The 121,782-nt window shown below is 41.8% G+C and overlaps 1 protein-coding gene across 1 annotated transcript; it reads left to right on the top strand.

The window, feature by feature from the left end:
- Positions 1-976: 976 nt before the first annotated feature.
- LOC108924569 (follistatin-related protein 5-like) lies at positions 977-96,863 on the top strand. Its single transcript, XM_018736056.2, has 16 exons — positions 977-1,043; positions 15,930-16,068; positions 22,821-22,854; positions 31,966-32,214; positions 49,945-50,141; positions 52,237-52,351; positions 65,650-65,816; positions 70,138-70,258; positions 74,188-74,349; positions 76,057-76,191; positions 88,020-88,046; positions 88,283-88,401; positions 89,789-89,938; positions 91,978-92,085; positions 92,176-92,300; positions 94,597-96,863. Exons 2-16 carry the CDS (start codon positions 15,940-15,942, stop codon positions 95,297-95,299), a joined length of 2,541 nt encoding a protein of 846 aa, XP_018591572.1. The 5' UTR covers positions 977-1,043; positions 15,930-15,939; the 3' UTR covers positions 95,300-96,863.
- Positions 96,864-121,782: the final 24,919 nt, after the last annotated feature.

Raw genomic sequence — 121,782 nt, 5'->3', positions numbered from 1 at the left:
TGTCCCTTGTCCCCTTTAATTCCCTCTGCGTTTCTGGGGGGTGCTGTTGTACTCAAATAGACTAGTATCAAGCTCCTTAGTTAGAGCCCATGCAGCAAATGCATCGCGGATTTTAAATCGAACCCATAAATTGGCTTATATTGATGAAGGACATGAAGTGCAGGCATTTCCACTCCGCTGCCCGTGGTGTGTTCAGTAAGGCACTGATTTACTCTGAATTACTGCAATCAAAACACCCCGCTATATTAAATGGGTCTGACACTGAATAATATGTATGTTGTTATGCAGTTTAAGTTGATTATTTGTGAAGGGTGAGCGAAGCAAAGAATAGATAAGAGACGTCTACGTTTCCGTGTTTTTCTGCGGCAATCCTTTGGGGGGAGTGAGTCGTGAGAAGGAGCATGAATGCGTGGATAAATTGCCCGCAGTTCGAACACGAGCATGAGAGCCGCTCCAGACGTGACACAGCGGGATCCCGATGCCACGCCTCCGTTGTCCCTGCGCTCAGACGATTGGTCAACGTTTCGCAAAGTGACGTGACAGACAGCCAATGCGTCGCCGTTGCGCTCAGCGGGGCTCTCTGTTTGGCCGAGGACTGGAAATATAACGGCAGGCACCGCCTTCGCCCTCAGTTAAGTCGTCTGATTGGTCAGCACTTGCAAAGCGACATAGAAAACTCCCTATACGTTTCCGTTGCGCTCAACGCGCCATTCTGATTGGCTACTGCAATGATTGTATGCAAATAGATCGAGACGCTTAGGTTCAGAGAGCTTGGCGCTGGTGCTCTGTGATTCAGTGGCGCTGGAGATCCAGCAGAGGTGGTGCTGTCCGTCCAAGTACTGGTGCTGAAGTCGGGATCGGACCAAAACACCTTCAACGTCGGCGGATTTCTTAATTTCAGGACTTTCTTAATCGGAAATCCTGCCACACGGCCGTGGATTTAATTTGTGGTTCCATTCTGGTGACATAATTGCTTGCAAAGTATTCTTTTGTTTGATTTTTTTATTACTCGTTTACCTGGAAACCTGTGGCCTAATTTACAGGTAAACACATTTTCTTATACTATTTATTTACATTATACAATTTTCTCCCGAAATTATATTTGAAATATGAATCTGATCTTGGGGAACGTGCATTAGTGTTGCATTGGAGACCATATTTTTTTATGCTTGTAACATTTGCTGTAGTTTTGTGTTTTGTGTAAAGAGTCCTGCAGTACAGCTGCAACCCCTAGTCCTCAAACAAAGTGCACTAACAGGGTACAGTTGTGATTTTATGGGACTCTGGCTTCTTCCTCTTAAGGCTGTACAGACCAGTCTTTTTTATTGATCTTTTGATTTTTTTCTTAGTGATTTTACAGTCTCTCAGTATGGGCATAGAAGTCCTGCTACTTGTAAACCTGAAGCCTTTCTAAGATGTATATATTGTCATAGTGATATTTTATGGTCTTTGTTGTCACGGACCTTTTTTTAGAGAAAAAAATCTAAATGAAATCTAAGGATAACCATTCCTCTTATCAGCCTACTAGAGTTTGAAAAACATCAAGCATGGCATTTGGGAAAGGTTCAGACGTATAATTTAGCCGCCTGTACTACTTAGAGTGTTTTTTTAACCACACTAATCCTTGAGTGACACGATTCTGGTCAAGGGGATTATGTTGCTTTATTTCCCAGCTTGACTATTCTCATTTTAAGAGTTGTTTATGTAGCCCACAGTTAGATTCACACTTTAATTAAGGAGGTTTTAAATAATTAGTTTTAGAAAGACAAGTTTACTATATGTACTGTAAGTTGCAGTTGAAAAACTGTAGTAAGCGTTTGCCCGTTTGTATGTGAGAAATGCAGTTTTTGGGAGAATTTTTGTTTGGCTGAGGTTTTGCCCGTTTCCTAATGAATGGTCTTTAATTACACAGTGAATCTGAGTAAGTGGGGAAAAAAGTCAGACACCCCTTCAGAAAGCAAAGAATATGGCTTTTTTTAGTACCACTGACCTAAAAAGATACTTTTTCCAGGACATTATAATTTGTTCTTGCAAAGTTTGGGGGTTTGCTCTGTGTTTTGTGCCATATTTCATTTTTTGCATCCGTTAAAAAATGTTTCTCTCTCAAATAGTACACAGTTCCTGATACTTTTCTACATTCAGTCCTGGGTATTGACTGTGGAGCAGTGGGTAAATCTTTTTAGATGAGCAGGACAGCCAAGGACGTGCATAAATACAACTCAAGTTTTACTGACTGCAAATGAGACAGAGAGAACGGAGAACAAACAGCATTTTAAACTATATATACCGATTCAAAGCAAAATATTAATGCTGTTGGTTTTCTGTTATTGAATAAAATTCTTCTTTGTCACTCAGGCACATTGTTTTCGTAACTTTCTTGGAACACAAAATTCTCAGGAAAGTATATCCCCTCGTGGTTTAGAGACTTGTTAATTACCTTTCATTACCATGTTAATGGGTGGTTGTGTGATCTAAAATCACTGTTCTATTCCATATATTTAATTCTTGTAGGATAAGAGAAAATTATATGGTTAATACCAATTTACATGTAATCATTTTTGGAATTGGTCAGAGACTTGAGACCACAAGCTTTAGAATCTGTTGAATTTGTCATGGTGAAAATGGATTTCTCGGTCTATCAGCACCTGCTACAGTGTTGCCCTCTCAAAATGAATTTGTTGGTTACTCCTAAGCAACAGACTATGTTCTGTAATTATACAAAGATTTTAATGGAGCAATTTAGATTATACTGTGCAGGAAAGCCTTTTGGGAGAGCTGAACCAGCATTTTTCAGGTTATTCCATTCGTCTGTCAGTTAGGCATAACATATTTGTTACATGTAACGGGTGGAACTAAAGCAAAATAACATTAAAAGAGAAGTTGAAAAAATTGCATGTGAGGAAACCTTAATGAAAAAGCTTTATTTTAAAATCTTTTTAAATATTTATATCACATTCCCAAGCATGGAGAAATTTCTAAAAAAAAGTTGCTGTTTTAAAACCTATTGGTTACATATTAATTAATAATAATTTCACAACAAATTACATTTCCTAATATGCTACCCTCCTCCTAGAGCATATTGGTAACTCTAGGAAGTTACTCGTTCTGAAAATTGTCATATTGTCCATTTGTAATATATGCATGTATATGCATAAAGAAACAGAGCTCATAAGTACATATAAAGAATTGGTTAATGTCGAGCTTTAAACTCTAAAAGTCATTTAAGTTAAAGATTTCAATTTTAAAAAATGCAAAGATCTTGGATATATGGAGTAATTTGAGCTGAAACTGTATAACTGCACAATAACTGGACCAGAAATATAACAGATGTGAGAGATAAGAACATAATTTGACTTTACTAAAAACTGGAATTGAATTTTGCGGGTTGAACAGGATCAAAGCTCATTGCTGTCTTTTTTATGCTGGAATTAATTTATTTGTAAATTTTATACTGTGTGTGGTGGCTGGGGGTGTTTGCCATTACAAAACTCAGAAATAAAAGAGAGATCTGCAGATTCAATATTTGTTATATTGCTCTAGTTTTGGTTGATGATGAAAAGATGTCTGCTTTACAGTCAGACATTTTTTGTAATCTGTCAAGTGAGCCCCACTCAAGCGAAACAGCATCACATTCCTCCGCTCGCATTGTCCTCTTCAAGTCATGCATACAAGAAAGGAATAAGCGAGGAAGCTTTAACTGCACCGTTCAGCTTCACACACTGCGTTCTCTTCGATTCTTACCTTGAGGCACATAACTTGAGACCAACTTTCTGCTTCAGAGGTGTTGCTACCCCTGGAGGCCTATTCTTATTACTGCCATAAATTCTTAAGACAGTCTGAGAAATGGATCATATCTGAAAACATTTTCATAATTGGTGGAAGTCTGAAAGAAAGAGAGGCCCAGCTGCACCATTGCGTAAAGAGTAAACAAACTGAACCGAGTTACGCACAATCGATACGTATTCTTTAGTTGATTTCACAGAATTCAAAACTTCTTTGAACTTTAATGTTTGTTTGTTTGACAGTATTTTTTTTAAAGTGTAATATGTAGAGGTTCTCTGTAAAATTCTACATAGTACTGCATTTGATTTACTCTGAATGTGTGTTTCACTGCATTATGATGAAGCCTTATTTTTATGATCCCGTTGTTTTTCTCCCTCCAATTAAACCTTTTCAGTGTCCGTCTTTGTGTCTGTATCCGTAGAATGTTGCTGTAAAAAATTTGCCAAGCGGGAATTAACCTTGGAGTTTCAATTGTCTACCCACCCCACAGTGCTGCGGAGTTAATGGTTTATTCAGCAGATGGTGGCTTTACAGATCCCGTTAAACTGAAAGGCACATTGTTCAGAATGCCATGCGATATGCCAAAAATGCGCCCCCCCGCCCAAAGTCTGCGTTGGATGAGGGGAATGTGCATCTCTTATGTACTGACAAGAATGCCTGTCATTTATTCTAATTTACACTGCGTGAAAAGTGTATAATTTTTATTGACAAAGATTTGTCATTATAATGCATTTATTGTCTGTGACTTGATCTGGAATTTGAGTGCAAAATCAATGGCAACTGGTTGTTGGAAATGCATTGATTAGCAAACACGTTTAAACCGTAAGAGAACATACATTATTATTAATTCATTTTTTTCCAATGTGACTTAGAATGCCATGTTTGAATACTAAACTATTTACAATTATTCACCAATTTATACATCTGATAATTCTTGCTTATTGATTTCGGGTTAGTACCTTGTCCTATGGTACTACAACAAGGGGTAAAATTCAAACCTGGGATTTTCAGTTACAAGGTGGAAGCCCAACCTACTATATTACCTGATGTCCTGAAGACTTTTGCAAACCTTTCCACTTCATATTATTTTTTCTTTTACCAGACCTGGACTAGGAAGTGGGACTCGAACCTGCAATCTTTATGGCCCTTATCAAGTCCAAGTCCTTAACCTAAAGACCACCTCCTTTTTATATAGTGCTCATGGAAAGCATTGAGCTTTATTTAGTAAGACTGGACTTACCACGGTTGTTGTTGTGGTGTAAATCCACCATGTGTTTGTACTGCAGGGAGCAAGTTGGTGTAGTAAACACAAAATGAGCATTTTAACTCCGGTTAGGCTGCCAAACAGGGACAGCTGGTCCTCTTTCTTTATCAATCGTCGCAAATTTCCTTCTCCAAAAAGAGCGTAACATCTTCGTGTAGCTGGCGATGGCCTCCACGTCGTATTATGTGTAAGGACGTCACACGCTGCATGAGTCAGACTTGTTACTAGGCCACACATTTACTGAATACATATTTACAGTCAAACACCTGTTTTTGCTTTTAAAAAGCAGGCTAACAGGAAAAAGGTTTGGTTTTAAAACCTACGGCTTGACTTTACCCCCCACCCTGCCCGCCACGAAAAGCTTTTAGTGTTTTATTTGAGCCAAAAAGCACTTCTCTTGAACCACTGATGTTGGAGTGGACATAATGGGTCTTGACCTGACAGAAGGTGCTCACATTGTGTGGCGCGTGTCGGTTCGGTGTGTCACCCTTCGGCCTCGGACACGATTCACCAGCAGCATAATGAAACGGGAAACGCTTTTCCACCGAGCGTCGGCTTCGACTTGGGAGAGTCTCGGTAGATTGAATCACAGCGGTGAGCTGCAGCTTCTTTTTTAACCTGTGACTGCACTGACTGCGATAACATCTTGTGCTGATTTGCAAAAAAAAAAAAAATAAAAAAAAATACACATTTGTAAATCGGTGGGAGTAAAAAATGAGAAAGTTATGTTTTCAATCAGTCTCTTAATCTACTTTGTGACCGTGTATCTGTTTGTATATCTGCTTACCTGTCTGTCACCGATTGTATAACTTTCGGTCACTGTTTTCAGATCTGTGCTTTATGTTTACGGCTGCTTTGGAAGAGTCCAGCTCCACCAACAGCTTTATAGATGGATGTTGCTTTAACAGTGACCATGTTGCAGTGCCGTGTACCATTCTGCCTTTGTTTACAGCGCGTTAGGTGGAAAGAGCCTCCCGCTGCACAGTTCAGCGTATTTGTTCCTTCTGGCGTTGGGGGTCAGGTTCTCAAGTGCGCATAACTGGCGAGGTGAGAAGGTCGGCTGGGTGATGCATTCGCTATCTGAAAGCGTTTGTGTAGGATGTCTCATGCAGAATATGAGACGCGAGCTGTGCCAAGTGTCGGGAGGGGCTGTGGCCGTCATCTTCGCCCGCAGCGGAGCATAAAATGGGCTGTAACACCTCTAGACTTCAGGTTGATAAGAAACACCTGATTTCCCTGCATCTTCTCTTAGTGTTTCTTCATTAAGTCCACGTATCTTCATGACCTTCATGACAACTTCAGTGTGTGAGAAAAGTGCTTTATGATTTTATCTTATATTTCACTGCCCTCCACAGGTTTACTTTATCAAACTCAATCTGAATGTCTGCAACATCAAATTTATGCTCAAGTTATCGATCTTGAAGAAGTACATTTGCAAAAAAATATTAATATTCTGGGGGGGGGGGGGGGGGGGCGTGATGGCACAGCGGGCTTGGCCGGGTTCCATTCTTTCGTGGGTCTGGAGTTCGAGTCCTGCTTGGGGTGCCCTGCGATGGACTGGCATTCCGCCCTGGGTGTGTCCCCTCCCCCTCCGTCCCTATGCCCCGTGTTGCCGGGCTAGGCTCCGGTTTGCCACAACCCTATTCTTACTTCAAGATTAAGTACCTTGATCACGTGTGGTACAGTGGGAGTGGGATTTGAACTTGGCACCTTCCAAGTTGACCATGGGCTTGTAAAGGGTATGTGCTGCTTTCATGTACTGTACTTTTTGTACTCTTTAAACGTAAAGTTGCCTCTGCTTCCCTCTGTATGTCTTCAAGGAGAAGAAACACATGGTGTCGTGTCCTGCAAACATCCCTTAACTCTGTCCACATTGATTTTATGTCAAAGATGCTCAACAATGACAACTCTCAAAAAATTAGATTAAGCCCAAACAAAAGCGCAGCAGGAATTCCTCCGAAGGCCCTGGTATTCAATGTGTTTTCAGCATCCTAACTCCCCACACCCACAAATGGCAAATATGTTACCAGAGAAATGGCTGAATTGCCCTCCGGGTGGTGATTAATTTAAAGTGCATTAGGTGGGGAGAAGTACTCGGCTACAAAATTCAGCATGTTTATTCCTCCCAGAGCAGAGGGAATGAATCTGAAGCTGAAATATGTTTGCGTTTGTTAAATGATTACTTGGAATAAAGTATAATATCTTTGCTATCGGCATGACTTTGGCCTGGTTCCTCCTGGTATTGGGTGCGAGTAGAGGTGCAGTTGAATTTCTCTGGGTTTCAACTGCTGAAATGACTTGAGTGGCAAATGCACATGGATTGGGACATTTTTGCTAGTGTGTAACAAACAAGAACAATAATAATAATATTAATAATAATACTTTTTTAAATTTTATGAATTAATATTATTGTAGTTGATCCCTTTGTCCAAGGAGTCTTGGTAGATACACTACACTAGTCTACTTAGACTACTTACACTGCATTCATCGACACAACCACACTATGTGACCCACACTCGCTAAGAGCAATTTGGAGTCACCCATTCACTTGTCTTTGGACTGTGCGAGGAAACCAGAGCAGCTGGAGGAAAACACACGGATCTGAGGAGAACACGAAAACCTGACACAGACCGAACCGGACCGGAACCCATATCCGAATCCACAGCCCAGGAGCCGTGCCACTGTGTTCTGGGAATGCGAGTCGAATGATGAATACGCCAGTCTCCAGCGTTAGCAGATGGTATCAAGGTGGTTTCAGGAGAGGTACTAAAGTGGATTTCTCTGGGGCGAGACCCTCACCTGGAGCTTGAAGCGACCGGTGGGGATTTATTTCTCAAGGCGGTCGCCCCATTGAGCGATCGGCACTAACAGGTGGATGTTCTGGATGTTAAGCATAATCAGCAGGTGTGAGTTTTCCGTGGAACAGATTCGCTTCCGCACGATGTTTCCTAAGAAGACGTACTCAAGCGAGGGGGACACCATGTTGTGCAAGCATCCCTTTGATTTCCCCCTCTCTGGATTTATAAGGTTTTTTATGAAGATATCCCCCAATTTGGCATGACACGTTTTCTAAACTGGTGGTGTGAATTATTCATGTTTATCATTTTGCATTCCCGGCCTTTTCATCACGCTGTTGTTTATCCTCCCAGAAATGTGATTTCATCTTGATAAATTAGCAAAAAAAGATTACTTTTATTTTAATATTCAATGTCGGCATAAGAATCTTCTGATCCGGAGAATCATCTGCATGCGTTTCAAAGCGGAGACTTAGATGTGAGAACGACTGTAATGACGATTGATGGTAATCTGATAATGGGACAGCCAGATGTGGTAGAGTCAACGGGGGGGATGGGGGTCTGACTTCTGTTGGGTTATTCTCAGCAGTCAGAGCAGCAGCAGCAGGGGTCTATCTTCCTCATGGACTGCACATTATATTCCAGTGTATTTAAAGCCCTAAAGCAGAGGTTCTGAACCTGGGCTTCCTTGGGGGTCTCTGAAAGGGCTTCTGGGGGGGTCTGTCCTATCTACCTAAAGTTAAAAATAAGCACGTTTAAAAGTGAATTTGAATATAAAATGCACAGAAGAAAATCAATGTCAATCACTGTTAGATTTTGGCAGATTGCGGAGGGTTGGTTAACACTCTGACTTTTAATTATTCCGTGATAAGCTAAGTTTTATTTTTCTGCTGTGCCATTATCATACTAATACGTTGTTATGGTTACTTATTGCTGTTACTATCTATGGCACATTTCTATGTGAGGAGAATCAATTTTCTGTGAAATAATCCGAGCACGGTATTTTCTCAGAATTTGTATGAACATTTTTCTAGGTGCGCTCGTTAGCATTCACCGGTTCCTTAAGGGGCTCCACGGCCTAGAAACGGTTGGGACCCTCCGCCGTAAAGAATGAATTTGGAGCCGATCTGAGGATATCCCGGGCCCCGTGGTTCCGAACCCACCAGGTGCTGCTGGAATGAAAACCGCAATTGAGTGGATCAAAACACGTCAGAAATATCCTCCATCCAGTCCTCCCCCCCCCCCCCCCCGCCCCACTGCACAATTCTGTTCTTTTATTGTCATGACAGGCAGCTTACTCTCAATCTTATTAAAGCTCAATGTGCACTTAAAGCGTTTCCAATCATTCTGAAGAGCACTTGTCAGAAGAGATCGTCCTCCGTGTTCCCCATCACGGTTACGTTCACAAAAACCGACAGGCTGACAGACATCCGGCGTGCGTCCGTCCCTCCGCACCCCTCAAGCGCTCCTCCGCGGTCTGTGTTTAACACGCGCTCTGTTGGCAAATTATGACTGTTGCGCAAGAGATTAGCAGCGCACAGCTGGTAAAATACACGTCTTTCCGATCACGACGAATTTGACAGGAGAGATCTGTTAAAAGTGCCCTAACGAGATCATCGGGTGAAGGGGGAGGGAAGGACACCGTTCCGCTCGTACGTGACCCCTGTAGCAGCAGAATTACAAGGGAATGCCTAGTATTTACCCCTCATTGTCTGGTACCACTTTGCATGTGTTTCCCCTTCAGTCGCTTTCATAACGAGAGGCGGATATGCGTTCATCCCCTCCCGGTCCGATTTATCTTATGTCTGACTGTCATCCTTTTAACAACTGGCACGCACACGCCCCCCCCCCCCCCCCCCCCCCCAGGATTTAGGTCATGTGACAGGAGCGGACATGGAACACGCTTAATCTCCCTTGGCCTGAAATGCCCACTTTGGAGCTGCGAGTGCGGCTGTCATCGGCGGGGTCCTCTCTGGCGTGTGGGCTTCCGCTTTTGTCTTCCTCTTGTTTGCTCCTCTCTTCATACTGGGGTTAAAGTGGAAGGGTCAGAATTGGCTTTTATACAAGATGAATGACTGGTGGGCACCATACCAGATGCTGCAGACAACTGCAGAAGGCAAAAATGGGGCTGCAGGTGGTGTGGCGGTTACAGTTGTTGCTGTGGTATAACTGTGGTAGAATTGCTGTACTTCCCAGTAAAAATTACCCTGCTGTATAAATGGGTAAATAACTGTAAGTAGCTTAGTATACAAAACTAATGCTGTCCTTGAAGTCTTGAACAAAGGCGTCAGATAAAAACAACAATAAGAACACACACACACACACACACACACACACACACACACAAACCGCTTGTCCCAAGGGGGGTCGCGGCGAACCGGAGCCTATCCCGGCAACACAGGGAGTAAGGCTGGAGGGGGAGGGGACACGCCCAGGACAGGATGCCAGTCCGTCACATGGGACCCCAAGCGGGACTCAAACCCCAGACCCGCCAGAGAGCAGGACCTGGCCAAGCCCGCTGCGCCACCATGCCCCCACTATAATAATAATAATAATAATAATAATAATAATAATAAAATGCCACTCCCTTGAGGTGACAAATAGAATAGAACCACCGGCTTTCTTTCAAAGCACCTGGCTTTCAATCCCTGCTCCTGTTGTTCCATCTTCGATCAAGGTACTTACCCTGAATTGATACAGTAAATTTACCCCGCTGTATAAAAGAGTAAATCACTAAGTAGTTTAGCTTATAGTGACAACTAAATGAATGACTGCTGGGGAAAAATACTTAATCAATATAGTTTTCTGGTATGTGGCAGCAGCCAGTGTAGTGTGCAGAGCTGCTCCAACTGCTCTCGGAGGTTATAGGTTCAAATCCTGTCTTCTGCTGTAGTACCCTTGAGCAGTGTACTTACTTTGTATTGTTCCAGTAAAAACTGCCCAACTATATACCGGGGTGAATAACTGTGAGTTTCTTTAAAGAAAAGTGCTATGTAAGTATGCTGTTCTGTGACTCCTACTTTTCTGCAATATTTAAACGTTAGATGTTTTGCAGTACGGCTTTTTTTGCAGAAAGAAATTTAAGCCGCCGCGCGGTAAAAATGTCTGGAAGAGGAAGAGAAGCCAAGGTGGAGTAGTTGAGGTCCGTCTGAGGAAAGCGTCCGAGCGAGAGGCCTGACTCGCTCCGGAAGCACGCGTCCCCGTCGCTACGGCCCTGTCGAGTGGCTCCTCGTAAGAGATTCATGAGAGACGCCCTCTCCTTTCCGTGGCGATAGGGCTCGCAGCGAGCAGAGCAGAAGGAGATCTTAAAAGCTTTTCTGCCAGGCAACCGAAAAGCGGCTCCCCGCTGAGATTCAGGTTTAATCATAGTGCCGCAATCAGTTCTGCTTTTTACTGGAGGACTCCTTAATTTTTAATGCAACGTCAAATGGATTTTCTACTGTGGGAAAAGTGGCTGATGTTATTCTAACTGAATGAAATAAAGAGTTTGGAGGACAGTTCGTGGAGAAGGAAAACAGAAGAGAAGTCGGTCGACGTGGCGTTCGCACGGCGGACCGAGGAGACGCGAGATCATTTTAAGCGTCGAGGCCTCGGCGGCGCTTGGTGCGCGAAGGAAACCTCCCGTGTGTAGTGGGAATTCATGCCGGATGTCGACGTTATAGAGGCCGGGGAGAAGTTTAGCGCTGAATGCGGCTGTTACAGTACAGGATGTGCCCGCTCTGGTTCTCTCTAGGGTCAAATAGGTCAGACAGCAATGCGAGACGTTCGTTCTAAAGTAGCACGTAAACGAGGTGTATTAATAGCGAAGGTCTTCCTTTGGTGAATGCCTGCTTTCTTAAAGGTTATTTTGCTTAGAGTTTAAAAGTTAGCTCCTGCAGTCAAGTGCAATATGGTGCTACAGGATGGACAGCAGGGGGCATAGTGGTGAAGGTGTGTTCTTGCACCCTGCTATCGAATCCTGCTCCTACTGTAATACTCTTCGGTGAAATACTCAGCCTGCGTTGCTCCAATAAAAATACTGTTCTGTGTTAATGGCTAAATCCTTGCAAAATTGATTATCTGACACTGTAAGTCACTTATCGGACAATGGAGTCAGATAAATAAAGGTAAATTATAAAAAAAAGCACGGGAAAAAAGCTTAGAGATCACTTACAGCGCCAGCAAATACTGTAGAGTTCAGAGTTACTAATCTGTAGGGTGTTTCTTGAAATCCCCCTTCTGCTGTAGCACCTTTTATTAAGGTACTTACCCTGAACATAAGAATACCCTGCTGTATAAATGGGTAAATCACTGTAAAGTTGATTAATTAAAACTGTAACTCACCTTAGGCAATAATAATAATAATAACAACAACAACAATACTACTACTTCTAATAATAATAATAATAATAATAATAATAATAAAAGTAGGATAATAGTAGAGTTTCCACCCTGATGGTGTCGGTGAAGGGCTCTTGTTGATCAAATATGGTCGAGGCATGAGGAATCGTATCATGTCACCGTGCATTTCTCTGGACTATAGGGACCCTACAACATAAGCTACAGAATATGACACATGCCTCAGAAGTGGAGCTGTAGTGCAAAATAGATTTTCCCTGTAGTCTATGATCTTCATTATATATTTGCTATCCATCACTGTATCGTGTGAATGTGATTAGCCAGGGTGGATATTGCCAGCAAAGTCATCTTTTATTAACAATTGCATTTTGAGAAGATGGAGTAGTTTGCTTGCTTGCACATTACTTTGTTGGTGACCATAAATCATAATATTGTGGGCTGATTGTCGAGTGTAGCCAGCAGAGCAGCTCAAGTGAAGACGGTGTGTGTCGGGCACTGAGTTTTCCCAGCTGACGGGCGACTGGATGCCTTGGGAACGATGTGATTGTGTTTGGGGGCTTCTGAGCGGGTGATGGAGACAGTAACTTCCCACGAGAACTCAAGTGTCAACAGTGAGACAAAACAAAAGACGAAAAACAGGAGCACGTATGAACAAACAATATTTATGGTGGTTTCTCTCCTAAGGTCAGATCTAGGTCATATCAGGGATATATAACCAGAAACGGCCGAGCCGATTACTGAAAAACACAATAACAATGAAAAATGTTTGTTTCTTTTTCTTTTTAAACACAGAGGTCACAGCCCTGCGTCCACATTAGTGTGAAATATATATATTTAAATGCTGTTTTCTATATTTTGTGTCTAATGTACGTAGTCCGGGGATTGTGGTGGCGCAGCGGGCTTGGCTGGGTCCCGCTCTCTCTCGGGTCTGGGGTTCGAGTCCTGCTTGGGGTGCCTTGTGATGGACTGGCGTCCCATCCTGGGTGTGTCCCCTCCTCCCTCCAGCCTTGTGCCCCGTGCTGCTTGGGACGAGTGGCTTCAGACAGTGTGTGTGTGTGTGTGCATAGTCCAGATAATGTGTTCTGCCTGACAATGGACATTTTTTCAGTTTTTGGACACCCACATGATTTACAAATTGCATTCTGGTGCTTTTTATTTGCATTCAGAATGCCTTCCACAAAGTGTAGCTCTAGTGTGACTTCAGATGGATTATTGCTGAAGCAGGGCTGTGTGCCTGTTAGTTGTAAACGTCTTCACGCTGCGAATGTGGGATGCAGAGCGGCGGCGCTCTGTGATGGAACTGGGTCGTTATAAATATTCATCCTCGTGTGAAATCGAGCACTGAGCTCCGCGGAGGTCACAGGTGAGCAAAAAAAGGTGAGCGCAAGACAACGGAACTGTAGTGTCAGCGGGTGGTTCTGCATTTTGTTTTCTTTAGTCAGACAACAGTTTAGATGATGTTGCAGCAGCCTGATGACGCTGATAATTTTATTTCCCTCAACAGCGTAAAAAAAAGTGCGGCTCTTCAGTAAGCTTTTTTTCCAGGAATGGTTTTGTTAAAATTAATTAAATTATTATATTACGGGTTATTGTAATATTAAATTACTGATTAATTGCATTTTCAATTATGTGGGACAGTAGAATTAAAATCTACGCTATTCTTCATATGTGTACGTCCCCTGAGTATAATAGCCTAGATTAAAAGGAAATGAGAATTCTAATTATAGAATGTGTTCCTCCCCAAAACTGAGGCATAATTGTCTCAATCCTGCTTATGCAAAGTTAGTCGTCGGATTTATACGCCCTGGAAGATGAGAGCGAGGAGAAGCCATTTAGGAGTAGGGGATGTTATGTTCGGCAGGGGAATGTTTTCAGCCACCGCAAAACCTCATATTTTGTGTGTTTTAACGATCTTTGTTATGCTCCACTGGTATTCCACTGGTAAGTTTTAATATTAGTGTTTCTGTACACAGTAACTCTTCAACATCGGAACACGACTGGGACTGAAAGTCTGTATGTAACTTGAAGGCACTTTTACTGCTAAGTCAGAAATAATGGAAGGCTAATGTTAATGCACATGTCATTTCCACTCACTCAGCCGCTCACTTTCATTAACTGCTCGTTGTGGTCAGAGTCACGGTGGTCTGGAGCCTCTCCCGGAAACACCGGGCACAGGGCTTGAGGGGTTACACCCTGGACAGAATGGCAGTCCATCGCAGGATATAATCAAGGTGTCCCATCTTTATTAATGGATTTTGTCCAGGAAAAATCTCAGAAGCAGGTATAATAAGTAAAGGTAATGCTATTTTAGTATGTTTATGAACTTTGAGTTGCTTTAAAATGAAGAATATTTTAAAATCATGGAAAACAATTTGTTGTCTCCACAAACTCCTGCTGAATCCAAAATTTTGACAGGTCCATCTCATAAACATGGACCATGTTGCGCACCTGCCTGATCCATAGCGCTCACAAACACCAGACATGGTAAACACAGTATAAATGAATTGATTTAAGGGGTCCTGCTCTCCTTACTCTGTCTGTGAGAGTTTTACTGACATTAACCGGCTGTGCGAAAACCAGAGCATTTTCTGAAAACTTGACAAGAGAACCAAATTTCAATTAAAAGTAAACACGCAAAAAAAAAAAAAAAAAAAAAATCAATGCCTTTGAAAATGCGTAACTTTATGGTATTAAAATGGGGGATCAAAGGACACACATAAATGCAGTGGAGCGGTGGACCGGTGGATATATGCGATCACATTTAAATGATAAATGCATTCTTCTGTGCTATTATTTCTGAAGATTTCTTCTGAGGTTAGTTTATACATGAACAATACGGGCCCAGGTGAATTGGCCAAGGGCTGCATGAGGAAAGAAGGCACGGGTGAGATAATACAGAAAAAGAAAGATAAATAAAATATGGATACGTTGCAGTACAGATAAAAAATAGATAAGACAGAGGGTTTCACAGAATGAAATTCCAGGGTTGTGTCAGCTGCCTTGCGAGGTCCCGGTGACATGCAGCGCACTCCCCAGTCGCTGAAAGTGTATGTTATTAGTGTGTGACCTTTGACCTTGTCAACAGTGGGGGACCGAAGGTGAAGGGATGACATGCTGTGATTCGAAGACAGTCATACAGCGTTGACTCGATGACTGATGGGTCCAAAGAGAGCGTGCACCGTGGACTCATAGAAAACTGCTGTATTTGGTGTAATGGGAAATATGGAATAATGTTTAAAAGGATTTTTTTATTGTCGAGAAGTGAAAATGCTGACTCTGTTCAATGTTGACCTTTTAAAATCTCACTGCAATGCCATAAAAAATGATAAATGGAGAGAAAAAGATTTAAATAAGGCTCTGCTATAGACACTGCCTATTCTGCCATGTGCTTATGGGACATAATATACATAATATGTAGAGATAAACATGCAATTTAGAAAAGCACATACTCTCAATAAACACATCATGTAAACGCATGCTGTGCTTGGCTACAAATCGTCATCATGTTACTTGCAGAAATCTCAAGACTGAGATTTAAATGGAAACTATTGCGTGTTGACTGACTTTTAAACTGTGGAATTTCCTCAGCCTGCTAGAGATTTACTGGGGACATGTTTACATCCAGCCTGCTGCAGTGCCAGTTGTCTCCGTTACCACTAAATACTTTTTGTACCTTGCTTCAAAGCACAGCGTGGAGACGGAAAAAAACGTATTAATTATGGTTAATTTTATTTTTTCTTTTTCCCCAGGAAAAGACCAATGAGGACAGACAAATGGTGGTCAGTACTATTATTGCTCGCAGTGTCCTCGCTGGCCATTGAGGGGTGGCCCGGTGAGGACGGACATGGCCTGAAACACTACCAGCCGCTGGTCAGGTTCCGGCACAAGGTACTGAGCCCTATCCTGCGTCATTGCTGCCCTGAACAAGCACTGAATTGAGTTACTGCTGTCATATCCGTGGTGCAAAAAATTTCAAAATGCAGTTGGATTGATTAGGAGACTGACTGAGGTCTATAAGGCGGTCCAAGGTACTCACCCCGATACCTACAGGGCCCGATCACTCCATGCACAATGAAGGGCACTACACTCCTCTGTCTCTGGCTGCTTGGTGGTCCCAAGTCAAAAGTTTGCTGGTTATCAGATGGTGAGGTGGAATGAGCTTCCTGGGTTCTTCAGTGCTACTGAATCCCTTACTGTATTCAAAAAGAGTCTCTAAGCTCATCTCCTTCAGATCCGCTCCCCTCCTGCTCTCCTAACTGCTCCATAAGGTTGCATCACACCATCTGTCATGATTTTGCTTTTGGGAGTGCTGTTTCCTGTCTGACTCTCAATTCTGTGCCCTCCTGACAAAAACGGTGCTGTTAGACAACTTGTGCTGTGACAGTTGTCTGTGTCTGAAGCTCTTGGTTGTGAAAAGGACTTTTGTTTGCTTTAAATTTAATGTCGCTTCGGAGTACAGCGCTAAATGAGCAAATGCGAACGTTCACAATCTATGAGGTTCCAGAAGGTAACCAAATATTGAAGATTAGACTGATGAGAATTATGATGCCGGTGCAATTTTAATTTTTCTGCATGGAGAAAGCAGAGATACTTTGGTGAGATACGTATTTGTAGACAGATCTTCTGACCTGAACTATAGCAATAAAATATCTTTCTTTGCTAGATGTATCAGAAGAACAAATATATGCATATTCCACGTCTTATTTGAAAGCATAATATGGGTTGTGGATTAACAGAAATATAGAGGGGGGGGCAAATCACGCTTTTGGTCCTTCTTTTGAATATTTGAATGAAGCAGTTGTATCCTCTCACATTCTCAGGATGGATGTATGAAGGTACGAGGCCTGGGGAGCATGAGTCAGAGCCAGAGATCATGTTTTACCCCATACCTGCGTTCAAGCCACAGGGCGCGTTTTACCTCGAACTCTAGTTTGAGCCTCGGCTGTCGGGCTGTTTTGCGTAAATCCAGCGGCTGTGGCTCACACGAGACGAGGGTTAACGTGCTGGGAAAAGCCGGTTGGAATGCGGAGGGAGCCGGGAGGCGCTGCTGTCATATTGCAATGCTGTTAAATACTTGGATGTGCCGCGTAATGACTCGGCGCATCGAAGCTCTCGGCGCGGCTCGCAAACTTAATCAGGTGCTGGTGGTGTTTTTATAAATCAAACGAGCGTAATGTAGCGGTAATGAACCCTCATTCTAAAGGGAATACACTTAAAGGCACAAAGAGGCTTCGTGGCGGCATACAAATGCATCGTAGGCGAAGGCGCTGGCGGATAAACGAAAGGCCCGCTTTGGGTGCGGGATCTTGGCGGGTGCTCCATCAGAGGGGCTCCGGGGTCCATTAAGACATGCTGGGATGAATTCTGAATGCGCTTCGCACCGTACACACTGCCACTGAATGACGGCGATGCTTGAGAGCTTCAGGAACAAAGCGCACACCCACAGTCCTCCGCTCCGGCTCTGATAAGCGGCGTTCGGCGGACAGCGGTTGCGAGAAGCGCGGCGTACACCTTCAGACGAGAGGCAACATCCGCGCCCGCCTCCAGGGATGGGCGGAAAGACAGAAAAAAAACGGACGCCAGGAAGACGTGAGAAGTCTGAAGAAGGAACCGCAGCAGCAGCATTAGTTTCGAGTTCGCAAATTAGATCCAATATTGACTGTACTTACTTCTGAAAGTAAGACAGATGGTGGGAAGAAGGCCGAGCGCAACAGAGAGCGCTCCTGCGCGCTTCCGCGAGCCAGCTCACGGACGTTCCTGTCGATTTTGGCTGGGAAATTAAAAAAAAGCAAAATGTTTTCATTAATTAGGACTCGTTTTTTTTATTGGGAAACAGCTTGATGAATGCGCTTTGCGACTGTCAATGCGGAAAACTGTTAGCGTTTGAAGGGGCCCGGCCCCTCATTGATACTGCTGACAGAGTCCAATTTTGCGAATGGCTGTCTCAGTACTAACGGAGGCAGATGTACCCTTTTAATCAGTACGCAGCGCACACTCCTAGGTGAGCCGGTCGGCTTTCTTGCGGCCGCGTGACGCGTTTTGGCCACTCACGCATCTCCCTCTGCTGTCCAAATAGCGCAGGGTCCAATGGGTTTGGGGCCTGTTGACATTAGACGAAGGCAAGTGAGCACCGAGTGCGAGGCACCAGGTGGCAAAGTGGCTGGGGCCTTTGTCGTACCATCTCAACGTTCGTGGTCACAAACCCACTCTTGGTGTAGCACCCTTGATCAAGGCACTTACCCTCAACTGGTGCAGTAAAACATACCCTGCAAAGTAAATACAGGCAGTCGGTTTTAGACCCGTTAGAACTTCTACCTTTGGATCTGAAAATCATAGGTTTGAATCCCACCTCCTGTTGCAGTACCCTTACTCAAGGTACTTGCCCTCAGTTGATACAGCATAAATTATCCAGGCATATTAATGGGTGATTAATTTTAAGTCAGTTTGAAGAAAAGCATCAGCGAAATGAATAAAGGTAAGTAACTGTAAATTTGTGATAAAGTGACCTGCGGGCTAAGGTATTTGCGGTACGGGGGTGTGACACCAGCTGTTAGCATATTAAAATAATTTTTATCTCCCTTGTGTTGTCCAGCAATAATCAAACATGTTCAAGTACTGTTATTGAATATTGAGTACGCTGCGCAGTGGTTAGAGCTGTCAGTTTGTACACAAAGAAATTATTTTTGAATTCCACATCTTGCTGTAGTACCCTTGGTCAAGGTACTTACCCTGAATTCATACAGTAAAAATGACCATGGAGTACAAGTTGAAGGTTGCTTTGGAGAAAAGAATCAGTTAAACGAAAAACTCATGACTCTATGTCGAAGTTTAGTTTTCAGCTCTTCTGTCACTGTTAAGAGGCGTCTTGTCTCAAAATAAAAAACTAAATAGACGCATATACAGTATATGCAATATGGAATCCAAAGGCTGCCTTGGTAGAGCAATGGCATCTTTAAAATGGTTTTACCTCAAATATGTTTAAGTTAAAGCTTTTGGGTCCTAGCTGCCTAAAACCAATAATCTAACTGGAGGAAGTCCAGTAAAATATACATAATATGAGATCCCCACACCAACTCAAGCAGGAAAAAAATTACCTGTCAAATTAAATCTCCTCCAGAGAGCAGTGTTATGATATAAATAGGTAGATGGGTAATAGGCTGGCTGTCCAAAAAGTCTGGTATTAAAAGTTAAATGTAATGTCAGACTTCAGTGACTGCAAATGGGGCGTTATTGTCGGTGCCAAACGGCTGCAGAAATCACGAACGTGTCGCAGGGAGCGGTTTTATTGCAGAGGAGTCATCCGGCGGTTTGAGAGGGAAAGATGCTTTCGCTGATGGTTGAAGCGGCAGACGGAGGCCGAAATGTGCGGCGCGGACCTTGGCGGATTGTGAGGATCCCGCTCCTCTGAACCGTGCCATGTAAACCGCGGCCAGGTGGTTGCCCTCAAACCTCTCATTAAGCCTCGCAGCACCGTCCGTGTGGCCGGCGGTGCGAGGCGGGTAGACTGCCGACGGGAGCGGCAAAGGGAATTTTACAGCCAAAGGGCTTCTCCGGCCTGGAATCGCTCGCTGCTTCAGACAGCTCCCTTGAGAAGTCACTTGCAGCGGTAGGTTTCCCCAGCTCCATCGCACCGCAGCATTTAGTCTTCATTTTGCTGAAGCAGGTGCTTGCTTTTTTCGTCCCAACACCTCTTTTTTTAAACGTAGTTCCAGGGCTGCAGCCAGCAGGTAGTGCCTTTGGACTGGGAGGTTGCAGGTCTGAATCCCACCTCCTGCTGTAGTACCCTTGACAAAGGTACTTACCCTGAAAAGTACACCTACAATGGTTGGTTGGCCACAAGCCGTTGGCAAGATACCGCAACGAACCAGACCAGCAACCTTTGCTAGGACAACAAATCATGGGTCCTATGCGCTGCACCTTAGTCTTGACAACTCTACTGCTCTTTTTTTGCATTAGACATATCCTCTCAGGTCCTCTAGCTCCACAGCAGAATGGGCCGCCACTCATATTTGGACCCCAGAGGTTTCTTTTTTCTCCCTTTGGTTGTAATTGGGAGTTTTTTTGCTTTCCTCCCCACTGTTGCCAGATGTCTTAATCCTTTGTTATTCGCACTCACACACACCATCTGAAACCACTTGTGTTATATAGGGTTGTGGGGAGCCAGAGCCTCACCCAGGAACATAGGGCACAAGGCTGGAGGGGGGAGGGGACACACCAGGATGGGACACCAGTCCGTCACAAGGCACCCCAAGCGGGACTCGAACCTCAGACCCGCCGGAGAGCAGGACCCGGTCAAACCCACTGCCCCACTGCGCCACCGCACCCCTTTTTGTTATTTATGTATTTTTAATTTCAATAACCTTGTTCTGCGGTCTAACCATGTTCAGCAATGTGCGTCTGAGTCTGGTGAGAAGTGCGCTCTATAAAAATAAATTGAATTGAGCTGATGCAGTAAAAAATGACCTAGCTCTATAAATGGGTAAAACACTGTAAGCCGCTTTGGAGAAAAGCTTCAACTAAATGGTTCATTACAGATGAATATTCTGCTTTCTTGCACATGGTCACATTATCACTTTAAACTATGCTAAATAGCAACGGCGGCTAAAATACGGAAATGTTTTGCAGCACTTGATTAAAGTAATTTTTAGAAGTTTTGTGAATGTTTACAGTTTCGTTAAGTACCTATATGGGAGACCGCTTCTGTACCCAGAGCTCTAAATCATGTGCTCTTTATTTGGTCTTTTGCCCAAACAGACTCATTTGGAGAATTATACTTTAGTGCAGTCATTCAGAATTACTCAAGCGGGCAAACAGGACACGGAGGTAGAGGTGTGAAACTCTAAGCACTTCTGCGTCACACGGAGGCATGTCGTCCGCGGTGGTCGAGTCGCTCTTGTCCCGAGTTTTGACACCTCTGTGACAGCTGCCTGCTTCTTCTTACAAGAGCACATGGAGACAGGAGCTCTGATTTCAATCAGGGTTTATTCTGGAACTCTCTAAGCTGGATGAGGTGTCAAGAAGAAGGGAAATCAGTACAGCAGGGAGAGACTCGAACTCCCGAACTCTGGTCTCTCTCTCTCTCTCTCTGTCTCCATGTTCTCTAGTAGAAGAACCAGTCAGCTGTAACAGCTACTTTTTTTTTTTTTTTTTAACAAATGTTTCTGCAGCCCTGCAATTACATCATGGGGAAAGCCCAAGCATAATTCATAACATGTGACATAATTCAGATTGCGCTGGATGTTATGGCTCAGCAGCAGTTGTTTGGTGGAACAGCGCGAGCTCTCACCTGGGGCACCTCGTTCCCCAAGAAATAAACCATCCAGGCCCAGACGGTGCCTTTGTGCGGTGTCATCCCGGTACCGGTGTTCAAAGGCGGCTTCATTGTTGTGGAAATCAAAGCGCCGGAGCGGGTTTTTGGGGAAGGACAGCGCTGCCTGGCGTTCCGAGGTAAAGCGAGATTAAAGCGGGATAAGCAGGCAGAGTGCTTTGCAATCCCAGTTGAAAGGCAAGGTTTAGTGAAATGAGGTCCCTGGGATTTGTAGATAAGATAAAGATAGAAGCTGCCTGTCAGGCGCCGTTATCGAGCAGATGGCCGCCCGGCGCGCAGCTGGGCGCTCCAATCTCCGGAGAGCTCTGCGACCTGGGGGACCGGAGTGACACCACCGTAAACCAATCGCCTTCCTCTGCGGTCATAGCTGACGAATAAAAGGGCACGCGAGGTTATTATTTCTGTCGTGTTCCGTGTTGTTTGTTCACAACGCCCCCGCACCACCTTTGGTTTATTGACACATCAATCCAAGCTGGTCCATTGGTCATTTCTTCAGCCAAGTACTACTTTAGCTATCCATCTCCTGTCCTACATTGTTTGATTCTGCATGTGAATGTTTGGAACTCCACTAAGATGTCAGTATAGGAAGCCCATAGATTAGGGTGAGAGTTATATGGGAAATGGGACTGGGGTAGCAGAATAAATAGAGCAAAATAAAATTTGCTTGACAAATGTTGCATCGCAATATTTCAATTCTTTTTTTTTGCATGTCCTGGGGGCACATCCTCTGTGGCAGGTTCCCAGCCGGTGCTGGAATTGAAAAATGTTAAACGATGCCATATCCCAACTGAGCCCATCAGGGAGACGACGAATTCAAAGGCACGCATACTAATAGCGGCTGTACATGCAGAGATGTCTGTACTAATTCATCTCTCCATAATGTGTTCCTGCGCTGAGGATGCGTCCCCGAGCAATGCCTAGCAGGTGCAGGTGGCGGAAAAAAGCTTGTTGTCCGACTTAAACGCATGGCCCCTGCTCAGTGAAGCAGCCTGCAGGCCCCCCCCCCCCCCCCCCCCCCCTCAGCTCGGTGTGATGCCACCCGAAGTCTGTTATGGGACAGTGGACATGTTGCATTACTTGCAAGGTTTTTAAATATCAGTTTGAAATAATACATTAATAAACATAATACTTTAATAGCAGGAAGTAATAAAATATGTACCGTTACATAATTCCTCTTCATCATCTTATGCCAGCGGATCATGATGTTTAAATCATTGCCGATATTTGTTTTTCTGCAACACCGCTGCACAGTGTGTGAGAAGTGAGGCTGCGACGTAAAATGATTTTTCCTTTTCTGTTGTCTGTTTTGCAGCCGGAAGGAAGCCCAGAGGTCTCACGAATCAAAGGTAAACATTTGTGACAATTTGTGTGTTTGTGTGTGTGCTTATTTCTAGCATGCATCTATAATCAACTGTATATCTGTAACCATTTCCATAACTGCTTGTCCTGAGCAGGGTTGGGGTGATCTAGAGCCTATCCCAGAAGCTACACCCTGGATGAGTTGCCACACACACACACTCACCCATTCACACACTGTGGGCACTTTAGTGTCACCAATTTGCCTGAACTGCATATCTTTGGACTGTGGGAGGAAACCAGAGCAACAGGAGGAAGCCCATGCTGACATGGGGAGAACATGGGTAGAACATGCAAACTCCACACAGGCTGAATGGGGATCGAACCCATGTTCTTTCACATCACCCAGGCTCTGTGAGACAGCAGAACTCTATGTCTCAATGTATATATCTCTAATATATATGTATCTAATATTTATATAGAAATATTGTTCTGTGCCTTAAAAACTAATAACAACAGTCAAAACTTTTTACTGTTTTTTTTTCTAACAGCATGTGTTCTTCACTGAGTTGTTACACAGGTTTTACACACGGACAGAGAGTCAGATTACGTTTGAAGGGTCAGTGCTATCTCCAGTTATAAATTCATGAGTGGGCAAGCTCACACACGTCTCTTAATTGCGCTGTGCGTCCTATGCCTTTCCATCCTCGCCTTCAACAGCACTGATCGCGGAACGATGCTTCAGTCGCGTGAATCTCAAGATTAGCGATGTGTGTTTGTTTATTTGCACGCAGAAATACACTGACTGCCATGTCAGCTGCGCTGAGCACATAATTTACCAATTATTTCAATCTGGGCCTTGTGACCCCCATGTCTTAAATCATCACATTTTCCGTGGCATCGTGCAATGGTGATTGACAAATGCATTATTATGTATTTAATCTGGGGATGGCGGGGGGGTCTTTAAATAACCGCCAGTCTCTGTCAGGCACACGAGGTGTACAGTCTTTATTACCACGACAACATAACTCAGTACAGGGCGTTGGAGGATGGCAAAATGGCTTTTAGCCTAATAGTGAAATTAAACAGATTTGCTTGCTCAGCTGTGGCCAGTTTGTTTCTGCTGAAGTGCTTGTGACCTTCATATCTTTAGCTTATTATTGCCCTGAACAATTATAACATTCACGGCAAATATGAGTGAAAAATATCAGCGTTTTTTTACTTATAATTAAGTATCTTGGTGTACAGTATGCGTACACAGCCAGTTATATAGAAATGTTACGTCTGAAAATACATGTGCTTATGCTTTCTTAATGAAATCCCTCTCCTCTGCCAGGCGACTTCTGATCAAGGATAAAAAAATATTAAAATATTCTTTTGTCGACGTCAGCATTCCCATTGCATGGAATGTAAATCTTAGAAAGGAATGCATTTGCAGATAGCATGTGCCTCCTCCTGATTTGAAAATCCACACTTTATCTAGATAGCAGGCAAAATTGGTTTTCCTCACTGTCAGAGGATCCTCATGCTGGTGTAAGAACACACACACACTCGCACACACGGGGACACACACATACTGTATATACGTACTATACGCTCATACACAATGCGGGAACTGATGCCGCACATGTCGTGTGACCTTTGCCTGTAATGAACAGCTCTTCCATCTTCCCTCAGTAACCACTGCAGTGATGGTGTTAAATGTGCTGGTGACATTACCCAGTAGCAAAACCCAAAGGCCCCCCTCGCTGAAAGGTGCAGCGAGAAACAGAGCCGCTCTCTTTCCGAAAAATATTCGAATGCAAATGACTGTTTTTGTCTTCTGTCGTGCTGTTTGATTCCCAGCATGACTGGTGTTTTCCAGATTTCGCCTACAATCTGGCACGCATCCATAATTACGCAGCGAGGATCGAGTAGCGCTTCCGTGGGAACTTCGAAGGTCTCCCGCTCCTCGGCTTGTCCGCGGTTTGCTAACGCGCCGACTTTAACCTGGCGGTGATTGTTTCCTTCCGTGAATGAGGGTTTGGTTTCTGCGGGCCCGAAGCGGCGGGGCTGCGTTCACGCGTTCCGATTTCGCCGGCACCCGGTGGTCCGTGACCACCCCCATTCGCTTGAGCAGAAAGCGCTCAGTGGCGCATACGCCAGAAATTGCCGCGGCCGTCCTGCCAACTTCCTGTCAGCTTCCACAAAACCCGGCAATCACACGCGTGCACTTGTTTTCCGCTCAAAATTCTTGGTTCCACTGAGGGATTATGGGTAGCAGGGGTTCTTCAGCTGGAGTGTATTGATCGGTCCAGGCGTCACACAGTGGCGCATTGCTTGAGGGAAGAAAAATGCTGTTTTCATTTTTGGTGAAAAATTAATTAGCTGCTTGGATCGAAATGTGCAATTTCAACGCTTATTTGCTTATTATCAGAAGTGTTCGGATTTAGCATAATAAAATCACACTTTATTGCAGAGTTATGGCAAAAGCCTTAATACAACACCATTGCAAAGCCCTTCCATCTGTTGTGTTCCATTACATTACACACTTTTGTAGAATATTCTCTTTAAATGCTGGATAATTTTGTCCTGGCACTTCCTACACTTGAAGACAATCCTGTCCCCTTACTTATAATCCATGTAGACTTTATTCAAGCTTTAAGGAGTTAGCCCACCTTTATATTGCATGGATTCATTTAGTCGACACTTTTCTCCAGGGCAACTCAGGATATTTAGCTACTTACACTGGTTTACCCGTTTATACAGGTGGGTAAATTTTATTGGAGCAATTTAGGCGAAGTACCTTGCCCAAGGGTATTACATCAGTGGGGGCAGTTTGAAGCTGCAACTTTCAGACCAAAGAGAGCAGTTCTAACCACTGTGCATCTTTCTCATTATCTGAAATATATCATTATCAAAGATTTAAAATATTCCGAGTCTGAGGTCTGGTGTGCAAGGATCCGCTGATGAGACGGGTTGCGATCAATGGATCGGCTGATCGAATTGACTCCGACCGGGCATCTTTTACCACGGTGAGAGACTACGCCTGTGTTCTCATGAGTCAAGGGAGGAAAGATTAAAACAATGTTTAAAGTTCCTGGCCAGAATTTGGCCTCTTTTACTAACAACCCACGGAAGGCGACTTACTGTAGCAAACCGCTTTCTCCTCGTTGTCCTTAGCTCTCAGAGGGACAGACAGTAGAGTCCAGCAGCCTGAGCGAGCGCTGGAGGTTGAAGGCACCAGTCAATCCCATTTAGTTTATGTGTCGAAGGCATAGCAGTAAAATGACAGTCGGTTAAATTGGCTTTTAGCGACGAGTTACGGGCCTGTCATTCACATTGTGCCATGCTCAGCAATGACCCTCTTGTCATTTAGTTGAACATTTTCCAAAACCCGAAATTGGATCATTCAGGTAAATGTCCAGGGACAACCATCTATCACGTCACGCTTTCCTTTCAAGGCTCTACCTCGAAAGACTGCGAGCCGTAACCTGTGACCGGAACGCCGCACGTCTCCGCTCTTTTCCGCCGCGCAACACCGACAGAATACCCCAATTAATTAGTTTCTCTCTGCCATTGAACATACAGTATTTGTGCTGTGAAACTTTTAAACTCCGTGTAAAGCGCTCGCTTCAAGGCTTTCGTCCGCTTAGCCTTTTGTTTGAGCGAGCATGAGAAAATGGTCTGACATTGCGATCAGATCCTACACACTGTGCCTTTGTTCTTTTCTTCTAGTTTAAACTTGGCTCATGTGCTGTGAAAATGAGGGAGGAGAAACTTTTTGAATTTAACAATGTTTAAATTGTTTAAAAAAAAAAAAAGGATTAGTTCGTGACGGCGCATCCAGTGACGGGCACAATCCTTTAGTTCCGTTTTTTTTTTTCTGTTTACCTTAAGTCTAAAAGAAAGTTCTGCGTTCAGAATCGTCTGTGAAATTTCCTATGTGGCAAAAAAGTAACAGCACCTTCAGCGTTGACTTTTATTTCAGTTTATATTCACGTCTGTATTTTTCCGACCGTCTTTTTGACTTACGCACGAAGCTCGAAGGCTACACGTCTACTAAAACTTCCGTCGCGGTGCATTAACTTCCGTGCCGCGAGGAAGGAGTTTCGTTCATAAAGCAAAAATAATATTACTTAGGTCTGAATTAAATCTGATTATTTTGTGTAAGGAAACCATTTCAGTCTCGAGTTTTGGAACAGCAGCAGGCCATTCATCGTGTTTCTACAATGAACGAGGTGGAAGATGGCTGAGATTGCAACCTCAGCCCTTGAAACCAGGCGATGCACATTATCCTGGGCATACGCTTCTCGAAGGACAAACAGTGCAAGACGGAGCCCGCTGTGGTTCATACCTATCCTTTTCGCTGACACTCGCTGACACTCGCCGGCACTCGCTGACACTCACCGCTCTCCCGGGGGCTCCTGCCGCTGACCCTACCCACTGACAGCTGTTCACGTGTTGCAGAGTTGTGGATGGGCACTCGCCGGTGACAAAGCAGCGAGCTCCAAACCTCACGTGGACAGGATTTATAGATTTCCCACGCGCCCTCGGAAATACTCTTTTCCGCTTCCAGAAAGACTTTATTTGCATTTGCAGAATGTTCACGCATAAGCAGGGCCACATGGATGTCCACATGTATAATTCAGATTTTCTTTGATATTAAAGAAGACAGGGACACATGGGTTAAAATTCAAATGTAAACAGTACAACAAAACGAAAAAAGCCGGTGGGTGTATTTTGTACTGCTCTGTCAAGGATAGGATCTATAACATTGAGGTCCAGGGACAGCGGTTGCCAAGAGAAAATACCAGTCGATTTACCAGCCCACCAATTATTCAATGGATTGTACCAAAATCAGAGACCCTCATATATAAAATAATAATAATAATTAATAGACAAGGCAAAGGCTGTACTTATCGTACCGTGACAACCATGAATTATTGTTACCAGTTTCAGTCTTAAGGCAGTTTAACAAAAAACACAGGTAAAACAGAAAGCTGAGTTTTATATGAGCACAAGTTCAGACTTAATGAGCAGTATCTTAGATTCCTTGTAGCACATTATTAGTGTTTGTGCAACGTGAGACCAGTTGTGAACTCGGAGCGCTTGCATCTTTGTAATATCTAGGTAATGATGCACTTTTGCTCTCAGCTGTTTGCAGAATCCTCAGCAGGTTCCGCAGGTTCACAGCTAACCATTCGTAATGCATCCCTTTCATGACCTGTCGTTTTGTGAGGTCAGTGTAAAGTACTCCAATATTTTCTGTAATGTTTCCCGAGAGCCATTAATGAATGCTCGTTCAACTATGTAGACTTGTGGCGGGCAGCTTCAGAGTGTTAACAATCCAAAGCTTGTCCCGCTGCCATGCTGCGTTAACAGCGAGCCTCGAAAATTATTGGCACCCTCGATGAAGATGAGCAAAAAGAAAATAATAAACAGTGCAGATGCACAGCTCTTATCACCGAAACGTCAGGAAAACCTCAGGTGCACTTCTTTCAAAGTAAATGTTCATACATGAGAACACATTTGGTGGGATCTTGGATAGTTACTTCATGCGGAACCCTTCCAGATCCTTGATGTCTTCACATTTATGCTAACAGATTGTCCTCTTCAGTTCATACCACAGGTCTTGTGCAATGAAATCTGGATATGGTGATGGCCATTGCATGGCTGCACACATCTTCTGGGGTGTGTATATGTATACTTTCAACCAGTCAACCCCGGACGCAGGGCTTAAGGGGGAGGAGAAACACCCGAGAGGGGACGACAATCCGTTGCAAGGCACTCTGAGCAGGGCTCGAACCCCAGACCCGCCACACAGCAGGCACCTGCCAAACCCGCCATGCCAACACACCCCCACGTTCCACCGTTCAGGCATGTGAAAAGTGGACCTTCCTGATAAATAAATGGCCTACAGATACTGGATCTTCCAGAAAAATAAATATATAAATGCCTAAAAAGCACAATTGCTCGACGCAAGGGGAATGCACTGTAGGCATTTTGGATGAGCTCACAATTAGCGGAGCATGGCTAGCCTGATAAACAGGACTCGCGCGGTGTGGCGCTATGAGGGATGCATTTCAATTTGAGGGAGTCAATGAGGCTCTGTTGTTTCAGCCGCTAATCTGATTGTGGAGTATTCAAATGAGGGCTTCCTCCGAACGCCAACTCCTGCGCTCGAGACCCGCAGAGTCCGCGCTGGCGATATTTTAGCCCGCGAGTTACTTTCGTAGCATCCGCAAAAATACCGTCTTCTCACTTTTGTCCCTTCCCCTAACAACAGGTAAAAATAATGCTCCTGTCAGGATGCACACTTGTGTTGTCTCTGCAGAACTGAGCAGTTGTGCACGGTTATTTTTAGTCGGAGCTAACTTTAAAGGAAAAAAAAAAGAAAGTTTTTCACGGTTGACTCAGATCGGGATTTTTGAGGATGCAAATGCATGCATGGATGAGTGCACTCGCACACACACGGTCGCCGGGGCCCGTTCTTCCGGACCATGATAATTCGCAGTAGGTGGAGCCGAGGGCTACCTGCTGCTCTTTCTCACTGTCTTTCCCTCCCGGAGATCGTTGTGCTTTAGCTGTGGAAAATGGCGCGCAGGTCAAGTCTTGCGGGTGAGGCATTTCTGGTTGCAGAACAACCACCGACACAGAAGTGCTCTTTAAATATAAATTGCATGGGAACAAACAGTGGAAAGTTAAAATTATGGAAATATTCCATGTACAAGAAAACAGAGAATGTTGGAGATTAAGTTATTTGGACTAAGAGGCAGACCCATTATTTACCGTATGTTTTGCCAACACCAAATGTTAACTTTCTCAGCCAGTACCTTGATATGGAAATTGCTGCGACCGCTATCTGTTTGCGTGCACAGTTCGGAATGCACACCGCATTTTACTGCAGGTATCCAAACAAACTTGTCAAAACCTATATCTGTGATAATATTTGAGTACGGCCGGTGTTTCTCCGTCCTCGGAATATGTGTTTCCAGTGTGCAGCAGAAAATTGGTAGTGTACAGAAATTGCTGGGAAAAAAAAAAAACTTACCGTGTTTTCGATATTTCGCCTAGATGTGCACTAACGGTCAAAAGTTTGAGTACACCCGGCTCAATGACTTGTTAATGGTGTAATGGTAAGGACCCTTGCCTACCATTCTCCACCCTCGTCTCTCATTAGGATGGTGACTAGATGCAGCACATAGGTTGTTGTGGAAGTCCAGACACGTCCACACAGCCATGCCCATGTCCTCCACCATTTTTTCTCCCCTTGTCACTCTCCTCTGATCACATGCGCTCAGTGTCATATTACTGTGCTGCTGTCACTTATTCACATTTACATTTATTCATTTAGCAGGTCCATTTCTCCAAAGCGAGGTTAATCTCAGAAAAAAATGCTAAGTCAGGACAACAGAAGGAGAGATTTGGATGCAGGCACACAATTCTTGAATATGGTCAATTTTTCTGATACCACCACATGAACCAGTATAAATTACACAAGTTGATGCACATAGTGTTTTTTTAATTATTAAACAGGTAACACAGCACGCATTTACTAAGTGCACAAGAGATCAAGGAGAAGTGAATTTAAAAGAGACGTGTTTTGAGACCCTTCTTGAAGACTGAGAGAGATTCAGCAGCTGTGAGTGACAGAGGGAGTTCATTCTGTAACATTGGAACCAAAACCGAAGACTCAGCGTGGTCCTTCCTTTTACACCATTACACTTGACAGTAATTGAACGGGACAAGCTGGACAGAAGAACGAAAGCAGAGCAACACGCAAGTGTCCTACATCTCTGGGAACCGCTGCAGAAGACGAGGGACGACACGTTGGCTCAGTTCCTGACTAAACTTAAGATCATGAAAAAAACTGGCTTCCAGCAAGTGTACTCATCCTTTTTACCGGTTCTGTACCGCGGAGGGGTTGCGTGCAGGCCACTGAGACTCAAAATGGGCTTGGGCGTGGCCTGCAGGAACATCATTCAAAGTACACAGGAAGGACTCTGCAGACTTTGTATGAATTATTGAAAGTCTGGCAAAGTGACAGCCAGTCAAGAAAATATAACGGTTATTTCGTGACCTTGCTTCTCTGAAGGAGGGATACTGCTAAAGTGAGGACCAAGATAGAGATTTTTTATGGCTTCTGTGTGTAGAGGTATTTAATTTTTTTTCTTCAAGGCAAGAGATGCAGCGACGAGATATTACTCCAATATTTTATTTTCGCTCTTGTGGATATTACATTGTTTCAAGTGCTGCGCATAGATGTTATGTCATTTGTTTAAAAAAATGGATGCTGACTACTAATGTAGTCAATGTTTTAAGGTCGCAATTATGTATGGCGAGTTCTTCTTCAGAGATAAATGCTTATTGGGCTGCACGAGTGTGCCAAAAGGTTGTAATTTCTCAACCAGAGAAATATTGAATTAAATTCACAAAAGTCGTTTGCCCTTGTGCCTCTTTTAATGTGCTGGAGTTGCACATACAGCTGTTTCATGATGGAGTGTTTTTATCCTGAATGTCCTGAAATGTCGCTTTGTTTAACATCACAGCTACGAAAAAAGTTAAAGCCCAGGCTGATTTTGTAACTGTGTGTAGATGCAGAGCTCGAAGTAAACAATGAGCCACATTTCAATCGAACGCATCTTTTTCCATTCCTTTGTTAAACCAGGAAAAAGGTAGAATAATGGTGTAAAAAATGTAGTAAAATCTTTACAAGAAGGTAATTATTTGCAATCCCTGGTTAGGCTACGAAAGGAATGATAATAATAAATAATGCATAGAATAAATGTAAAATGAGTATAAGACAAATAAGACAAAAATGACATGATACTGTATTTAAAAACAAAAAGGGCAATTCAGAAAGGATGTTTTGAAAACAATACCGGTGGAGGGAATTTACCGTGTAAATTCTTAACGCGGAGTTGGGCGTCTGTGAATTTTGCGTAGTCGTCAAAACAAAACGAGCAGTAATTAATGATATCAGTAATTCTGCTGTCTTTGCTAAATGGACTGCTGAGTATGTACATCTGTGTTAGATTTTATGAAATGACACTATCGATGTGCTTTTGCTTCTTCTCTCATAAGGTTTCTTGACAGTCTTGGCCTTGCAGTTGTAAAAGCGGAGTGTCTCTTTTTTGAGCTGATCTTTCACGCGACACCTTCCGCTGGTCCCCTTTCAGGTTTCTTCTCCCACAATGGATTCCGGGGACCCTGTGAACACAAGTACTGCGGCCTCGGTCGGCACTGCGTGGTGGACAGGGAGACGGGTCGCGGAGAATGCGTGTGCGTGGAGCGTTGCAGGCCCCACTACAAGCCCGTGTGCGGCTCGGACGGCGCCCTCTACCAGAACCACTGTGAGCTCCACCGAGCCGCTTGCCTGAAGAAACTGCGCATCACCATCGTGCACGGGGAGGACTGTTTCTACAGAGGTAAGTCTCGGACTGGAGAGCGGTGTTCGCGTGTGCGTGCGTGCGTGTGTACGTGACCGAGGGAAAGCAGGTTCGGGTTCCGTCGGATCGCCCTCGCGCCGTATCAAAAAATAAAGCCGGCGTTCATTCAACAGAAGACTGATCAACAGTCCCATCTCCATCACACATCTCATCATGATGATGTCCAGGTGTGCAGAAGGAGTGCGGATGAACCACAGGTATGAGACAACCGAGTAGTGAAGGCAACTTGGGCTCATTGTAATTCTCATTGCGCTGGATTTCATGCCGCCGTGCTGCTTGTTTGATGAGCTCTGTGTGAAATTAAATATTTACCTGCAAACAGTAATTTGGCCACATTAACATAACTTCCGCGGCGGGATGTGGATTCAATATTTCGGTGAAGTAATACGTATAGAGAAATGGTCTGGGGCGATGCTGTAGTTTTGTGGCATCCGTATCACTGCTGTGTTTCTTTTGAAGCTGCATTCTGATGGCGGACATGCATACCGCGCCCTTAAGAATACCGCACTGTGTTTACATAAATACTTCTGAAGTCCTGGATACTTTTTAAGACCACTGTCAATTTGGAGAATCCTGCGCGTTCTCTCAGCAGGATCCCTTCACAGGAAACCTCGTAGCCGCGAGCGGTGATGTGGGAGCTGTAGATGGTTGTTAGAAATGAGTAACTCTAAGCTACTGATGTGTCATCAGAGCAGATCCAGTCTCCAGATTGTTTCTGAGTGTACGAACACTTCAGCAAAACAAGAATTCTTCAGATGTATATCCTCTTTTTTTGTTGGTGTGCTCTCAGTAGGATCAATATAGGAGGGGAAAAAACCACGCAGACGCACACATCCCCATTCTGATCGACAAAGGCCTCCATTTGATAATTTCCTATTTGTTAAGCTATGAGTTTAAAGCTGTGAAGTGGGATCAATAGACATCTTTGGGGACAAAGACTTTTGCAGGCAAAAGGGCTGTTGAGTAGAATTTCTGATTTTTTTTTTATTGTAGAAAAAATTTGATCTATGATATGTTGTACTCTCATCGCCGTTGTGGTAGTTCGAGATTATCTTCGTCGGGAACAATATTATAGTCGTAAAATTTTATCACATGCATCAATTGCTTTATTTACGGAAGACAGTGTTCTCCTTATCAATCATCAGTTAATTATAATACTTACAAGTAATACTGCTGGACCTTACATCCAACTTGCCAGTTGCTTTTTGCAGACAATAAATAATTCATCACATTTGACAAATAAGAAAGAATTATAAATATACTATTTGTCATATACATCTGGAGCTTCATAGATCTCCCTATCAAGATATCTAAGAAAATATTTATTATTCTTACTCTTGGTTGTTATTCCCAGTTTTGCAGGAAAAAAAAATAATTCACTCATCTATGAGTCTGTCTATCTACAGATGTTTGTTCACTTGTAGTTACACCTCAGGCTTGTGCCCTGAAGGACTCGAAATGTGCGCTTGCGTTTTCCGCCGACGTCCTTATTCATAACGGCGCAATGAGAACTGATAAAAGTTTGCTGATGGAAGGTTCTCATTAAGGCTCCGAAACAGCATGTCAATTTCCCCTGCCATTTTGTGTCTGATTAAACATTGGGTGTTGCTGAAATTAAACCGTATACAATAGCTTGTTCAGTCCAAGGTGGAGGTGACGTGTATTAGACAGCATTCTCTGAGGCAATCGATAGACATAACAACAGAAAATTAACTGTCAAATTCTGGAATACTAAACAGGTACTTTCTATGCAATCGGCATATCGGCACATCGCTACATCAGCTCATTGGTCCTTTTAGTCTCCCTGGTTGTCTTGATTTCCACATCGCTGCAGTGTTTTGTACATGAAACCAGTGCCGTTCATGTCTACTTACTCGATGTGCTTCCCGAGGGACTGAGGGCATTTTTTTCCATTACTCTCCGTATTACTCTTAAACATAACACTAAACATCCGAGCCCCTGGCCTAGGGTTTTTAAGGCATTAATAATGCTGGTAGAGGCTGCTTTTCAGGATCTTCTCAAAGGCGTTGACTTGCACAAAGGGAAAATCTGACGGGTCCGACATCATTGCGCAATGTAAAACAGAGATCGTGTGGATTATGCAACATAATATGCAGATTACATCATTACGGGAACACGCATCATTTGCATGAGACTGCTCTCGTCCTTCACCTGCAGCGTTGTTTATTCCCATTAGCATGCTTTACAGAGTGCCAAAGGACAGATTATTTCTGCCCCGTTCGCATAGATCATCTTGATTAATTCTTTCACGCTGTAACCAGTAGGGAAGAAAGCTCCTCTTGGAGAAAACGACAGCCTTGGGCCTGTAATTATTATAATGGCGCCGGAGCGGAGAGGTCCTAAAACTGAAGTAATGTGGATAGTGCGGCTGTGGATCGAGAGCCCAGCAGCACTTCACGGACACCCCCCGACGAAAAAAGGCTCGTGATTGCTCGGAGCCATTAGGAGACCCGCCGCTAAGACTTTCAAGGGCTTAAAGTGTGAGGATGAGGAGATGCAGCCGGTGACAGTGGAATTACAAGGAACGTCGGGATGATGTTTGAACTGACTGTCGCGAGCAGCCACTGAAGTGCCGAAAAAAGACATGCAGAACGGACTCCTCTGGGCTGTTGGAGCAGTAGAAACCCCGAGACCGAGCTCTCCTCATGCTTCGCTGTGCACGGCACCCTCAGCTCTGAACCCACGCTTGTCCCTTATCTTTACTGTCCTCTGGTCCTTCATGGTAGCATAATAAGGACTTGTCAGGAAGGTTTTTTTTTTTTTTTTTTGCATCGCATGAAAAGGAAATTGTACAGCTGATACAGATATTAACGGCGAGTTGGGGAAGAAACAGACGATCTGCGCTTTGACAGAGAATTAATTCATCACATATGTTGGGAAAACTAGGTTTGTCGCTAAAGGCCTCTGCAGAAATCTGTCGAGTATCTCCTCATCGCTCCTGCTTTAGCAGACAGTTGTGGAAGACTGCTGCCATCCTTATTCGGGGAGAGAGCGGGCGAGCGAGGGAGAGAGAGAGAGAGAGAACACCCTCCGGAAAGACAGTCAAGCAATCACACTTCACCATCAGTTATAGATTGAAAGAAAATACGTTTCACCTTTTGGTGCGTGGCCCCAGAAATGAGAAATAGATGCCGCGTTGTTGTGTGAATATTACGTTGAAGGCTGACTGTATTAAAGTGGCAACATGCTGCATAATACGTGTTGACTCACTCTGTGTAATGAGATTTAACTACCTGAGTCCTTCAGCTTAGCCACATGCTCCTTCTCACCATGGGAGGGCATTATTTATTCTTCGTTCTGGGTCATTATCGCAATACTGTACAGGATTGTTGATGTAGGTTGTTCAAGAGTGTGTAATTAATTACACAGCACTTTGTGTTTTGGAGGAATGCATTCTGGAGCAATTTTGTCCTTTTTTTCATGGGCATCATAAGAAGGTTTATAAGAAAGTACATTTATTGTATTTTCTTTTGGTATTGTTTGACTTCATGCCTTATGCTGGCATTGGAGACCGTTCCCCGGTAACATGCTGTCCGTGTATTCCATTTTATTTAAGGAAAAATGCAAAAAAAAGCAAACATTTCTTCTGTGCAGCATCCTCCTCATGCAGACCACAGCCTTGCATCCATGACTTGCGGAGTTAAAGTGAAGAACAGCTGAAGAACACGCGGACTCTAAGAGCTTGTGAAGAGTATTTTCACGCTTCTTTAAATGAGTCAACAGACTATTTTAATTTCGCCATATCCGATATTTTCGTATCAGAATTAGTTCCAGTGTAATTTCCGAGGAAGCACGGAAAGATGTGACCAAACTCCAGCTTACTAAAGAAGACACACACCTGTAATTTTTTTAGATCCTTTTAGTTGTTTTTTTGTGTTCTAGCACTATGAATTCAGCCCATGGAGACATTCCTATAAACGTGTTAATTTACCTTTAGTCACAGTTACTGTTTCATATCTGCTCCTGCCTTTATTCCTGGGACAGAGTGCAATTGAGATTGAGCTAAGAAAGAGCATCACGTCATCCTAAGCCCTTTAGGTCTACTGTATTATATTAACCTTTTCCATAGCAGGGGATCAGGCGTGTTAAATAAGCTCTTCTGTGCCCTGTCAGCCGTTTCCCCCATATGGGCCCCGTGGCGGTCACACTCGCCCCGATGTGTGCATTAATAACTGAATAAGCTCTCTGTGCCATTTCCAATTTGTAACACTGTGCTGCGAGAGTCGCTGTTCTACCCTGTGCGACTCTTTCGGCAAAGTGGAGGAGAATAAATTATCTGCGTGTATGTGTGTGTTTTCGGATGTGTGTGTTAACAGGACCACGTGGAAACAGATTAACACAAGATCTGTCGTCAGCGCACCTCTGCTTGATGCTTCCCCCCTTCCCCTGCATATTTATAGAAACGTTATGAAATATTAAACATTAATTACATTCCCCAGGGTTTAACCAACGCTGGGGGAACGTGTCTCTTCAGGGTGTAATTTAATTCAGGTTCCAGTCAGTCCCACCTACAGTCCGCCGAGGAACTCGGATGAGGGTTTGTGCTCAGGAATGAGCACAAGTAACCATGTGTTTAATAAGCTGCTCCGAGATGTTTTTGTGCAAAACATCAGATTCTCTTACATTTCAGGCTGCAATTCACTATAATAAACCCATGGGGACCTTGAAATGAAAACAGCGTTTACCTCTCTCTTAGTCCAAGAGGCTGCAATGAACTCATACTGTAATTATTCTTTAAATTTTTTCCAGTTATTTTTCTTTCAAAGAACGCTATTTTACATGTGGTAGCACAGTGGCACAGTGGCTAGCGCTGACGTCTCACGCAGTCCGAGTTTGGACATGGGTTCAAATCCAGCTCGCTCCATGTGCAGTTTGCATGTTCCACTCTGTTCTTGTGGGTCCATGGGGTTCCCACCTCATATCCTGTGCTTCCTTGGCAGATTCTGGGCCACCATGGCCCTGCAATATGGAAATAATAAATGGTCATTGATAATGGATGGTTTGATAAATGGACTTTTAACATGTAAAGCCTAATTCAAAACTTACACAGCCAAGTAGGGCAAGAAATATATAGCAAATCGTGAAACTTTCTGAAATAACCACCAGTCTTATTCCATCAGCATAACAACGGGGTAATAACAATAACTCAGTTAGTAATAAAAGTGATGCTCTTGTTGTACTGCAACCCTCAGGATTTGCTTTTAAATGTGTGAATGTTGCGTGTGCAGCCAGTGACCCCTCGGTCAGTGTGTGTTTTTGCTCAAAGTGTGTTGCAGGTTCTGCACTGAGTGAGCACATCTTGAGTGGCATGGCATGGAGTGCAGACTGGCTGGCACACTTTTACTCCTTTGCCCTCTTCCACCTGCTTCCCTCAATGCGACTCTTCACTCATCTGTTCGTGGTGGCCAAAACCCGCCAGGCAAATCCTTGTAGCGAGCCAGCCTTCGTAGAAGAGCTGGCACTTGAGTGATCTACCAAGTGCAAGGCTTGAAGAAATTTAAATAAATAAAAAAATAATAACTTTGATAGGACGTTGGACCTCTGAGGACAAAAGGCGACTGCCAGGAACCAGATATGAAAAGGAATGACTGAATTACATACGACGCAACACAGACAGAGTCTAATTTTGCTGTACTTGCTCTACTTCAATTTTTTTTTTGCAATGTAGTTGGGGAGCAATTATACGTCCAGCCGTGGAAGGTGTGAAAAGTATCAGGAACAGGTATGCTCAGGTTCTCAAGGATTCATTGTTAAGCCAGTGCAAAAATTAAATGTACATAATTTTAACTTTATTGCACAAGAATTTGATATTTTCTTCATAGACACTGAATATTCACAGAAATGGCAAGACATGACTGTTGCAAAGACAAAAGTAACTGATACCTGCATCTATAGCACACGCAGTAGCTCGGTATTCTTGTTTGAAGAAAAGAACAAAACTGAGGCTCAAGTTATTCCAGAAACATGCCACTGATGCCTGCCTGCAAACCCCCTAAAGTGGGAAATCAGACATCTCAATTCTAAAAAAGTGGTGAGAAGCTCATCTGCTATGTTTAGACTCATCACCTGAGTTGTATCTTCCATAAAAGATTAATATGTCTGAAATTTCCTCGGGCAGAATATGCCTACTGTAAATGGACAGATTTCTTTTGGTGAATTTTCTGTAGAGGTGATGAGGTGAGTGAAGCATGATCCCAAACCATCTGCCCTTAAGAAAAAAAGCATTTCTTTATTAAAGAAAGCACACAAAGATGAACTTGTTCTACTGCTGGTCAACTTGCAGCCTGTATAGTTGAATTTAGCTCTACCTTCCCTGGACTTTGAGGTTTTCATAATGAAAACACATATTTGGCATAGGTCATTCATCAACGGAATATTCAAGGTTAATTTCGATAGCTTTAAAATGTAAATCCACTTTTGGTTCTAATGAATCAAAATAATGAGTTGAATTAGTTTGAATTTGGTAGCTGAGAATATTAAGTTAATTAACTGTCATGTCACTTAACTCTGAGGATATTGCTTCATGTTCTAGCCTTTGTGCCACAATGTCTGTTCATAAATCTGTTTTTTAGCAGCATTAACACTCTTTTATTACTTTTTCAGACTTATTACATAGTCAGCAGTATCTAGTAGAAATAGAGAGTTAATGAATGTCAAATGCTCTGCTGGACATTAACACCATTAGAATACTGGTATTTCTGTTGCAGATCTGTTATTATAGCCCCTTACGGTTAAACTACTTCAAAATTACGTACTACCTTCAAGTCCGTTACCTGGCTCATAGCTGATTATTTCCAAGTGGGTGATTATTCTAAATTCAATTTCCCATCCTAGTGTAATTTTAAATTATTTCACAGCTGAGCTTTCACTTGTTTCCAAAGTGGCTTGCAATTTTGAATATTTATATACAGCTGGATCTTATTTCCAGTAGCTAATCAGTGCCTTCCATAGGTTTAAACTTTTAGGTTGTATTTCCATGACTTCATCCCCGGTGTTACTTCCTGGCCCCGTTTACATGATGGCGTGGTGTACACCCCGTTGATGGGTGTGTACACAGTTCTCTGGTCGTTTTAAATTGACTTTAAAACCAAATTCACCATAGACCTGCATGTAAATGGGGTGACATGCTGGCACAGCAAGTAGTGCTGCTGTCTCACCCCACCTGAGTGGTGTGAGAGGACATGGGTTTGATCCCTGCTTGGTCTGCGTGGATTTTACATGTTTTTCCTGTGGCTGTATGGGTTTCCTTGACAGTCCAAAGACATGTTGTTCAGGTTCCCCCATAGTGTGTGAGTCTCAGAGAGAGTGTGTTCCGCTGATGTATGGATGAGTGACCCAGTGTAAGTAGTCTCTCTAGCAGTGTAAGTCACTGTGGTGAATAAGGTGTGTGGTTGATCGCACAACATAGAGTTCACTGGAAGTTGCTTTGGAGAAAATTGTCTGCTAAATTAATAAATGAAGAGACTTCAATATACTAAAAGCTTACTTGTTAATCTGTATAGCAAACTACAGCAACACTAAAGAACTTAGTGTATTCTACACAAAAAAAAGAGTTTGCCAGTGTTTTGCTGACATTACTCTGTTCCACAAAGCATAGCGTTTGCATATTTGCTTAATTTTGTATATATTATTGTTCATAACATCTGCGGTGCATAATATTTAATGTAGAGCACATTTTCATGGACGCTACCTGTTAAAATCTGAATAAATCTCTGCAGCTGCCTACTTTAAAGGCTTAATTGTCCCTCAGAAGTGTGATGTTTTTGTATTGCCTCTTGATAATCTGTGCAAATTGGAATTTCACCATGTAAGGATCCCTGTTAACTCCACATGATCAAAGTCATTGACATCTGCTTGGTGTGCTTCAGCGCCCATTTGTCTGAGATAAAGGCCGACATCTTAAAGGGAGGAAGACTCGTTGTCATGAATCAAGATACAGAACTGACAAAATGCTTGCTTTTTCCTATCAATTCAGAAACGTGAAAGCGCATATTAAATTGTTTAATTGCCAGAAGAAATCAGCTCTCGAATATGGAATTTCCATGTATTTTAAAAGACTGAACTTCAGCGATTCATTTCATCGTTCATAAAGCAGGTGCAGTGTACAGCATGTAGAGTTTGGGATGTAGGCAATGAGTGTGCAGAAATAATGTCGGCATTTCAATTTGTGTTCATTCGCAGCCATGTTAGTGGAGAAGATTGGCTGTATTGAGAATTTTCTTCCGACTTTTGTTACAGAATTGTTCATTTATTTAAAAAATAAATAAAAAGTATACAGAAGGGGGGGCCATCCACTGAGGCCGGTTGCAGAAGGGAGACCGTACAGTATAGAGAAGTTGTGGGAAGCCGGTTCCTCACCTGACAATGCCGACACAACAGCGGAGGTAATATTCTGTACTGTGATTTCCTCTAACTGCAATTTTTTTTCTGGTCTTTAATCAAAATTTAATATTAGAGAAATAGCACCAGTGGGCAGGAAAAAAACTCTTTTTTTTTTTCCTTATTTCATTTATGTAACCCAAAAAGCTGTCCACCACAAACTGGCACTGTGTGAAAAAGTAATTGCCACCTTTAGCTGCAATGACTGCAGCCAAACCCTTCCAATAACTCAACATCGATGTGAACAGTCCTTTACATCGATGTGAACAATTGTTAGCCCATTCTTCCTTCCAAAACTGCTGTATTTCAGCAACACTGGTAGATTTTTTGAGCACAAATTGATCCTTATTGTTAGGTTTAGGGTTACGGTTCAGCCTCTCCAAAACATTACTGTTGCCTCTTTTCACCCATTCAGATGTAGACTTGTTTTTGCGTTTTGGGTCATTGTTGTACTGTGTCAACCAGTTATGCTTCAGCTTCAGCTCTCAGGCAGATGAATGGGCATTCTCCATAAGAGTTTACTGATATAACGTGTAAGCTAGCATGGTGGCACAGCCAGTAGTGCTACTGTTTAATAGTACCTTGGTGGTGTGACGGGATGGGTTTGATTCCTGTGTGTGGAATTTGTATTTTCTCCCCATTTCTGTGTGGGTTTCCTCCCAGTGCTCCTGCTTCTTCTTCTTCTTCCAAAGACATGTGGTTCAGGTTCACCTGCAGTGTGGGAGTGTTAGAGAGAGTGTCTTCCATGGATGAGTGACCCATTATAAGTAGTGTAAGTCACTTTGGTGAATGAGGTGTGTGGGCTGATGACACTATATAGAGTTCAGTAGAAGTTTCTTTGGAGAAAAGTGTCTGCTAAATAAATAAATGTGAGTCATGGTTCCTTCAGTAAGGGCAAGTTGTGCAGGACCTGAGACAGCAGAGCAACCCCACACCATTGCACTAACACCATCATCTTTGACTGTTGCTATGATGCTCTCATTGTGGAATTCCGTGTTTGCTTTTTGTAAGACCTAACACGACTCTTGTTGTCCAAAGTGTTCCATTTTTGACTCATCTGTCCAAAAGGCTTGGTGATAATCATTGTGCTTCTTGGCAAATGATCAAGAGACATTTGTTTGCTTCTTAGTTAGCAGTGGTTTCCACCTTGCTGCTGTCCCACAAAGCTCATTTCTGCAGATTGCCTTTCTGATTATGCGGTTATCAACACTGACCTTATCTAAGGCAAAGGAAGCCACCAGTTCTGTGGAATTTTTTTCGGATCATTGGTGGCTTCTATTATATGCTGTGCCCTTGGAGAAATTTTGGCAGGCTGGCCACTCCTAGGAAGATTCACTACTCTTCCAAGTGTGCTCCATTTGGGCGCTAAGGCTGCCACTGTGGTTCGGTGGAGTGCCAGAGCCTTAGAAATGGCTTTGTAACCCTTTCCGGACTGAGACATATCAACAGCTTTATTTTGTTCTCTTGGGAAATTTCCTTTGTTCATGGCATAATGTAGGTGTTGAACCTTTGTGCTGGCAATTTGACTCATAATGATAAGGGTCAAAAAAAGTGAAGTTCATCTTAAGCAGGGCTGGCTGTGATCAATCCGCTCCATATTCAGCCATTTGACTCTCATTATAACTTTAATTAGGTTGATTTAACTGGGGGCAACTACTGTTTCACTCACTGCCAGTTGGTGTTGGTTTGTTTGTCCATTAAATAAATGAAGTCAGTGACCAAAAAAGTGTCATTTGTTTATTCAGGTACCTTTTATCTAATAGTAGGTTTTGATTTAAGACCTGAAAACATTTGGTGTCAGAAATCTGCAATAATAGAGGCAATCAGGAAGAGAGCAGATGCTTTTTCATGGCACTGCGAGCTACGACTGACTCGAGTTTTAAATACGAGGAGACACTCCTAGTCTTTAGGTGGAGAACAAAGGCTGCCTCGATTATTTAGCGTCAAGGAAGGCGTTTTCCTCAACTGCTGCTGCACCGTTGCCTCTCGCCAAGCGTCTCGAGCTCAACGAGGGGAGCTGGGCTCAGCCAGCGCTTGGCAGGCGAGACAGCCTGGGAGAGCCAATTCTGGGCTGGCAGGCATCCTCCCTGTGCCCAGCAGACGCCATTGTCTCCGTCCAGCTCCAGACACAGCATGCTGTCAGATGTCTCCTAAAGAAATTCCCTGTGTGGCTCTTTCAGTCCAAAAGCAGAAGGATCCCCCAAAACAACTCTGTGGCGAAAACATCAAATTATGAACGCCTGGGTCTCCCAAATGAGAACTACATATAGTCGACGAAGTGTAGATTTCCCTACAGTAAACCATTTAGAGATTCCGGAATTAGTCTTGCACTCCGGTTTTGTCATTGTCACAGAAATTTAAGTGCTGACAGCACAATAGGATAAATCCCCAAATGTCATTTGCCGTATTGTGCATTTCATGTTTTCATGCTCAATCCTAAGTAGTTTTACAAGAAAGTATTGTGCTCAGACTGGAAAGACTGAAACGTGGCACAAGTGAATAATCATAAACCAAAAAGTGGCGGAAATCTTTTACGAATTAATTATTCAGCTGTTGCCCCTTCATAATTCATCACATTTGACACCAAAGTCTCCAAAGTGTTGGTGTAGTGAAAGTACTGTGAAGTACAACCTGTATATTGTGTAACATGGCTTAATGGTCATTATTCATATATTAATATGCTTTATGTTTTTTTTTTTTTCTCTTTTTTTTTTTTGGAAAAGTGAATAGCACAGTCAATACGGAAGAATATTTAGATTTTTGTGAGTTACAATGTTAGGTTTGTAACCCAAGCTACTTACAGTTCAGCCTTTTGTAGAGGCCGGTTTGTTCGGGTCCTGCGGTGGCCGGCTCCGGAACTGCTTTCTCGACCGGGGTTTGAGCCCAGCTCTGAGTGTAGAGTGTGCGTTTCTGCCTCTGTTTGTATCCCACAGATATGGGTGGAACTATTGCCAAACCACCTTCGTTCTCCCCTTGCCTGGAAAACCACGCAAGGGGTCGCCAAGGGTCACATTCGACTGGCTGGCATTTCCATATGCACATACGCATAATTGTCACGCACGCTGCGGATGGAAGAGCTGAATCCGGGTCCTTTGATTGTAAGACAACAGCTATAACTGCTACTCCAGCTATAATCCCTCGAGGAGTACTGCTCTTCTTAGCACTCGTTCTGAACAGCTCCAGTAAATGCCACACCGTATAAAAACTAAAACTGTGATCTATATGCATTCCTGTGAAAAAATTTGCACCTGCTAAGTACCAGAGTAATAATTAGACCAAATACAGAAATAGCTTTCTGCAGAATTTATGCCTGGGAAATATTTATGCTTTCGCAGTCCCTGAGCGGTAATCCTCAATTATGTCGGCATTCCTCGTCACCGCGCATCAACCCGACACGGGGTTACAGCGCGTGTAAATATTGTAACATGTGCTGTACGAGGACTGTACTTAAGAAGCCGCCTCATCTTTTATGTATCCACCAGCCGCCCCGGACGGACTGTAGCTAACTAACCGCCATGTATATTAAAGGCGAGGCAACGAGACGGACGCCACTGCCGCAACCACAGCCTCGACCGCAGCCGACGACCTCTTTCTTGGGTAACTGGGTTTTTGCACTGCACACCAAGACGATCAAAGGAAAGGTGGCAGGAGTCGATGGGGAACTGAGAGAAAAGTAATGGAAGCAGCTGCCGCAGTCTGTGCCACCATGTGACCTCCTGTGTATAAATAATACAGGGGGACTTTTGGAGCGGAGGCTCACCTGTGGCAGGAGTCTTCTGGTGTCGCATGACGGCATAACGAATCCTTCGTCGACGCTTTTAGGGCCCAGCCGGGCTCATAACTCGCAGGCGTCGCTCTTTCTGGACGCCGCGAATTAAGACGCTGACTTCTCTGTCCCTTGTCGCTATTTGTTATTCATTTACTTTACGTTTGGCGGCAAGTGCGGAATGGATCGTTTCGCAAATTAGAAACACGGCAAATGCATTTTTCATTATTGCCCGGTACGGAGGGATCCAGCATCTGCCGAGGAAATTTATTAAAAATGTATTAGAGTAGTTCAAAACAAAGATTAACATATTTAATGTGTTTTTGGCCTTGTCGCCATGTGGTCATGAATCTTGTATTGGGCAGCGCGGTGAAAGGGATGTTACCGCAATCGCCGGATAATGGAATGCGTGCTTCTGTGTGAAACATAAAAACCGAACAAAAAAAATTCAGCTCTAAATGCTTAAAAAGTTCTACCAGCCAAGGTCACTTTGCCGTTTGATTGCTTACCAAGCACAGTACGTTGCAGAGGGGCTCACATTTATTTATTTTTCATCACATGAACGATGGCTTTTATATTTCCCATTCCCAGGGAGAGAGGGGTTTAGTGGGCCGGTGACGCAGCGCCAGGAGCGTAAGCCAGGGGTGGCTTGATGACAGGACGAATGGATGAAGCTTTCATGGTTGACAAATCAAAAGAGACAACTTCTTTGCTCCTACAGCAAACTGGTTCCAGCACTTCTTTCAAAAGCTTCAGCTCCAAGAGAACATTTGTAAAGTGAAACCCTTTTTTTTCCTCTCTGTTTTAGTTGTTAGCAGCAATATTTCTGATGCTGTAATAGACAGTCAATTAGAGGCAATCACTTTAGGCCCTGAGGCCTGATGGCGTGATCATCTTAAATCTCGCATGCTACAAATCACACGTCTGTCACTGGCTGCATTGATCCCAGCTGGACTTGGTTGCCCCTGCTCACTACATATTCCCAAGGTACACCTGTTTGGTGAAACTGATTTTAAAATATCTGTGTACAGCCTTTTATAATATGATCACGTAAAGCAAGAAAAAAAAAATACCTACAAAGGCTCGTGAAAATCTATACAGCATGGTTATTATTTAGTAAAATGCCCTTTAAGCTCATTATGCTGCCATTTCCCTTCCGCAGTGCACAACAGGTAGCGCTGCTTGTTTTACGCCATTTGCTTGAGCGACGTGCCTCGGTGTCTCGGACCTACAGCGTCCCACAGTGATGTCAGTCTCACTATTTCCTTGCTAAAACTAATGTACTGAATTGTACGCTGATAGCTCAAGTCAATAAATAGAGTAACTAAAGCCTTAATCTTCCAATCAGATGACCATCTAGCACCTGACAGTACAGTATTTACGTGCCTCGCTGACTGAAGGGCAAAGGAAACGATCTTGCAAACCTTATTTCAGAATCAGAATCAGAATGAGGTTTTATTTGCCGAGTGCGCTGACGCACGCAAGGAATTTGCTTTGGCGCTTGGTGATGTCAGTATTACAGACAATAGACAAGACAGACAGCTGACACAGACACGGAATAAATAAATAGCACATTTACAGAGTAAAAGAAATAAATACAAAAAATGTAATAAAAAGCAAGTAAATTACAAAAGTGATGGGACATATTGTACTGATAGGAGACCTGTAGGGGAGTGTTAACCGTTCATGAGGGTGATGGCCCAAGGGAAAAAACTGTTCTTCATATCATAAACATTTCTGAACCAAATTATCAAAATGACTCATGAAAAAGGATGAAAACAGTGAAAATGTCACTGGGGAACGCTGCAAAGACAGCAAAATGATAAAGCGAAAAGAAAAATAATACCGCAGTGAAAGACATGTTAGAAATTTTTCATCCAGGGAACTTAGTTTTTTTTTTTTTTTCCGTCAGAAATAAGATAATTCCATTCGATCGGAAGAGGACTTTGCCGAACAAGGTGATTTTACAGAATTAATTAATCCCGTTATGCGAGGGAAGGATGGATGTACAGTACGTAAGCACCACAAAGAACTCACGACCATGAGCTGCTTACTGTACATAAAGAGGCGACAGTGCAAACGGAATAGCAGGCAAGTTTGGAAACGCAGGGCTGACAATGTCAAACAGGCCGCCGGCACCGAAGGAAAAATAGCTGCTGTCACTTACTGATCGCTACAAGCTAAGATTGAGAAGGAGGCGTCTGGCGAGCGGCGTCCCAGTTACCACCCGGAAGGCTTCCGCGGGGACGAGGGGGAGGCAGAAGGAGGCGTCGGGGGGGGGGGGGGTTTCTGAAACCCGCCGACTCGCACCTGTCAGTCGATCGCATTTGATCCGAGGAGCCCAACTTTAGAGATGGGAAGGCGATGCTCGTGCGCTGGCGAGATAACCTCTTCCTTTAACGTGAAAATCCCACTCTCCTGCTTACAGTGTCTCCCAGCTAACCTGCAGCGTTGTCTATCAAACGAGAGGAACGTTGTCCTAACAGCTCGTTTATTCTGACATTTTACTTCCAGTAAAACTACTCACAAAATTTTTTCAGCATACCCCTTGCTGTTATAAATTTTATGCTGTGTAATTAAATAGGTGGGAAGAATCTCCATAATGATTAAATAATATAAGCCTTGGGATGCAGAATTATGCTTAGAGGGAGCTGTACCACCTTGGAAGATCCCAGAACCCTTGGCTGGCTGAACTTGTTTTGAAGCTGCAGGCTATGCTCTGGCTTGACAGCTCATTTTTTAGAATGGTGCAAAGCTTATTATTTTTATTTTATTTATATATTTCTTTTTCTTTCTTTCTTTCTTGCTGTGCAATGAACACCTAAACAATACTGGGGTTTTAGTGTGGCGCATAAACCTAAATGTACCTCGCTGCAGTGTGCTGATCAATACAAGTGATTCACGTTCGGGGCGGAATCTCACCTGCAAATCCCTTTTGCGGTCCATTACGATTTGTGTCAAAGAGGTATCTCTCAGCGGACCAACGGAGCCCAACAGCGGCGGGGTCTGTGCGACTGCGATCGGTAAACACAAGGTCGCGGTAAATAGCGTGACATCTTGGAGGCCGCGGGTATTCGATGGGTCGTCGGTTCGTTCCTCAATCAGAAATTATCATTAAGAAATTATTGTTTAATAAATAAACCACAAATTGCAAAGGAGGTGTGGTGGTGCAGAGGGTTTGGCTGGGGCCCGCTCTTTGGCGCGTCTGGGGTTCGAGTCCTGCGTGGGGTGCCTTGCAGTGGACTGGTGCCCCATCCTGGGTGTGTCCTCCTCCAGCCCTGCACCTTGTGGTGCTGGGTTAGGCTTCGGTTCACCTCGGGACAAGCAGTTGCACACATTGTGTGTGTGTGTGTGTGTGTGTGTGAACTGCCTGTCCGTGTGTGGTAGCCAGTTTGTTGTTTTCAAATTACCATTGTGCCACGTTTTCACGGAAACATCTAAAAGAAGGATTTGATTAAAAATGTAATTATTTCATCCATAAGACAGTCGTGGGAAGGGGAAATAAAAAATGCATAGCACTTCAAACATTATCTAGGGTATTTTGCAGACAGTCCTTTACAATTAAGCACATCTCAGTACTCATGGCCTCTGCAGATGGAAGCTTGAATGTTGTTCAGTTTGCAGAGGGAATTAATGATAGCATTGTGTAGCTCTGTGGATTTTATCCTTTCTGGAGCTGAAGGCCCCGGGAAACCTTCTATAAATGTGTCGGACGTTGATCACTTTTAAAAGTGAATTGCGTGGACTTCTTTTTTTTGTTTGTTTGTTTACAGAGAAGGGCTGTGCGGCTTGATAAAGGGATCACTGGATTCCAGGCTTTCTGCCTTGAGCTGCCCTGAAGGCCAGCAGCAGTATTTCTGAAAAGTGACGCGGGCTGTTGGAGGTAGCCAGCGGAGGGACAAGGGGAGAGAGGGTGATGTGAACGTATCTGTGGGCACCGAGAACTGAACGGGCAATATTTAGCGGTAGCGGTGTAATGGCCCCGGCAGGAAGGCCGGCCAACAGAAGACAATGTCCAGCGCGAGTGCGAGTCAGGAGGTTGCTGAGGATGGGAGCGGTGCGCCAGGGGTGTTTCATCACTGACACGCTGGTCTCCCAGGAGACTGGATTCGGTTTATGTGTTGGCGGCAGCGCTCGGGCTCTTTATCTCGGAGCTGATCCGAGCCTGTTCTACAGAACTCTTATTACATAATTGTCTGGTACATAATCTCCAGTCTCGGTAATCTCCAATCCAAAACAAATTGCATTGTTTTACACGTCACCCATTTACACAGCTACTGTGCCTTTCTGTTTGTTATATGCTTTAGTTCAGCTGCAGAACAGATGGATCCCACTTGAAGGCTGAAGCAGCAGTTTTGCGATCGCTGGTCCAGCTGCAGAACCACTGCTGTCCCTGTTCACATGCAGCGTTACTCCTCTGAGCTCGGTACACTGCAGTACTTTACCAAGTAATGAGCTGTGAGGGGATTAGCAATGTTCGAAAGAGATGGTGCCTTTAATGATGTTAATGGAAATGTTGAACTCTTCCTCTTTGAAGCACCATGTGAAACTCCAGTCCATCCAGTGTTTTATTATTATTTACATTTACTCATTTAATTGACACTTTTCTTCAAAACAACTGTTTAGCCATTTATACAGCTGGGTAATTTTACTGGAGCAAGGATCCCAAGGCAGCAGCTCTAACCACTACGCTATCAGCTGCCCCCAACTGCAGTTATTAAGATGGCCCTTCTTCTTCTTCTTCTTCTTCTTCTTCTTCTTCTTCTTCTTCTTCTTCTGCTTCTTCTTCTTCTTCTTATTATTATTATTATTATTATTATTATTATTATTATTGCCAACAACAATAATAATAATAGTAATAATAATAATGACAGTGATTATGATAATGATTAGTATGATGGCGCTGTAGTGCCTGGGTAGTACAAGACCACATGGGTTTTATCCCCACTCAGTCTTTGTGGAGTTTGCATGTCCTCCCCATGTTAGTGTAGGTTTCTTCCAGCTGCTCTGGTTTCCTCCCACAGTCCAAACACATGCAATTCAGGTGGATTGGTGATGCCATATTGCCTGTAGTGTATGAATGGGTGAATGACTGTGTGCATGTGTGGTTACCCTGTGATAGACTGGGATCCTGGCCAGGGTGTCCCCTCCCCTCAGCCTCGCACCCAGTCATTCAGGAATAGACTCGTGCACCGCAACCCTGTTTAGGATGATTTCTGAAATTGGACGGATGGACAGATAATGATAATAATACAAGCTTCAAACGGACTGATCTGGATTTGCACCTACGTTCAAACCTACGGCCCAGGAGTTGTGAGGCACTAGTACTACCTGCTGTGCCACATATTCTCTCTGGGCTGACTCCAGGAATAAGAAACAGTGACCCCCCTCAGCATGTCATGATCTGTTAATTTCTATAGTTCAACTGGGATTTTTTGTTTTGTTTTTCTTTTCTTCTGCATTGACAGATATGAACTGTATATGAATTATACAGTCTCCAAGATTTTTTTATGTAAATGTGGCATGTTTATTCAATTTTACAGATGATAAATGCCACCCAAGTCACTACAGAGAGCTGAAGAAAAAGGTGCTTGACCTGCATAACCAGAAGTACGTGAAAGTGGACAGCGAACAGCCTCAGGAGGACCCCATGTCCCTGAAAAAGTTGCTGGTGGACCACATGTTTGAGTACTTTGACACGGACAGCAGCGGACTTGTGGACAGCAATGAGTTGTCGCAGGTTGGTACGAGACGCTACTTGGGGAGGCGCTTTAAAATTCGCTAATCTGTTGGTTTATCCATCTGTTCATTTCTACTTATTCAGCCAACACTGGAATCTTGTCTCGAAACTGTAAGTGGCTGTACTGCGTTAAATAAATAAACAAACAAAAACATGTCAGATAATCTTATTGATTCCCAAAGACACATGAGATTAGTAGGGCTGCCTACTGAAACGTGCCCCCTCCCACTGTCCCTATAGCTAGACTTCAGTTAAAGTATAGAGCAATTAGAATATACATATTTTCCATTGGAAAAGACAATAACTGGCCATTGTTCCAAGCTGTTAATTGATTGTTGCAAGGTTGTAACATAATCTCGAGAAATATTAGCGTCTCTGCTGTTTTGCTGACTGCACGCTTTTAGGATATTGATTTGAAAGCCCATGGCCAAAAAATGGTCATTACACTAGAGTTTTTAGGAAAACTCAAGCATTTAAATGGCTGTCTAATGAGGTTCTAACAAAGCACTTAGTTTACAATATATCATTGAGCCTTGTTGTTGTCAGTGCTGTTTTTTGGAAAAGGGCATAGACTGGAATAAAGAGTTTTGACAGGCACAGACAAACAAATCACAAACATATAAGGCTATAAATAGGCCTGGGTCATACTGTACCAGCACATGAAAGAGGATTTCAATTATGTAGGCGAGCAGCGATGAGGTCTGCATAATAAAACATTTAAAGAAAGCTGCCATCAAAGAACAACAGTCAGAGTGTATCCTGATGCTGACTTCTCGGCAACTAAAAGCCTCCCATCGTGTCAAAGTCGAAGTGGAAGTCTCTGCTTACTCCAGAGAGTCATGTTTTATTGACCACACATCTGCAGGGGCTGCTCTTGGTGGCATCCTGTGTACCAAAAAATTCTTAGGAAATTGATCCGCCTTCGACTCCAAAACACTGAAAAAGTAAAAGGAAATATTCATTGCACATAATGTAACTCAAATTCAGTAAAATTTTATTCTATTTGAAATGGTTGTGATTTAAAGACAAGTGCATTATCTTCATCCTGTTGAACAATCAGTGACCAATTAATACAACAGAAAAAAAATTATTTTATTGATGCTAACACACTTCTTTCACCCTTTCATCTAAGGACACTTCTACATTTATTCATTTAGCCAACACTTTTCTCCAAAGCAGCTTACAGTGTTACGTTAACTACAGTTCTTTACCAATTTATACATTTATACAGCTTGGTAATTTTATTGGAGCAATTTAGGGTAAATACCATGCTCAAGGGTACTGCAAGGTACTGGAGGTGGGATTCGACCCTGTAGCAGCAGCTCTAACCGCTACGCTACCAGCTGTCCCCAGTTAAATTTTTAATTTATGAGTGTGCTCTGCCAGTTGTGCTGATGACTGCAAATGGTATAATATAATTGATTGTGGAAGCTCAAGAGCTGAGGAAGGAGGTCCTGTCTCATGTAATGCAGGCAGCATCATAAAATAAATATTTTCAAAAGGCAAAGCAACAGATAATCGATGAGAGTGGCAGGATCAACACTGCTGAGCCTTTCTAAGCAATGCAACATGGAATTTCCTTCCCGTGCTGGCTGAATCTGTAAATCAGTACTAAATGATAAGAATATGGCTGAATTCAAATTATTCATTAGGTAGTCTGACGTTCTGAAAGAGCTGGCATATGACAATGTACCTCTCTTATCTTTCTGAGCATTAGAGCTATCCCAACATTAATAATGAAAGTATATCACTTAGTATTAGAGCCTCTCTCAGGGTGCACAGCAGAGTCTGACTTCACAAATGTTTTATGGAGAGTGCAGTCGTTTGGGTTATAGGAGTATAACAAAACCTGGACCCACCTTTACACTTGGCTGCGTTTTATGTGCTTTCACTGCCTGGACCCCCTCCCCCACACACATGCCCTCTCTGATAGCCAACACAACAGAATGAATATACATTGCTTTATCTCAGAAACCATTCTCCTCCCTGCATGCATATTTTATGTTTAAATATGGATTTATAAGCTACATCCTCCTCTTTTCTCCTAGAGCTGTGTTTTTCCAGGTGAAGTTTTTCTCATCCTTTGTGGTTTCAGGTCATGAGGAAGGAAAGCCTGGAGTTCTCAGACTGCACACTCTTTGACCTCTTGAAGTATGACGATGATGACGGCGACAAGCATCTGGCAAAGAACGAGTTCTACGCAGCATTTCGTAAGAATCCTGTTTCTGGGTCATATGACTTCCATTTAACAGCTCTGAGTGTATGTGGCTGATCATTAATTAAAAAAAAATAAAAAATTAGAAGATAACTGAACTGTGTAACAGCTACATTGAAACACCATAACAGTAGACCATAGTGTGAAAAAGCAAATATATAAAAGCTGGCGATACAAGGTAAAAGAAAAAATGTTACATCTAGCAAAGGTACACAATGTAGGAAGTTCCAAACAAGTGACCAGATATTCCAGAATTTGTATGAATTATTGTGTTCAGTTCAGATGTCAGCATATCAAGTTGGAGAAAGCGATCGCTTGAGTGAATAACATATTTGTGGAAGCAGCTTCTCGTGTAGACCATATTTAAAAAAAAAAAAAACCTCCTTGCCAAATGTCCAAGAGTAATCAGCCAAAGTTCCATAATATCATCAAAAACAGAATCTGGGTTGTGGTTTAATTAGGAATATAGGTGGGTATGAATATATATAATGTATATATATATATATATATATATATATATATATATATATATATATATATTATTAAAGAACAGTTAGATAATCAGTTTTAAATGACTGAGCGTCGCTGACTTAAAACACCTTTCTGATCCATAACAATGTTCTCACTCTTTAATCTTGAATTAAACATTCTATTCTTCCTCAAATAAATTTGTAAAGTCCTTGTAAGAAATAGTCAGTGAATAATTTTTAGGACATTTCAACCCCCATGTCTCCATTAAAAGTTCATTCTACAGAGACACCCACAGGGAAACACAGGAAGGTTAGTCTAACAATAATACTTTACTGAAGGCAAGTGTCTTGTTGGTGAGTTTTTATTTTATTAGCACAAAGTGATATTTGTTTAATGGGGACAAACTGTGAAGCTAAATAGCAGCTAAGTTTTTTTGCACTATCATTCTTATGCCACCCCATGAGGAGTTTGATGTAATTTGTCAAACGTCCTGCTGGGGGTTTAAAAAAATAACAGTTCATGCCTCTACCCTGTTCCCACACTCACAGCAGTAAAACTTGTGAATCCGGCAGCATTTTTTTTTCATGACAAAGAAAGTAAATTATGACATTTCTCAATGTCATTGAGTCTGGCTGCATAAAGCTGTAATTCTCTATAGATATTGCCTGTAAAAGACCAGGAGTCTTGGCAGCTGCTACACAGAAACACGTTTTCAAGGGTTTTTTTTTTTAGTCCACTTCTGAGTTTGAAATATGTCATGTCAGTGATCCAGAGATGGTTTACTATATAGGCGTTTTATAAAATAATGTTTGATTCTTAAAACATAATAATAATAATAATAATAAGAAGAAGAAGAAGAAGAAGAAGAAGAAGAAGAAGAAGAAGAAGAAGAATTGAAACCACCTTTATACAGTTAAAATACAGAAGTTATACTGTTGAAACTACTGTACTGTGTGAAACCTTGAAGTATAAAATGTCTTCCTGCTTAGAAGGAAAAGAATTGGGTTTACTGGCAGACAAGCAGCATCGCTGCACAGTGATGTTGCCAATATTTGTCTTGTTCAGTGTTGCCACAGACTGAAACTTGGCGTTATGCATAGCTTGGCAGTGAACATTATTTTTACACCATTCTCTTCCCAGGGTTTGCTTGGGATTATGTTCTTGGCAGTAACCTTCACCTCTTAAGTAGAACTGACAATTCTGAGAAGGAAGTTTTGATCCCCATGACAATTGTTTCTTGGCCTCAACATGGCATTTATACCAAAGTAAGTTATAAATATTGATACCAGTGAACTTGTTGTAAGTTGTACCTTTCAGCGCAGGTGAGTCTGAAAGCAAATGAACTGTGGACAGTTTGGACCTCAGCATAGCTCAGTGTGCTCTTAGATTCCAAGGCTTTTCTTTTCTTAAGAAAGAAAAATAACACAAAGCTGACAGGGGTGTTAGGGAGGAACAATGCCTAATTAAATCTTCATAGTGGTTGGCCCAGATCTACCTTTAGCAACAATCTACTGAAACCACAGCAATCAGTCTGACGATTTCTCCAAAGAACTGAATTATTTTAGTAAAGTTTGAGAAAGGTCACCTAATTATTTCGGCTGAAATATGAAACAGCAATTTGGTTTCTGTTGAAATTTTTCCTTCTTGGAGTACATGAGTTGAGGTACAAACTCTGTTTTCAGTAGATTCCTTAATAATGTGACTTCAGCAACCACCTACGTTCTGTCTGTAAACATCTCTTCACAAAGTGTCAGAATAACACTTCAATAAACATAGAGGGACAAGCTTTTTTGGCCTGGTCCTCCTGGACCTCTGGAAAATGATAATTATTTGTTGACTGTGATATTTGCAGAACATGATTTTCTATGGAACATCTTTACATGGTTGGCATCACCCACGGGGGCTATCCAGAAAACTAGAAGGATGCTAAGATCAGAAAGGATTGGTTCATTAGAAATAATGAATTAAATGATGTTTAGTTCATGACTGAGAACTGGGTAGAGTTAAAATAACTGAAAAATCATAGCATGTTTTACTGTGCTGTCGGTAGTAGCAGACATAGTTTCCAAATGTCAGGAATGGCCGAAGTTCACCCTTTTTTAGATGCTGAAGCCCTGGAAAAAAAAAAGATATTTAAATAACATTATGCTGTTGTCCAGGCAGTGAACACTATCAAATGCTAGAGCGAGAAGAACAGACGGCGAAGATAAGATGTGATTGATAGCAGTGCCTTTAGCAGCTCCTCATCCCTGGCAGGATGGCATAAGTTAGACTTGACTAAATGGTATTAGCAAGCTAATGTTAGCTGACACAAGTAGGCCTTTACAAAGTCAGCATTTCCCATTTTACAACTGGAAGGTGGCTGTCTCTGTTCAAGGAGGAGAAATCTATGCGTAGCTTTATTTCCATTTGCTCTGCTAGCAAGCTAGCTAGCTAATCGTAACCTCCACATCTGACAAACACTGGAGCCAGCACAGCATAAATGTGAAATGTTATTTGCTATGCTTTTGTGTAAAAATTCTGTAGTTTATAATACATTTCTTGTTTTAGTATATAATCTTAGAGTATATATTTCTGAAAGCAGGCACAGTAACTTTAAGTAAACGAATTTGGACTTTGCTAACTGCTGATGTGTAAATGAGGTACAAAGGCTGCTTGCTCCAGCAGGCCGCCAGCTTAGGGTAAGCCTCAATAAGTACTATTTTTCTCTTCCTCACTTCAAAAATGCTGCTCATTCCATTGATCCTAACTCTTAAATTAAGTTCTTAGGAAAAAAATTAACTTGTGTGAAAACTTTGCGCTGTAGAGCCTGTGCAATGATTTGTAAAAAGTGCCTTGAGGAGCATGTAAAAGATTAGGGCCCTGATTTTTGATCAGTGGGGTTATTTTTGAAGGTATGAATGGAAGCGAATTAAAATACAAATTCCTGAAATATTTGCAGTGAAATCATAAGTTTATGAATACCTTGCAACAAGGGTTGACATTTCAATTAATTTTGAAGCATTTTCCATTTGACAGACTGAAAGCTCTTTCCTTTGTGTGCATAATATCCAAGGGATGACAAACATTCAAATTTTCTGGGATAATGTTGTTAGCTTGTTTTCCTTTCGCTGTACGATGAGATGTGTTTCGAGAGCGAGTTGCAAGCGGGGACCATTGTTTAAAATCTGTCTTTTCATGGTTATTTTCTTAACAGCTGTCGTACTGCCAGACTTGTTATAATACCACTCAGAAAATTCTGCTGATTAAACAGACATTCAAATGAAAGCCAAAAGCTTGGGATTAATGTAGTTGATAAATGTGTCACTGGGTTTTTCAGTACAGTATGCAGTTCGAATTAAGCACTGGAAAGTGTAATCCAATGAGCTGTGTGTCCTGTCTGTCGCCTACAATTATCCCAGGTTTAAGTAGAAATTTAAATTGACCTGTACTGTAAAACCCAAAGAATATGAAGATTTTTGTTTTATAGCCCATAATTAGGCAGTCAAGCACACATCATAAGCATGCATTAAACCCCACTAATTTCCTGTTGCCTGCTTTAGTTCTGGCTCTTGGTTCATCATCCCTAGTGGCACAGTGACATTTGAAATCTACTCAGTATCTTGACATTTAGGCTGGGCTGGCAAATCTTTAAAAGTTAATTGATGAAGTCCACTTTTAATTATGAAAACCTTCCGCTTGTAAAACATTTCGGCAGTAAATGGCAGTAACCAGTAGCTCCCCAGTGCTCTGTCCTCTCTCCAGTCCTCTGAGTACAAACTACTCCAGGCTTGTCTTGTCATACAGGAAACAGTGACTTGTCTGAAGATATCGTATTGCGCGCTCCTTCGAGGGTTCCTCCTCTGTGGCGAATCAAACTCCTTTTCGTTTTTTGGTGGTGTGAAAAGGAAAACAAGAGCGATCACGCAATGCTCTAAGACTTGTCTGGGAGAACTCTCTACAGTGATCTCGCTGCTCCATGCTTTTGTATTTGTTCTTGAAATGTCTTAACAGGAAGAATACAAAACAGCAGTGGAAAGAAAACCAGTAATAACAGAATTACCTTGCTTTGTACAAGCGCATTATTAAAATTTTCAGCAAAATCTCCACATGATGCTGTTTGTTTTCAATATGGTTTAACATCAGCAGTAGTTCACTAGAACCACCCCAAAACCAGACCCCTTTTTTTGCAGTTATATAAGTTCTGTTCTTGTCCATGCTTCATTTGCTTGCTTGTTTTTTTTTTTTTTTTATTTTATTTCATGTGTGGAAGAGTTGTTTGAGTATTGCACCAGTCAATTTTCATGAAATTCTGCAGGAGTTTTTGTAACACAGTGATAGGCCTTGACAGGGCTTTGCATGTCAAAAAACCTATTATTCAGCTGAGCTCTTGTCCTGTATCTCTAGAGTCCTTAATCGCATGCAGACATGAGATGAAGACTAGGTGAACTCTCTCTCAGGACCCCAACAAAAGAGAAAAGTAGACTTTATCAAACATCCATCATCACTTTAGACAGGAGCAAGTACACCTCTATCCCAAGGTCCTGACCCAATGAAACTCTATATAGTGTGGAGCATTTTTTAATATCCACAGAAGTCGGAAATCTGTAGGACTTCACAGGGAGAGCTTATTCCTTGTTGTGCGCTTAAGATGGTGAAGCATGTCATTGAACACAGGTCACGACGCATTTTCTCATTGCTATAAGATGCCAAGGATTCTGATCCCTGAAGAACTCTGCTTAATGAAAGAAAAGTTGGCAAATGATGGCTGAACTGCTCCTACAAAATGCTACCTTGCTGTGTGAAACCAGGCAGACATAGTCAGAATGAGAGTGTCAGTTGGACTGACAGGCCTGTATTGGTCTCACCAGGAAAAAGGCACCCCTGGGCTTTTCTTCAGGAGTTCAACTCTAGCTCTCACGCAAGGCTCGGTAGGCGTTTATCAGCAGGGGAACAGGTGGCATAAGAAAATCATTGCTCTATTCAGAACAAATCGAGAGAAGAAATATAAATGAGAGAATTTTCTTGCCATTATTTATTTATCCAGCTGAGGCAGTTATGCTGGGCAGCTTAAAAGCAGGAAGCAGCCTGCTGAAAGGGAAAACAGCCTGCCTTCTGTTGGATAGCAGCTGGAGTCTGAGGGAGCTCTAAGGAAATCCACGAAGATCCATTAAGTCAAGCATCCAGTCTGTTTGCTGCCATGGGGCAGACACCCGGAGGGCAGTGCAGACCATAGCCAGGGAGCTCCAGACTTGCATCTGCAGACACTTCCACTTGATCCTCGCAAGCCTCCTGGCCTGGGAGAACTGGTAACAGGGGAGCTGGTCTCACATCTGAAGACCCAACAGGGCTGTAGAGGAGAGAAATTAATTTGTAAAGAAATGGAGTTTGATTGGCTGCTCACGGCGTTAACAGTCATTCTCAAAATTATCTGGCGGCGTCTGAGCAGAATCCAGGCCTAGTCCCAAAGGAGAAGTGGAAGAAAGGACAGCCAAACAATGTCCTGCAGGAAGATCACTGTCACCAGCAGAACAAAACACACAAAGAAAAGGTTGAAAAGATTGTGCATGACTGAATCTTCACTTTATGGAAGATACAAAGCCTATTGTGTTTTACAACTCAAAAATATGTATCTATTAGACTGCATTAGTCCACACAATTTATTACGTGCTTCACATTGCAGCAGCTTTGGCTATAACTGTAGAATTCATGCATTTCTCTAAATCCTTTCTATTGAAAATGTTTTTTTTTTTTCGTATTCCTCTTAGGATTTGATTGTAGTTTGCTGTCCTCCTCTCACTGTTTATAATGATGTTATATGATGTGGATGGCAGGGGATTATGTAAAATAATCTTCTCAGCAAGGCACCCATTTAACCTGTTCTAATTTGGCGTGGAAGATTATTCATAGATTATACGCTGTGGTGCGCCTGTAGTGACATACAAGTTGATTTTCAAGTGTAATGGTCTTCTGTTGATGCAACCCAGGTACAGGTAATATGAATTTTGCACGTCATGCATTAAGTACCCCATGGTGACTACAAGTAACAGATGACTGTTGCACTATGGGAATGCAGGCCACTTATCATTTGTAATGTTTAAAAGATAATAAAATGTTTCTTAACACATTCCGAGCTGAATAGATGTTGCCATATTGAGGAAGTCAGTTCATCATTGTTCTCAAAGAATGTGTAGAGTTTATGACGTGACATAAAAGACTGGGATGTATTAAAATGTCTTTATTCATAGCAGATGCTGTATTTTGTATCCAAGGTCCTCAGAAAAGTAGCAAAGTGCAATATTAATTTTTTTGAAAAATAAATAGTTCTTTTTCTTCCTTTGCTACAATTTTAGTAAATCCAGTGTGTAATGGCATGAAGCTTTATGGGACAAATTAATGCATACATTGCAGTGAAAAAGTATTTCCTTTATTATTGCATATTTTATGCTAATCGTTTAAGGTCTTCAAGCAAAATGTAATATTAGAAAGCAAACACCTGAGTGAACAAATAACCCATACACACACAGTCTGAACCGCTTGTCCCATACAGTGTTGTGGTGAGCCGGAGCCTAACCCGGCAACACAGGGCAAAAGGCTGTAGGGGGAGGGGACACACCCAGGATGAGACGCCAGTCCGTCGCAAGGCGCCCCAAGCAGGACTTGAACCCCAGACCCACCACAGAGCAGCACCTGGTCCAACCCACTGCGCCACCACAAATAACCCTAAATTCAAAAAAAAAAAAAAAAAAAAAAATCCATTTCATTTATGATAACAAAGTTATCAAAAATCAACTATCACTGGATGGAAAAAGTATTTGCTCCCTTACACTTGCAATGACTGCCCCAAACACTTCTTATAATTCAGTATCAGTTCTTCACGTTGCTGTGTAAAAAGGAAATTAAATCATTTTTAAAATATGTGTTATTTGTTCTCTCTGGTGCCATTTATCGAACATTAAATTTTGGTGAAAGACCTGAAAACATTCAGTATGGAAAGAAAATGCAAGAACAGAGGAAATCAGGATGGGTAAAATACTTTTTCACAGTGGTGTACATTTTTGCTCCCAGGGGTGGCTCATATTTGAACTTTCTATTCGTGCAATGACTTTCCTTTTGTTGACAAATTTTTGTTTCATATGTGTAGCCAAATTGTGCCAATTTAGCAGTCCCTGATGAAAGGTGAATCAAAGCTAACACCCCTATATTTAGGTAAAAACGCAGCTGTAATAGGCTTATTGCAAGTTTTCCTCCGCTCACCAGTTAGAGGATTCAAGTGTTATTATTTTGCTTTTTCTGCAGTGTACTCCCAATTTGGCCATTTCCAGTGAAGTATTTCTCACCCTTGGCATAAGAATCCTCTTCCTGAGTCACCACGTCCAGACACTGAGCGGAGGACTAATGCACCCCTTGCATACCCACATCCGCTCATGGGAAGGCTTGCGACCGCATGCAGCAAGCATCTAAGGGACAGGTGCCAGATTCTGGATCTCAGTAAATTTTTCCCATCTCCCCAGTGGTCAAAGCCAGTTTTAGCTACTGCTAACCATAGGAATCCGAATCTCAAATGGTGAGATAGCCCAGAATTGAGCAGCAGCCTCAGCTGTGTTGCCCAGTATGTCCACAGGCAATGTGCCTTAACCAGCTGAGCCCCTCGAGAGCTCCTTTCAAGAGTGCCAGTTCCAACTGGTGGGGATCGAAGGTCACTGCATGAGCAGCTGCTGTCACCCACTGTGTCCTAGGTCCACGTGCAAAGCCCTGGAGTAAACCACCGCCCCCCGATGTTCCCTTGTCCCCTGTGCATGTAGCTGGGGATGCTATCTGATCTGTGATCCAGTGCAAAGCAAAGAGGGTACAGCAGGAAGTACAATCTGTTGGCTGCACTCCACAGAGCCAGCTGCCCTTGGCTGAGGAGTACATGGAATCATGGGACCGCTGCAGTGAGCCAGAACTTGTTTAATATATGCTAATTTGGTTTAAAGTAAAGGCACAACAACGTTCAAAATAATGAATATGAATGATAAGGGTTTAATTAGCATGGGTAATTTATGGCGCCCACACAGAAAGATTCCATTTGCTTAAACCAGCACTAAGCAACACGTCTTGTGTGAGTGATGGGTGTAATTAAATTGTCATTGATTAATTAAATTGTCTTATTTGAGATATTCACCGCACTGAATTTGCACATACTATTGCGGGTAATTGTTGCTCAGAAAGTACGATCACGCTCCAGAAATTTAAATGAAATCTTTCTTTTGGCCAAGATGAAATGGCATTAGGTCGCCGACAGTTAGCGAGCAGCCATGCTAACCATGTTGCAGTGGGTAATTTTGACAGATTGTATGGGGCAAAGAATGTGACTTGTCATGATCGCTGTGTGTAGAATATTGCATTGTTCAGTCAATACTTACTCGCTCGCCCGCTCGCTCTCCAGTACTGAGGGTTTACGATGAACCAATTGCCGATGAAAAAAGGTGGTTAACTTCGCAGAAGGCTTGCTGCTTGCGGCCTCCAGTGACAAGAAAGGATTCTTACCGAGGGCTGAAAGTTTCTGAATAAGGCACAGGTGTAAATTATATATTAGTTTTGTGTTAAGGCAGTTAAATTACTTTTGCTTTTCTTGTGCCGCTAAAGTTGGGGTGAGTGAGAAGTTAAGCTCTGAAAGGAGACCAAAAAGCTGGTTTTAAAGGTGCTGCCAGAGGCTAAATTATGAATATGTGCATGGTTCTAGTACGATACAAGGCCGGTGGCCTCTGGTTTATTGTAAGGCGATCACATTTGTTTCTCCAAAATGCTCTCATTAAGCAACGCCAACTAATTTCAGTCGTTGACGTATTTACACATTTTCATTAAAATAGCATTCAGCCTCAGAGCACTTATTAGTAGAAAACACCAATATGGGCCATGTTATGTAATTTTCTGTGCGCTGAGCCCCTCGGATGCTAACATGGAACTCGAGAAAATTAGGCAGTGTCTCCAGCGCCACGCAGTTACCGTTGAACTCATTCACGCCTTTTATTGTGCACGTAATCCCCCTGCAAAATCCTCAAAGAGACCTTGATTTTGCAAGGAGGTGGCGATATGGCCAAGTTTAACTTGCCTAGCCAGGCATATCGTTTTTATTACAGAAACACTGGAAAAATACAGATAAAGCTAAATGAACTAATAAACCGATTATTGGTTCGCTTTGTAGAAAACGGGGCCAGCAGGTAGCGCAGAAATTAGAGCCATTACCTTGAAATTAAAAATGCAGGGTTCGAATCTATCTCCTAATGTGGAGATCAAGATACTTAGAGTACCTTGAATAGCTTTAGTAAAAATTACCTAGCTGTATAAGTGTGCAAATAACCGTAAGTAGCTCAGTATACAAACGTAACATTGGAAGTCACTTTTGAGAGAAGGAATGAGGTGAATGAATAACTATATTAAAAATGGTCTCGTTAACATGTTTCGTTTGACTGTTCACCGCCACAGTAGTATGCGAACCATAGTATTGCAGGAAGTACAATCTACCGAGCAAAATAAATTAGTTGACTTTGTCACTGATTAGTCACATTTATGAAATATGTAGCGGTGTCACTGCAGCAATATGTTGCCGTCTGCAGTGTGCCGCCCGCTGTTTTTTCTTTTTTTTTCCTCCACATTACCCTGAGTCAGAACAGAGAAATCACAAGATATTTATCCTGCAATCGCAAACAGACAGCTTTTCCATTTTCTGTTCCACTTGCTTTTGCTTTTTGCCAAAACCTTTTAAACAATCACACTCTTTGTTCTGGAGGAATGTGTTGGCTTGTTGAGAGTAACATTGATTATAGATATCTGGAGATACAAAGTTTGGGAGCGACACGGACATAATCCCTCTGCGGCTGTATCTGACTGAGAGGAAGGCTTTTATTACAGAAACAAATTGATGCATCTTCCAAAGGAGAGTGGAACTTTATTCTATATTTGCCACTTAGGATTGCAAGTAAATAACTATAAAACCGAGCATGCTGTTGAAAGCAATGGTCTTACATACTGTACACGACAGAAACTATTGTGCTAAAGCTGCAGTACTATTTATTTGTTTTAGCTGATACTTTCCTCCAAAGCGACTTAAAACTGTTGGTTTCTATACTAAGCTACTTGCAATGATTCATTCATTTGTTTAGCTGGTAATTTTTACTGGATCAGCTAAGGGCGAGTACCTTGATCAAGGGTGCAACAGTGAAAGCTGGGATTCAAACCCAAGTCCTTCAATTGCAAGCCCATTCCTCTAGCTATTACACAATCTGGTCCCCCTACTATGAAGAAAACTGAAGGTGTAGATCTGAAAAATAATTGCTTCACTCAGTACGATTCTTCAGTCTTTTGTTAAGGTGATGTTTTCTCACAATAACTTGTTTTGTAAAAAGAGTTAAAGCGTGATAAAAATGCGTTCTTTCCTTCTGAATATATTTGCAATGACAAAGGAGTGTATTTTAAAGTTCAGAAGAGGTAATCCTTCTATAATTCTGTCTTTGATGCCTTTTCAGAGGTTTAAAACGACTTTTGACAGGTGTAAATGCAAGTATTACATTTGCAGGCAATGACTGTCATTGGCATGAAAATTGAAAATGACTCAAGTGAAAGAAACTGAAATGAAAAGCAATTGACAAAAAGAGACTAATTCTATTTCCGTGTTCTGTCTAATGGAAAGATAAAATGATTCGGAAGCAAACTCTGCATTACTAACCGATGTCACAGCTTGCCTGACTGTAATTATTATGTAGAAGGGATAAGTGCCTATTATTGCAACATATATTCAACCTGAATTTTGGTGAAAAACCGGTAATACAGACTTTCTCAAAAAGTCTCTTGGTTAGTTTTCAGAATTTTTTCCCTTTTTTTGTGCAAGTGATCGTGCACGAAACCACGAACTGCATAATGTCACACAACTCCTCACATTTCACTTTTTTCTCTTCCAGTCAAAATGTTTCCTGTTATTGTTGTTGATTTATATTCTCCACTGAAGCCTTAGGCTTCTATTCAATTATGGGTACCGAACAGAGTAAATCAAAGTTCTGACCCTGACATTAATCACCGCTCCACCAAAGTCCGTGTTGAAGGCAGATTCCCCTTGAGACTGGACCAAGGACCCTGTGACAAATAAGAACAAAAAAGCCGCTGCCATTAGTTTGCAGCTTATAAATTGGGAGCCATGGTTTGGAACGGCGCCAGCTGGTCGGCAAAAGTTTGAAGTCTTCCTTGGCTCTCCTGATGCTGCCTGTTTGCATTGTAAATTATGGGAAAATGCAATATGCAATTTCAGTCTGAGCCGCAAATGCAGCCCAGAGCAATTCCAAATCCATTAAGGGAGATGGGTTTTAATTGGATGGTTCTGGAAGAAGATAATGAAGCATGCGGTAGAGAAGGCCCAGTGAGCTGTGCTGTTAGGTGAGATGGTATCGGCTGCGTTTGCGCTCCCAGGGGTGGCAATATTAAGAGGTGTATGATGCAGGATGACAATACTATCTACGAGTTTCCTCAGAGGGAGAGTATGTAAGGTGGGAAGTGTGAGCTGTACAAGTTTTGGGGGAGGGAATGCCAATAATGAGCATTACTTTACGAAATGGTGCTGCCCGGTTTCCCATTCCAGCAACTTTAGTTTCGCTGCCACTTGGTGAATGCTACCGTTCAGAGCCAGGCTTTCATTAAGCTTGGGATTTCACGCCTCCAGGAGCAGAACAAATTGAGTTAGACGTTCCTTTTGCTTGAAGTGTAGACCGGCCCTCATTACCCGGGAGAAGCAACACGACCCCACATGTCCACTTACGTAATGACAGTTGAGCAACGGCACAACTCTAATGAAAGTTTTTGCGGGATTTGTTGTCTTTCGCTCACCACCTCGCCATCAGAAGAGGTGTCCTTTGTGTCCTTGTTCCGTTATTGTTCTTTTGTCGGATTATTTGTAACTCTCTAACGATTAGTTACGGGAGAGGATTGTGTTTGTTATTTCTCCAACTTGAGAAGCAACAAACCCATAGAATGTTGTGCTCTCATTTAGTGGCCTTCCTTTGGTGTCGCCGCACTTCCACGTTTCAGTGCCTCTGAAGATTTCTCTTCCATCATTTTAGGTTCTGATTTACATAAATACATTTCCAAAATATGTAGTAGCGTTCAGTGTTTAACTAAAGAATCTAGGAATCAAAAAACATATCTCTGTGGACAGTTACTGTTCAAACAGTTGTAATTTATATTTCCCAACAATAAAAGTGGTACATGATCAAATGATGGAATCTGAGCTCAACGGTACAATGCAAGGGAATATGATACTGTACATTCATCTCAGTCCACACACTTGTTCGGTCACATTTGTCCTCATCACCATATTTACTTATAATAACATAACAACTCAGTTTTACACATTTCCAAAAAAAAAAAAAAAAAATTAATTACTCTTTATTTTTAGGAAAAAGTCACTGGTGAAGGTTACAGTACAGTCCAGTACACAGTGGTAGTGTAGCGGTTAGAGCTGCTGCCTTTGAACCCAAAAGTCACTGGTTTGAGTCACACCTCCTGCTATAGTACTCTTGAACAATGTACTTACCCTGAAATTACTCCAGTAGCATCATGCAGCTGTATGAATGGGAAAGCCATTGTAGGTAGGTTAACATTGTAAGTTCCTTTGGAGAAAAGAGTCAGCTAAACATATTTTTAAAATCTAAAAAAAAAGGACTATATATAAAAAAGGTGTTTCGGTTTTTCTACTTGGTTGGATTTTCATAGTGATTTTATAAGGTTTTCTGCAGCTGTTTTCTGATTATCGTAACCATCATGATCATCATCATCATCATCATCATGATCTTTTAATGTGTTCTTTTGCAGATGTGCTTCAGCTGAGCCTGCCTGAGGCCCAGAAGGTGAGCATCACCACAGCCACTGTTGGCCAGAGCATGGTGCTCACCTGTGCCATCGTTGGGAACCCAAGGCCCCCAGTAGTATGGAAACGCCACAACCAAGTGTTAAACACACTGGGCCTGGAAGACATCAATGTGAGTACTGAAGGGAGGCCCTGGAACTCTCCACAAAGAGGAAAATGTTCAGATTTTGGAATAAAATATCGATGTTGTCCTTTTTATATTTTCTCACAGTCTTGAAAGGAAAACATTTCAATGGTATAAATATAACTGCATACATAAAGTCAGTTTATTTGTGGTTGCCCAATGTTTGGCCAGTGTGAATAGTTATTATTATTATTATTATTATTATTATTATTATTATTACATTTTTCTGTTTTAATTTCCTAGGATTTTAAGTAATTTTTGGTGTCTGTTCATTTGGTTGATACTTTTCTCCAAAATAACTTCCCGTGATTAACCTACTTATACAGCTGGGTAAATTTTAACTGGTGAGTACCTTGACCAAGTGTGCTACAGCAGAAGATGGGATTCAAACCCAGGACCTTTGAATGCAGGGCAACAGCTCAAACCACTATTCTTTCTTGTAATTCCAAAACGTCATCTTATCTAGGTATTACAGATGTCAGACACATTAAAAATTTGATGTTTTCATCATGTTTTTTTTGGACACCAGAATCAAATCATGCGGAAATGATGAAAAAACAATATGGAAAACAATAATCATATTCCCTGTCCCAATCCATTCGTGAAAACCCTTAAACAGTCAGTCTAGAATTATCGTCTTCACAATGAATGCAGAAGCAGCTAATTGCGTAGCAGTTTAAATTTGCTAAGGTTGCAGGTTCAAGCCCCACTTGCTTCACCTGCAGTAGTATCATTGATTAAGGTACTTACTCTGAATCCCTCAAATGGTATAGCCAGCGGATAAACTAATAAACTAGTCTAACTTGGTATAAGTATCAATTAAACTAATTTAATAAAATGCACACAAAATTTGTTGTCTGGACACTCAAGCGGCCGTTATGTACAGAGTGTTTATATGAACGTGTACCGTGTCATTTGAAAGCAGAAGCAATCAATCGATCGATGATTGTGTTACTTAATGTTCTGATGATTAGTGCCTGTACCAAACATTAATAATTGGAATAGTCAGTGGGGCTTCAATTCAAAGAGCACCTTTTACTCATACTTCTGTGCTCTGTGAAATCTGTTTTATACTGGGAATACACACCCTGAATGAGAAGGAACACACACCCCGAATGACAGAATGGGGAAAATACATCTTCTTTCAATTTCTCCCGGGGCCGTTGAATGTTTTCGAGTTGTTTTCCGGTTACGCTCCACTGAATGTTCATGGAAACCAGATTTTTTTTTTCAAGTTAAACTTCTGCTTTTATTGTCGTTTATAATGTCATTTTATATTCGAGTGCTTTTCAGTAATTTTAAGACTTGCTTTTTTGACATATTTTGAAAGAAGCATTACGTTAGTGTGGCTGTAATGATTTCGGTTGTACCGAATGTGTTCTTCCACTTGTTTGTAGTGTCTTCTAATTTTAATGCATTGCGAGAAGCATAATTCATAAACAGCGACACACGAATAACCTGCAGCAGTTCAGACGAGTCAGCATGCGCACCGTAGGCCTCTTGAATCGGTGCCTTTTCAAGAGGCACTAATTTTTTATGTTGTCATTATGTGAAAGAGATGAATTTAGCAGCATGATGAGCAGTATATTTAAGGAGTGATCATGCATAAAATGTTCGAGTAAAGTTGTATGCAGCACTGCTTTTGCTCCCTGCTGTTTCCAGCTGTCTATTTCCATTTCTTTTCAGTCTCATACAGTAGAAAATTCCATTTGTTATCTGGGCAGTCTGTCTTCATATAACCCTTTTTGATATGTATCCGACACTAACAAATATATTGTATATCACTTTCATGTGCCCAGATATTCACTGCCTGCAGGCCATTTCTCTATGAAGTGCTTATTTTATTTATATTTTACACACACACACACACACACATATGTGTATATATATATATATATATATATACTGTATATAAATCATTTCTGCTGCTGCCGTGACTTAGTCCTTTAAACTGTTACTGCTGTCTGTTTTTTGCAGATCCCTCCAGAGGTAGGTACATGTGCTGGAATCTGTAACCTGTTGCCATCATTTAAGTTTTAAAAGCCGTAACGCTAATGAGGCATCGCAATAAAGCGCTTTGCATTGGGACAACAGTACACAGTACGTCCTGTGCAAAGTCACCCAAGGCAGCACGTAGCACGTGTTACTTGTAGCCATCATTTTGAGAGTACAGAAAATGGAAGTTCGGAGCGTTGAATGGACCCCCACGCCGGCTTAATGCCTAGATAGCAGGTCCTCGATAAACAGCCCTGCTCCTGTCACTCTGGTGTGTGTGTCATGCTCCTCACAACTTGGCCTGTCAGGTGATAGTGGCAGAAGTCTGCACTGGCTGTACCTCTGCCCTGTAATATTTATTTTACCATTAATCTTTCATATAGCCGGTGACACTGCAGCTTTCAACACACCGGGCTGTGGGTTACTGCATAACCCTCACACGGGCTCGCACCATGAAGGTGTTTGCTCCCTTCCGGAATGTTCTAGTGCACCGCGGTTCTCTAATCTTTTCCTGGCGCGTTGCTATATGTGTGGGTTTTGAACATCTCTAAGCAGGTACCACCCTTTATAGGGTGAATAGCTCGAGTTTGGCAGCTGATTGAATCAATCACGCCCTTAATTGTAGAGGTGGAACAAAAACACTGCGCACATACATCAGCGTGTCGGAGTGGGGTTCGAGAAGCACCGCTCCTCTAAGATTTTACTGCTTTTTGTGAACAGGCCACGGAATAGCCATTAAACCCCTGCGAGTACAAGGTGCTGAAAGTAAACAAGTGCAGGGGCCATAAAGAAAACCTCTTAGAGACAGAGCATTGAAAATGTAATTGGGCCTCACGCTCACGCTCTGCTCTTATTTGTCTCCAACTATTCAGAATCAGTCCTGAAAGCAAATGAAACGAATTTTACAGCCAAAATAAAGAACTCCTCTTTCCACGAATGATGGTATACTCTTAATTGATGCGAGGAACAAAACTATTCTCCTCAGACCATTAAGCAAGCAAAATAATTAGCTTCACGGCTTTTATCACTTTTATGGTTTTTAGGCACTTTTCACCTGTGCTGATTCTGTACCGTTAGATGTAAATATTTGTATCTCGCATATGTACACCCACAAATCACTTTTTTTTTTTTTTTTTTCTCACCGTTGCCTTAAACGCATCCTCCAGTGGATTATGAATGTGTTGCGCATTATATGCTTGGCCATTTCTACCATGTTTGTTTGTTAGAGGTATGCCTATTACTGCAGATATCACTTTTATGAATAATATACATTGATCCTCCTCAGTTTTTTTTCTGATGAAAGGGCAGTCCAGTGAAAAAGACAAAATCAGACACGTTACTTCTTTACCTTTGAAATTCCAGAATACCGCTATAAACCAGACACCCCAAACTGAATTATGTTCTTTAAGAATGCAAATCAAAAAAATGTTCTTCCCTGAAAACTCCAGACCTCTGTCACATTAGAAATGCATAAGAAAATGTACCTGATATTTTTCCCCTATCAATTTCTGGAGCTTGTTTTGTCATGACCAAAAGCACTGCATGCCACATCACAGCACAACTGCGCACCTTGCAGGAATCAGTATTCGCAGGCATTTATATAATTTCAATATTCTCAGTTGGATATACAACCACGTGAGCTGCGGCAGACAAAGCAAGCCGACTTTAAAGCCCGAATTAATTGCCATTACCTGAACATTACCTGAGCCATGGCAGAAATCTGAGCACTTTTATTCCAATGCTGTGGGCAAGAATTTTACTCCCTTGATTAAATTTTATTGCACTGCCATGGGGAAGAATAGTTTCTAAATAAATAAACAGAATTTATTTATTTCATTTCATTTTATATTTTAAAATGGTGATGTAGAAAAATGCCAGGGAGGAGGTGGTTTATGATTTTTACCTTTCAGTGGAAATAATTCCTCATGGCACCGCCAAGAAGGAAATTAAAATGGTTTCTACTGCAGAAGACTAATGGTTCCATCTCCTGCTGGGAGTGATGTGGATTTTACTTACAATCTGCCCGTAATAAAAGCCATCTATTTGTCTTCAACTGCTTCTGCTGCAATAGTCATACTTCAGCCACAGCTTGACTGATTTGTAATCTCATCTGCTCCATGCAAAAGAAAAATAGGTCTCAGCTTTAAACATATATATATATTTTTTTAGCAATTAAAATGTATCTTCCATTCTGGGCTGCACAGAACTTTGGTTTTTTGTCACTTTTTCAATTTCCTTCTTTCACTTCTTGTCACTTTTTTTGTGCGATGCCTCTGCTGTTCTTTCTGAAGTGGCGTCACATGTTCTCCTCCAGGATTTCGGGGATGATGGATCTCTGTACATAACCAAGGTGACCACATCTCACATGGGCAACTACACCTGCCATTCTGATGGCTACGAGCAGCTTTTCCAGACCATTATCCTCCAAGTGAACGGTATGGGAAGATAGTGCTTTCAAAGTGCAATCTTGTCTCAGTCTTCATCTAAGATTGTGATTAAAAAGTCAATCTCTGAACAAACCGTGAAGGGAAAATTTTTAATTGAAACAGTAACGCTTGACTCCCTTTTATTCTCAGCTGAAATCAGGCAAAAAGTCAAGATTTATTAATTTAAATTAGATTTGTTATGATGTGATTTTTTTTTTTTTTGTTGCCAAAAACGAGTCACAGAATTAAGATATCTATAACAGGTATCTATTATATCTGACACTATCTTGTCAGAAAAAAAAATAAACAAGATGTCAGTGTTACCTGTGCTCATCAAATGAAAGCATTCTTTTTTAATAGCTTTTCCACATGAGGGTCCTCATTAGATGGAATCCTCTCTAAGCAACACGCCTGCTAAAATTTCATAAACTTGTGTGATATTCCCCACCACACACAATTAGCATCGACTCACTTCTTGAAGTTTGTGCTGTCATTGTTGGCTGATCAGACCTTCGCAAAAACTGTCAAGTGTCCTACTCAAAGTGTCCATGCTGCAGTAGTGGACCGGTGATCATTCTATACAAGTGTTTGTCGTGAAAATATAAATATCTGCTGGGGTCCATGCCTACGAATGGTACGGCGACGGTGGTCGAAGAAGAACTGAGTCGTAGGTCAGGAACTTCAGTGGCAGAAGATTAAGAATTTTTTCAGGTTTCCTCCCACTGATCATATGGTTACCTTAGTCATGGGACATCAGAGAGCTACTCTGGCAAAATGTTAATATACTAACTTGCAAGTTTGTGATTGATTGGTTGATTTAAACTTGTTAGGGTATTTCATATATACTCTTAATTTAAGTAGTACTGGGGCCATACCGAATAGGCAGTGTCAGGATTGAAGTGCTTCAGAAACAGGCAAAGTCAGAGATGTTCCTAAATAGGCCAAGTCGTAAATAGGCTGTGCTTTAAACAGCTCCTCTAATGTCCTTCACTTTTCACAATTGACAGCTGACACATTACAATTGCCCTTGACTACCCTGTCTTACATTCTGGACGAACATGATTACATTCCATCCTGGATATAAAAACTTTTGAAATCCTCCATGTTACACTGAAACTTTTCTGCGTTCCTCAGTAGAACTTACTCTTCTTTCAGGAATATTTCAGTCCATTTCAGGTTAGGCTTGATTCTGTCTCCCTCCATTCCACATTTTGATAATTCACATCTGACAAAGTTTAAAGGAGAATCGAATTTTAAGATACATACACACGGAGCAATGGATGTTTGGCACGCTGTTTCTCGACAATTTAATTTAAGATAACCTTCAGCAGTTTCATTGCTTGATTGGCTGGTGACCTTGGTTATTGGGGTTCCAGGAAACTAGTGAAATAGGTGATTGGCTTTTCTTCACATTTATAATTCTCTTTTTTTTCAGTTACATTTATTTGTTTAACAGACACTTTTCTCCAAAGCAACTTCCACTGAACTTCATGTAGTGTTATGAGCCCACACACCTTATTCACTGCAGTGACTTACATTGCTAGATACACTACTTACACTGGGTCACTCATCCATACATCAGTTGAACACACTCTCCCTGTCATTCATACACTATAGGGGAACCTGAACAGCAAGTCTTCGGACTATGGGAGGAAACCAGAGCACTCAGAGAAAACCCACACGGACAGAGGGAGAACATGCAAACTCCACATAGACTGAGCAGGGGTCAAACCCACGTCCTCTCGCACCACCCAGGCGCTGTAAGACAGCAGCACTACTTGCTGCACCACCATGCTGCAGCTGCAAGAAAAACACCTTTGCATTGTCTAAATTAATTATAGAACAGAAAAAAATACACTAAAATTCTGTACTTGTGCAATGCAAAGGAACTGACACTGAAGTTCAGATTTCTGGGTGACAACAGATGTTTTGTCCATGTGTATTTCTCTAAGAGACACTGCACTAATGAGATGTCAGAATATAGAAATTGTGCACATGTTGTCTTGACAAGTCCAAGGGAAAGGGCAACAGTGTGCCATTTCATTAACAATCAGAATGTAAATCTTACAGATATCGTTCAATATATTCAAACTGTTCCAAGGCTGAATGTTAAGGAGATGTATCTCCTACCCCCCATACAGTTTATACCCATGTTTATTACAAAAACAATTTCCATGCTATTTTCTGCTCAAGTCAGCTGGGAAGAGTATCTAAATTGAGCCAAACAGGGTAAATGGTGAGTTTAACTGTTTGGTTCAGTCTTTGGATATAATGGAGAATGGACAAAGACCTAAACAGACATTTAAACTGCAGCTGAGCAGAGTTAATTTGTGCTGTTCACATTTATAGAAGAGAGAAATGGATGTGCTTAGGATGTGGGGGGCTCACCGACGGTCATGGCGTGCGAGGCTGGACGAGTTTGCTTTCCCTCGCCAGATTTGTCAGATCCCAACCATAGCATGGGCATCGACACAGCTCTGGGCAGAGAGGCATTCGGGGCGTCTGCCTGTAATCTTGTTTCGTTCTGAAGTAAATGATTATCCTGGTGCTGTTCGGTCAGAACGAGCCCGTGCGAAAAACCACGGTCCGATCTCCGAGAGAACCTTCAAAAGCCGCACGCGTTGTGTTGTACAAGATTGCCGGACTCTCCCGCGAGGCATCGCTTTTATTCCCCTGCAGTGCTTAGTGTTTTGTTCTGAATAAACAGTTGTGGCCGTTATGCGGTGGGAGGCATTCCAGGAAAATTCTTTCATTGTACCGAGAACATTTCCAAAAAAAAAGAAAAAGAATGTATAAAAAGCACAATGGATGGAAAGGCACATGTTCAAAGTATACCTGAGATTATTTTCGCTAAAATCAAACTGCATTTCAGTCTCCATGTATTCCTTTGAAAGTGCTCTCAATTTCTTTTATGAAGGCTTAAATTCGCAGGTGTGGATTGCTTAAAACGAGAATTTACAACGATTTTGCTGCATAAGCCTGAATGTTCTTTTCCGTGAAGCCTATTAAGCACAGTGACGTTGCACTTTTGGCATTCATCATGGGATTTTTATTGCGAACAACAAATTAGTAATGCTGTGCTCCACTGGAATATCACAAGATAGCTCTAATTAGCCTAAGACGGCAAGGAGTACAATAACAAAACTCCCATCAGAATTTTCTCACTTGACCCATTTCTGCTTTTTTTCCTTGCTCTGCATTCTGTTTTTAAATATAACTGCTTTTTTCCCCCCAACATTATAATTTACGGTAATTTACACATTTTAGTGTGCGTAGCTTTGGCATGCTATTATCACTGGGGAAAATTATAAGCAGCAGATACATTTCCAGTACAGGTACATGTTAATTTGTACATTCTTATTTTTCTTTAAATGTACAAGGGAGATTTATATCAGCTTCTTCCAAAGTGCGACAGACTTGCGCACCGCAGGCTGCAGCCTCATGCAGGTTAAGTAGAGGCGGTTCAGCAGATGGGCCCCGGCGAAGAGCACGTCTCACCTGACCGCACCAAGCGCTTTGCCAAAACAAGCCTAAGGAGGCGGTTTGGGACCGATGCCTTTTTGCGGAGATGCGAGAGAAGACAGACTTGTCCTGTGCTCGTCACCTATGAAATTACAGAGGACACGTGTTTGAGATGTTAAAGAGCGCGTGGAGTTTTTTCCAGCCACAGATTTTCAGTGTTTGCTCAGACGGATGTATTCACATAGGCAAATGTCAACCTGTCCCGAGACAAACAATGAATTCCCTATGTCTGAAGGTTTACTTAGGAATTATTCTTGTCTAGTTCTTTTTGTTATTAAAAATAAAGTATTTATCATGTATGACGGGATGAAATCTTAGGTTGCCTGAGCCCCCTGGCTCCGCTGCTGAATGTCTCCGTCAGGGCCGGTCTTGACGTGACATTTTCATCCTTCCCGTTTGTCTCCCCGACCGATCAGTTCCCCCAGTGATCCAGGTGCACCCGGAGAGCCAGGCCAGGGAACCGGGGGTTACGGCCAGCCTGCGATGCCATGCAGAGGGCATCCCCAGCCCACAGCTCGCCTGGCTGAAGAACGGCATGGACATAGCGACCAAGCTGTCCAAGCAGCTCACCCTACAAGGTGACCAGCATCTTCTGTCATGAGCTAACTATACCTCTTCCAAGCCCACATCACAAATTCAGCCATTTTTTGGCGATAAACTCATCGTCTACTTAATGTGGATTGTTTAACATGATAGATATATTTAGAGATATCACCTACATGCATGTCATGGGTGCCAGTGCAATTATGCACAACCATATCCTAGTTGCTATCATGTCAATGCCAAAAAAGTTCCCTATAAGATCAGTCGCCATGCAGCTCATCTGGTGTATCACTAGCGTGAGTGAGACATTATTTTTTGCCTGCTGAATTCAGTCCCAGGGGTTTACTCCCCCCTTACAACAGTAAACATTTTACTCACAGTTGTCTGAGGCAATTTGGCTTACTGTAAATCCCTCCAAAGAAAGAAAACGGAGCCAGAAATAACAGTGGCCTTGGCCAGAAACTACTAATCTGTAAACTATAAATATTAGTGAACATTTCTGTGTAATCAGGCAAAGCATGACAAGCTTATTCTCAGAAAAGCTGGCTCTGATTACAGTGCCAGTCGGGAGGAAGAAATGTGGAGCGTAGATACTGGAGTTCAGCATAGCAGGTGGCCGAGTAGTTCTAACCGTAAAGTTACCATTTAACTGTAAAGTTGCCAGTTCTGGTCTCGGGAGGTTATGTCCTATTATATTACCTTGGCAAAGGTGCTGAAAATATACTACTATAGGGACACATTCAGGGCTACGAAGCATCCATGGTTGCACAGAAGGTAACTCTGCGCTTCACATCTCCTGGTCTGTGGGTTTGGACTTAGGATTGAATTTGGTTCCGTTTATAAGGAGTGTGTATGTTCTCTATGTTCATATGGGTTTTTCCCACAGTCCAGAGATGAATTTTGGTGAATTAGACACTAAATTGCCATTAATGAGTGAATATTTGGAGTTTTTTGTTTTCCTCTCCTCAGTTGCCAGCTGGCTTACTGTATAGTTAACTGTAACTGATGCTTATGTTACTGTCCAGTGTCACACCCTGTAGCATCGTATCAATCCTTGTGAAATTGTTCAATGCCACTCTGGTGAGAAGAGTACTCTGTGAAAATGAACTGAATTTAACTGAGTAGGTGTTAGATTCTTTTGTTGTGGAGATGAGTTAATAATATTCATTGCTTTGTATAGCCAGTGTTGTAAGACGCCTTTTAATTTGTTTAAATTGGAATTCACTATTGGAGCGTGGTGTCGTGGCGGGCTTGGCTGGGTTATGCTGTCTGGTGAGTCTGGGGTTCAAGTCCTGCTTGGGGTACCTTGTGGCGGACTGGTGTCCCATCCTGGGTGTGTCCCCTCCAGCCTTGCACCCTGTGTTGCTGGGTTAGGCTCCGGTTTGCCACGACCCTGCTCAGGACAAGTGGTTTCAGACTGTGTGCGAATTAGCTGTTATAATTATGTCAAAGGGAGGTGCTGTGGTGTCACAACGAGCTTAGCTGGGTCCTGCTTTCCGGTGGGTCTGGGGTTCGAGTCCTGCTTGGGGTGCCTTGGGATGGACTGGTGTCCTCTCTGGGGTATGTCTCCTCCCCCTCTAGCCTTGTGCCTTGTACTGCTGGGTTAGGCACCGGCTTGCCGTGACCTCTGCTTAGGACAAATGGATTCAGGCGGGGTGTGTAATGATATTGAAGGGTAAAGTAATAGGAATCCAGGCCCTCAAAGTTAAGGCTCTTACATTCCTCTTGTTGGTTTCCCACAGCAAACGGAAGTGAGGTACACATCAGCAACGTCCGGTACGAAGACACTGGTGCATACACCTGTATTGCCAGAAATGAAGCCGGAGCAGATGAAGACATCTCTTCGCTGTTTGTCGAGGACTCGGCCAGAAAAACGCGTATGTATGCACGATATGGCGTCTCCTGCAGGGCTTGCTAATGCGCATTCAACTTCCTTCACATGGTATTCTCACCATGTGCACAGGGGCACAGTGTGTTCTCACATAATGTGATCCATATAACGCTGTTTTTAATTATATTTATTTTGTGCCTACTTTAGAAAAAAATTATATAGCAGTACCTGTTTCATGAAACAAGTTTTTTTCCACCTTATCACATAAACAAACTGCAAATACAAAAAAGTGAGAGTTAAATTTGTAACTAACTGGGGTCTTTGCTCTCAAAGCTATTATGTCATACCTGTTTATTGTAAGACCTGCTTCTAGGCTAAAGTCCAGTACCTTTTCATACCTCTAGGTATGATATATTGAAAATGAAGATGTCTAAATAAGACTGAACTCTTTATTCAAAGTATTGTGCATGTTCGTTTATTTATCGTCCTCAGATGCACCAGATAAGAGAAAATATGACTAAACGTAACTTTAACAATTCAGTTTATAAATTAAAAATGTCAACTTTCAAAATCTGCGCCTTTTGTGTTGTAAGAAACACTAATTGATTCAGACCAGCCTGCAATGAAATTTTCTGAGATGACATGTATTCGGCACAGATCTCGGAGGTAATTTGAGGTCTAATATGGTGCTGAAAAGCAGGCTATTTGCAAATGCCAGCGAAGTACTTATTTTCTCATTACAAGTACAATGATGGCCCTCACCGTTTTATACATTATAACCAGCGATCTGTGAACTGCACCGCATGTCATGCATCACACTTGCAGCAAAGCCCTTCTTTGTTGGCTCACTGTACTCACCTTTTGAATCAATTTATTGCTTCCCTACCCTTAAAAGCGGTGTTGATGTGTAAAGTTTGAGTAATGGAGTCAGCGAATTAAATGTATTAATATTAATGTTTCCAGGGCTGTTATTGCTCAATGACACTCAGCAATGGCTCATGTAGGGGTAGTGACTCGGAATAATCTGCTCTGTTGTTCAGTAACACTTTTCCATTAAAATAAATAGCATGGCAGTAACTTGCTGGGCTGTTGACTTTAGAGGTGCTCAAAGCAGTAGCTGGCGGAAGTCATCCAATATGCAGTGCGCTAAACGCCGAGGTCACTCAAGTCGTGTCCCAGTTGTAGCATCTCGTACGTCAACAGATAAAAGTCAAATGTGATCCCCTCCCCATCCACCAGTATTTTAAATAAAGGTACTCCTAATGTCACAGAATGGTGAACACACCAAGAAGCACTGCCACAAGTACCATAAGTTCTGGAGTAATTTGTAGACGTTATAGCCTCCGTGAATTACCTTAGAGCACCATTTGTTTGAAATAGATGACAACATGGCCCGTCTTATCTCTGGGAAGTCATAGCATGTGAGACGTCTCTATACATGCGCTTGCTTTTAGTTGACGGATCTAATGCGATTCCTACATGCAGATTATTTCAGTGACTGCGAGAGAGTTGTATCTGAATGCAGAGCTGGTGTCCGTCTTAGCCGTAGCAGCAGACACACTTGAATACTGAAAGGTGTTTGCCACGTTTTCGGTTCATTTGTAAAAATGGAATCATCAAGATCCCACTCATGGATGAAGAGAGTAGTTAAAGAGGGTTTCGGCAGTGTGGTTCAAGACCCTCATTCTCAGGGAGAGCGTGATTCCTTGATACTGGGGCAGATATCCTGGGACACACACCTTGGCTTCTTGGCTTCTGCCCCCTATGGTTGGGTGAGATGGTCGAGGTTCTCCCTTCTCACTGATCGTACCTATAGTCCATGATGTCTAAAGGTCTTTGGGTGGAATTGTGTGAATAGAGGTCTCTTCCAGACATGGTACCCAGACTAAGAAGCCTGCAGAATGAGCGATGTCATAATCATCTTCATATTTCCTATATGACTGTCAGTTCTATAGGCAGCTCCTTGAGTGATGTGCGCCAGCCGAGCGGCGGTGTCAGACAAACTAACTGTGCTTCTGCAACCGTGTGTCTGCATTTAAATCTCTTCATCTGTTACTGATGCCCTTTTGTTTGCTCTGAGATCTATATCACATTGGAGAAAAGTGCCTGCAAAAGAAGGGAATGTAGATGTAAAATGTAAGAGAAGCCTGATGCTTAGAGACCTGTCTTCTCTCCTTGTCCGTTGGTAATGTTATTGCAGACGTACCGTATCACTGAAAAGTTTGAGTACATACTGTATATATGTCAATCATAGCATCTCGATTTCTGTAAATACTTGAAAAAGTAAAATAAAAAATCTTGGATTCTTCAAAATACCAGGGTACAAGCAAAGTGGGGGGTGCAGAGGGTTTGGCCGGGTCCTGCTCTCTGGTGGGTTTGAGGTTCGAGTCCTGCTTGGGGTGCCTTCCAGTGGACTGGTGTCCCATCCTGGGTGTGTCCCCTCCCCCTACAACCTTGCATCCTGTGTTAGGCTCTGGTTTGCTGCGACCCTGCTTGGGACAAGCAGTTTCAAATAGTTTGTGTGTGTGTGTGTGTGTGTGTGTGTGTGTGTGTGTGTGTGTGTGTGTGTGTGTGTGTGTGTGTGTGTGTACCAGCAAAGTGGTTAAAGCTATTGCCATGCTCTCAGGAACCCCTGGTTTAAATCCCTGCTCCAGCCCCTTCCATCAAGGTACTTACACTGAATCAATACAGTAAAAGTTAACCAGCTCTTTAAATGAGTAAGTAACTGAGTGTGAAAACCTAAGACTGTGTTACACATACATAATCAGTAAATAATGATAATTAATAAGAACAGTTTCACAAATACAAGACATCTGGAAGGTGTACTCAGGCCTTTGATTGGTTATGTAAGTATTTATATCTGGCTAAACTGGGAGGAAAATGAAAAACGCAAAGACATAAATCTTTCGTATAAAAAGTTATCTCCTCATTCAGTGGTAACACATTGATATGATTTGCAGTGATCTATCAGTTACAAATCAAGTTCTGGCCTCATTTTTTCTTCTTTCTGCATTTCTATGTTTGGAAGCAGGAAAGGGTACATAGCAGTCATTGTGCGTCCTGAGAGCGGAGCACAGCATCCTCATATTCTGAAGGTAACGAATGAATCACTTAATGAGATGAATTTTCTGAATTTAGAACTATTTCTGAGGTGGAAAAAAGCCACTCAAGGGATTTTTTTCACATATGTGCTTCAAAGGATAGTTCTGACTCAGTAGTCACTCCAAGGTCCTTAATAACTGCCTTTGGTGATACCAAATAGAAAACTAGATTCAGAAATAAATCCACTAATCTTTTTTGATGTAGTTTAGATGCAAAAAAAGCCTATCTCAGTTTTCTCCACTAATGCAAAAAGGGAGAAGTCTGGTAGGGTGGGCCAGAGTGCTGGACCAGGCAGTGTCCACATTTCATCTGTAAGATTTGTGATATTCTCTAAGGGTTCTGATTCCGAGTCGAAGCTTCTATCACCTTGGTATCAGAAGTTTCATTTCAGGTATCGGTCTGCTCATCGCTGCCAGAATGAGTGAATCAGCCAATATTTGACAGAGATTTGCTGTACTGGATGGACAAAATTTGGTCTGAAAAATCCTCAGTAAGGAATGATAGACAATATTGTAACCCTACCACTGGCCTTTGTCCTACTTTTACACTCACGACTTTAAGCAAAGTTTTTCACATACTTAACTCAATCCAAGTCCATCAGATTTTTGAGCGAATCTCAGATCTGTAACTCAAAACCAGAAATGAAAAACCATTAACCAACTTAATGTAATATGTGTGAAAATAATATATTTTTTAATTATTTCTCAAATGCCTTTATCCAAGGTGACTTACAGCATAAGGAGTACTACAGTGCTTTGGAATACATTACAGGTGTTTTGAGAGATAAAAAAGGCTGTGTTTCCAGTAAAAAAAAACAGCTCAGATGTCTGTGGATCATTATCAGGTGCAGAGGTGTATTTTTTTCCTTTCCAGATGGCCTGTAAATTGGCTCTTCCTTCAATAATTTGTTGACACTTAGCGGGGACACCGTGCTTGTTCTGATGTCTCAGGCCTGTACTGATGGAGAAGAAGCACAGATGTACACACACACCCACACGCACGCTTTGCTTTGCTTTACTTGCCGACCACATCTACTGACACGGGAACAGAAAGGCTCCGGTTCATTGTTCGCGGTCCGGCGGGGTCTTGCTCTTCGCTAGAGAACCGTACTCAGCATTCTGCATGCGTTCTCCAGATGCCTTCATAAGTGCACAAGATGCGCTGCTCTTCCATGGTTAGCTTGCAAATAAATTAATCAAAGGGATCTAAGCACTGCAGAGATTTACACGTTTACACTCACCAGTGAGACTGATGCATTTGTTGTAATTCAGGTAAATTACTTTGCTCCAGGGGCCACCAACAGTGCTCTTGTTGGCAGCTGAACTCAGATGCTTCTGGGCCAGTTCCTTAGATAGTTCAGAGTACCTGCCGCCCATACGTATCTGTGTCTATGTGACCTTCCCCATAGAAAAGACCAGAGTCACCGAGAGAGGTGTATGTCGTGTTCGTTATACACCTCTTAGGACCTCTGGGATGCCCGAAAACACACCGTTAGGTCGGGCAACCTAACTTGCACTTTCAGTATTTACTTTTCATATAATTATTTGCAAACAGATTGCATTTCTGAACATTATTTGCTGTAAAGCAGTAATATAAATATTTTTAATCTATAAATATTCAAAGTCATTTGTATCTGTTTACATTACAGTTTTTGTTTATTCATTTAGAAGACACTTTTCTCTAAAGAGAGTTACAGCGTTAAGCTATCACCTTCACTATGTGATATGCACTGTCTTTTCGGAAAGAAAAACATAATACACAGACTTTTTTAAAATCAGAAACTGGGACAAAAGAGCTTTGAAAAAATAAACATTGCAGTTTTTTTAACTCAAAAATATTGTTTTGGTGACAAAAATCTCTTTCTTTTTTATCTAATGCCCTGAGGGGACACTTTTTTTAATTTTTGAAGCCGGTTTTTGCTTTGCATAATAAAAACACATTAGGTGTCATCTTACCTTTAGTACTGAGTACAAAGGAAATGCGTTCCCCTATTTACCGGGGCCCAGTGCTAAACAACAAAAAGCGTTCGGCGCCCAAGTGAGACACAGACTCGGGGAAGGGAATGAGGCGTGAATTTGGGTCCGGACTCCCAGGCGATTTCGCGTCACCCATCCATAAGAGCTCTTGTCTGAGCAGTTGTCATCGGTGCATCTCCCTCTCTCTGGGGCCCGCTGTCAGCCCGTGTCACCGTGTGCAGATGGTTGCAGTTTCTCTACAGCGTTCGCTGCGCCGCGCCGTGCCGCGCCCCACATCTCTGGGAATCGCCGCGAACCCGTCACTTCTACCCACCCAGCTCAGGAGCGCCGCTTACAAGCGTGCACAATTGCGCCATCGTCGTTTTATAAAATAACGGAGTGGCCTTGCCGCGACGAAACACCGCGTTTGTACGATTTAGCGCAAGTTAATCGTTTTTAACAAAGGGAGTTTCGACTCTAATTGCAGCTTTCTCTGCGCTGCAAAAAGTGGACGCGGATATTATAAACGGGATGCCATCATAGATTATTATGCTTTAATTAAGAAGCGCTGATGTTCCTGACACATTTAAAGAATGTATAAAGCGACACCCTCAAGAAAATGTGCTATAAATCACACTGACCTTTCAGTTGTACCTTCTTCGGTTATAGACTGCAATGGCTCCTATAAGCTGTTAGTCACAATAAAGCTGTCAGGAAACCATCTTTGAGATCACATTACTGCCTGCTGCCCCTGTGGCGTGTAACATAAACCATGTGTCATGTCGGAAACGGCCCTGTTTAACACCATCCTGGGCACCGGCCGACGCTGCATCACTGGCGGTATCAGGGGGAATCTGTTTTCTCTCTGAATACACTAATGAATCCACCTTTTCTCCGTTAGGGCGATGATGGAAATGGTGCTGGATACCAAAGGTGATGATATTGATTCAGAACTAAACATAAATGAGATTGAATTAAATGACCTACCAGACTAGTGTTTTTTTCTTTTTGTTTCACGTTTAAAGCGTAACCCGTGAGTGTTTTTAAAGGAACGGCAATGCTTTGTGAACGAAAGTAATCAGCATTAATGAATGAATAGGCTGCCTGTGAATGAGAAATCCCCGCAGACGCTGGCGGGACTCTTTTGTGCGGGGATTCAAACCGGAGTGGGCTCCTCGTTTGCATGGAACTGGGACACGGAGCCGGGAGCAAATTGGGTCTGACGAATGTTTGCCTTGTAGCAAATCGCGTCCGCTCAATTTTTAAAACAGTGTTGTCTGACAGCAAATTGAGCACGGCTTCTTCCGGGGAGCCTCAGCTCTCAGCTCTGGTGTTGCCGATTCCTGCCGAAATGTCGCACTGGAGCTGCAGCCAGCCAGCTGAAAAACATGAGCATAACAAGAGGAAAATAAATTCCTAATCCCTCTGTTTCTGTGTGACCTTCGGTGTGCAACTGAAATGTGTGCATCCTTGTAAAAAAAAAAAACAATGCATAATATTTCATATATTTGCATCTGCTTTAACTTTCTCAAAGAAATTCAGTGCAGAAACATGGGGAACTGGTGACTAAATTGCCCTAATTGTGTGTCTGTCTGTCTGTCTGTCTGTGTGTGTGTGTGTGTGTGTGTGTGTGTGTGTGTCTGTGTGTGTGTGCGTGTGTCTGTGTTTGAGTGAATGTGTTGTGTGGTTAACCTACGACAGAATGATTTCCCATCCAGGGTGGACCGTGCCTCGTGTCCTATGCTTCCGGGATAGACTCTGGATCACCACGGCCCTACACTGGACAAGTGATTGATGGCAACATAAAAGAAGTGGTTGGGTCAGGTTTGAAATGAAAAGTTTTGATAATTTTTTTTTCTATGCTACTATGAAGCTATATTTAAATGCCTACGGCTGCTTGTGAGGCATAGACACATATCATTTGTTGCTGTACCTGTATGTGGGATTTCAACAGCCAATGGATGGCGCGAAAAATGATCGATCGGTAATCCAACACGGCGCTGTTAGTGTAAACACATCATCGACATCATCTTATATCAGTAAATAGAGATTTATATTTTACGCATTCGTATTATTGCAAGAAATGGAAAAGCATCCATCAAGGACAAGCGAGGCACACATGCTGTCACCTAGGAAACACTTGCATTTCACACAGCATGTTAAATTTTAGGTTTCCTACAAAAAGGCCAACACTCATGAGTTTGCGCAACTTTAGGCTTTTACTGTCGGGGTGGGGAGGGAGAGAATGCTATCAGCACGTTACAACTTTTCTGACACCAATTATTCTGGTAGGTTTCATATCCTAAACTTCACAGCATTTACCTTTGAAGAAAAGAGAAAGAGAATCTCACTTTCTCCTCGCACGAGTCCACAGGTTTCGAGCCTTCAGCTTCCTTTGAAGAGGCTGTTTCACATTACCGCTTGTCATTAAAAGTGAGCCGCTATCCGGAAAAGCGGCCCGGGAAAGTTGTCTTCCGCGGCGCTGAAAGGACTATTGTTAGGCTCTGCTCCAGCCACTGCAGTGAAACGGGATCCACAATTTCCATACCGAATTGAGAAGGAGACGGAGAAAACACACTAGACTTGAGAAATTTTAAACCCCTTTTTTTTAACCATCGGTATTTCTTACGTGGAACTTTTTTCTGCCAAGCTGCCAGTTGTCACATCAATGTTTCAGCACAGTTGTGTTTCTCACACACTCAGTTAGATGCATTTCAATGTAACACTTATGTCTTGTATGTTAAAATAAAACTTGATAAGTAGAGCGCAATCCATTAGCTGTTGCTTTTCTCCAAAAGGCACCTCACGAGGATGCGTTCCTATGGTAAGCTACTTATAAATAGTTGTAAACGTATTTACACAGCTGGATTATTTTCATGGGATCGGTTCAGTGACAGTACCTCGATAGAGGGTACCACAGCAGGATGGGGGACACGTACTCAGAACCTCCCGATTGCAAAGCAACGGCTCTAACCAGCACGCCACCTGCTGTCCCAGAATCCGCAGTGTTAATAAAGAAAGGCCTCCCTCGTGGAACAGATCCCATTCTCGGTAGGCGACGACGCAAGGGTTCGGACAAAACCAAGGTACGGCGGCCACTGTTTGCGTCGCATTTTCTCTTAACGACCCATAGTTTACTGCTACGGGATCGCCCTGGGCTGCCCAGGACCTTCCATGCGCAGACAAAAGTTTTGTTATGTTTTCATCAACCAGTGAAAACATACAACCTTGCTGCTGGGTAGGCCCGCGTTCGCCCTTACCCCCACGCGCTACCCCCACCGCGTTTGGTCCAAAGCTCGGAATGAACAAGCTGTTGAGGTGGCACTACTTCTAATTTTGGAAAAATGAATGATAAATGAGTGTTCCTATGCCTGGAATGATGCCCATTTCACATCGCGGTGATGAATAGTATCAACTCAGCGCTGCACTCGACAGGATGAGGATACTGAGTTTCTTTACACTTGTAGTAGTGTATTCATTTTTAAAGGTTCAATTTGTTTTTATATTTCAGTCTTTTTACATTTACATTTATTCATTCAGCAGGTGCTTTTCTCCAAAGCAATGTACAAGTCACTGTATACAAAAGTGCATACAAAAATATTGTATTTGTATGTTGCATAAATGTTGTATACATTGTATACAAAAGTATAAAAAATTTCACAGCAAATGACAAGCTTTACCTAGTGAGAAATAGGAAAATGAGAAATGAGATCAAAGTGCGGTAAGTTTGTCTGATACCACGCTTGCAGAACTGAGTCTGATTGGACTCAGGATTGGAAATGCAAAAGTGATCATGACGGAGGGTGTGGTGTAAACTTCTGAAGCATTTAGGAGACCCAGTAAGAAGTGAGTCTGAAAGAGATGAGACCCTGCTCCGATGCTGGAATGGATTCAGCGGCTTCGAGGGGAAAAGGACCTCATTCCACCACAACGGAGCCAAAACAAAGAACCTACAGACTCTCGATATCGGAACCCTTGTGAGTGGGAGCACAAGTGGCCAGAGGTGGATGAGTGTGGCCATCTTGCTGGGGACGGATGCTTTGATGGTCTTGTAGTCCGTAAACACTGTGTTGAGGTTTATATGAGCAGCTAGAGAAAGCTAGCAGGGAATATTGTGAACATGTAGAGAATATGCAGCAAACTAAGGTAGGAACAGATTGCTGTCTGTTGTCACGTTTCTACTGTCTTTCACCTTTTCAAGTGTGAGCAGGTAACTTATCTGGAGACAGAATTAAGGATTATGGCGCTAAGTGCAAAATTTAAACTTCAAATATTCAAAAAGTGTGCGTAGGAACAGTGATTAGAATACCTTCCATTATGTCTGTGCCACATAACTCTTTAGAATTCATAACTCTGTAATTAGAATGGGTCAAAATGTTTGGTGAACCTGCTATTTTAGACTTGTTGCTTTTTTCACATTAATTCACGGTGAAGTATAGACCATCATCCTTATTGTCTTTATTACTATGGCATTAAAGGGTAATGATACAATTGAATTATTGCGGACAAATAAACTTTTAATATACACTTTCAGGGGGTGCGGTGGTGCAGTGGGTTGGACCGCAGTCCTGCTCTGGGGTTCGAGTCCCGCTAGGGGTGCCTTGTGGCGGACTGGCGTCCCGTCCTGGGTGTGTCCCCTCCCCCTCCAGCCTTACGCCCTGTGTTGCCGTGTTAGGCTCCGGTTCCCTGTGACCCCGTATGGGACGAGCGGTTCTGAAAATGTGTGTGTGTATACGCTTTCAGAAAATTTGTAAGAGAATAGCATTTATTTATTAAAATTTTTTAGATTTAGCTGCTATTGACATTCCAAAAGCTGCATTCATTGCGATATGACTGTCACACGGCCAGATGCAGGGCACTGTGATTTAATTTTATAGTCTTGTTATAAGTCAATTAATCTTCTTTCTAAAGGCTGTAGCTACAAAAGCAATTATAATGAAATAAAGTACACACACACACCTTCTGAACCGCTTGTCCCAGACAGGGTCACGGGGAACCGGAGCCTACCCGGCAACAGAGGGCGTAAGGCCAGAGGGGGAGGGGACACACCCAGTATGGGATGCCAGTCCATCGCAAGGCACCCCAAGCGGGACTCGAACCCCAGACCTACCGGAGAGCAGGACCCAGTCCAACCCACTGCACCACCGCGCTCCCTTGCTTGAAATAAAATAATTAATTTTAAACTGTATGAATCAAATGGGGGTTCACCCGGTGCCTGCTGCATGGTGGGTCTGGGGTTCAAGTCCCGCTTGCGGTGCCTTGCAACGAAGTGGTGTCACGTCCTGGGTGTGTCTCCTCCCCCCTGGGCCTTGTGTCCTGTGTGGCTGGGTAAGGCTTCGGCTCCCCGTGATCCAGCTTGGGTCAAGCGGCTGTTGATGATGGATGTATGAATCAAAGGTATTATCACACTTATCAAAGTCTCAGCGTTCCTTTGAACTAACTTGTACACTCATACAGTATATGAAATACATATTCAAATATACATTCCATTGCACAGTGGTGGAGCGTTCCATCACCATATACTTGATCTCTTTTATCATTGAAATAACAAATGATTTTCTATTCTATAAGCCAGTTAATAGTAGCAGCTGTAACTTCAAGGATAACTTGAGTCCAGGGTTTCAACACAGTGCAATGCGAGAACGCTCTATTGTTCTTGTACAGTATGTTGCTGTTGCGTTGTGAATAGGTGAGTTCACAATATATCGACCATACTAAGGACATCCTGTGAAATTCTTCTATCTTCTTTTATCAGTCCTATGTGTTATTTTTTTATTAATTGTCTTGCCAAGCAACTGCATTGACTATAAATTGCTAGCAAAACACACGCTTAATAACAGCTATATATTTTGATGTAGTTAACACGGTGACGTGGGGCCCGTGTCGTAAACCAGCGAGTATAAAGACAGATAGGGCGTATTTCTGCTGGCTCCTGTGTATTGGCTGTTGTCCTCTGTGAGACGCATTAATCCTGCCTTGAAAGGTGCATTTGGGGCGAACGGGAGATAAATCACCGCACGGCACAGTGCTCCGCTCATGCGTTAAGCCATATGATTACCATATTAGAAAGCTGATGAGGCTCGTGCAATCTGCAACACCCTGTCAATCTTCTCAATTGGAATTTGGTGCCTTTTCAAGCCTCGCTGTCGTTCAAGACTCGGAAAACGTGCGGCCGCCTCCCAGCCACAGGTCTGCAGGTGACTGTTAAATTGTGGATGTTGTTCAGCCTATCTGTCAGGGTGACAGACTAAATATTGGCCAGAACTCCCAATTCCAGGTATCTGTAGGATATTTTGTCTTCATACATTTACAGTTAAAAGTAAAGTGGTTTTTAAATTGTACATTAAACTTGAGGCATTTCCTTTAACTACACGGTTTAACTTTTCAGCTTAACGTGTCATTAACTTAATGCCCCGTGTTATGAAAAGCAGAAAAATTGATATGCCGACACTCTTTGCGGTAAAGGTCATTTAAAGCAGTATGGCGGTGTTCAAGGTTGCATGCCACCGACTCAACCCTTGAGTTGCACCACCGATAAAAGCATGATCTGAACCCACACCCCCCCCGACACACACACATTGTATTCGCCTGAGGTCTGAAAATTGCAATTTTTAAACTCCAGCGGTTTTTTTTCTTTATAGCTGAGTTAACTATTATAAAAGAACCCTCCTATGTCAAATTAAACCTCTTTATCTGGAAACTCTGTAGAAAGTATGACATAACCATTGTTTTTAATTCTCCGCCAGAAGAAAGGCTCCACTTTAGTGGAAGATAACGGTCTTTGTAACCACTTCTTTCTTATTCTCTCCTGCTTCAGTTGCGAACATCCTTTGGAGACAAGAAGGTACTTGTGCATGTTATATTTTTTCTTCCACGCATTTCAATATGGGGTGTTCAGCATGTTCATTTTCATTTTTAGTGCATTGTCATCTAATTCTGCAATAACTGTACAATTACGGAGGAGGAGACATCGCCGTAAAATTGGGCTTGTACGCCTCATTTTCATTTGCCATGCATTCACTGTAAAATTCAAATTGCTTTGTTCACCAGGTATTTTTATTTATTTATTTTCCTGTCTAGGTCTGGGAATTGGCAATATGTTCTATGTGTTTTATGAGGATGGGATTAAAGTCATCCAGCCGGTGGCATGTGAAATTCAGAGACACATAAAGCCCAGCGAGAAGCTGCTGGGGCAGCAGGTAATGTGCTCTTTGTGAAAACGAATACCGATAAATAACATCTCTGAGACTCCAGAATTCACTCTGTTAATACACCGCTCTGGCACTTAGTGCCTGTAATATGAGAAACCTTCATATCGTGAGCAGATTCTTGTAATATGAGAAGGTCCACAGCGTTATTGTTATTAGTTTTCTTTGTTTTGTGATACTGATTTATTACATAATGAGTGTAATGAGTTTTGAGATCATAGATGGCTTCGGTGCTTGAGATTGCTTGGTCTCCCTTGTGGCTCCTGTGCAACCTAATTTTCTCCATCCTCTCGGTTTAACTCGACCTGTTTTATCCGGGGGGGTCCTTGTTACTTTGGCACCCATGGTGCGTAGGAGGCGCCTCTGTTCTCTGCCTTTCATGAGTACACACAGTGATGCGTCCATTTGAAAAGTGAAGCTACTGAGCAGCGGTGGAGGACACTTGAGGAGATGATGTGCGATATGAACCCGGTGGAGAGACTGTTCTCAGGAGCTTTCACAGGACCATAGGAGAGAGAGAGAGAGAGAGAGAGAGAGAGAGAGAGAGAGAGAGAGAGCAACAGCATGAATGAGGAAGAGTCTGCACACACACTCTTAAGTCTTCACCATCTCCATTTGTTGTCTCTTAGATGATACTTGAGCTGAGGAAAACATATGTTTACTCAGTAAACAGGACCATTATTACAACCAGGTGTTTCAGAGTTACAGATTCGAGCATCACAATCTTTGCTGGTGTTAAACACTTGTCAAGTGGCGTGATTTCGTGCACAAATATAACATGACAGGGTAGGACAGTGTGTCAGTAGCTTCCCAACTGTCTGAGTAAAGATTCTAGACATGATCGCATTTCCGGAGATCCAGTGAAGCAAGACCTTACTGAAGGTGACAGGTATGTTTCATCACCAATATAAATATTCATTCTCAAACACTGCTTATACAGCTGGACTGTAACCAGTTAATAGGACTTGTTAATGGGTTCTATCTGCTCCTAGATTAAATGCATACAATTCATTCATAAACACTGCATACAGTAAGTACAATTGAGATCTGCTGTAATCATATGGAATATTTAGCGTTCCCCATATACTTGTAAAATATGTACTGCACAGACATGACATTTTGTTTAATATTGTTATGCCATGAACCTGCAACAGCGTATTAATCAATGCCTCCCGAGCCTTCTTCACCTACGTCCACGGTTTCTCCCGAGGCCTCGACGCATAGTCTGGCTCTGCTGGCGACCAGGCCACATGCCACTGTTCATACCACTATGTGGCATTGTGCTGCTACTGTATTCCTTATGATTTTGTTCATTAATCTGTAATAATTATACTACCTTCTCATGTAGTGCTTTGTGCTGTTGGTGTGTATCCTGCAGGAGGAGGTTTGCCCGAAGTCAGAAGGTGACGCTGAGCAGAGATGTATGTGGTCATCTGCGGTGAACGTGAAGGACAAGTACATTTATGTCACTCAGCCAACTCTGAACAGAGTCCTTATTATAGATGTTCAGTCACAGAAGGCCGTCCAGGTAGGCAAGCCCTTTGTCTACGAAGACCGAAATGTTAGAACCTCAGTAGAAAGCCAGGGGAATGTTCAATTCAGAACTCCATTGCAAATCAGCTCTTGATATGACCTAGAGACTTAAATCCTATAATTTTCATATTCAAATTATTTCTGCTCTTTTCAAATGGCCTCATTCACGGGCAGTTTTTATTAAGATTGAAAGGCCGGACTCAAGTGACAAACAGCATGGTTTCATTGTTAACGTTCAATATTCCTGGCTGGAAGTAATTAACTGGCCATTTGTCAGCCCATCGCACAATTTGCGGCAATAACAGACACCTCCACAGGTCAACTGTGGTACCACATTCTGAACTCTTTTTCTGTCGAAAAAAACACCTTACATTTCAAGTAGACTTTGTGTTGTCGGTATAACATTTGAACATCTGTATGGACATCAACCAGGCGCTCGTGCTGACAGGACACCTGTTTAAGGTGCTCTGCATTTCCACCAGATGCTCCTGACAAGTGATTCAGCAGAATATGTAAGCAGATGCAAAGACCCGTGGACTTAGCTGTTGGGAATCGCGCGGGACACAGAGGCACGCATGCAAATGCAGCTCGCCGCGTTGGGTCAGGAGGAGCAGATGTGGCCGACAAGTTTTGATTTTTCAGAAATCCCTGCAAAGCCGCCAAGGGTCTGTCCGGCCGGGGAGGTCGTAATTAGGCCAGACATGGCGCTCGCGAGGATGAGGGCCTCTGTTTGCCCCCGGGCACAAGGCCCAGGTTCGAGCCCACCCTGTCCGCACTCCCCAGGCGCCATGCTAAAGCAGTCATTAGTCAGTCACCTTGAGGCTCGGTTTCATTACTTTAGCTAGGTTGATCCTAATTAGCCCCACGGTGCTCCCGAACGGTGCCAGCGGAGAGGAGAGATGAGGGAGTGGAGCCGAGCTCTGGATTTATTTCTCTTCCCTTTTGAAACCCTGCTGTTTGTTTTTCCATGCGCAAACGTGCGGTCCTGCACTAATGAGTAAACAATATCGGTCCGGCGATTCTGTTGAGTTTATCATATTCATGTTTCATTAAAAAAAAAAAAGAAAAAAAAAAAAAGAAACGACAGACGTGTTTTAGGTGTCTACAGTGCGGCCCGCTAATGAGCTGTGATCGGGGAGTGTAAATTAAGGAAAATAGTGCGTTTTCTTTTCGAAGGCATAATCAAAGTGTCTGGTAGCTAGATTAATTGCGCACCTTGATTAAATGCCTCTTAATTGTGTGGTCCACAACATTTTAGCAACAAATTGCTGTAGCTTACTTGATAATCAATTTATACACCGAGGGTAATTAATCAAATAGAGCATGTAAAAAGTTTAATGCGTTCTCTTTTGGTGAAAATGCAAATTGTTTTGAAATTCAAAGTATTAGTGCAGAATATTGATTTATGCTCTCAAACAAATCATCTGACAAACATCCAAGCAAAAATTGTGTGCATCTGTTTCCTGGGGTGCCTCCTGTGCAAAGACTTTTAAACTGTTCAAAGCTATTCTCCGCCAGCTCGGCAGGAGATGATGTATGTCGAAAGCAATTTAGAAAATGCACTGTCCAGATGTCAGTCATGTCTTATGCATGTAGATGTATTGAAAAAAAAAAGCTTTCTGAATTAAAAAAAATCAAGTACATATTGTATTCATTTCAAGGTCAGTGCAGGTTTGCTTAAGTAACTTTGGAACAGGTGATTCTGGATTTCACAAAAAATTCTGTTGGATGAGAATGGGCAGCAAGGGGCATAGCAGTTACAACAATCTGGCACTCAGAAGACCAAGGTTCACATCCCACCTCCTGCTGTAGTACTAATCAACTGGTCCAGAAAAAAGTACCGTGCTATAAATGGGTAAATCATTGTAGGTGGCTGTACGCTGTACGTCAGTTTGGAGGAAAGCGTCGGTTAAATAAATAAGTAAAAATCCAAATGGCAAAAGTGATAATTTATGAAAATGTGTGCTAAATGAATAAACACGAAGGATACCTGTGATAAAATAATTATAATTTCCCGTTTTTTCGGCACTGCAGGCTGTGAGCACCGATCCTCTCCCAGTGAAACTGCATTATGACAAATCCCATGACCAGGTGTGGCTCCTTAGCTGGGGTGACGAGAAGAAGACATCCCCCACCCTTCAGGTACATTCACTCTGCTTCTCGATCTCGGGTTATTGTTTCAGACTTGTGACGCAACGTGTGAATCGCATGGTGTCCCCACTCTCGGTGCAGGTGATCAGTGAGGCCAGCAGGAGCAGCCCCCACCACACCGTCCACACCCAGCCCGTAGGCAGGCGTCTCGACAGCGTGGATGATTTCTTCATCCCGCCGACAACTCTCCTAATCAATCACGTCAGGTGAGGGTGGCTGCTGCCGCCGTCGTGTTCTCCCGCTCCCCAACCTGGCCTTCCGCAACGCCGACGGGACTCCATCTGTCGACACCCAGAAGCCTCGGCATACCCGCGGCCCATTGATTTTGTTGTGCACTTTGACAGCATGCATGCAGTATTCATCAGCTCACACACAGGGTCTTCTGTAGCGAGTAGCTCATTACGCTGACGGTCCACGGGAAACGCATCAGCCGTGAGGCTGAGTAAGGGAAGCAATTTCTAGTGATTTTAACTGAGCCTTAGTCTGGTTTCTCAACTGTTCTAGGATCACTCACAACAGTTACCCATCTTTAAATATGTAAATCACACACTTACTAACTTTGATGCACGCACACATGAAATTGAGATTACTTTCTCACAGGTAGGAGATCTGAGTACACAGGCTCCTCAACTTACAAACACAAGTGGACCAGAATCTTAAATCTTAAGTCACAATTAACTTTCAATTAATGATAGCTTCATTATGCAGACATCCATCAATATTTTTCACTGGCTAGGCTCTATAAAAACCTCAGATAAAGTTATAATAAAAAAAATCTCTAGAAGAGTTATTCCATTATTTTTTAACTTCAAGAAATATTAAAATTAATTTAAAAGTAAAAAATTACTTTTAAAAAATAATAAACAATCAATCCATCAATCCTTCTTTTCATGATCTCTTAATCAACCGGGATGCTTGAGTGATTAATACCAAAAGTGTGTGTGTGGCTTCTGGCCACTTTCAGCTTTCTGGCCACTTTCAGCTTTCTTTATTATTTACACAATCAAATGTGATAAGAAACAGACATCCTTTGATTTATTTTTGCATTGTGTTTTTTGTAAAAACTACAATATATTTTAAAAAATACTGACTTTTTTTTTTAATTTCAATGCATATTAAAATGAAAACTAATTGAACAAATATGAAAATAAAAATACATAATTTCTTCAAACTCCTATGTAACACCAACTCTTGACTAGTTCATCTCATAAACATGCAATGTTTCTCAACTTGTTATTGATCACAAACAGCAGACATGAACTGGAAACACAGTTGAAGGTAGCTGGTCCCACTGTATTCTCTATGTGTGTGATTTACTGCCAACTATTGGCTAGCAGCAGAAATGCAGGTCACTTTCACTTTGAAAAAGACAGATATTTTACAAAATTGATAAGGTCAGAAAATGCTATGAAAAATCAAAAAAGAAAAATCTAGAAAAATGTTTGTATCTTAAAAAATTTGTAACTCAAACATCTGTATAGGGATCTATAGGCAGATGACAGCGGTAGGTAGGTGGAATGTGTATGGGGGTGAAATCCCTAGCAATAATATCTGTAGCACCAACACCAGTGTCACACCAGTGCTCTATGTTTAACCTCTGGCAAGCAACCCCAGCATGCCTTGACACTTCACGCCGAGGTCCCTGATGGAAGGGCTCCTCCAGCAGCTAATAAGGAGGGTGTGCATAAGGGCCCGTGCACATGATCAGACCCAGTACTGAGAAGAGGAGCAGAGATCTCCATTGATAGAGGTTAAACGGAGCTCAGATTGTACCAGGTCTTTCTGCTGAGGTTCTGAAATACACAAACAGTACAGAGTGAAGGGGATGCATGAAAATTCACCATATTCCTCAGTGGTCTATCCTAGTGTCTATCTTTTGTGTCCTTTATTGACTGAGTCATATTTCATAAACTATTTAAAATTATTCAATATACTGTGACATAAAAAAACATGCAGTGCCAGTACAAATATTAACTGTTGTGAACTGACGAGAAGACAATGACCACAAAGGAATATGCAGCATCACTGACACTGTCACTGTCTTTGTTAAGAGACATCCTGAGGCATGGAAAACTAAAGGTTGCGCATGACATTTCTTTGACACAGGAATGTCTATGGAAATTATGATTGCCTGAACATTCATGACAGAGCAACACATCAGAGCAGTAGCATTGCAAAGTGCTAAGGTTTTAAAAAAAAAAAAAAAAAAAGTCGTGACTGGTTGAGTGGTTTAATAAAGTGAACAGTGAGATGAATTGGTTGATTTAGAATAGTGTTGTATGTGAACGTCAAAGAACTGCCCTGCAAAAAAAAAAAGGAATGGTTAAAAAAATATAAAACCTAAGAGAAAGGGAATCGTTTAGCATGACCTCTCTGCATAAAAGGGTTTTGTTCCATGTTATTTCCATTTTCATACACACTGTCAGTCCGTGTGTTGCCCTGCTCTGACCTCAGGCCAGTTTGTCACTGAATCAGATTCTCTTGTTTACAACATATCTGCAGGTTTGGATTCATACTCCATAAGAATGAGCCCGCACTTCACAAAATAGATCTGGAAACCATGTCGACGGTGAAGAAGATTCCCTTGAAGGACCACAGCTGCATCCCGAACGCTCTGGCCTACACACACTTGGGCGGATACTATTTTGTGGACTGTAGGCACGACATTACGGGAGCCGCCAGGCCGCAGCTCATAGTGGACGCCGTAACAGATGCTGTGATCAGACACAATGGAGACGTAACAGGAACGCCTTACGTGTCTCCGGACGGACGCTACCTCGTGAGTGTCGACGACAAGGATGGCCTGATGAGAATCCAGTCCATCACGGGTCGAGGCGAGATCCTGGCCCCCTTTGACATCCACACCAACCTGCACATCTCCGACGTGGCGTTCCAGCCGTCCTTCACCGAGGTGCACCAGTACAACATCTTCGCGAGCTCCAGGCTACAGACCGACGTGCTGTACGTTGAGCTGGCCACAGGCAATGTGAAGATGATCAAAAGCCTGAAGGAGCCTGTGAGAGCATCGGAGTGGCTCTGGAGCCGGAAGAATCGCGTGATCGTGGACAGTGGCTTGTTTGGACAGTACTTGATGACCCCGTCCCAGGAGTCACTGTTCATACTAGACGGGCGGTTGAATAAACTCAACTGCGAGATCACTGATGTCCTCAAAGGTAACACGATCATGTGGGTAGGTGATGCGTAGGTATATTCGCTTCTTTTAGCACTCAGTGTGGATGTATTCACCCTCATAACATTTTATGTAACATTTAAAAAGGGAAAAAAATTATACAAAAACTATATTGGACAATGGGCCTTCATTCAATGGTTTTTTTTTTTTTTTTTGGTTTTGTAAAAAATTTTAGAAATGCAAATGGGAACATTTAGAAACCTTTTACAAAATTTTAATAAACAATAAATTCTTCTCACACGACAGAAACAAACGAGATGATGGTCATCTAAAGCATCTTAAATCTGTTTTGGCGACAATCGGAGAAAAATGGTCACACTAGAGAACTGCCCACTGTTGATTATCGTTTTTGTGCCTTGAAAGAATGCGCTTTCAAGCAGAAGGGCAAAATAGAAATAATTCCACACATTAATAACAAAAAAGAGACTTATATGTCCAACTGCAGCATTTTGCCCTTCTGTCGGGTGACAGAGGCTCAGTCTCATGCACCAGAATGGATGTAGTTTTCTCATGAAAATCCTTTTCATTTTTTAATTTTAAGCCACTTTATTTTAAGTTAATGCCATTTCCTTTGAAGTGCAGGCTGAAGGCTGGGTTCTAACCGCATTGCTGACTGCTGATTTTAAGCTGTCGCTGTTTTCCAGTTGCTTAGGATAGGCGATAAATTGAAAAAACAAATGAAAAAAATTTTAGAATGGTTACAAATGCACCATTTCAATAATTTGCTGAAAAAGAATCTAAATAGTTTAAAAATGGCTGTCATAGTTTTATTCTGGTTTAGAGAGCAATTGGGGAGAAAGATCTTCAATACAAAGTTATAGAATATCAGTGCTGAGGAAATTGTTGCCAGTATGGCAATTTACAATCTAACTATAAGCAAAACATCTGAAGTGTATATTGCGTATTCAATGGAAAATTGTATCCAGTTCATCATGAACTGCTTACATGTACGTGTTTTCCATGGTGGAGGTGGTATATGACAAAGCTTTATTTTTTACATTGGCCCCGAATCCTGAATCCTTTGTGCAGAAATGATCCACTTGACATCAGGAGATACAGACCGAGGTATTGTTTCCGCAGTAGCCATCTACGCTTCTTGTATGAACCCCTCTCCTGGGTAGATATACTGTACTCTATGCATTTTTATTCTGAATCCCTGCTCAAGGGGCATCGTTAAAATGAGTTTTTCTAATTTAGTCCATTTATGGGAGGAGCTGTTATGGGTTTGAGCCTGATCAATGGCAGTTAGCGCAGAACAATGTTATTTTTAGTATTATGTAATATACTGAGGCTTTAAAACTAAGGCAGTCGTTCAACACTGTTTATCCTTTTATAAAGTTTTGCTGGAAATACAGAGAACTGCTCAAAACTTAAAGCTTTTTATTGACGTCCTGTGAACTATCATTTTTCTAGTCGTGTAATGTACATAGACACAAAGTGGTCTTTTGAATATATCTTGTTAGTTTCCATAAATGTGTTTGAGTGTCAGGTTTTTAATTTATAGAAACTAAATCATTCCCCTGACAACTTGTGATGTCACCTATGATAACATTATTGTCTTACATTTAGTCATGACCGTTTATTAATGTGGTTGCTATTTATGTAGGAAAACGCTTGACATTGATAAAACAATAAAAGCTGTTCCTTTTAAAATGTTCTTTGTAGTTGTTTTATGAATGACATATACTAAGCAGAGTATAATACCCTTATAAAAAATGGAATCATAAATTATAGACATAGGTATCACCAAAAGCATGTCAGTCTTTCTCTTGCAAAAAATCGTATGCAAACATTACACCAAATGTTATGCAGAAGGTTCACCACAAACCTCATTTAATATTTCATGTGCACATAGGTCCAGATATTCACAAATGAAATTAAAAGTTTACCATTAGCAGGTGGAGTTAAATATCCTTTTTCTAATAAATATATTACTTTAAGGAGTGCTGTCATTTATTGTAATTTCCTGAAGTATTTCTGGGCTTTGGGACACATACCCTGAAATTGAATTGATATCCTCTTGACAGGTAAATAATAGAAATGAATGGCTGGATCTTTAATATTCAAATGAGAAGAGGAAATTCCTAAATTTATTACTTGCCAAGGTGATGCTCTAAAAGGCTTCTCATCTGATTCTACTTCCAAGAATTAAGATCTGGATTTCGTTGAAACCTGCAAACGGTACATGCATCATCATCTTCATAATCATCACCACTACCACTATTATAATCAGGATCACCAGCACCATCATCACTGCTGTAGATGAGTGTAGGACAAACCCCCCTAGGTGAATACCCCCTTTGGACAAATAATTAACAAAATTTTTATTCTTCTGATATTTCTAGTTAGGCGTGCGGTGGCGCAGTGGGTTGGACCACAGTCCTGCTCTCCGGTGAAGGCACCGCAAGCGGGACTTGAACCCCAGACCCACCATGCAGCAGGCACTGGCTGAAACCCCCCGTGCCACCACGCCCCCCCCCCCCCCCCCCCCCCCCCCCCCCCCCCCCCCCCCCCCCCATTTGATTCATACAGTTTAAAATTAATTATTTTATTTCAAGCAAGGGAGCGCGGTGGTGCAGTGGGTTGGACTGGGTCCTGCTCTCCGGTGGGTCTGGGGTTCGAGTCCTGCTTGGGGTGCCTTGCAACGGACTGGCGTCCCGTCCTGGGTGTGTCCCCTCCCCCTCCGGCCTTACGCCCTGTGTTACCGGGTAGGCTCCGGTTCCCCGTGACCCCGTATGGGACAAGCGGTTCTGAAAATGTGTGTGTGTATTTCTAGTTTATGAACACTTCTCTGAATGATTAAATACTACATTCATTATATAATGAGACTGCAATAAGAAAGGCATTATAAGTATTGTATTGTAGCATAAATTACTTGCAATATAAATTTACAGCTCACTGTTAAATTACACAAAATTATTTGTACAATCTTAAAAAAAAGGGTAATTTAAAGAACATTATATCACATCTTTGAAAAATGAAAAAGCAGTATAAAAATATTATTGAGTGTTAAGGTTTATTTAAATTTCATTTACTACCAGCTGATGCTATGCCCTACACCATTCAGAAATGAACACAGAGAAAAAGAAAATATTTTTTAGAATTACTTCAGTATTCAGTTACTTGATTTATACTTTTTTCTTCCAATTATAATGGTATTAAATGGAATTAAAGTACAGAAACAGGAAAAAAAAGGGGACTTTTGTCATTGTTTCAGAAGGTTTTGCCCTACTTTGTCTTTCAAAAGAGGAGGTTTTGTCCTGGAGGTGTTGTCTGGGGTGTAGAACAAAACCCCCCTAGGACAAACCCCCTCCCCAGGACAATACACCCTTACTACAGTACTACAGTACTACAATATTACAGCACAGTGCTTACTGTCCTCAGTAGGGCCAGGCATGACAATGACACTCCAGAGAAGTCCCACAAGTGACCATGTCGAAGGACCCCATCGTTTAGGAGCAACTGGATACATCTGAGTCAAGTAGTAAAGCCTAACAGGTATAAATGACAACAAATGCTCTCTGAGAATATCAATGTCATGTTCCTTATGGGAAAGTGTCATGTTGTAAAATACAATGTGTTTAGGCCAACAAAACCGTCAATGCTTGAGGCCTGAAGCCGCTAAAAACAAAAAAAAACAAAAAACTATAAACTATACTATAAGATAGAAATGAAGAATAATGAATGAAGGGAAGACAAAATAATTTTATTTTTTTTCTGTAAAAGCTACAATACACGTACGTTGATTGTTATACTCCAGAAATGTAATCTGTAAAGTAATGTTTATGCAAAAAAAAACGTATTCTGAGCATTTGAAACAAGCAGAAGGCTCTGTGTTAAACTAACGTATGAATATTTTATCAAATCACAATATGATACACGGGGCTATGAGCAATGTTCGAAAATATGTTTATTTATAAATTTAAGGCATTTACCTTTAACTACTTTAAATGTACTGCAGATGCCTGGTAGTTTAAAATAACTTTGACTCTGCCTGTTCAACTAATGTTGCATAGCACAGAACCATCTGCGGAGAAATAAGTGCATTTTCAGTTAAAAGAGCAAGGACCTGGAACTCATGATATGATATTAAACAGGTGCAACAGTTTAAAAAACATATGGGCTCATGATTAGAGATACGAACCATATGAACTTTAACCAATGGGTTCATTTATATAACGGTTCTCGTGAAAAATGTAAAACAGTTTACGGCTGTGAACGTGGACTGCAGCAGTATTTTCAGTTCTCCATTCTATTCTCCAGAGTTCTACATATTTAGCATTGCAAAACATTTTTGTGCTGTATTTTTGACATAATCCTTCATTTTATACAGTCCCCCAGTATACTGCAATGCAAATAAGGAGTGGTTGTTTAGCATTTGTCGAATTTCTCTTTATTTCAGAGCAAAATCCTGCTGCTTGAGGTTGCACAAAAAAAATGAAAATAAACTCGTTTCACACACACCGGCCAATAATATTGCATTGTGATATCAAGTACAAGAGAGTTCCGCAGGGTGGAGGAGAATAAAAAGCTTCTAAATTCAATTTCACCGCAAATCAGTTCTCCCTGCAACTCCCAACAATACAAGGAACACTCCTCTTCAACAATGCTTCAGACGAGGAGGTCCGCTCCGTTGGGGATGTCTTCCCAAATCCCTCAGTGTAATTTTCGAAGGGAGTGCCACACCATGTTGCCCTAACCGTAAGCACCAAAGTTTTGAGAATACGCAATGAAGTTCAACAGTATACAATAAAGTTTGCACATAAACAAAAAAGCTTAAGAGCAACAAAAACCGAGGTTTAACAATTGAATGTGACAACAGTGAATGAAGTCAGAGTACAAAATGAAGTAAAGAAATATTGAAAGTATGTAAATGCACATCTATGGTGAGATTATTGAAAGAAATGATACATTTCTCTTTCACAGAATTTATTGAGCTGAAGAACTTACATTTAAGATGAGAAAACTGAATGAAACATGAGACTATACATTTACAATGTGAATACTGAAGGCTAAGAATGTATACCGTGCTTTAGGATTATACACTGAAATGGAAAATGCTGAAGTTTCTGTGCTTGAGAATATATAATGAAGCCTGAGAATATGCATATAGTCTGAGAATATTAAATGAAGTTTGAGAATATTTTAAGTTTTCAGGACAAGCTAAACAGAATATGTGACTAAATTACAGATTTATGTGCCGTATGAAGTGTTCTACATATGCGGTGACTTGAATAGTCAATATTTTTTCAGTGGTTCTGTCAGCTTGTACAAGTAGTACAGAGTACAGTAATTAGCTTTTTTTTAGAAAAATTAGTTTAAAACCAAAGGATTTGCTATGCATTAGCCAACAGAATAATGATATCTAAATCTTTTGAGGAGAAGAGGTGGTGGGATAATTTTATATCACACAAGTCTAAGACAGTTTACTGTGGTGCTTCTCGTACAAAACTTCCCATTACATTTGCACAATGTTGATAGCATACACACCATGAGAAGTATACTGTAGAAGTACAGGTTCGAGACCCTTATCTCAATGGATTATAAAAACAGAATTTTCTAGTATGTATTAGCCAAGCCTTTGGCACTGCTGGAGCAAGACTTCAGAATAATGCCTTATTCAAGGCTGAAATACATATGGTGTATGATAAGTAGTCCTGATAACCCGTCCCTGAACATTTTGGTCAGTGTTTCACAGTCATACAGAAAATAAAGAAAAATCTCTCTGCATTCAAACTCAAAACATGTCGCATGAGCTTCGCACAAACCTCAGTTGAGACATTATGACCACGTGATTCTGAATTCTTGAGAGGACCTGCGGGCTTGGTGGGGGTCGGATATGCAATATCTGGTATCTAATAACCCTTTTTACAATCTGCCTAGAGGGTCTTCGGAAATCACAGATGTCTTTGCAAACAAAAGGAAAGTTAGATTTAACTCTTTCAGAATGGAACAAGCATCAAGTCACAGAAGATTAGACAGCATGACAAAGAATCAAATGAGTTTCTCAAACTGTGTTTCAGGGTGAACAAAGGTGACAAGAAAATGAAAAAGCACATCTATGTGAAACTCAGTAGAGTGTGATCAGTTTATGATGCACGGTGTATGCAACGGGCAGCTTTTAGTTTGCGGTGAACAAAAAAGTTAGTATATATATTGATCTATTGCGTACTTTATTTTAAAAAAGAAGCGCATTTCTAAATATTTGTCTATTAGCATAATCTGATATTTATATTATGTATATTCATATAATATTATACATATATATGATATTATGTGATATAATATGTACAGAATATGTAATATATATAATAGGATATGCTTTATTATCAGTATTAATATTATGATACAAATATATAATATTAAAATAATTAAATGTAAAACATCCTCTAATCATCCACTCTAATGAAAAACATTCCAAATGGGATCAAGATCATTATTTATCTTTCTCGTAGCAAAGCTTTTAATTGTGTTCTACAATTAGGTAATAAGTAAGCTAGCATTCAGTTAGAGTCTGAGAAATTTAGCTTGATTCAAACATAACATTAAAAAATTTTTTTTCATTCATCATTGTATGAAAAAACTAATGGCAGTTATACTGATTTTTATTGGTGGAATCCATCCTTTCACACACACACACACACACACACACACACACACACACACACACACACACTGGTTGAAACTACTTGTCCCAAGCGGGGTCACGGTAAACCGGAGCCTAACCCGGCAACACAGGGCGCAAGGCAAAAAGCAATTCATTGGAAAAAATGGATTTGAGAAATTTTGCAAAGGAACGTTAAATAGTTCATAAAGTGTGTAAAGGTGTAGAAATTAAGTTGATTTACATGCTAGTTGAAGGTGCTCTGTGAACAATGATTTTTTATGTTACCTTCATTTCGTTATGGTCAAATTATCTCTCCTCCTGATGTGTATCCAGTTCGCTAACTAGTTATGTTTGGCAAAATTTTGCTGCCTGAAATAAACAAACGATACAACTTTTTATGTACATTTATTTACATTAATCAGCATTTAATTCTGTTAACACTGGAATTATATATGTTTTTTTTTACGTCAGTTAAATCTGTATATTTAAGTCACTGACTCCACTAGTGCTATTGAACACAGGTTAATTGTCTTCGGAATAAATATTTGAGTAGTTTTTTGACCCACTACAATTAGTAAGGTAGAGTTTTTTGACAAGTTACTCTTAAAGCAGCATTGCTTTTACTTATCCATCACTGCAGAAATTGCAAATAGATCAACAGAAATGATGAAATCAAAGGCAATGCAGTAATAGCATGCGACTGTAACACATGAGCTTCAATGTGCCAGGCGAGTGGGTGGCCACTTTGGCAAAAGATAACAATGAGTGATGTATTAATGCTGCAAGTAAATGTGGTGTCACAATAATAACAATAATAATAAAAATTTTCTGAAATTCATAAAATGTTGATTTGTCTTAGGATTGCTGTTTCACTGGGTTTGGGCTTAACAAAACTGATTTAATCACTGATCATGTACTTGAAAAATTCTTGCCTTTCAAGAGATGGTTTTCTTTAATGAAAAGCCACAAATTTCCTCAAGGACTATTCCACTTGACATTAAATTTAATCGGCTACTCAACTCCTGCACTGCCGACCACAATTTACCGGGGGCCAGATCTAAAAAAAAAAACATGCTATATTGTAATAGCATTGCTCTCTCCTGGATCGCAGGTGTTGGTCAATTCCTGGCAGGAACACTGTAAGGTGAGACAAAGTGGAGATGAATCACCTGCAGACTCCCAAACTCAGATATCCAGCACTTCTCCATGGCTTTCCCATCCCCCGGGCTGAAGTCTGCACTCAATCAGGTTGCTGCTCCTGCTGTGTACATCCTCCAGAAAGCTACAGTACAGAGGACCATTTCTGAAACATCATATGCAAGGTGTTTTATAGATGCACTTGAAAGCTGTGTTCAGCTAAATTACACTTTAAGCCATTTCATTTAAACTGCATAATTTATACTGAGTGCCCGGTAAATATACGTGCTGTATGAGCAGAGGTATCCGGAAGCATCATTTACGACTGTCATTTTGTTGTAAAACATACCGAATAGCACATATTTATGTCGCAGGCCTGCCTTTACAAGACCTAATTATTTGCACTTCTGATGTATTGTGGGTGTTCCGATGAACAGAAGTTGCATCTCGTGACTATTGCTTGCTTATACACTGTTTCCAGAACCACGAAGAAGTTTAGCGCAAAGGTTAAATGACAGAACTAGAAGGGAAAACAACTTGCGGGTTGGAGATAACATCTCTTCCAAGTCCTGTGTCAGATTTATTTATTTATATTTATGCTCATATTTCCATTAGATGGGGGATCCTGGTGATGAAATTTCTTCTCTCAGATAAAATGATAATTTGATGTGAATGACAGGTCATAGGTGCAAACTATTTCGGACAACAGACTTGGACAGTGCCAGGTGATCACTTCGGAGAAACATTGTAATTTGCTGCCCTTGATTCATACTTGGAGTTATTTCCACAAAAAGAGAGATAACATCTCTGCTGTTGTGGGGATTTTCATCCATTTTCTCCTGGCATCTTTTCACACACTGGCTCTCCGTCCTTTTCCTTTCTGAACAAGACCAGCGCTGGAGAACTTAGTCCCCAAATGTTGCAGTGAACACTACGGTTTACGTAGTAAATGTAACCCTCAACCCCCCACCACCACCACCACCTCTTGACCAGAAGCACTTGCACTGCACATATAATTTCTATTTCCTTTGGCGCGCGTGTAGCTTCGTTCGTATTGATTAAAATGGACTAATTTATGCTCTTAAACAAAAACCTGTATGGACATTTAACGGTCCTGTGCGCAAGATATTAATAGAGCCAAGAAGCAGGATTTGAATTAATATACGCGATGTACCTACCATGTGCAGACACATTAAATGGTGGCAATACTCCAGCAGTTAAAAAGCACAAATGCTGCTTTTGGTACCAGAGTGTACTGGCACAGTTAAAGCCGAAAAGGTACTTGTGAGTCATGCAGCGACTCTGTTCTCATAGCGTCTGCATTGATTTCTTTGTAATGCCACATTTTGGTCATAATATTCTGTAGAAAAAAACCAAGAATAGCATGAGAGTAAAGAAACAAACCTCTGGTATATGTAGATGCAGAAATCCCATTTGCTCCAACGCCTTCTGGGTGCCTTAAAATCCCCATTTGGCAATCATTCAAGGACGGAGGAAAGAAAAAGATGTTTTCCTCAGTGTGCTCTTGCTCCTTTCTGGGATCTTTTTCTCTCGAAGCAGAGAAATGAAACCTTGGAAGGCATCCAGAAGCCACACTGACTTCTCCTAGTGGAAAGGTCAGGTCACATGGCCTTAGACTGACGCTCCGGAATACGACAGAAACGCAGAATTTGAATTCTGGCTGCTGTACGATGCAGTTATTATGATTTACTTGGCTGGCACCTTTCTCCAAGACATCTTACGTTGTTCAATTTGTATACTAAGCTTCTTATAGTATTTATCCATTTATACAGCAGCGTAGTTTTTACTGCATCAGAAAAGGGTAAGTGTCTCGGTCAAGGGTACTACAGGAGGAGGTGGGGTTCAATCCCAGGGCCACGCAACTGCAAACCATCAGGCGTAAACAGTACACTGTCTCCTTCCACTTAGTTATGCTACTAACAGAATTAGCAGTAACCCATTTCAATTAATTTTTCCATACCCACCTAATAGAAACTACAGAAACAAAACATGAAAAATGTAAAACGGTAGAATTCGGAAACATATATCGTTCATTTCTTCTTTCATTTTCACCGACCGTTTATCCTGGTCGTGGAGGTCTGAAGCCTATCCTAGAATGACTGGGCACGCCCCGGATGAGATGAATGGTCATCACAGGGAAACATAAATCAGTTACTTTATTTTTACTACAATCACATGTAGTGAAAATAAATTCAACTGTCTATTTCACGATGAGTTTTACAGTGTTTAGATGTCTGGATTCAGATAATTGGTATTCAGCGAGGAATATGGATGTGTGAAATAATTTATTACAATCGAGCAATGAGCATGTAAATGGACGACCAAAACAATTCAATCTTGCCCTGACAGCGCTATCCTGGGCTCTTTGTAGACCAAACAGGAGAAGCAGGAGGCTCGGCTCTCCAGCGCACTCTTTGCTGACTCATGTAGAGGAAGGCCCTGAATTTTTCATCAGCCCAGACTTAGATGCAAAGCTGTGCCGTTAGCACCCTTGCGTCTCAAAACCAATGTAAAAGGCACAATTTTATGACCCTGCAATTCAGTTTGCTCTTGCTTTCATGGACCGTTGGCTTTCAGGCACCACTTGCTGACCCACATGTACCGAAGACGTGAAATACCATCTCACTTTTGAAATAACACTTGTATCCAGACTCCTTTGAAACCCGTACGACAGCATGTCGTATTTTTGGCATCAAGAAGCCACGGGGGAATATTCCTAGAGTAATAAGTAGGAAAAATATAAATAAACAATCAAAAGATGGAAATATGCTAATTCAGCCAAATTTACTGAAACGTAACCTGTAAAGCAAGCATTTAGAGATAAGACACATTTTTTTGTTTTGTTTCTAAATCACTATAATGTTTTTGCAAAGTGCTCATTAATCTAGTGCTAAAATACACAAAAGCTGATATAACTTTAAAACATATTTCATGTGTTCAAGGACAAGAGGAAAATCATGTTCTGTTCCAAAAAAATGACTTTGAAGAATTTTCAGTCATACTGCGTATTTACTGAGCATGCATGTTGACTATTTCAGTCATACTCATATACATTCCACTTTTTGAGATATAAACCTGAAATACTTCTCTCTAAAACTATACAGTCCTAAAAGACTCATCTCACAGTTCATAATCAAATTGCACATTACGAAGTAAATTAATACATAAGCTGGCTTGTAATACTTTAATGGACTGCAAACAAATTAGTGTAATAGCACAAGTGCATAGATTGTTATCTCTGTTAATCGCTGCTCTGGCTGATGTCAAATTGTGTCTCTGTTGTTATAATGACAAGATTCCAATTTGGTTTGGTCTGCTTACATTTATATTGAATTTGCACTGCAGCTCTGGATTCCAGTAGGTATGACAAAGAGAATATGCAAGTCCAAAACAATGGCATATTGTGACTGTTATGTTTACTATATATTTGATCATTTAGTAGACACAGTGTACATGCAACTCAAGGTACTCACCAGCATTTAGAAGTTTGGAATCACCCAGAAATGTTCATGTTCTTGATGGAAATTGATACTTTTATTCACCAAGGTGGCATTAAATTGATAAGAAATGATAGTCAATACACTGACAATGTCTTAACATTATTTTTATTTCTGTTCTCTGCATCAAACTTTACATTCATCAAAGAATCTTCCAGTCCTGCCAGCCAGTCCACCAAAGACAGTACTCCAACTTCCTGTTTCTTCACCAAACAGGTTTTGCATAGTTTAAAAGTACACTTTGGATCGCTGTCCTGCTGCATGACGATTTGGACCGGTCAAGTGCCGACCACAGGGGTGCATGATGCAGTAAAATAGAGTGGTAATCTTTCTGATTTATTATTCCTTGCACTCTGTATGAATCTCCCACCTTCCCAGCACCAAAGCAGCCCCATATCATTACACTTCCTCCACCATGCTTGACAGAATGCATAAAGGAGTCCTCCAGCATCTTTTCACTTGCTCTGCATCTCACATATGTTCTCATTCTTGATCCAAACACCTCAGACTTAAACTCATCCATTCATGATACTCTTTTTTTCAGTCAGCTATTCTCCAGCGTCTGTGTTCCTTTGCCCATTTTTACCTTTTCTATTATTTGGCAGTTTCATATATGGCTTTTTCTTTGAAACTCTGCCTCTAAGACCAACATCCTGGAGTCATGTTTTCACTGTTGCAGAAGACAGCAGTATTTTCTGTGTACTATTTAAGGAAGCATCCAGCTGAGGACCTGTAAGGCATCTGTTTCGTACACTGCAAACTCTGGTGTAATTATCCATTTGGGCCTTCCATTTCTTTTTCTATTTTTCTCCTAATGGCAAAATTAAGAATGATGCCTTGGCTATATTTTTAAATCCATTTCCATTTAACTTCTAGAATCCATTCTTTTGAAAACATGAAATTTTCTGGGTGATTCCAAACATTTGAATGGTAATGTACATCACAACAATGCTTCCTGAAGTTGGTATAAAAGAAGTCACAAGACCCCAGTGAAGCTGCAGAATCTCACAGAGACCACACACCCTTTCTAGTCCTTTTCTTTGACTTCAGTCATGATCCTGACCCCAATAATGACCTTGTCTACAACCTCGACCACACCCTTTGCTTTACCTTTACATTGTCCTCAATTGCAGCTTTGGGTTTGTCATCAACCAAGGCATTGCGTCTGACCCTGGCTTCCTCTTTTATCACTGTCATGTCCTCGGATTCAACCCCCAGCACCATCTCATACATCATTCCTTTTCAAAGACACTCCTCGGCCCCATCCACCACCGTCTCGTCCCAATTTTCTTTAGCTCTTGGAGCACATTCTCTCCTTATGTCACCTGAATAAACTCTTGGATTCAATCTCATCTCCGCCTCATTGTGACTCGTGACACCATCCCATCACACTGGAGTCAAAACTGAAAAACTGCAGACTTTTGTAGACTTTGGACCCCTTGTACTACAGATGTTACATATCTTACATTCTATAAACAGATAATATATTCCTACAATTATTATATTTATTTTAGCTAGTTCTATTTAGACACAATACTTTGTAACTGCTGGCAGCTTTTTACCACAAGTGATCAAAAAGATATCTGCAAAAAAATTATTTCAGACAGCACTAAAGACTTTAAAGCTTGCAGAACAATGAGTAATAATACCTGATGCGATTATTTTTATATTCTCCAACAAAACTCAGGACTGTGCATCTGTCCAGCACTGTCTACTTGTAGTAAAGTAGCATATGACAGTGTGTATAAGAATTTCTTGTTCAAAGGCAAAGAGTTCGGCTCAAGGATACTAGAGCGCGATAATCCTTTTCCACATGTGAAGTGCAGAAATATCTGCAGTCTTATCACAGATACAAGATTCTTTGCACACATTGATTCTGTTTACATCTTTAGAATGTTTTCCCAGTAGAAAAACGTTTAGCCCGTCCGGGGGTTGGACAGAAAGAAGCTCAGCCAACCCTTTGCACATGAATAGAAGAGCATTGATGGCTAACAGCTGCAGCCTCCTGTACAATGAAACAGAACGTTACAATCTCAGACGCAAAAGAACCAATGGCGCATGCAGTAAGCTGGACCTTCCACTGGAATTGGCAAGACTTTAGATCTCTTCTCATCTTTCTGTTTGCTGTTCTGCTGGGTCTGTAGAAGTGGCACATCGGCATCCCATTCCTGAAAACGAGATCAAGTAGGCTTTCTGCTTTTCATGAAAGCCCTGCATGAAAGGCCTACATGAAAGACTAGTCTAGCGTATGTTGTTCTGAAACCAAAAAGCACAAAAAAACCTGAACCACTGATTGTCAGGCATGCCAATCCTGGTAAAGTGAACTTCAGTGAGGAGACTGCTATTTTAATCTTACGTAAGTGCAGGTGCTGGGTATTCCATTAGTTAAGTTAGCCATGAAACCATTGCTAATTACGTTGCGAAATGATGAGATGAATAACTACTTGAAACTGCTGCCAGCTTTTGGCCCATAACTGAACATCGACGAAGAAAGCAAAAATTGCCAACAGCATTAGAGAATTTAGAGCTTTAAGAAAACTGACTAATGATTATGATTGTGATGCTGAAAGGTGTTTCTTTTCAACATAGGCTTCATTTATTAAACACATCCCAAGGCTTTAACTATTTTAGGATCCTTCAAGGCAAATGTGCATACTGTCTTCATTTAATAAGCAAATATGTTGTGCACTTCCAGACATACATAGAGCTTTAGCCATCTGTAGTATTGAGTGGCACAGATTACTTTTCTGTCTTGGAAAGACAGGTATACTTTATAAACGCACACACACAATTTCAACACGATATACACACATTCAAATCTATGGGATACAAGACTTACAAGAGCACGCTGCACTCTAGATTTGCATGGGACGAAGAAGGATGCATGGACAGCATTCATTACAGAAATTTACTGGAACACCAGCGCACAGCAAGAGGTATGGGCACGGTCACAGGGAAACAAAGCTCTCGTTTTGAGGTCCCCTTTTCCTCAAGGACCCGCATCTCAAGCCAGCCTGCTTAGTGCCCCAGGCTTTTTTTTCATTCACTGCTCAACACACTCAGCCCCTTGTATTCCCCGTGAGTTCCCACAGTGCTTGAACACAATTCCATTTTACCCACAATTTAACTATTTGCAATGAATCCATTTTTCCGCTCAGACTCCCAGTAGCGTTACAATATGTATACACAGTCACCAATTATAGCATATGAAGGATTGTGTGGCATCACGGAAAACTATTATTTCATTAATCTCTTGAGTGGCAGATGCTAATCGTAGTGGTTAGATCTTTGGCTTGTAGACCTAAAGGTTGCAGGTTTCAGTTTTACCACCAGCTGTAGTACCCTTGAGCAAGGTACTTACCCTGAAATTGCTCCAGTAAAATTACCCAGCTGTATAAATGAGTAAATAACTGCAAGTAGTTTAACATTGTAAGTCACTTTGGCAAAAACCATAAGCTAAATTTTGCAATTAATTGACTTAACTATATTAATTACATTAATAATGAATACATAATCACAACTTTGCTTAATATGCATAGATATCTGGGTATTATTGTTCTATGAGACCATGAAAGGGAAATATAAAATAGCAAATTGCAAAGTGAGGGTAATAATTACTAATATTATGGGAACTTTTGGGTGAGGGCGGTACAGTGGGATTATAGGGTACATTACTGCAGCTTTCCTGGCTGCAGAGTTAGAAAAGTTTAGAATAACATTGCTAATAGACCACTATTACAATCTGCATTCATCAACCTACGAAACACAGCCAGAGTGTTGTGTTAAGAGCACAAGGACACAGGCCTGTGTTGCAAGTAGGACTTGTCTCAGGGACAGCTGGTAGTGTAGTGGTTAGACCTGCTGCCTTTGGACACAAAAATTGCGGGTTTCATTCCCAGCTGTAGTACCCTTGAGCAACATACTTACTCAAAATTGCTCACTAACAACTGCCCAGCTGTATAAATGGTTAAATAATTGCAAATCACTTTGAAGAAAAGCATCGGCTAAATGAATAAATATAATGTAAATGTCCCAGGATCTCCCAGTGAACTAGATGTTAGATAACCTTTTTTTTTGCTTTTGCATTACTTACAGGTTCTGATGCAATATGGATACCCGTTATTCACCTACCCAGGCTGAGTGCGCTTTCTTCTCTGCTGATAAGGCATTAATGTTCATTCCAAAAAACCCAGCTGTGCACCTTAAAGTCCACATAAAAAGCAAGCGCAGGCAACTGAATAAATGGTAGCCTCAGTATACCACAGACTGCTAACTTACAGTATTCTGCTCCCTGCGGTAATATCCTATATTTTTTAAAAAAGGTGACTGGCGTGCTGCCAGAAATATGAGAGGTTCCAAAAGCATACTTCAAAGGCAGCCACATGACAGGAGCGCCAGAGGAAGCGGGCGAGAGGAAGCGGGCGAGGACTTGGTCCGTGCGCTCGGTCCCAGCCTTAGTGGGGATGTGTGACCCAGTTGTACCCTACAGAGGAGCGCCGCAGCTTTCCCGCTGCTCAACTTACACCACCTTAGCTCATACGTTCCAGTTTTTTGAAAGCAGGTCTCTATAGGAAATATGTATATACTTATTATATAGTAAGTAAATATTGGAAATACGTCTATACTTAGTATATACAGTGTTGCTTGAAAGTGTGTGAACCGCTTGCATCCCATAGTTTTGCCGTAAGACCACTGTTTAATGAGAACCAGTTTCATTCTCATTTGACATAGTGAGTGTGTAATGACCAATTTCTTAGTTTACAGGAAATTGTGTGTAGTAGCGAAATGGGTGTAGTGCAGGTGCAAAATTAAGCAGCTCCCGAGTTGCATTGGATAAATCGCGTAGGTAAGTAGAATCAGGTGTGTAAATTATAGTCATGAGTTCATTTTAATAAGATTTAGATTTTTTTTTAAGTTTTTTTAAATATTTCATATAAGAATAATGGTGATCCTTATAGCATTCACTTACTTTCTAGCAGCACTGTATTGTCAACGTTTCAGTGTGGTATTTGTTGTTTTTTAGTCTTTCTGTACTTCTGCACTTATTACAAGCAATGTTTTTTGTTTTGTTCAGATCCAGTTCTGCGGGTTTATACATGGGTGGAGACAGCCCCTTTTTCAAAGAGAAGTAAATGCTCAAATTGGACTGAAATGCGGAAACTTGGAAGGCAGCGGCCCAAGTTTTGGCTTCTTTCCTATCCACCTTGCAGGAGACGGTGCGGCGATACTGGGGCAGCTCAGCGATTCGCTCAGAAAGGCCGTGGGCCTCCCTTCAAAGGCACGGCAGCGGGGAAGCGCTGTGAAGATTAAATCCCCCACACTACAGCGAAACACTGCTGTTTGTCTGAGCTCCGCTTCTAGCAAAAGTGCCGAGCTCGCTGTAACTCGCTCGGTCACACTTCCTGCCCTCGCAGCGACCTACGACGAATGCGTGAGTGATCCGAGTCCAAAATTATATCCAAAATGACGTGCATTTTTACCGGAGTAACACAGGTTGTGCTCAAGGGTCCTGCAGGAGAGCCTCTGCTCAATATTCAGCCTTCATCCGAACGCTGCCTCATCTTCCTCCTACATGGGCACATGAGCATAAAACCTAAATTGTTTCAATTTTATGAACACACTTGTACCACCTGCATTTCCATTTGCATTTCTACTTGCAATAACATTAATTCAGTGCTTCTTAATGACTAGTAGATTAACATGATGAATGAGTTCATTTGTGCAATTAATCAAATTGAATTGAAATTATGCATCCAGAGTAGCGTTATAAAACCTGAAACATTATTTTATACTGTGTGGACTTTACTGCAGTAGTTACTTCAACTACCATGTGTGGTACAAGTTCAGCTAAATATATTACTATAACCATTTTTGTTAATTTTTCTGTTTACGAAGTAATGCAAGGTGCTCATTATAATTAGCACTAATTTAGCAGTTTATAAGTAACACATTCATTATAAAGTGCCTATTCTTTATTTATTTTTGTACTTATTCCACTCAGTATCATTTACTTTTCTACTTATTTTGATCTTTGGTTATGTATGTATATACATATATCCTGCGAGTGTGTATTTACTGCATGTATGTTGTATATTGTATGGTACTGTAACCAAAGTGAATTTCCTTCCAGGATTAATAAAGTGCCCTTCATTCATTCATTCATTCATTCCTATAGGTTTTCCATGTCTGAGATTCTCGGCTGTGAGCCATTGTTCCCGATCAAGCCCTGCGCTGGATTTGCATGGTGATGAATCTTAATGCACCAGTTGGACCCACATCTCAAACATTTTTACATCTCTGCTCAGCAGGTGCTTCCAGATATTCCTGCCGTGTTGCGAAGGCTGTCAATGCCCCATTATCTCATTCGTGTTTGATTTCACACATGACGCCTGACCGAAATGTAGGAAGATCTCACGAGAGACATTGTTAACATTACAGGTCAATTTCCACTTAATTGTCAAATATAAACAGTCCGCGCTTGTTCATGCTGTTGAGTCAACAGCTTATTGACCAGTTATGATTATTCTAATGGTGTCTGTTGGATAATTTTGCATTTCTATCTATTAGGGTCCTGTTTGTTTCAGCTACCACTGATTTGGGGACCAGAACTGAGAATGTGTAATGCATAAAAATCCAGTTTACCCTAATATTTCCAAAGTACTGTTGCATACCAATCACAAAACAATGTTTTTGGTTTTTTGGAGCTGGTATTTGCTCAAGGGCACAACCCTGCAGTAGAATTTTAATCTGCGGTGATCACTGCAGCTTCCTGTGAACATCATAAAGGGAAGCATGTCATCTGCTTGTTTCGAGCTTCTCCCACATGGTGTCACAAGGCTGGTTTCATGTGTTTTCATTGTTTATTCTGACAGCTCTGTTTTCCTGTGCCCTGACAATCATTTCCAATTAACCAGACAGAGAATATTATCAATAGCATAACAAGCTGCTGAGGAAGTTCCACACAGTAAGCTCCTTATGAAACCTAATGACTTTGTGAGCCTCAGATTTATTGTTTGGGTTTGTTTATTTACGTTTCTGTTTTTTGTAAGCAGCTTTATGTACAAGGATGGAACATTTTTGATTATTGCCATAGAATTTGTCATTCAACCAGAAGGTTTTGTAAGAACTCGTAAAAACTGTGTACTCTTTCATCGTCTGGCTTAATATCACCAAGTTGTTAAAACGGTTTTTTTGTCCTTGTTTGTCTATAACCACCAAATATGAAGGCCATACCTGCAACTGAATATTCTTTGTTCTAAAGTTGGAAAAGCTATAATCGGTGCTAATTTATTGCTTCCTGTCTATCATCAATGATTAATTCCACATGGTTTTTCTCAGCTCTGGAGGCATTTCTTTTCTGTTGTTCAGGGCAACCATTGTTTTATTAGGTAAGAATATAATTTTATTTGTTTCATCATCCTCATTAATGTTGTTATTATTATTGTTGTTGGGGATTTCTGAAATGTTTTTATTTTATTTTATTATTTTGACCCATTATTCTTTTTTCAACCGTTCAGTTTTTCGAATTACAAAGTAACACAAAAACTCTTAAAATTATGGCCTTTTCCTGCACTTTTTTTTTTGCTGTTTTTTAATTTTGTGCTAGCTTTACCGTAAATAAGTGTAACACGGATAAATAGTAGTAGTGTTGCACTGTTACACTCTCCAGTTTAGGGCAGAAGCTGCCGACGTTCACATAGAAAACTACTTACTGGTTGCCAAGGTGCCAACTCAGCTGAAGCACATTGCAGGAGCTAATGCTCCCTACAAAATTACTGATAAGGTGTCAATCACAGCCCCAAAGCACTTAACCTAAAGGCTCTGATGACCTTATGTCGAAGCTTTAATTGAACTACTCTGGTAGGACCTGCTTCCTGTTTAAAGGCAAGTCTTGTACATAACTACCATAAATGGCGCACACCTTGAGATTTTACAACCACTGTTGGAATCCTCAAGGGTGAAAATGATCAAACAAATTGCTGTAAGATGTCGGAAGATAATGTTGCCTTCCAAGTTCGGCAAGTGCCTATGTGTGTATACACACACAGACGCCGTCTGAAAGAAGCTGGAAGGAATCACAACCCCGATGGCATTCCACAACAGAATTAAGGTAAAGATTTGAGAAGCCTTTACTGTGTAACTTAGAGGTGTGCAAGGATGAAAGCATCTGAGGATTAGAACAACGGGACGCTTCTCCGTTGACATGCAAGTCAAGCACAGTGCGACATCTCCACCCACAAGTGTGGCTGCCACGGTGACAATAAATTCTTAGCTTGTCTTCATAGTCGTAAGAGCCGTTCACGCTCCCTGCACCTCAGAGCACACCTAACGCATTGTCTTCGGGGGGGTTTGCAGAGGAACCACCTGTTTGCACAGCCTCTCTCCATCAGTCATCCTAAGGAGCCTAGCAACGGGCCCCCTGGGGTCAGTGCTCACTGATGGGTAACACTCTTGATGATGACAATAATTAAAATTTGTCTGTACACGATATCATAATGTGCACTTCTCATTTAATATTGCCTTCAGTTTTTGTTTGAGCATCCCTGGAATTTTAAATGCAGCCTTTGTGTCGAGAGAACATTAAAAATGTATACATTCCCTTTATTGGTTTGCCCTGGTTGGTGGCAATATAACAAAGAACTGGAGTGGCTGAAGCATGTGAAGTGCAGTCTGCATGTAACTGCCGTCTTCCCCGAGAGCTGATAATTAAAGATTCTGCTGCAGCAGGTAGTCCTGACTCTGCTTAACCTCCGCCGGGGAACGGCGGCCCCCGCTGACCCTCAGCGGAATGAAAAGCACTGTCTCGGGAGATTTCAGCCCTAATTGCCACTGGGAATCGCCGCTCTTCTCTGCCATGAGTGCTCTCTGGGTTTGGCAAGCTTGTCTCCTCAGATTTTTAATTTCTTTCAGACAAGAGTAGTGAAATGCATCTCATTGTAATAGGAAAAAAAGTGAATAAAAAACCATTAGAAGCTGCTGACAGTTGCCAGACTATTATAAACAGTGCACTGTCATCTTCAGTTTTTCTGTTATTGCACAAAACAAATAGCTGTTTGGAAGAGCAAACCTCAGCTATTCAGTATTGCCTTATGGGTAAAACAGCCACTTTAACTGGGAGGTTGTTTATCCCTGGAAAAATATGGGTTGATACTGGGGTAACAACACTGTAAACTGCAAGCACCACCACTTACTTTAGCTATGAAGTGATGCCAGTTTCACACATCTTAGTTTATGCCTCATGGTGATCAGCAAAGCTTTTGGCTGCTTTCAGAGGACGACATTGATCTGTTCCACGGCTTCCGTCACAGTGGACCACCAAATCCCTCACACAATAGGGTCCCGAATAATGGAAATCCACTACAATGGTTCGTGACAATGTATACTGTTTTCCTATGAGTGCCTTATAATTCAGTACAACGGCATTAATACGCGTCACGTGGTCATTCTCAGTCATCAGCGACCCTGACAAACATTAATGGTGTAGTCCACTGCTCATCATCATCATCTCCTTCAGCTCCACCTGGGGCATAGGCCGCCAACGAGAGCTCTCCAGGCATCCCGGTCCTGAGCCAGTCTCTCGAGTTGTCTCCTGGTGTATCCTATCTCCTTCATATCTGCCTCTATGTCGGGGCGCAAGCTGTTTTTTGGTTGACCTCGATTTCTCTTCCCTTGTAGGTTCCAGGTGAAGGCTTGCCATATGATGCTGAAAGTAGGTATTTGAAGGGTGTGGCTGATCTATTTCCAGGATCTTTGGAGTATTTTGTCCTCCACTGGTTGCTGTTTTGTTTGCTGCCAAAGTTCTTTGTTGCTAATGGTTTCGGGCCAGCAAATCCAGAGAATCCTTCTGAGGCAAGTGTTGATGAATGTCTGGATTCTCTTTATGGTTGTGGCAGTGGTTCTCTGGGTCTCTTCTCCATAAAGTAGGACAGGCTTCACGATCGTGTTGAAGATCCTGATCTTGCTGTTGATGTTCAAGTCAGCTAATCTCCATACGTTTTTCAGTTGGAGGAAAGCTTCCCTCGCCTTGCCGATACGTACTCTTTTGTCAGCGCCCGCTACACCTTTCATGTCTACAATGCTGAGATATGTGAAGTTCTCCACCTCTTCTAGCTCTTCGCCTTCTAGTGTGATGGGGTTTCTGTTGACAGCAGCATTGATCTTAAGGCTCTTGCTCTTCCCCTTGTGGATGTTGAGGCTCAGACATGCTGAGTTTTCTGTAACCATGCTGGTCTTCTCCTGGATGCATTTCTGCTAAAAATAATGTTTCCTCACACCACAACTCTAATCCCTGGTTATCGGTTTGGGGCAGCTAGTCAGCATAACAGCAACAAAGTAAATGTGGAATAAAAACTCAGGGGAACCTTTAAGAAAATTAAAGAATAAAATTAATTCATTTAACGATGTACGGAAACTTAATTACGCTTAGTATAAAGTGACATGGGAGAGCAACACCCTCTCACATCGACAGTCTAATCTCAGCCATTCACATCTATTGGTGAATGTCAGTCTCATATTACAACAGAAGGGTCATGACTATAGAAGAGTTCTTTTATTATTTTATTATTGTAATTGTATTATTATTATTATTATTGTTGTTGTTGTTGTTGTTACTTTTTTTTAAGCAACTTACAATGTTAAGCTTCTTACAGTGATTTACACAGGAAGGTAATTTTACTGGACCAATTCAGGATAAGAACCTTGATCAATGGTATTGCATAAGTGTGAAACTGCGGGTTCTTTCGGAGAACAGGGCTGAGGATGCATGAACTTTTGCTTTTGTTGGTGGTGTTTACAGAAACGGTGCCTGGTGAGTGAAGCCAGTGAAGGACTTTAACACAGGGAACAGCTGGATTCTCTCTGGCAGGCTCGTACACACTCCCATTGCCCGGGAAGATTTAAAGAAAGGGTTATGAGGACAACGGGGGGTGCGGTGGCGCAGTGGGTTGGACCGGGTTCTGCTCTCTGGTGGGTCTGGGGTTCGAGTCCCGCTTGGAGTACCTTGCGGCGGACTGGCATCCCGTCCTGGGTGTGTCCCCTCCCCCTCCGGCCCTACGCCCTGAGTTGCTGGGTTAGGCTCCGGTTTCCCACGACCCCGTATGGGACAAGCGGTTCAGAAAGTGTGTGTGTGTGTGTGGTTAGGAGGACAATCTCCATCCTCCCTCCTCTCTTTGTGTGGCCAAGCACATGAGTCACAGTCATATAAACAGATTTAAAAACATGAATACCATTACACTAATGTAAATAAAGTCTTAAGGTCATTATCAAATGATGATCAACTAGTGTCAAACACACACACACATTTTCGGAACCGCTCGTCCCATACAGGGTCACGGGGAACCGGAGCCTAACCCGGCAACACAGGGCATAAGGCCAGAGGGGGAGGGGACACACCCAGGACGGGACGCCAGTCCGTCACAGGGCACCTCAAGCGGGACTCAAACCCCAGACCCACTGAAGAGAAGGACCCGGTCCAACCCACTGTGCTACCGAGCCCCCCAGTGTCAAGCATTTATTAGTAACAATGGGAAGCATCTCAGACAGCATAGCGTCCATGTGCTTTGCACAGTGACATAGGCAGAGATCTTGGGAAATATGCTGGATATTTGTTTACATCAGCAATATCGGTGAGACAAGTTATGCAAAGGTCTCTGTACAGTTTACCACGTTTCATACCCTATGTTTGTGAGATCAGCTTCAGGCACCACGACCTTGCATTGGACAAGTCGGTTCATTCATGGTCAATAATGAATTCAGCATCATGAATGAATGAATTAATTAATTAATGAAAATACAACATGAAAACACAAACCAGACCTAATATTTTTCTACAAATATAAAATATGTTGGTGTTGTCAGTGTCATTCATAAAATATGCTTTATCTTGTCTTTTTAATTCTTTAGGTGACACATTTTTTGTTATTAAACCAATTCTATTTTTCCCCGTAAGAAATACCGGTAGTTCATTCCCCTCATAATATCATTTTAAACAAAGCACGTATATTTAACAAGAAAAAAAAGTGCAAAGACTCAGACTTATTTTATCCTTTTGATAAAATATGAAAGCATGATTTTTAAAATAAGTTTTAATTTTAAATGGTACTTGGTTTCAAGACAAATTAAGTCAGTAAGACACAAATTCAGGCCCTACAGTTCCAGGAGCTGTTTTTGCTCCTTAAGGTAGAAGCACTGATGGTGGAGCCACTGAAGGATCAATTCTGAATAGCCTTAAAGCTTTCAAGATTGCAGAAAACAATGGCACCCCTGTTTGAATGTATATCCGTCAGGTTTAGAGCTGAAAGGACAGTGTACAAAAATCAATCTGACATGTGAGCTAAACAGGAGTTTGACCAGCTGACATTAGAAAACTCCAAATAACAGAGACAGACATGTAATGTCAAGTAAATGTCATATCGGACTGTTGCTTCTTGAAAGGACAACCTGAAGTAATACTCAATACCTCAGGAGACTGGTAAGAGGTAATCTTTTCGAAGGGCTGATTACATGGACTTTTGCCCGTTGTTTCGCTGAGTTGCGTGCAGCCGGTTCTACCTTTTCTGTTCTAATTTTCAAGTCCAAGACATCAGCTGAGAAGATTAGTGGACAATGGATTGTAATATTACATACAGTACAAAAGAGCAGTTCTCTGCCCTGGTGACACCCTGCTGGTTTTTGTTCCAGCTGAGCTAGTTTTAAATCAGTCGTCACTAAGTTGTTCACCGAACGAAGTACAAAATACATAAAATGCAGTGTTCATAATTTGAAATTAGATAATGCAATAAAAATTAACGCTGTTCTTTTCCCAATTCAGATTTTATTCATCTATGACTCACCCCAAGAATATCTAACCGATGAGGGCAATTGTAAAAAACGAGGTATTAAGCATATTATTAAACATATGTATGTCATGTGGACATAAAGAGGCTTACTTGGCCACATCTGATAGACGGTTAAAAGCAGGAATGAAAAGCTGGGAAAAATAAATGTGTTAACTATGTTCTTTAATGGATGCTTTTATCTGTGGCACCTCACTATATTATATTTATGTATATGGATAATTTGGGTTTCTTTACTTTGCTCATGGTTCAAGAGCAGCTGATGTCTTGGACTTGAACCATCACCCTTGCAGCCCAGTCCCTAAACCACCACATCACCTGTGGGTTACTTCCACACAGAAGAGTATCCTCTTCCTCCCCAACACTGCGGGTGACCACAAAAGCAAGAAAGAAAGCTAGTAGGAACGTGCTAAAAAGAATTTGAAAAAAATAATAATAACCAAAGCAAACCCCCCCCCAGAGTTTTCCTGGAACAAATGATCAAGCTAATGAAAGAAGAACAGATGGAAGAGCTAAATCTCCAACGCATGAGGAAGCCCAGTTACAGCTTTCCAATCGCTTGCACGGACTCTATCGGCTCCCACATGTGCTCCTCAACGCAGACCTTCGCTTTTCTTATTTACTTCCCTGTGTTTTTTTGTGTTTTTTTCTTGCTATTCTGGGAACAGCATCCTAAACTTCGGGTACGCTTTGGAAATTGCTGTGTTTATGCCATCCCTCGTGAAACAGCACAACATACTGGGACTAGCGCATGTGGTCGTAACCCCTACTAGAAATTAATCCACAGAGCTTACAATAGCACTGCTTTCGCTGACTTCTGTTGCGTTAATTACAGAATATAAAAGTCCAGTTGAATGAGTTCATAATGTCTGGCAACCAAAATTGAATTGATAAAAACGACGTACTGAACGCATTGAATTAATGAGAAGAGTCAGAGTTACCCATAATATTGCTGTGTTTTAAGACACTTAAATATTTAATGTGACTGCAATAATTCCTGGCAACTACTATTACTTCCTCCCTTGTTTCCTGAAATATGCTCCTGTCGGCCTGTTCAGACAATCCATTGATTAATACTTATTTTACCAAGGGCTGAGTATTTGCAGAGGTATATTTTATAGAGGGAAAACAATACCTCTCAATTCTTCTATATTTAAACACTGCGTCGCATTCTCCTGTGTTCACCGCTCTTTGCGGAGGTGCAGGAACTGCGAGAAACCAGATTGATTAGACACTAGGAAAGGAAACTTCCTTAGCAAACAGATAATGAAATGATTTCTGTACTGGGAGACAAAGAAAAGGCATTTTGAATAAGATACAATGGAAAATCATTATAGAAACTTTTCACATCTTGGTGTTTTGGATACCTGGGGGTGCGGTGGAGCAGCAGGTTTGGCTGGTGCCTTCTCTGCAGTGGGTTTGCGGTTCAAGTCCTGTTTGGGGTGCCTTGCAGTGGACTGGTGTCCTGTCCTGGGAGTGTCCCCTCCAGCCTTGTGCCCTGTGTCCTGTGTTGCCAGGTTAGACTCCGGTTAACCGCAGCCCTGCTTGGGACAAGCAGTTGTAGACATTGTGTGTGTTTTTCTGTTTGACATCACACCTGGAAATGTTCGCTTGGTCATAATTAATATAAAGTTGTGACATGGGGTTTGAATCCAGCTCGGTCTGTGTGGACTTTGTATGTTCTCCCCATGTTCATTGGGTTTCCTCTCCCGGTCCAAAGATGTATTTCAGGTCAGTTGCCGACTATAAATTGCCTGTAGTGTGTATGTGTGTATGTGTGTGTGAGTGAGAGAGAGAGAGAGAGAAATTGCACTGAGATGCACTAGAGTTGTATCCAGGGTGTATTCTGCCTCATGCCCTGTGCCTCTGTATAGACTCTTAACCACTCCGACCATGAATTGGACAAGTAGAAATTTATGATGGATGGATGGATGGATGGGAATTTGAAATAATTAAAATCATTACAGTACTCGTGAAAACGAAGGTCGTTTTTTTAAAGTCACTGTTCGTGTCAGTGGGCAGTTACACACCAGCAATCATTTGCAAGTTTGCTCTTCGAGATGTCAGGGTTGCATATTTTTAACCAACTGGATCTGCATACATATTGAGGCAATTATTCCTCAGCATATTGCTTGCTATTCAGATTATGCAATCAGCTTTATGTTCGGCAAGATTTTTTTTTATTATAAATATTAAAGTAGACATAGGCTGGAGGTAAAATAATATCAAATGAAAATGCATTTCACCTCTGACCTTTTGAAAGTGCAGCTTCTTACAAAGCTATTATTGCGTGGTCAATGCCTCAATTATGCGGGATATACAGCAAGAGTAGCAGGAAGACTTACAGAAATAGCTCTTTTGTACTTCTTTGGGAATCATTATTCAGTGTGATATTCAAGAATT

This window comes from Scleropages formosus, chromosome 16 (genome assembly GCF_900964775.1).
Source record: "Scleropages formosus chromosome 16, fSclFor1.1, whole genome shotgun sequence".
Lineage (NCBI taxonomy): Eukaryota > Metazoa > Chordata > Actinopteri > Osteoglossiformes > Osteoglossidae > Scleropages > Scleropages formosus.
The sequence above is the reverse complement of the archived record's forward strand: the minus strand, read 5'-3'. Positions and strand labels throughout refer to the sequence as shown.

Excerpts from the sequence above, each read along its gene's own strand:
- LOC108924569 (XM_018736056.2), top strand. The coding sequence starts at position 15,940 with ATGAGGACAGACAAATGGTGGTCAGTACTATTATTGCTCGCAGTGTCC. Across the intron at positions 50,142-52,236 it reads ACAGCAATGAGTTGTCGCAG|GTCATGAGGAAGGAAAGCCT; the intron begins GTTGGTACGAGA and ends TTGTGGTTTCAG. Across the intron at positions 74,350-76,056 it reads CAAGCAGCTCACCCTACAAG|CAAACGGAAGTGAGGTACAC; the intron begins GTGACCAGCATC and ends GGTTTCCCACAG.